The 142847-nt window shown below is 50.9% G+C and overlaps 4 protein-coding genes and 1 pseudogene across 4 annotated transcripts; 2 read left to right on the forward strand and 3 right to left on the reverse strand.

Moving 5' to 3' along the window:
- Positions 1 to 15904: 15904 nt before the first annotated feature.
- LOC134433920 (zinc finger protein 586-like) lies at positions 15905 to 16972 on the forward strand. Its single transcript, XM_063182611.1, has 2 exons — positions 15905 to 15968; positions 16154 to 16972. The coding sequence occupies exons 1-2, from the start codon at positions 15914 to 15916 to the stop codon at positions 16822 to 16824; spliced, it is 726 nt and encodes a 241-aa protein (XP_063038681.1). The 5' UTR covers positions 15905 to 15913; the 3' UTR covers positions 16825 to 16972.
- A 7645-nt stretch (positions 16973 to 24617) lies between these two features.
- LOC134433882 (zinc finger protein 418-like) lies at positions 24618 to 25635 on the reverse strand (annotated as a pseudogene).
- Positions 25636 to 26234: 599 nt separating this feature from the next.
- On the forward strand, positions 26235 to 91785 carry LOC134433883 (zinc finger protein 239-like). The gene is made up of 4 exons (XM_063182583.1): positions 26235 to 26264; positions 31309 to 31600; positions 44364 to 44368; positions 91115 to 91785. The coding sequence occupies exons 1-4, from the start codon at positions 26235 to 26237 to the stop codon at positions 91718 to 91720; spliced, it is 933 nt and encodes a 310-aa protein (XP_063038653.1). The 3' UTR covers positions 91721 to 91785.
- Positions 67077 to 69426, reverse strand: LOC134433919 (zinc finger protein 501-like). The gene is made up of 2 exons (XM_063182610.1): positions 68693 to 69426; positions 67077 to 68539 (listed from the first exon to the last, which is right to left on the reverse strand). Exons 1-2 carry the CDS (start codon positions 69090 to 69092, stop codon positions 67533 to 67535), a joined length of 1407 nt encoding a protein of 468 aa, XP_063038680.1. The 5' UTR covers positions 69093 to 69426; the 3' UTR covers positions 67077 to 67532.
- A 12959-nt stretch (positions 91786 to 104744) lies between the features above and the next one.
- On the reverse strand, positions 104745 to 115183 carry LOC134433884 (fructose-bisphosphate aldolase A-like; the record flags this gene model as incomplete). The annotated part of the gene is made up of 7 exons (XM_063182584.1): positions 104745 to 104840; positions 106045 to 106226; positions 106592 to 106609; positions 108251 to 108425; positions 109346 to 109429; positions 111254 to 111414; positions 115105 to 115183. Coding segments are annotated over 7 exons (795 nt in total), but the record flags the coding sequence as incomplete, so codon positions are not given.
- Positions 115184 to 142847: the final 27664 nt, after the last annotated feature.

Here is a 142847-nt window from a genome sequence, read left to right on the forward strand (position 1 = left end):
TGGGCGAAGTTTTCCCTCCAACTGCACACCGATAATTGAGGCTTACAGGTATTTCTAGTGGGTACTCATCAGCTTTCTCAGCAGTTTCTATTCCCAGTTTTTACATCACAATTCCATACCTATTGTGATTTAGTTTTTCTCAGGATGTATCCCAGAAAGGAGTATCCCCAGATGGTGGTGGTTCGGTTTCCGAAAGAAGGAAGAAATCTCCCAGGTGGTGAGGTCAAGATTCCAGATGCGGGTCCACCTTTTGATTGCAAGGACTATAAATCTCATAACAGTGATGTCCAGCTTCCCTTGGTCAAAACTATTAATCCTTGAGTTGATGTTCATCTTCCTTTCTCAAGCTGCTTTTCACTGTTTTGTTAAGGTGTGAGATAAGCATGTTTCCTTTTATATATTCTAAAGCTATAGTTTCAAAGATCCTTACTACAAGCAATATTCTAAATTATACTTCAAAAGGTTATTATTGCAAAACTCTTTAAGGCTTAGCTACAAGCAGAAAGTTCCTGTCAAAAAGCAACATCCTTAACGCTTTAATTCAAATGCTCCTAAATCAACTTAACACTTATAAAGGTTAATTAAAAACAAAGGATAGGTTCAAAGGCCTTCTTCCATGCTTTACTTTCCTCAGTAATGATTAGAATTTGTCTTTATACCTGTTCCATGGTCGGTTTCCACCCATATTACAATCACAAATACCACGTTGCCTGTATGTACCTGACACAAAACACAGCTTTGTATTTCACAGGGGGGCACAGGGACGGCTCCTGTGAGAAACTGCTGGAAGCTTCCACCATGTCTGGCACAGCCAATTCCTGGTGGCTTAAAAGATGGACCTGCTGCTGGCAAAGGCTGGGCCAGTTACAAATGGTGGCAATGCCTCTGTGATAACAGATTTTAAAAGAAATCAAAAAAGAGATTGTGGCACAGTTTAAACTCCAGTCAGAGGAGAGCAGAGGGAGAACATGTGAGAAGAACAACTCTGCAGACCTCAAGGTGAGTGCAGAAGGAGGGGCAGGAGGTCCTGCAGGCACTGGAGACCCAGGCACCCTGCAGGAGAGCCATGGAGAGAGGGGCCCTGCTCCCAGGCTGCAGCAGCCTGTCCCTGGAGTAATGCACCCCCTGGAAGAGTGACCCATGCTGCAGCAGTTTGGGAAGGACTGTTGTCCCTGGCATGGACTCACACTGCAGCAGTTTGCAGAGGGCTGTTGCCCCTGAAATGGACTCACATGGGAGAAGCTCCTGCAGAACTGTCTCCCTTGGGAGGGACCCACGGTGCAGCAGGGGAACCACTCCTCTCCTTGAGCAGGGCCAGAAGCCATGGGTGATGAATTGGCCATAACCCACATTCCCTGTCTCCCTGCACTGCTGGGGTGGGAGGCAGAGCACTAAGGAGGGAGCTGAGGGGCTCATTTTATTTCCCCTTTTCCTGCTCTGACTTTGTTAGCAATAAATGAACTTCCTATCTCTCAGCTAAGCCTGTTTTTCCCAGGACATTATTTGATGAGTGATCTCGCCCAGTCCTTATCTCAACCCATGAACTCCTTATCTCAACCCATGAACCCTTTATTAAATTCCCTTTGTCCAGCTGCAGAGGGGAGTGAGTGAGCAGCCCACATGGATGCCTGGCATTGGGCCTGGGTCAACCCACGACACCTTGGTACCACAGGGTCACAATGGACCCTTGGTTCTATGGGGTCTCATTGGTTCCATCAGGCCCTTCAGGGACACTTAATTCAACAAGACCCCAAAGTTTCCCAGTGGTCTCCAGGATTCCATGGGGCCCTGCAATGTCAAAATGGACCTTTAGATCCATGGGGGCCCACAGTGTCACAATGGGCTCTTTTGGTCCTACAGCTTCAGAGTGGCCCCTCAGTTCCATGTGTCCTGCACTGTTCCATGAATCCTTACTTCCATGGGGTCCTCTAGGATTACAATGGTCTCCTTGGTTTCATGGTGCCACAGTTGCCATGGCATCACAACTGCCCTTGGATCCCAAGAGGCCCCAGAGTGTGACAATGGCCCCTTGCTTCCACGACGCCCTGTAGTGTCACAATGGTGTCCATGATTCCATCAGACCCTGCAGTGTCACCGTGGACAGTTGGTTCAATGACACTCCACAATGTCACCACGGCCCCTTCATTCCACAGAGCCCCACTGTGTCACTGTCGTCTCTTTGCTTTCAAGGCTCAGAAGTGCCAGAATGACTCTTTGGTTCCATCAGGCCTTGAAGTTTCAAAATGGTCTCCATGGTTTCATGAGTACCCCCTGTGTCACAAGAGAGTCTTCGTTCCCTGAAGTTCTCCAGTGTCACAATGGGCCCTTGGTTCCAAGAGGTTTGGTAGAGTCCCAATTGACTCCTTGGTTCCATGAAGCCCTGCTGTGTCACAATGCCCATGGTTCCATGAGTTTCCATGGGGTCACCACGGCCTCCTTGGATCCCCAGTATCATCATGGTCTCCTTGGTCCCATCCAGGCCTTGTAACAAGAGATAGGGAGCCATTTTGGGCCTTAGATGAAAGGCTGCAGAACTCATGGTTGTGAGCCTGTGTCACTGATTAGAAACAAAAACCACCTGAATCTGAATGCCAAATATCATCTCAAGTACCTTCAATCCCAGCCTCGACAGAGGCAGAAAATACAAACACAGATTCCACAGTAAATCAAAAACAGGGACCATATTTTGAATGCAGGCAAAATGCATTCAAGTGCATTCAAATGCACTCAATATGATGGGGAGGTGATAATCCCCTATTCCAAGAGTGAACTTAAGTAGGGCTGACTATTGAAGGAACTACAGAGAACCCCAATATAAGAAAGGCAGGTGGCACAGGTAATTCTGGGATAGGGAGACCAGAAAGCAAGAGCAGATGAACCAGCACAGTCGCCACCAAGACGATCACGTTCACACGCTGTGGGCAGCAACCCCATCAGGCCGTGCCACCATCCCCGGGTACAAGGGCGGTCACGATGGTTTGTTTCACTGATCTCAGGGTGCCAAGACACACAGCAGGGGACTTTCAGTATTAACCAAAACAAATGCACTTTTTTTTGAGTGCCCACAGCAGATGCAGCACAAGGATTAGAAAGGAGATAAAGGATAGAGAGACAGAGAAAAGGAGGGGGGAATAGCTGCCAACAGAGAGATGAAATCCTCGTGGTCCAGCCAATAGATCCATCTGGTCACATCGGGGAGAGTCTCAAAGTCTTTGGTTAACTCAGGGCTCTTTTATAATCTACTGCTGGGAGGGGAGCAGGACGGTACATGGAGGGCACAGTGGAGAATAAATCAATTGGGAACAGGTACAGACAGTCCAGTTCTGAACGGCACAAACCGGCGCCAGCAGTGAGCGGGGCCCGTTGTTTCAGGACTGGTTCCTATGGGAAACATCCCGCTTCCCATGGCAGACATCCCGCTCCAGTCAGGCCAGCACCCCTGGGTTAGAATTTGAAGGGTCTCAGTCTCAGTCCTTGGGGAGGGCTTCAATCTCTGTCCTTGACGGCGGCTGTGAGGCAGATAAGGGATCTTTGGACCGTCTCTTACAGACTGACATCCCAAAACATAAAAATAATTATGTATTTCCCTTTAAAAAAAATACTGAATTAATAAAATATATTTTTTTCCTATTTATAATAGTATTATTCTATATTTCCATTACCAAATTATAATATTTATATTATAAAGTCCATACCTTTTTTATCAAGCAAAACATTTATTGGTCATTGGTAACACAATTCCCAACATTACTTCATTTAGCAGTGTGGCTATTGATTTCTCCTTCTTCATGTTAATTAGTCGTATTTTAAATCCTTTTGTCATCTTTTTTATCGTTTTCACAGACAGGGTAAAGGGGCCACTTTGGGGTCCATGGAGACATTTCTGTGGCACATTTGGGGCAGTTCTGGGTCTGGGGACGGAATTCAGAGAGAACTTGAGGGTCTGGAAGCTACTTGGGGGAACCGGGTTGGCACTTGGAGGGGCACTCAGGGATTCCGAGGGACAGTTCGGGGTCTGGGGCAGCACTTGGGGGTCCAGAGGAGCCCTTGGAGATCGGGGTGGGGGGAAATTCGGGCCCTTCGGGGTCCGGGCGGGCCGAAGGGAGGCCCGGACGGGGCGCCCTGGGGCGCGGGGGGTGATGGGAGAAGTAGGCGCGGGTCTAAAAAGGTTAACGAGGCCGCGGAGAATCATGGGAGTTGGAGGCGCAGCTGCAATAGCTCTCGGTGGAAGCGCGGGGCATGACGGGAGATGAAGTCCTGGCTCCAACACGGCTAGACGTTCACCGCGGAGCATGATGGGAGCCGTAGTCCCGGAAGTGGCTCCAACGCTTTGTTTAGAGGTCCGGGAAAGCTCTTGGCGGACAGTTCTGCGTCCGAGCCGTGACTTGAGGTCCTCGGGGAATAGTAAATGGTTCGGGAGCACTTGCAGGGAACTCGGGAAGCTGAAATCGGGCTCTTTAGGGAGGGGGCACGGCAGGAGTTTAAGCCATGGGACTGTTGTGAGGGGCTCTGGGGCCGTGGGGGAGGAGAGGAGATGAATTCCCAGAAGTGGCTGTTCCAGGCATCTGTGGGGTTGGGAGCACTCACAGGGTCGGGGGACGCTTTTGGGGGTCCCAAATGGGCACTGAGGGATCCTGGAGGGTCTGGGAGACACTAATGGGACAGATGGGGGGGGATCCCGGGGTTCTATGGAGTGCCGGGCATGACGGGAGTTGTAATTCCGGCTCTAATTGGGCTAAGTCGGGCCGTGGGGCATGATGGGAGTTGTAGGCAAAAAATAAAAGCTGCCCATCTAGGCAGCACCCCCTCAACCAGGTCCCTGGTGCTCATTGGCTGCAGTAGGTGATGGGCGGGAGCGTCAGCAAATGGGATGCAGTGGAGGCGGGAACAGCCCATTCACCCTCCTCCAGTCCCTCCCAGTACAGACCAGTTCATCCTCGGTACAGACCAGTACTACCCCAGTGCCCCTCCAATCCCTCCCAGTACAGCCCAATCCCTCCCAATACACCTGAGTTTATTCCCACTCCCTTCAAGTGCACCTCAGCTTCATCCAGAGGATGCCCCAGTGTCCCCAGTCTTCCCCGCAATGTCCCCAGTGTCCCCAGTTTGCCCCAGTATCACTCCCAGTATGTCCCAGTGTACCCCCGCAGTCCATCCCAGTCCACCCACATTCCCCCTCAGCATTCCCCGTGTTCCCAGGTTGTCTCAGTCCTCCCCAATGTCACTTCCAGTATGTCTCAGTGTCTCCCACAGCGTTCCCAGTGTCCCCAGTATGTCCCAGTCCTCCCCAGTGTTTCCAAGGACAGTTTCATTTCTCACGGTGGCCGTGGCAGCCAAACCCAGCAGTGGGGTCAGTGCAGTGCCCATGGCCACAGCCCCTTGCAGGGCCCAGTGCAGCTTGGGCTGATGATCCACCCTCACAGCTGGCCCAGGGCAGCTCTGCAGTGCCTTTGGTGGCACCTGGGGCCAGCACACACCTGAGCAGTGTGTCTGTTTGCACTGGGGAAACTCAGCAGTTTCAGATTGCTTCAAAAAAACCCCAAAAATGTGAAAACCCCTCTTAGGCTGGGTGCAGCCAGCTCTGCAAGCACAGCAGGGCCCAGGGCAGTGAGGACAGACAGGATGGGGCTGGGCAATGAGGAGCAAGGTTATCCATACTGGGTCAGAGCTCCAGGCACAGCTTCTGTGAGCAGGCCAGAGCTGCTGAGGAGGGACCCTGGGTCAATGTCAATCACAGAATGCTGCAACCACCTCTGCTCTAAAGAGAAATTTAATAAAAGACAGCCTTTAAAGTAGGAATGTATATTTTATTACTGCTCTTTGAAATCTTTCTCCATAACTGGACTAGGAAAACTTTAATGACCCTCTTGGGGCTTTGCTGTTGTTTATATCAGACTCAGTCCTGGAGAGTGTCTTGAAAAAACTTCTCAAGAACTCAAAGTTAAATTTAGTCTCCAAATTTTCTTGGAGTTTTAATGGCTGCCACTGAGGGCCCTGACTGCCTGCCTCTGCCTGCCCACACAAAGGCTCCTGCTGGGGGACATGCTGCACTACAGCCCTGCCCTGGCATGGAAATTCCTTTCTCTTTGGGTCTTGTCTGGCTCTCCCTATCTGCCTTTTGCATTAATTCTTCTTTCTCTGGCTGTTCTCTATTAAGCCAAAAGGATCCAGCATCTCTGAAACCTCCCTTCAATCCCTCCCAGGTCTCCTGTGCTGTCTGCAGTCTCCACTCCACTGAGCACAGAGCTGCTTTGTGCCTGTACATGAATTTGCTGTTTCAGAGGGTGTCATTTATTCAAGCCAGAGCTCTGGTGAGGGAGAACTCCCAACCTCACATGAACATGGAATTCTACCAGTGTGTTGCTTATATACAGCCACTAAATGTGAATTACCATTTACCCATTTCCATAAAACCAACCCCAAATTCCCGGTTTCAGTCCTTGTTTTCTCTATCCCTGCACCTTTGAGCCAGATGTTTTCTTCTTCTCTTCCACCCATTCCTGCTGAGAAAGCAGCCCCTGCATGCCTTGTTCCTGTGCTGAAAGTTCACAGGCAGGGTGAACATGGAATGAACCCTTTTGGTATCACCCCCAGGCTTTGTGTGGGCTGGCAGAGGCAGGCAGGAGGCAGAGCTGTCAGCAAAGGAAGGGGCCAGCCAGGTGGGGCAGCCGGGGGATGCCGACAGCCTGCAGGGACAGAGGCGCAGGGCAGGGACACCGTGGGACAGCCTGGGCTGCACAGGGCACAGGCATGGGCAGCAGCTGCAAGACAGCCCTGCCAGAGCCAACTTGGGCAGCACTTTGGCCATGGCTGCTGGGCCTGGGCCTGAGGCAGGAGCAGGAGACAAGTGACCCTTGCAGGGCTGGGGCCTCATTGCCTCCTTGTCCCTGCTCAGCAGCCTGGCAGGGGCCGCCCCATGCTCCTGCCCATCCCCACATGCCAGTGCCCATCCCGGGAAGAGCCCTGAGCAAGGAGGGAGGGACAGGATCTGCCTGGCCAGGGGCTGGGGCTCAGGCCTTGGCCCTTTGCATTCCTCAAACACATCCAGCTTTGCTCAGCACCAGAGACACCTTTGCCTTCTTTGTCCCCAGCTGCCATCACTGCCTTCAGTGTCCTGCTCTACCTGGAACCTGGGGACACTTTCTCAGTTGTGTCCCTCAGTGGGACCCATTAAAACTTTAAGAAAATTTGGAGTTTAAATTTAACTTTGTGTTATTGACTCTCAAGGACTGAGTCTGATGTAAACAACAGCAAAGCCCTGAGAGGGTCATTAAAGTTTTCCTAGTCCAATCATGGAGAAAGATTTCAAAGAGCAGTAAGAAAATATACATTCCCATTTTAAACGGTGTCTTTGATTAAATTTCTCGTTAGAGCAGAGGTGATTGCAGCATTCTGTGATTGATATTGACCCAGGGTCTCTCCTCAGCAGCTCTGGCCTGCTCACAGAAGCTGTGCCTGGAGCTCTGACCCAGTGTGGACAACCTTGCTCCACATTGCCCAGCCCCATCCTGTCTGTCCTCACTGCCCTGGGCCCTGCTGTGCTTGCAGAGCTGGCTGCACTCAGCCTAAGAGGGGTTTTCCCTTTTTGTACTTTTTGCAGCAATCTCAAACTCCTGAGTTTCCCCAGTGCAAACAGACACACTGCTCAGGTGTGTGCTGGCCCCAGGTGCCACCAAAGGCACTGCAGAGCTGCCCTGGGCCAGCTGTGAGGGTGGATCATCAGCCCAAGCTGCACTGGGCACTGCAAGGGGCTGTGGCCATGGGCACTGCACTGACCCCACTGCTGGGTTTGGCTGCCACGGACACCGAGAGAAATGAAACTGTCCTTGGAAACACTGGGGAGGATTGGGACATACTGGGGACACTGGGAACGCTGTGGGAGACACTGGGACATACTGGGAGTGACCTTCGGGGATACTGGGACATACTGGGGACAGTGGGGCCATTGCGGAGAAGACTGGGGACACTGGGGCATCCTGTGGATGACATTGGGATGAACTGTGAGGGACTGGGAATAAACTCAGGTGTATTGGGAGGGACTGGGCTGCACTGGGAGGGATTGGAAGGGCACTGGGCTCGTACTGGGTTCTACTTGGGATGAACTGGGCTGTACTGGGGTTGTACTTGTCTGTACGGGGGATGAACTGGGCTGTACTGGGAGGGACTGGATAAGTTGAATGGGCTGTTCCCGCCTCCACCGCATCTCATTTGCCGAGACTCCCGCCCATCACCGCGAGCAGCCAAACAGCGCCAGAGATCGGAGACTCGGGGACGGTGCCTACGGTAGCCACAACTCCCGTCATGCGCCGCGGCCCGACTGAGCCCCATTGGAGCCGGGACTACAACGCCCGTCATGCTCCGCGCTCCACAGAACCCCGGGATCCGCCAACCCTTTGTCCCTTAAGTGTCCCCGAGACCCTCCGGGATCCCTCAGTACCCCCTCAGCGCCCATTTGGGACCCACCAAAAGCGTCCCTGGACTCCCTGAGTGTTCCCAACCCCACACATGCCCGGTACAGCCGCTTCTGGGAATTCATCTCCTCTCCTCCACCGTGGCCCCAGAGCCCCTCAGAACACAGTCCCGCGCCTAAAACTCCTGCCGTGCCCCCGCCCTAAAGAGCCCGGTTAGAGCTCTCCGAACTCCCCCCAAGCGCTCCCGAACCGTTTACGTTCCCCGAGGATCTCAAGTCTCGGCTCGGATGCAGAAGTGTCCGCCAAGTGCCTTCCCGGACCCCCAAACAAAGCGTTAAAGCACCTTCCGGGACTACGGCTCCCATCATGCTCCGCGGCGCATGTCCAGTGCTGTTCTACCTGGGACTTCATCTCCCGTCACACCCCGCGCCCCACTGAGAGCCATTGCAGCTGCGCCTCGAACTCCCGTGATGCTCCACGGCCCCCTTAAACTGCATTAGACCGGCGCCTACAACTCCCATCAGCCCCCGCGCCCCAGAGAGCCCCGTCAGAGCCCCCCCAAGGGCCCGCCCGGACCCCGAAGAGCCCCAAATTCTCCTCCCTGACGTCCAAGAGGCCCCCTGCAGCCCCAAGTGCTGCCCCGGACCCCGAACTGTCCCTCAGAATCCCTGAGTTCCCTTCCAAGTGCCAACCCGGCTCGCCCAAGTGTCCTCCAGACCCTCAAGTTCTCTCTGAATTCCCTCTCCAGACCCAAAACTGCCCCAAATGTGCCCCAGAAATGTCTCCACGAACCCCAATGTGGCCCCTTTTATCCTGTCTGTGAAAATTATAAAAAAGATAACAAAAGGATTTAAAATACGACTGATTAGCATAAAGAAGGAAAAATCAATAGCCACACTTCTCAATGAATTAATGTTGGGGATTGAGTTACTTAGAACTAATGACCAATAAATTTTTTGCTTGCTAAAATGCTGTGGATTTTTAAATATAAATAATAAAATTTCATATTCCAAATATAGAATAATACTATTATAAATAAGAAAAATAGTTATAATTTTCCTAATTCCATAAATTTTATTTTTAAGGGGAAATGCATAATTACTACTATGTTTTGGGATGTCAGTCTGTAAGAGATGGTCCAAGATCCCTCATCTGCCGCACAGCCGCCATCAAGGACGGAGATTGAAGGCCCCCCTAGGACTGAGACTGAGTCCCTTCAAATTCTAACCCAGGGCTGCTGGCCTGACTGGAGCGGGATGTCTGCCATAGGAAGCGAGAGGTTTCCTATAGGAACCAGTCATGAAACAACGGGCCCCGCTCACTGCTGGCACCGGTTTGTGCTGTTCAGACCTGGACTGTCTGTACCTGTTCCCAATGGATTTATTCTCCACTGTTCCCTCCATATGCCGTCCTGCTCCCCTCCCGGCGGTAGATTATAAAAGAGCCCTGAGTTAACCAAAGACTTTGAGACTCTCCCTGATGTGACCAGACGGATCTATTGGCCAGACCACGAGGATTTCATCTCGCTGTTGGCAGCCATTCCCCTCCTCCTTTTCTCTGTCTCTCTGTCCTTTATCTCCTTTCTAATCCTTGTGTTGCATCTGCTGTGGGCGCTTCATAAAAGGTGCATTTGTTTTGGTTAATACTGAAAGTCCCCTGCTGTGTGTCTTTGCACCCTGAGATCAGTGAAATGAACCATCGTGACTCCCCTTGTACCCGGGGATGGTGGCACGGCCTGATGCGGTTGCTGCCCACAGCATGTGAACGTGATCTTCTTGGTGGCGACTGTGCTGGTTCATCTGCTCTTGCTTTCTGGTCTCCCTATCCCAGAATTACCTGTGCCACCTGCCTTTCTTATATTGTGGTTCTCTGTAATTCCTTCAATAGTCTGCCCTTCCTAAGTTCACTCTTGGAATAGGGGATTATCACCTCCCCATCATATTGAGTGCATTTGAATGCACTTGAATGCATTTTGCCCGCATTCAAAATATGGTCCCTGTTTTTGATTTACTGTGGAATCCCTGTTTGTATTTTCTACCTCTGTCGAGGCTGGCATTGAAGGTACTTGAGATGATATTTGGCGTTCAGATTCAGGTTGTTTTTGTTTCTTATCAGTGACGCAGCCTCACACCCATGAGTTCTGCAGCCTTTCATCTAAGGCCCAAAATGGCTCCCTATCTCTTGTTACAAGGCCTGGATGGTGCCAAGGAGACCATGGTGATACTGGAGATCCAAGGAGGTCGTGGTGACACCATGGACACTCATGGAACCATGGGCATTGTGACACAGCAGGGCTTCATGGAACCCAGGAGTCAATTGTGATTCTACCAAACCTCATGGAACCACGGGCCCATTGTGACACTGAAGAACTTCAGGGAAACAAGAGTCTCTTGTGACACAGGGGGTACTCATGAAACCATGGAGACCATTTTGAAACTTCAAGGCCTGATGGAACCAAAGGGTCCTTCTGGCACTTCTGAGCCTTGGAACCAAAGGGACCACAGTGACACAGTAGGGCTCTGTGGAACCAGGGGGCCATGGTGACATTGTGGAGTGTCATTGAACCAACTGTCCATGGGGGCACTGCAGGGCCTGATGGAATCATGGACACCATTGTGACACTACCGAATGTCCTGGAAGCAAGGGGCCATTGTCACACTCTGGGGCTCTTGGGATCCAAGGGCAGATATGATATCATGGAAATTGTGGCAACTGTGGCACCATGAAACCAAGGAGACCATTGTGACACTACAGGACCCCATGGAACTAAGGATCCATGGAACAGTGCAGGACACATGGAACCGAGGGGCCATTGTGAAGCTGTGGAACCAAAAGAGCCCATTGTGACACTGTGGGCCCCCGTGGATCTAAAGGTCCATTTTGACATTGCAGGGCCTCATGGAATCCTGGAGACCACTGTGAAACTCTGGGGCCTTGTTGAATTAAGTGTCCCTGCAGGGCCTGATGGAACCATGAGACCCCATAGAACCAAGGGTCCGTTGTGACCCTGTGGTACCAAGGTGTCGTGGGTTGACCCAGGCCAAATGCCAGGCATCCATGTGGGCTGCTCACTCACTCCCCTCTGCAGCTGGACAAAGAAAATTTAATAAAGGGTTCATGGGTTGAGATAAGGACTGGGTGAGATCACTCATCAAATACTGTCCTGGGAAAAACAGGCTTAGCTTAGAGATGTGAAATTCATTTATTACTGTCAGGGTCATAGTAGGAAAAGGGGAAATAAAATAAGCCCCTCAGCTCCCTCCTTCCAGCTCTACCTCCCACACCGGCAGTGCAGGGAGACAGGGAATGTGGGTTATGGTCAGTTCATCACCCATGGCTTCTGCCCCTGCTCAGGGAGAGGAGTGGTTCCCCTGCTGCACCGTGGGTCCCTCCCAAGGGAGACAGTTCTGCAGGAGCTTCTCCCATGTGAGTCCATTTCAGGGGCAACAGCCCTCTGCAAACTGCTGCAGTGTGAGTCCATGCCAGGGACAACAGTCCTTCCCAAACTGCTGCAGCATGGGTCACTCTTCCAGGGGGTGCATTCCTCCAGGGACAGGCTGCTGCAGCCTGGGAGCAGGGCCCCTCTCTCCATGGCTCTCCTGCAGGGTGCCTGGGTCTCCAGGGCCTGGAGCACCTCCTGCCCCTCCTTCTGCACCGACCTTGATGTCTGCAGAGTTGTTCTTCTCACATGTTCTCCCTCTGCTCTCCTCTGACTGGAGTTAAAACTGCGCCACAATCTCCATTTTGATTTCTTTTTAAATCTGATATCACAGAGGCATTGCCACCATTTGTAACTGGCCCAGCCTTTGCCAGCAGCAGGTCCGTCTTTGAAGCCACCAGGAATTGGCTGTGCCAGACACAGTGGAAGCTTCCAGCAGCTTCTCACAGGAGCCATCCCTGTGCCCCCCTGTGAAATACAAAGCTGTGTTTTGTGTCAGGTACATACAGGCAACGTGGTATTTGTGATTGTAATATGGGTGGAAACTGACCATGGAACAGGTATAAAGATGAATTCTAATAATTACTGAGGAAAGCAAAGCATGGAAGAAGGCCTTTGAACCTATTCTTTGTTTGTAATTAACCTTGATAAGTCTTAAAGTGATATAGGAGCTTTTGAATTAACGCTTTTAGGATATTGCTTTTGGACAGGAACTTTCTGCTGGTAGCTAAGCCTTAAAGAGTTTTGCAATAAGAATAACCTTTTGAAGTATAATTTGAGAATACTGCTTGTAGTAAGGATCTTTGAAACTATAGCTTTAGAATATATAAAAGGAATCGTGCTTATCTCACACCTTAACAAAAGAGTGAAAAGCAGCTTGAGAAAGGAAGATGAACATCAGCTCAAGGATTCATGATTTCGACCAAGGGTAGCTGGACATCACTGTTATGAGATTTATAGTCCTTGCAAATAAAAGGTGGACCCACATCTGTAATCTGGACCTCACCATCTGGGAGATTTCCTCCTTCTTTCGGAAACCGAACCACCACCATCTGGGGATACTCCTTTCTGGGATACATCCTGAGAAAAATTAATTCACAATAGGTATAGAATTGGGATGTAAAAATTGGGAATAGAAACTGCTGAGAAAGCTGATGAGTACCCCTATAAATACCTGTAAGCCTCAACTATCAGTGTGCAGTTGGAGGGAAAACTTCCCCTACTGTACCCAGCGCTGTATTGCTCATGCTTTACCATATTAATTAATAAATTGATTGCTGCTTGAATATTGGCCTAGTCAAGCTTCTCATTTATAACACAGTGCTCAGTGGCTGCTCGAGGGGTCTCTGTACCTCATGCCCTGGGAATGCTTGGGAGGGGCTGGAGGGATTTTCCCTGTCCCTGTCACCCCAGGCCATTCCCAGGGGGTCTCCATCGTTCTCACCCCAGGGAATGCCTGGGGGTTCCCCTCCCCCTCATACCCTGTGCCAGGGACTGCTCGAGGCAGTCTCTGTCCCTCTCAGCCCAGGGGATGCTCGGGGAGTCTCCATCCCTCTGGCCTCAGGGAATGCCTGTGCAGGGCTTGGGACCAGGGGCTCTGTGTCCCTCTCACCGCTGAGGGTGCTCGGGGCTGGGGGGGCCCTCTGACCTTCTCACAGCTGAGTGAAGGTGCAAATGAGATCATGGGAACGCAACCTGTGGATCTGCTCGAACTTTGATTGTACTGAACAAGAAATGGAAAGGAGGGAGGGAGAGAAATAAATCATGAATGTTCTCAGAGAGAAAGAAATATGAAAAGCCTCCGGCCCCAACTCCGCGGCTCCCGGGGACACCCTTCACAGTTCTAGCCAATCAGAGGAAGCGCTGAACAATTCCCAGCCAACCAGAGCTTTTCTCGCCGATGACTCACCGGTTGCCAGGCGGGCCCGCAGAGCCCGGCGGCCCCCGAGCGGAATTTGGGGCTCGGGCCGGGGGACGGATCCGCCCCGGGGGGGTCCCCGAGCCCCTGCCCAGCCCTGGGGCCGATCGGGGGCTCCCCCAGCCAGCAGCCGGTGCTGCGGGGCCGCGGGGCAGAGCGGTGGGAAAGGGGGTTCCGTGCTGGCAGCGGAGGAAAAGCGGGAGCAAGAGGAGGGAGAGGAGGAGCAGGAGCGGGAGAATGGCGGCGCTCGCAGCGCCCGCACGCCGAGCCTGCAGCACCCCCTGCCCCGGGAGCATCGCCCCCAGCCCCGAGCCGCAGGGGAGGGCGGAGGCCGAGCTCGCCCCGGCTCCAGCCAGGGGTCTCCAGGAGGATTTTTTGGAGAGTGTTCAGAGCCGGCAGATCCCGGACTCGAGCCCCGGATATCTCTGGGCTCCCCAAGAGGAGCTTTTTCGGGGGGAGAGGAGCCGCGATCGCCCCTCGGGAGGGTCCCGGGGGTCCACATGGGGATGGCCCGGTACCGACGGGGCGGGACATTGGTTTTGGGGATCCCCGTGAGAGCCGGGGCTGTGGAACGGGAGACCCCCGGGGCGGGGAGAGGGGAAGGGGCGATATCGGAGCTGGGGGACCCCCGGCAGCCCGGAAATGAGGCGGGGACGGGACCCCCTGACCCTGACAGGGGCGTGTCCTGGGGTGACTTCATGATGCTCGTACCCCGTCGGTCTGTTTAGCCCAGAAATGAGTTCTGCACCTTTCAGGCCGGTTCTGAGAGCGAAGGGGAGGAGGAAAAAGCTGCAGTTTGTTTTCATACACTTCACTCACTCCTCCACATTCCGGCTCCTGGACTGTTGTGATGCCTTAAGGAGCTGGAACAGAGGCCACATGGAGTTAAGAGGAATAAAGTTGATTTTTATTGAAGTGCCTTCAAAGGCCACACCCTGGCAGCAGAGGAGCCACAGCTGTGGCTCTGCCTGGATGGCTCCAAGATGGGAGCAAAAGAGGGCTTGGTCATGAGATCTCACATTTAAACAAGTTTTAGTCCATTTGTATATAGAAGTTAACTGCTCAATTAATAGTTTCAAATTATGAAGTTGCATCTTCCTTGCTTGCATGCCTGCTGTCCTCTTTTCACATTGTTTATGCTTTGGGCCTGAAGTTTTAAGAGATTGTCCTTGAATCTCCAGCTAGAAAAGGATTGTTTTGTCTTCACCACCCTGTGAAAAGATCCCAGTAACATTTAACATAAAGCTAAGAGCTGCACATCAAAACAGAATGGAAAAATTTAAAACCTAAGGTATCAGTTGTCTGCAGTTGGACAGACAGCAGGACAGAGCTCTCCTTTGCTTTTAGTTAGTTTTAGCTCGCTGAGGCAGAGAAGTTCCCCCAACTGTGGTTTTTCTTTTTCTTTGGAGCTGTTTAAAGCTGCTCTGCACTGAACACCCAGAACACCACTGGCAGCACACACCTGTGGCCCACCAGCCTGAGCCTGGGCCGCGGCAGTTCCAGTGCTGGAGGGGCCGTTAACAGACTGATAAGAGACTGATAAGAGACTGAGTGAGCGGAGCTACAGCCCACGGAGGGACTTTCTGAGTTTGTAATCTCTTTTGGAGCGGCAAGAGGTTTTATTTTTTAATATTGTTCATTTTTTGTGCTGGTGAATGCTTTGCCTGTTAAATAAACCGGTTTTCCCCCTTTTCTCCATGGAAATATTTTCTCGATCTGGTTGGAGGAGGCGCCGCTTGAATCTGCTTTCTAGAGGAAACGCTTTTGGAGATTTTCTCCCAAATTTGCCCTAAACCAGGAGAGGGTGGTGGGAAGAGGGGAGAGCCCCTAGTGACAGGACTGGGGTGAGGCTGGAGAAGGGGACCCCAAAACCCCCCAGCATCCCTAAGCAGGACCCTAGAGAGGGGGAATCCCCAGTGCCCATGGGATCTCCAACAGCCCTGAGACAGAGGACCACCAGAACCCCAGAGACTGGAAATTGGAAAATCCTGGTGGCTTTTTTTGATTCACTCTTGATTTTTGAAGGATTTTATGGGCACCAGATGACTTCTAGTGATGGACTTGGGTGGGAGGAATCTCCAACCCAAGGCATTCACACCTTGTTTTTCCCCAAACCAGGATTTGCCATTCCCAAACCTTGGCAAGATGGAGGAGGAGAAGGCTTGGAGGAAGAGGAAGATGGCCCAGGACACCCAGGCAGGTGAGGAGGAAGTCAGTGCCCCTTTCCCCTCTCTCCTGCTCCATCCCCCAGCCCAGCACAGCCCCCGGCTGCAGGACAACCCTGCTGCCAAGCCCGTCCTGCTGGGCATGCACTGGGGGGATCTCCTTCCCCTTTCGGGTAGCACGGAGGCAAATCCCATCCTCTCTTTGTCCTTCTTTCCCCAGGGAAGGAGCTGAGGATGGAGACCAGGGAGGACAAATCCCCACAGCAGAACCTCATGGAAGAGGCTGTTTTGAGTGACTCCACAGTGCAGGAACCCAATGTGGAGGAAAAGCCCCGGCAATTCCGCACAAGGAGGGGCTGCAAACCCAGCCCAGGGTGCTCTGAGGAGGAAAGACCCACCCTGAACCAGGAAGGTGGACAGAGCTTCAGCCAGAGCTCAGAGCTGGTGGCCCATGAGCAGCTTCATGCCTGCGAGAGGCCGTATGAGTGCTTGGAGTGTGGGAAGAGCTTCAGGAAGAGATTCAACCTGATCTGCCACCAGAGGATCCACACTGGGGAACGGCCCTACGAGTGCTCGGAATGTGGGATGAGCTTCAGCCACAGGTCTGACCTGGTTGTCCACCAGAGGTTCCACACCGGGGAGAGGCCCTACGAGTGTCCCCAGTGTCAGAAGAGGTTTCACACCAGCACCCACCTCCTCGTACATGAGCGGATTCACACAGGGGAGAGGCCCTTCTGCTGCCCTGAATGCGGGATGGGCTTCAGGCACAAATCCACCCTCGTCACCCACCGGCGCATCCACACTGGGGAGAGGCCCTACGAGTGTCCCCAGTGTGGGAAGAGCTTCTCAGACCGCTCGTTCTTTACCCGACACCAACGGAGGCACCGGTAAGGGCAGCCCTGTGAGTGCCCCAGCTGCAGGGGGAGCTTCATGCACTGCTCCAGCTTCTTCCCCCATGGGAGGACCCACGTTGGTCAGAGCCCTGGCCATCCACATTCCTGGTGATCAGCATTGGGAAGGCGGCTGGACTTTCTTTTTTTTTGACCCTAATTTTCTTTGGATTCACCTTCATCTCTTTAAAACAGAGAAAATTGGGGTAAAACTCAATAAATTCATCAAGGGCATCTAAAGCCTCACTTTTTACTTGTGTTTCAGGGCAATCTGGGATTCAGGGAGATAATTGGGAGAATTTGGGGGTATTTGATGTACTTGTTTCCCTTTCTTGGCACTAAAAGAGACAAGAGGATTTAATCTGTCACCTCAATGCCACTGAAAACTACTCAATCCCACCCCAAAATTCCTTGATTCCACAGCTCTTTGGTGTGGAATGGGGTTGGAAGGGGATTGAGCAAAGTGGCCTTCAAATCAGGAGGCTTGACATGCGCATTAGGTGGGGCAGGATGGGTGGGATGGGGTTTGGGAGGTGGGAAATGGGGGAACATATGGCTTGGGAAGGGGGCGTTGATGTCCAGGAGGGGTGGGATGGGTTGGGGATTGACTGGGGAGGTGGGCTGGGGTCTGGAATGAGACAGCCAAAGTTTGGGGATGATGAAGGGAGGGGAGCCCATTACTGAATGAGTTCTTGAATAATCCACATTCCTGAAGAGATTTTGGAGTATCTCATGTTTCTTAGGCAGTTTTGGGCACTCCCCAGCTCTTGGGGGTCTTTCCTGAGAGCAGCTCCTTGGACCCCCATTGCCAGGGGTGGTTGCCTTGGGCACGAGCTCAGAGCTGTAGCCAGAGTCTGTTGCCTTGGTGCTGGAGAGCAGAGAAATGATGAACAGCCCCACACATCTCCAGTGTGTTTGGGGGCAGGGAGAGTTCTGCATAGGTGGGGTGGTCACTGCCCCACCCCAGCCACTGCAGCCTCTGGCCCAGCCCCAAAGTGGCTGCCAAGCCCCTGGCACCCCAAAAACCCCACCTGAGAGAGGGACCAGAGCAGGTCTGGCTGTGACACGGGTGTGACACTGACACATCCCACAGCCCCAGAGCTCACAGCAGCTGAGATCCATGACTGACTGTGGATCTCTGTCTCCCTCTCTCTCTTCTCCTGACTTCATCTTCTCGAAATCTGGATAAGTTGAAGTTGGACAGGTTAGAGTTTGCTAAGTCAGTGCTTTATGAAGTGATTTACTGCAATTCAATGCTATTTAAAATTTTCCAAGTACCTCATTCTCTGAAGTTTGCAACTAAATTTTGTTCTCCACCCTCCTGAGAAGATGTTTTCTCTCCTTGGCCATCTGTCCTGCAGGCTGTGCCCCCAGGGCGTGCTGCTCCTGGCCGGCTGCACTCACCCATCTCGCTGTGCCCCAGCATTTCTCACCCAGCGTTTCTGTGCCCTCCCTGGGCTCCCTGCACCCAGCGCTGCCGGCTCCTGGCACACAGAGCCGGGGCAGGCGCCCACCCTGCCAAGGGGCTCTGGAGCAGGGCGGGGGCTGCAATGGCTTCTGAGCTCAGCAGCTGCTCCTGGCATGGTTCCATGGAGACCGAGCGCAGCAACGCTGCTGAGCATTGTCCCTGCTGAGGGTCACACTCTGCCGGGGCACATTCCCTGCCTGCAGGATTGCTGAGCATTGTCCCTGCTGAGGGTCACACACTGCCGGGGCACATTCCCTGCCTGCAGGATTGCTGAGCATTGTCCCTGCTGAGGGTCACACACTGCCGGGGCACATTCCCTGCCTGCAGGATTCGTGCCTGACCCAAGCGCTGCACTTGTGTCTCCAGCATTGCTTTCCAACAAAAACAGGGGAAGGCAAACTGTGCTGGTCATGGTATTTTAGTGTGTCTAAAACTCGCTAAGTTATTGATCTTAGAGGTGAGATGCATTTAGAACTCATGGCATGGAGAAGTATTGCAAGATGGAAAAGAGGAGCATAGAAATAAACTGAGGAAAACATTTCAGATTATTTCTTTCCATTTTCATTTCACTTCTGGAATGCTGGTTCAGTTTTCCAGGAATCTTCTCTGTGATCCTGTCTGCTCTTCTCAGAAACCTTTCCTGGAGAATGAGGTTGAGCTCTTGTCACAAGATGTGCCACCAACTGCAGCTTCTCTTGGCTTTCCACACTGTGTGCAGCAGGACTCTTGCAGCAAAACAGGACAAAAGTTTTGAGGACTTGACAACTTGTCCTTTCTTTTCCTGGTGGACTGGGGAGTTGTGCTATGGGTAAGGTTTTCATTGTTGCTTTTCTAGGCTAAGAAAATAGGGGGTGGTACAAAGAATTGTTAGGGAATACAAACCTGGCTGAATGCAGAGAAAGAATCTCCAGAGCCTGCAGCCTCAAGTGGAGGCTTGTGTGATGATCGTTCCAACCTGTCACTGGACATCTTGAAAATTATCTGGAATGTGAAAATGCTCTGACAGAGGGAGTTTGTTTCTGAATTCCACATCTGGTGCCTTGGTGCATAAATCAAGAGCACAATCAGTTCATGATAAGTACCAGAACAAGATGGGCCTCTCAGAGTAGCTGACTGAAACAATCTGAAAAGGAGAAATGCAGGGAATGACCGAGTGAACCTTGCCTGGAAGAAGGGTAAATTTTTCTAATAATTACTAATCCATTCCCTCATCTTTTGGCTTTCTTAGCAAGGCCATTTGCATCCCAGATTCCCTATGAAGTGAGAAGCGTAAGCTTGTGGAAGTGGCTGAAAGATGCCCTGTTTCTCTGCAGAGACACTCAGGCTGGAACAGGAGCTGGAGCCCTCTCTGGGGCAGCCTCCTCCAAGCTGGAATTTGTGCCGTGCTGGGAGAGAAGGAGGAGGGGGAGAAGGCTGGCACTGTGTGGCAGGAGCAGGAGGTTTGGCCGCAGGACATTCCCTCTGCGCTGCTGCCCCGCAGTGGGCGGCCGTGCCCGGGGCTCTGGGCCTGGCCCCACGTGCGCTGAGCTCCTTGGGCTGGGCTCAGGTTCCCGCTGGGACTGGGCAGAGCCTGGGCTCAAACTGGGGGCAGCAGCAGTGCAAAACACCTCTGGGCATCTGTGTTTCCTGCTGCTGAGAAGGAGCAATGAAGCGAGTCGAGAAGTTGTGGTTTCTGTTTCTCCTGGTGGATTTTTTTATTTAATTCCACATTGCGGAGGCAAATTCTGTGACAGCCTCTGTCAGCTTATTCTATTTCAACAACGCCAGCAACACGGCTGTATTTGAGCGCTGCAAATGTGGCCTGTGTGGCTTTAATTCCCCTCATCTTAGTGTTCAGGGGCTGGTGAGCATTTCAGTATCTGCTGATCTTTATGCCTGTGACAAAAATACTGACTTCACTGTCATGAAAGCACCGTGGGTAGCACCAACTGAAAGAGGCACTTGCATTTTTATGGATAAAATTCAGGTGGCAAGCAGAAGAGGGCCAAGAGCAGCCATGATCTGCAGTTCCCAAGGCAAAGGCACCAGTGTCGCAGACATTTTTTCACAGAAATACTTTCTTTCAGATTTCTGCATTTTCTGGGAAGCTGAGGGCCCCAGAGGAAGAGAATGTAAACAATTGTTATCAGCTGCTGTGGAATGCAATAGGATGCACCTGTGATTGGTTCATGTTCTGATGTTTATAATTAAGAGCCAATCACAGGAGCAAGCTGGGGACAGAGTCCCTGGACACAACTTTGTTATAGATTCTTTCTTTCTATTCTTAGCTTAGCTTAGCAGCTCTGCAACTTCTCTCTTTATTCCTATTAGTATAGTCATAATGTATTATATATCATATATCAATAAATCCAGCCTTCTGATCAAGAAATAAGATTCTCGTCTTTCTCTCACCACCCCAGCGACCCACTCAGGTTGCTGTAATACACCAGCAGCCTCTTCCTGTCACCTCAGGGTGAGTCAAACAGAGCTGGAAACAGTGCTGGAACCCAATCCTTTCTTCCTCTGAGGGCTGGCTCGGGGCAGCGCAGGCAGGCCCTGAGCAGTCAGGGCTGTGTGTGGGTGCTGGCTGCTCTGCTCCAGAACTGAGCTGGAAAAAGCCCTTGGGAGTCGAGGCAGGAGCAGGCGGGAAGGGGCCGGCGCTGCTGCTGCTCCTGGCCGGGAGCCCCGGCTGGGCCGGGCCGGCGCCCCCTGCGCTGCGGCTGCTGCTGCTGCCAGAGCCGGGCGGGACTCGGGGACAGGGAACGGACACGGGGGAACAGCAAAGGCCTGGCGGCTGCAGGGATGGTGGCGCTGGGGCCAGGGCCAGCACAGAGCTTCAGCCCGCAGTTAACCCTGAGGGAAACTCTGGGGAAAGCCTCCATTTCAGCCTTTCTGCACTCATGGCTGTGAAGGGACTGAAATGAAAGCAGAACAAGTAGGGCCCAACCTGTTCTCCTGCCTTGGGTGGAGCCCCAGGCCTGAGGCTGAGAGGGGCTGTGAGGGGCTGTGAGGGGCCATCTGTCATGAGTGAAATAAACAGGGCCAGGAGACTTCTTCTCCTTTTTAATGCCTTTATTAACAGTGATCAGCTCAGGACTGGGCAGCTCGGCAGGGCTGCAGTCCCTGTCGTGGCTCCCAGGGCGACTCAGAGGAGGAGGATATGCACAGCTCTGTCCACAAGGGGCAGAGCTGGGGGATCCGGTCCTCGTGGGAGCCTTTAGGGCGTGGTGTCCCCACCAGATGTTGGTTTGGTCTGGGTCTCGCTTCCTCCCAGACCTGGCCCGGGGGCTCTCAAAGACAGGGTGAGGAACGATGAAGGCTTCCAGCACCTCTGCAGGCCCAGCACTCCGCTCCTCGCATCCAGACATCACTCCAGTCTCTCAACTCTTATTTGGCTCATTGTTTTTGGGGTTTTCTCAGTACATTCGGAGCGGGGGACCCACACAGAATGCTGGTCTTGGAGTCACTTTGCATAACCCCCCCACCTTCTCAAGTGTCTTCACTATTCTGGGAAAGGTATAACTTAGCCTCGGGCAAGGCTCTGCTAATACAAAAGGAGCGATTAGCCACAACGACCCGTGATTACAATAACAAAACATGCAGAACTTCGGCAGCTACAGTGCTCTGGCTGCCTTTTTGTAACTTTTTCTCACAAAAAAATATTAACCGAATTTTTGTTCATAACAATGAGGGGCCATGAAGGGCCTTGAGAGGCCATGAGGGGCCATGGGGAACTCAGAGAGAACTTAAGGCCCTGTGAGGGGCTGTGGGAGCCAGGCCCCTCATGGAACCAAGGGTCCATCATGTCCCAGCACGGCCTTGTGGAACCAAAGGGACCATGGTGCCACTATGGAGCCTCATGGTATCACAGGTCCGTTGTTACACAGCAGCCACAGCAGGGCTGCAGAGCCAAGGAGATCATTGTGACACTGCACAACTGTGCAAACCTGTGAGCCTACCAGGGAAAAGCCAGCAGAAATGGCCTGGAGAGACACACTGTAGGCTCTGGGCATTCCTCACAGCTCAGGGTGAGGAAAGAGGCTTCCCCATGGTGCTCTGCAGCACTATGTTAATTTTTCCCAGTTCTGTACTGTCCCTTGGCCTTCTCTACCCGTTTAACTCTTATATGTTCATGTTCTGGTGAGTTCTCCCTTCCCTGTTTTCCCACTAGTGTGTAACCCTGCCCATCCACACTGGCATTTACTATTGGTCCCTTCCATGTGTACCGCCCCTGAACCCTCAGAGCATTGGATCCCCGGTGCTCTACTCTGCCCCCTCTTTCCCTGTATTTGTACCCTGGACAATCCTTTGTCTTTATTTTTGGCCCCTGGACACTTTCAGCATTTCTGTGTGTGTGTGTGTGTGTGTGTCTGTGTGTCTGTGTGTGTGTTTGTCTGTGTGTCTATGTGCTGGTGCTCTCGTGGTTCCTACCCATTGGCACAAGAAAATCTTGGGGACGGTTGTGTGCAGACCACCTCAGACTGCAACAATAACTCCTTTTTTCATTTACTTTGTGGTGGGAATGAACCATTCTGTCTAATCATGATCAGAATAAATCAGAGCTGTATTTATATAAATTTATCTGGTATTCAATCTTTAATGCTGGGGGGAAAATTGCATTAAAGTTCAATTCCACCTGTCTAATCTTTAACACCTTTGACAAAGTCTGGGGCTGGGATTGGACCCAACCGCTTCAAGTCTCCTCTCTTTGAAGGAATTTTAGAAGTCTAGGGGCCCTGCAGGGGTTTGAGGATCCACGGTGGCTGTTAGGTGTCATTTCTCCACCTCATGTCTCAGCAGAAGTTTCTCCAATAAAGGAATAAAGGTTTTGCCTGAAGCTCCCTTTGTGCCCATGACAGGAACCCCTGTGAGTGTCTGGGACATCCCAGCTATTTGGCTACCTGGGGACTCCTGGGATGTCACTGGGGAGCCCCCATGAGTGCCTGTGACAGATTGGTGCCTTTGCGGCCCAAGGTGCCCTGGGATGTCACCATGGCTGTGACTACCTCTGACCACACGGCTCTTTACCATCCCAGTAATCCCCTGGGAGGTCTCCATGGAGCCCCTGTCTGTGCCTGTGACATTCCAGCTTTGGAACAGCCTGGGGACTCTTGGAAAGTCCCCATGGAACACCTCGGAAGGCCTGTGACAAAACTGATCCTTAGCAGGCAATGATCACCAGCCTCCTGTTCCTATGGTCAGTTTCCATGGTAACCATCACCAGCCCCCTGTTGCTATGGTCAGTCCCTCGGCAGCTCCATGGAGACCCCATGCCGGGGTGGTTGCCATGGACACCAGCTCAGGCCTGCAGCCAGAGCCCATTGCCATGGCAACCATTGGCAGTCCCATCCCCAGGCTCATGGGATCCCAGAACCACAGAATTGGCTGAGCTGGGAGGGACCCATCAGGATCCTCCAGTCCAACTGCTGGCCCTGCATAGGACACCCCAACAATGCCAGCCTGGGCCTGGCAGCGCCGTCCAAACACTGCTGCAGCTCAGGGAGCCCTGGAGCTGGGACCCTTCCCTGGGGAGCCTGGGCAGGGCCCCAGCAGCCTCTGGGCAAAAACCTTTTCCTGACATCCAACCGGAGCCTGCCCCGACTCAGCTGCAGCCGTTCCCTCCACTGCTGTCCCTGAGCACCAGAGGGAAGAGGTTCCCACAGCTCCAGCCAGGGACCCGCTCCCAAGGCTGTTGCCATGGCCACCAGGGCTGGGACCAGCTGGGATGCTCGGTTTCCAGGGGCCGGGGTTCAGGAATGGGATTCCGCAATTTCCTGCTCTTGCTAAAACCGCGCTGCCCTCGCTGCCCTCCTGCCTTCCATGGAAAGCACAAAAGGCAAAGATCCTAAGCTGGGATAAGAACCATTTATTGGGAACAGCAATGAGATAAGGAACAAACAGGAACAAAAACAATATTGATAACAGAAGGGATAAATAAAACTGTTTACAGGGAAAATTAAACACAACTCACTGGGTCTTCCTGGCCACAATTTCCCATGCCTGGAAATTTCACCCTTCTCCTCAGGGAGAGAGAGAGTCCCTTTCCTGCCCCTGGCAATGACCTGAGGTGGGAGTAAATGTAATGACAGGGTCATGGCCAGACCCTCATGTTCTTCCATCCCACATCATGTCATTGGCAGGGGCAGGAAAAGGTACAGGTGTCTTCCCAGCATGGATCACAGGGAACATGGATCAGCAGGGCTCTTCCCAACATGGGTTCTCCCATGGGGGATAAAGCTGGAGCTGGGCATGAAGGTCTTCCTGCAGTTGGGGCATGGGCAGGGTTTCTTTTACTGGTGACTCCGTTCGTGTCTGGTCAAGTGAGAGTTGCTGGTGAAGCTCTTCCCACACTGGGGACACTCGTAGGGCCTCTCCCCAGTGTGGATGCGCCGGTGGGTGATGAGGGTGGAGTTGTGCTTGAAGCCCTTCCCGCAGTCAGGGCAGCGGAAGGGTCTCTCATCTGTGTGAATCCATTGGTGCTGGAGGAGATGAGAACTGGTGTGAAACTTCTTCTGACACTCAGGGCACTTGTAGGGCTTCTCCCCATGTGGTCATTTCGTGGATGATCAGCTGGGGCCTCCTACTAAAGGTCATCCCCCATTCCCCACACTTGTATGGCCTTTCCCCAGTGTGGATCCTCTGGTGGCAGCTCCAGAGAGACTTCTGCCTGAAGCTCTTCCCACATTCCCCACATTCATAGGGCCATTGCCTGGTGTGGGTCTTCTGGTGGGAGATCAGGTCAGAGTTCTGCCCGAAGCTTTTCCCACATTCCCCACATTCATAGGGTCATTCCCTGGTGTGGATCTTCTGGTGGGAGATCAGGTTAGAGTTCTGGCTAAAGCTCATCCCACATTCCTTACACTCGTTGGGCCTCTCCCCAGTGTGAATCTGCTGGTGCTAGAGGAGACTGGACTTGGTCTGAAACCTCTTCTGACACTGGGGACACTCATAGGGCCTCTCCCCAGTGTGGATGCGTTGGTGGGTGATGAGGGCGGAGCTTCAGCTGAAGCTCTTCGGACATTCCCCACACTCGTAGGCCCATTCCCTTGTGTGGATCATCTGGTGGCTGATCAGGGTGCTGCAGTGCCTGAAGCTCTTCCCACACTCTGAGCACTTGTGGGGATTCTCCCCATCATGAAGCTGCTCACGAACCACCAGCTCTGTGCTCTGGCTGAAGCTCTGTCCACCTTCCTGGCTCAGGGTGGGTCTTCTCTCCTCAAAGCACCCTGGGCTGGGTTTGCAGCCCCTACTCCTGTGGGATCTCTGAGGCATTTCCTCCCAGCTGTAATTCTGCACCATGGCACTGCTCAAAATGGCCTCTTCCACAAGATTCTGCTCGGGAGATTTGTCCTCCCTGGTCTCCATCCTCAGCTCCTTCTCTGGGGGAGGAAGGACAAGGAGAGGATGGGATTTGCCTCCATGCCAGAGGGAAATGGAAGGAGATCCCCTCAGTGCATCCCTGGAAGGATGGCGTTGGCAGCAGGGTTGTCCTGCAGCCAGGGGCCGTGCTGGGCTGGGAGATGGAGCAGGAGAGAGGGGGAAAGGGGCACTGACTTCCTCCTCACCTGCCTGGGTGTGCTGGGGCATCTTCCTCTTCCTTGCAGTCTCTCCCTCCATCTGGCTAAGTTTTAGGAATGGGAAATTCTGTTTTGGGAGGAAAACAAGAAATGAGCACACTAAATTTTGTACCGGATTGAAGGTGAACCAGGGGGAGAGTCTAAGTCAGAATTCCAATTCAAAAACAAAATTAGGATCAAGGCAATGATACAGAAACACTGCCTTAAACTGACAGAGTCAGGATATAACCTGACACCATGTTGGTCAGGGTGGCTGCAGTCCTGTTGGAGTGATGAACATGATTTTGTCCAAGAAGTGATGCTGTAGAAGAATCTGGTCTTCCTCTGAAGGTCCACTGGTGGTTATGGAGCTCTTGTCCTCTGGGAATCCAGTAGGCAAGGTTGCAGATGGTGTTACCAGCCTCAGCTTATATCCAGGTAGGAATTCTTGGATCCTTCCTCTGGGCGGAGCATCCCACAATGGGATGATCAAATTTTATCAGTCCTCCAGTGACACACAATGGCCCATTCACAGAAGATATCTCCCCTGGAGGGCGTTATCAGAGGTGAGTCATGGAAGAGATAAAGAACTCTGCTCCACCTGCTTATAGCAGTTGATGAACATGGGGATTGAAAACATGCATTTGGTTACATCTTGCATTGCAACCTGAAACACTGGGGTAATCCCTGCTCAGGGGGTGAGCACCACCCCCCTTACCCAAACTGGCTCAGGTGTAAAACCCCCACCCTGGGAAGGCCACACACACAGGGGACAATGTCACACTTGCCCTGCCCCAGGTGAGGTCCCTGTCCCTGTCACTCTCTTTCAAAGGCTGGAGGCTTTGTCAAATGTTAGAATAATTTTTCTCTTTGTCCCTGTCACCTTTGTGACAGCTACACAGAGCTTCCCCTTCCTTTTCATAATCTGTATTGGGCCTAATTTCAACGTTTCTTTCATCAGAATATGCCAGCAGCTGAGCTGGAACTGTGCAGGACCAATGGAATTTGGATTTGCCACAAAATAGCTTCTATTGTAAGTTTATAAAATTTTGGGATTGTTTGCATTTCCATCACAAGTGACTTGTGGGAAACGCAAATTCAAGGCATTTTATCTAGGATTAATTTTGATTTCTGACAAGAAACAACATTACTTTGTCTGGTGCCCAGGGTTGATCGAGGAGCCTCTGTGCCTCTCACTCTGGGGTGTGCTTCGGGAGGTTTTACCCTGTCCCAGACCATTCCCTAGGGGTTTTGTCCCAGTCCCTATCACCCCAGGCCATTCCTCAGGGGGTCTCCATCATTCTCACCCCAGGAAATGCCTGGGGGGTCTCCCTCCCTCTCACCCCTGTGCCAGGGGGTGCTCGGGGCAGTCTCTGTCCCTCTCAGCCCAGGGGATGCTCAGGGGTCTCTGTCCCCTCACCCTGGGGGATGCTCAGAGGGGTCTCCATCCCTCTGGCCTCAGGCAATGCCTGTGCAGGGCTGGGGACCAGAGGCTCTGTGTCCCTCTCACCGCTGAGGGTGCTCGGGGCTGGGGGGGCTCTCCGACCTTCTCACACCTGGGGAGGCCGGGGGGGTCTCTGTCCCTCTCAGCCCTGCTGTGACCCCATCCAAACATCATTGGGGTCAGAGGGACAGAGACACCCCCAAAGCCCCAGAAGGGCTGAACTTGTGGCGGGAAAAAGCTCAGCTGCCCTTTTCTTCTGGTGCCTCCTCCTCTCCTCAGCTGAGGATGTCAAACTCCCCAGGAGCAGGAAAATTCCCATTCCCTGTTTCCTTGTAGCTGCAGCCTGGAACATCCACTCAGAGTGAAGAATTTTCTGATAGCTCTGCTGAATGACAATGGCAAGAGGTTTGTGAGAATGGGAAGAAATTGTGTTTTGATAGTAAATAAATTGTGCAAAATTATTTCGTTCTGACATATTCCTTTTCAGTCAGTTCTGGTTTGTTTTCAGAGTGCCACCTTCTCAGCTGATTGTGTTTGTGCCTTCCTTTCTCTCCTACCTTTCTTTGCCTGCTCTGTTTCTCTCTCAGCATCTCCCTTGACCCAGGGCAGCTCCCACCAAAGACCCTGCCCTGATTTAATTCCTAATCCAGGACCGACAACAACCATGGGTGAAGATATGAAGGCTGGCAGTGAAACATCACTGTAGGATCTTGCTCCACTTGGCTTTTGGCTCCTTCTTGAGTGCTTTTCCTTCCAGGGCAGGAACATCTTTTCCTGGCAGGGAACTGGAATTCCAGCCCCTGGGAGTGTGTGCCATGGATCCCAGAGGGGCATTCCCGAGCCTTCCAGGACACAGGGAATGGGGATTTTCCTGCTTCTGGTGAGTTTGACATCCTTGCCAAAAGGAGAGGAGAAGGCACCAGAAGAAAAGGGCAGCTGGGCTTCATCTTTCCACTTGAATTAGGTGGGGGGGAAATCTCTCCTCCTGTCTGTAGCTGCTCCCACAGGGATGTGACAGCTGATATCAGAGCCCCAAGGGTCAAAGTCAGGACTGCCCTCAGGGAATGCTCACCTCATATTGAGGTGGGAGAGTGGGAGCACCTGGATCTTGGAGCACCCAGCTGCCCCACCTGTGTGGAGGTGCCTGAGGAGGGCTGGGACAATGCCAGGGACATCCCGCAGTGACATTCCCCCCTGTCCCGCTCTGGGTGAGCTCAGTCCCAAACCTGACCCTGATCCTGGTCTCAATCTCACTCCATGTTTAGACACACTCACAGTTCTGTATTTATTCTCATCCCAGTGCCAAACTTGTTTAGCCCCAGACTCAATCACAACCCCAGCCCTAAAGCCAATCCCATGTCTAGCCTTAACCCCAATCCCAGCTCTAATCCAAATCTCAGCCTCAACTCCAAGCCCAGCCCGAATTCCAGCCCCTTCCTAAATCCTCAGCCCTAAACCAAATCCCAGGTTCTGCCGTTCTGGGGGTTTGGGGGTGTCTCCGTCCCTCCGACCCCGATGATGTTTGGATGGGGTCACAGCAGGGCTGAGAGGGACAGAGATCCCCCCGGCCTCCCCAGGTGTGAGAAGGTCAGAGAGCCCCCCCAGCCCCAAGCACCCTCAGCGGAGAGAGGGACACAGAGCCCCTGGTCCCCAGCCCTGCACAGGCATTGCCTGAGGCCAGAGGGATGGAGACCCCCCGAGCATCCTCCAGGGTGAGGGGACAGAGACCTCTGAGCATCCCCTGGGCTGAGAGGGACAGAGACTGCCCCGAGCACCCCCTGGCACAGGGGTGAGAGGGAGGGAGACCCCCCAGGCATTTCCTGGGGTGAGAATGATGGAGACACCCTGGGGAATGGCCTGGGGTGACAGGGACAAGGACACTCCCAGGGCATGGGCTAGGGTGACAGGGACAGGGACAATCGTAACAAATTCCTCCTGAGCGTCCCCCAGGGCAAGAGGCACAGAGACCCCTTGAGCATCCCCAGGGCACTGGACAAAATAAACTAGGCATAAATCAAACTTAATCCTACATAAAATACTTTGATGAATATTTGATTTTCTCGAGAGTCACATGTGATGGAAATGCAAACAAATCCCAAACAGGAATAAACTGACAATAGAAGAAATTCTCTGGCAATTCCAAATTTCATTGGTTCCTGCACAGCTCCAGCTCAGCTGCTGGCAGGTTCCAATAAAAGAAAAGTGGAAATTAGGCCCAATACAGATTAATAAAAGGAAGGGGAAACTCTGTGTAGTTGTCACAAAGGTGACAGGGATGAAGAGAATAATGATTCTCACATTTGGCAAAGAACCCAAGCCTGTGAATTCCAGAGTTATTTGGGAATTAGCTACTAGTTACTTGGGAATTGCGCTTTTTGTTGGACTTTTAGGAGCCTTGTCTTCCTCACCATGGGGTGAATGAACCTTGTCAGTCTCGCTGGTAACATTTGCTCCCTTTTCTCCAGTGATTTTAACAAACTTTTCAAGGAAAGACAACAAAATATTTTCTTTTTCACTGGCCACCTCTAACAGCCATTTTCCTCATCAGTTCTCCCATAAGGTGCTCAGAGGAAGCTGTGTCCAAGTTTCCAAGAGTTCCTCCAGAGAGAACCAAAACCTCCTCAGAGGAGGGAACCATGCTCTTGTCAAAGGCACTTGGGGTCAGACAACAGTGCTCTGAACCCACTATGGCAAACTAATGTCGCAATCTGCTTAAGAAAATTGTTGGAGAGATTCCTCTGCCCCAATTAAGATACTAACAAGACCAAATCCAAGGTGGATTTTATTGAACAGTAAATGTGAGGTAGAGAGAGAGTTAGAAAGAAAGAGAAAAGGGGGGAGAGTAAGGGAGTTACAGGGACAGAGGCCTCACCTGGAGCAGGGCCAACTGTGACATTGTCCCCTGTGTGTGTGGCCTTCCCGGGGTGAGGGTTTTACACCTGAGCCAGTTTGGGTAAGGGGGGTGGTGCTCACCCCCTGAGCAGGGATTACCCCAGTGTTTCAGGTTGCAATGCAAGATGTAACCAAATGCATGTTTTCAATCCCCATGTTCATCAACTGCTATAAGCAGGTGGGGCAGTGTTCTTTATCTCTTCCATGACTCACTCCTGATAACGCCCTCCATGGGAGATATCTTCTATGAATGGGCCATTGAGTGTCACTGGAGGACTGATAAAATTCAATCATCCCATTGTGGGATGCTCCGCCCAGTGGGAGGATCCAAGAATTCCTACCTGGATATAAGCTGAGGCTGGCAACACCAGCAGCACCTTGCCTACTGGATTCCCAGAGGACAAGAGCTCCATAACCACCAGTGGACCTTCAGAGGAAGACCAGATTCTTCTACAGCATCACTTCTTGGACAGAATCATGTTCATCACTCCAACAGGACTGCAGCCACCACCCTGACCAACATGGTGTCAGGTTATATCCCGACTCTGTCAGTTTAAGGCAGTGTTTCTGTATCATTGCCTTGATCCTAATTTTATTTTTGAACTGGAATTCTGACTTAGACTCTCCCCCTGGTTTGCCTTCAATTCGGTACAAAATTTAGTGTGCTCATTTCTTGTTTTCCTCCCAAAACAGAATTTCCCTTTCCTAAAATTTAGCCAGATGGAGGGAGAGACTGCAAGGAAGAGGAAGATGCCCCAGCACACCCAGGCAGCTGAGGAGGAAGTCATTGCCCCTTTCCCCCTCTCTCCTGCTCCATCTCCCAGCCCAGCATGGCCCCTGGCTGCAGGACAACCCTGCTGCCAATGCCGTCCTTCCAGGGATGTGCTGTGGGGATCTCCTTCCATTTCCCTCTGGCATGGGGGCAAATCCCATCCTCTCCTTGTCCTTCCTCCCCCAGAGAAGGAGCTGAGGATGGAGACCAGGGAGGACAAATCCCCATGGCAGAACCTGGAGGAGGAGGTCGTTTTGAGCAGCTCCATGGCCCAGGAATTTAATTAGGAAGATAATCCCCAGAGATTCCACAGGAAGAGGGGCTCAAAACCCAGCCCAGGGTGCGCTGAGGAGGAAAGACCCACCCTGAGCCAGGAAGGTGGACAAAGCTTCAGCCAGATCACAGAGCTGGTGGTTCGTGAGCAGCTTCATGATGGGGAGAATCCCCACAAGTGCTCAGAGTGTGGGAAGAGCTTCAGGCAGAGCAGCACCCTGATCAGCCACCAGATGATCCACACCAGGGAATGGGCCTCCGAGTGTGGGGAATGTGGGAAGGGCTTCAGTTACAGGTCCACCCTTGTGACCCACCAACGCATCCACACCGGGGAGAGGCCCTACAAGTGTCCCCAGTGTGGGAAGAGTTTCACCCAGAGCTCTGACTTGACCAGTCACCAATGGAAGCACCGGTAAGGGACGTTCTGTCAGTGCCCCAACAGCAGAAGAGCTTCATGCCCAGCTCCAGCTTCATCCCTCATTGGAGGACCCATATTGGAAAGAGCCCTGGTAATCCATGTTCCCTGTGATCCATGCTAGGAAGACACCTGTCCCTTTTCCTGCCCCTGCCAATGACATTATGTGGGATGAAAGAACATGAGGGTCTGGCTATGGCCCTGTCATTACATTCACTCCTACCTCAGGTCATTGCCAGGGGCAGAAAAGAGACTCTTTCTCACCCCAGGGAGAAGGGTGTCCTTTGCAGACAGGAGGAAATACATTGCCGTGAAGAGTCAATTGTTGATGTTTTAGTTTTCTCTGCAAATAGTTTTACTTATCCCTTCTGTTATCAATATTGTTTTTGTTCCTGTTTGTTCCTTATCTCATTGCTGTTCCCAATAAATGGTTCTTATCCCAGCTTAGGATCTTTGCCTTTTGTGCTTTCCATGGGAGGTGGAAGGGCAGCGAGGGCAGCGTGGTTTTAGGAAGAGCAAGAAATTGCAGAATCCCATTCCTGAACCCCGGCCCATGGAAACCGAGCATCCCAGCTGGTCCCAGCCCTGGTGGCCATGGCAACAGCCTTGGGAGCGGGTCCCTGGCTGGGGTTGTGGGAATCTCTTGCCTCTGGTGCCCAGGGACAGGAGTGGAGGGAACGGCTGCAGCTGAGTCGGGGCAGGCTCCGGTTGGATGTCAGGAAAAGGTTTTTGCCCAGAGGCTGCTGGGGCCCTGCCCAGGCTCCCCAGGGAAGGGTCCCAGCTCCAGGGCTCTCTGAGCTCCAGCAGCGTTTGGACAGCACTGCCAGGCCCAGGCTGGCATTGTTGGGGTGTCCTGTGCAGGGCTAGCAGTTGGACTGGAGGATCCTGATGGGTCCCTCCCAGCTCAGCCAATTCTGTGGTTCTGGGATCCCGTGAGCCTGGGGATGGGGCTGCCAATGGTTGCCATGGCAACGGGCTCTGGCTGCAGGCCTGAGCTGGTGTCCATGGCAACCACCCCTGGCATGGGGTCTCCATGGAGCTGCCAAGGATCTGAGCATAGCAACAGGGGTCTGGTGATGGTTGCCCTAGAAACTGACCATAGGAACAGGAGGCTGGTGATGGTTACCATGGAAACTGACCATAGCAGCAGGGTGTTCCATGGGGACTTTCCAAGAGTCTCCAGGCTGTTCCAGAGCTGGAATGTCACAGGCACAGACAGGGGCTCCATGGAGACCTCCCAGGACTTTCTGGGGATGGTAAAGAGCCCTGTGGTCAGAGGCAGTCACAGGCATTCCATGGTGACATCCCAGGGGACCTTGGGCTGCAAAGGCACCGATCTGTCACAGGCACTCACGGCAGCTCCCCAGTGACATCCCAGGAGTCCCCAGGCTGCCAAAGAGCCAGGGTATCCCAGACACTCACAGGGGTTCCTGTCATGGGCACAGTGGGAACTTCAGGCAAAGTTTAATATTAGAGAAGCTCCTGTTGGATCATGAAGTGCAGAAAGGATCCCCCGTAGCCCCCACAGATCCCCACATATCACCACTTAGTCAGAGATGAGACAGACTCACATCAGAAGGCTAAGGGCTAAAACCTACCCATTTATTCAAACATCGACTTTTACATCTTCAGGTGGACCTCATTGGTCATTTTATCAACACATTTCACATGAATGGCTAATTAAGACAACACCCTTCAGTAAACAACTTTATGGAAAAAAGCCTACTTATTTCAAACATTGTCAGGGCACCAGGTATTGATGGTTGTTTTATGTTGGGCCTTTCTGGGGGCTCTCTCGATGTGGGAAATCCTGCTGTAGCAGTTCTCTGCCAGGTAAAAGGAAGTGCATGGGACTTTTTCAGTCTTCAGCTTCTTGTTTATTGTTATCTTATCTAAAGTTTTGCATTGCTGTCCACGGGAGGCTCAGAATGCTGGAACAAACACCTCAAAATGGCTCTAAAATGTACGGTTTCAAGGCCTTTTAAAGTTGTCTCATCCAATCAACTCTTAAAACGTGTATTATTTCTACTTATCTACACATAACTCATCCCTTGACTGTCCACATAATGTCTGCACTGTGCTTTCCTTGACCAATCACCCTGTGCCACCAACACTGCAGAAAATGGAGTAGAATGAAGATGACAGGGACTACACCCCAATTCCTCCATCTTGCTGCCTTTCTACACCATACTAAAAACCCCAAAACCTAAATTTCTCACCCAAGGAACATAGCATAATACCCTCTAAACTATGTCACACTTCGGAAAATTCTAATAGTTCTCAAATTCCTGGAAGTCCTCTCCATGGGTGAAGGTGAAAGGCAGTGTTTCTCTGGGGGTCAGGACCCCTCAGAGCAGACAGAAATATTCCATATGCCTTGGATTCCCACACATTTAATCTAAAATCTATTAATCCTTAACATGTGAAGTTACCCAAAAATTTTCCAGGTAAGTAGGATTTGACGGAGAAGAACTAGAGAAGAACAGAAAGACAGAAGATCCATAAAAAAACACACACATAGGTACCAACAGCTCAGGTTCCAGCATCACTAACAGAGGAACCCAAGGAGAAAGCAGGATCCAGATGCTGGGCCTCGTGCTCTGGCTTTAAATCCCCTGGGCCTTCATGGGCCCGCCCCTGGGGTGGGACTGGCAGTTGCTTGTCCAATCAGAGCCAGGGTAGCCCCTGCTGCTAGTGTGTGATTGATTGACAGCTGGGCCAATCAGAGCTCGGTTAACATCACCCCCTGCTGTGTGATTGACAGCTCTGCCAGGCCAGGTCTGGGGGCGGGGCTCTGTCCCACCACAAACCAAGGCCTGACCCAGCCCTGGCCCCACACGGGCATTCTGAGCATCCCAAGGTGTCTCAGGACATTGATCTCATCCACCCTCTGACAGCGACCATGGTGACTCTACAGAACCTCATGGAACCATGGGTTAGTTGTGACAATGGAGATCCAAGGAAACGATGGTGAGACTGTGGAATCCAGGCATCAGGGAATCAAGGAGACTATTGTGCAGCTCAGGGGGCCTATGGAAGCAAGGATCAATGATCGAACTGTGGTTTGATTGTGATTGATTTAAAATAGAAACAAGGAGCCATTGTTTCACAGCGGGGCTGCATGGGGCCAATGGACCCTTGTGACTCTGTTGGGGCTCATGAAACCAAGAAGCCATTGTGACGTTGCCAGACCTCATGGAATCAAGGACACCATTGTGACAGTGTTAGGATCCATGAAGTCAAGGGAACATGGAACACATCTGCCTGGTTTGGACTCATGGGTGCTGTCTGACAGGTCCCACTGAATTTGACATGTCAAGGGCCACTTCCCATCTGACCATGAAGCACTGGGGCTCTGTGGTTTTATTCCTATGGGAAAGAACTGTCTTTCTTGTCTAGGCACCCATGGCCAAAATTGAGATTCTGCATCTAAAATTCTCTATATGCAAGGGTTACTCCCAGACAAAATCTGCCTGTACAGTCAAGTCTGGCTAGACTTGGCCTCTGGTGACTGCCTCTCATCTGCCCCTGCACCACTGCTCACTTGTTTCCTTCCTATGGAGACCATTGTGACACTGGGGAGCATTGTGGAACCAATGGGCCATGGTGACACTGCAGGCCCTTGTGGAATCTGTTACACTGTAGGAACTTGTGGAACCAAGGGGAACATGTTGACTCTGCAGGGTACCATGGATCCAAGGGGCCACTGTGACACTGTGCGGCCTTGTGGAACCAAGGATATCTTTGTGGCTCTGTTGAGCCGCATGGTCCCAAGGGGCCAGTGTGAAGCAGCAGAGCTTTGTGGAACCAAGAGGCCATTGCTGCATTTCAGGGCATTGTGGAGCCAAAGCGCCATTGTGATCCTGCAGGGCTCTGTGGATCCATGGAGATTATTGTGGCGTTGAAAGACTCCATGGAATCATGGAGAGCATTGTGACCCTGCAGGGCCTCATGGAAGGAAAGGGCCATTGTGACACTTTGGGAACTTGTGGAGCCAAGGGAATCATTGTTGCACTACTGGGCCCCAATGGAACCAAGGGGCCATTGGACACAGTGAGGCTTCATGGAACCCAAAGACCATTAGGACAATGTGGGGCCTTGTGGAGCCATAAAGAGAATTAAGATCCTTAAGGACTTGTGTAATCAAGGGGCCATTATGACACCTGAGGGCATCATGGAAGCAAGAGATCAATTTTGGCACTGCAAGGCCTCATGGAAGCAAGGAGCCATTGTGACACTGCAGGGCCCTGTGGAACCAAGGGAACATGAAATAGGTGTGTCTGCCTTGGCATCCCAGGGGTCACCTGACAGGTCTGGCTGACCTGGGAATGTGGAAGGCTGCTCCCATCTGCCCCTGAAACACTGGGGCTCTGGACTTTTCTTTTTATGTAAAAGAACTGTCCATTTTTTCCAGGCATCCATGGCCAAAATTAGGATTCCACCTCCAAATTTTTGTGCATTAAAGGATTGCTCCCAGACAAAATTTACCAGGACAGACAAGTCGGGCTGGTCTTTGACTCCTGAGGGATAGCATTCACTTATATTCCAAACACTGGAAAGGACTGCGCTTTTCTTTTTATGGGAAAAACTCCCATCCCTCTTCTCCAGGCACAAATGTCTGAAACTGTGACTCCGCATTCATAATTTCAAATATCCATGAGCTGCTCCAAGCAAACCTGCCAGGACAGACAGGTCAGGCTTGCCTTGGCCTCTGGTGGTTGCCATTCATCAGCTTCTGAAACATGGGGCTAAGTGGTTTCCTTCCTATGGAGACCAATGTGACATTTGGGAGCCTTGTGAAACCTTCATTTGGCCATTGTGACACTACAGAGCACCATGGATCCAAGGGACTATTGTGACACTGTGGAGCCTTGTGGAACCATTGCACATCATTGTGGCTCTGTTGGGCCCAAAGGACCAGAGCAAAGCAGCAGTGTGGAAGTTAGCCCAGCTGTAACTCAGAGTCAGATGGATTTTATCCCAAAGAACTGGGCATGGGTTTCAAGCCTTGGGAATCATTCATTTAACTTAGGGTAAGTTTGAGAGTTCCCCCATAAGCCTTTAGTGTTGTTATGCTAAGTAGTCCAAGTTCTTCTCCTCCAGTGGTAACTTGTTTCCCCTACAGGGTTATTCTTCTAGAGTGTTCTACCCTCAAGTGTATATATTGTTGCTTTGCCTTTTTCTCAGGTCTTTGAATCCCATCCCTCATCCTGTGCTTGACTTCTCCATGTTTGTTGTTTTTCACCCTGTTACTAAAGTTCTTTTTGGGCAACTCAATTGATCCTGCTTGTTGTAGCATTGGTGGGTAGGACGGTTGGGATGGATGGAGGTGAGAGATCTCTGAGGCCAGGTCTTTCATCTTGTGGTTTATTGCAAAGGGTGTGGGTACAGGGGCCTTGTTTGGAGCTGCCAGCCACAGCTCGGAGCAGGCCCGAAAGAGGAGCTTGAAAGAGGCGCCCAAAATGGATGCCCAAAAGAGGAGGGGAGTTCCCATTACAATACAATAAATCTTCTGTGCTGCATATTCTAATTTTCATTAACTAATCTAGTACAAGATACAAATCTTATAGCATCTACATACAGCCTATAAGAATCATTACATTACCATACTGTGTTACATTTTAAACCCTAAAATCTACTCTTTGGACCCCTTCTGCCAAGCTAGTAGGGTCTGCTCTAACCCTTGGACCTGTCTGCAAGCAGAGGGAGTTGTTTCATCAAAAGGGGATTACCTTCAGCCATCCATACCATTGTTTTCCAGTTGTTCAGTAACTAAGGCTTGGTATCTCAAAGCTTGCTTTCATTTCAATCTGACAGTTTCCATATTTTCAAAATCTTTTGCCAGGCAATCATATTTATAAGGCTTTTCTGTTTCATCTTCCCCAGCATCTGCTCCTTTTCATTTTCACCACGCTTGCCCTGAAGTTGGGGAACCAGAAAGTTTTGTCACAGCCACCCTCATTGCGACATTTGGAACCCCAACAGGGACCCTGACATTCAGTCATGTCAACTGGGGTTAGCTGATGGACAGGCCAGTGCTCCCCAGGATTTTGGATTGTGCCAGGCTGGCAGATTCATCATTTCTTTGAGGGACCTTGGCCAGGATCCACAAGGGAAAATGACAGTTTCACCTGCATAGGATTGCAGGTGGATTTGGGGACACACAGGAAAATTATTGCCCATTTTGTCACTGTCTTTTTACAATACACACCGACGTCCCATAAATGATTTAGGGTGTTCCAGTGGCTGTTCTACGTAAGGCAGAGAAAGGGAAAAATGGGCAGTCAGATATCCAAAGTAGAAAGGTGTGTATATCGATGCTTTAAGTTAATTTTCAGAGATCATGACCAAATATCTTCAAAGAACAAGTTAAAATCAATCCTAAGGCAGATCATTAAAAATTCTCCAGATGCCCCTGAGCCTGACCATCCTCCCTCCATCTTGGCTCCTCCACTTCCTGCTTTCTCTTCTGCCCTGAATGAACCTCCAGACTCCATCCCCACAACTGTGGGTCATGCCTCACTGTCAGTCATTCCACCTTCACCCTGGGCCATGCCTCCAGAACTCCACCCCAGAAGTCCGCCATCCTAAATCAAGGCCCTTCCTCCCAACACCTGACAAAATGGCAGTGCCCTTTGCCTCCCCCTCTGGCGACAATATAACCCCATGATCAAAGATACTAAACTGAACAGTCACAGTGTTTCTAATCCAAATGTTTCTGCTCCAAGTTGCTCTTCATCCCCAGAAGACAGTTTGGATTCCCCAGAGCCACCTCACCCCTCAGCCCCAGAAGATCCTCAGGAAAGGATCCGGAAAGAAGCAGTTAAGGAAGGAGACTGGCAAACAGTCTCAACAACTCCTCGTTGCCCTCGTATGTTATGAAAGAAGGGGGCAGAATCCCAGGTATCAGCCATTGGCTTGCAAGTAAATCAAGGATCTGTGTAGGGCAGCTAAAGACCATAGGAGGGACTTACCTTGTTTTAATGGCCTAATGAGGGCCATGTTTACAGCACATATGTTAACCCCCTATGATTTAAAATATATTATGACCATGTTGTTGTCACCTACAGAACACACCCTCTGGGAAGGGGGATGGAAGTGTTTACTAAATCACTTGATAGCAGACTATGCTAATAATGAGGCAAGGGCAGAACTGACAATCAACCATCTAGCTGGAGAAGGACAATACAGCCTACCAGATGATCAAACAGCAGGTATCCTCAGAGAAGTATTGGATGATATCAAAGAGATGTCTTTGAAAGCTTTAATCCAGGTATCGGATGATAGCACCCCCAGTTTGGATTACCTTGGGTGGATGCAGCTAAAGCTTTAGGACATTTGGACCATCCTGGGTGCCTGTTAAGTCAGCAAACCAGTGCTATGTCCCTCACATTGAGTGGCCTGCTCTCAGATATAGAGACCATTAGACATGCCACCTTGCAGAACAACGATAGAGTTTTTACTCTGGGCACATGAGCATGGCTGTGTAGACTCTGAGGGATGTATTGTATGAACCCCTCCAGCCACAGTGAGTCAATCCACAAGAGCATTCAGGTACTGAAGGAAGGGTTCAAGAATCTTCAAGTGGAAAATAAAGACTGGGTCAATAAACTCTTCCAATCCAAGGGACTAAAGAGTTGGATGATATCTAGCTAAAACATGGCTATTAATTATCTTAGTTGTTGTTGTATTGTTAATTGTCCCATGTTTGTTTGGATCCTTCTAGAAAATCTTACAAAATTCTTTCAGTTCCATCTTTATTGTAAAACAGAAAGGAGGAAGATACTCAACACAGGATCATCATGGACTCCCGGGAGGAGAGAATTGGAGGCCAGGATAGCACAAAAACCTCTCAGAGACTCAGTATGGGAAGGAAACACCTTAAAAGTACCTAAAAGTATTCTTAAATCCATAAAGTACCTTTAAAAACTTGAGTATCTCAAGGCATTAATGGGCCCAACTGAGTGTCAGTACAAAACTCTCAAGGGACACATTAAAGCAGATAATTGGGGCAGTGATTGCACAAACCTCTTACAGAGTCCATCAAAAGGGAAACACCAAGTAGCTTAAAATAACTGAAGTACCTTGAAGTAGTAATGAGCCCCACTGAGCGTTGTTATTGACAAAGCCTCTCCAGGGACTAATTTCAGCAGATAATTGGAGGCCATGATTACAAAAAACTCTCAGAAATTCAAGGCAAAAGCCAAAGTCCTTTGAAAAACCTGCAGTCCCTGCAGGGAGCATGAAGGAGCACCCAGGGCCATTTCTGCCCAAGGCTCCCCAGGGACTCCTTCCAGCAGATCCTTCAGGCCACTGGGATGTGGGCTGGAGGGGGGGTGCTCAGGGCAGGAGAAGGGGGTGACAGTACCCAGCCTGGCTGGGGCTGTGCCAGGAGACCCCAGGGCCTCAGGACAAGGTGTCTCCTCACAGCTCTTGGTGGCACAGACCCTGCTGTGCCCCAGGGCACCAAGACTTGGCTTCTCTTTGTCCCCACCTGTCATCCCTGCCTGCAGTTCTCTGCTCTGCCTGGGGCCTGGGAACACTTTCTCAGTCGTGTCCCTCAGCGGGACCCATTAAAAGTCCCAGAAACTTTGGAGTTGGATTCTGACTTGGAGTTCTGGAGCGGTTTCTTCAGCTCCTTCTCAGGGACTGATGTTCAGGGCCTGAGCACAAAGCTCCAGAGGCTCATTAAGGTCCTTGTGCTGTGTCTGTGCTGCTGAGTTGGGCTGGGCTCCTGGCACAGAGGCAGCTCCTGGTAACCAAGCAGAGCTTCAAAAGCACATTTCTCTTGATGAGCAGCTCTTCTGCCAGCCCAGCAGGGCTGGGGCACTGCCTGCAGCCAGCCCAGGCACAGCACAGAGGCATAGAGAGCTTCAATCAGTCAGGGCTGGGAAGGTGCTGAGAAGTGCCTGGGGCAGAATCACTACCAGCCCTTGGCACAGGAACCTCTGGCTGCAGGACAATGCAGTTGCAGCTCCTGGAGTGATCTCCTAAAGCTGGAACATCCCAATGCCTACAGACCCTGTGAGTACATTCTCTGATTGTCTCTTGTGCAGAGCAGCCAGGGTTGCCCAGGGCTGTCCTGCAGAGCTGGGTCCTGCAGCCCAGGGCGCTGTGCTGGGGCAGGGACTCTGCTGCCTGCCAGGAACAGCTCTCAGCCAGCCCTGGCAGCTGCTCCCAGCACTGAGGGACAAGATCTGGATGGGAGGAGACAGCTGCTAATGCTTGGAAGTGTTCTCCTTGTGTGGTGGGGATGCTGCATTGTTCAGGGCTGCTTCTAGGGTAACATTTAACAGTAGAACATTTCCAAGTAGGTTATACATGGAGCATAGTGAGATGGGGGCTGCATAAAAAGAGAAAATCCCGCTTTTTTGCTCTACTGCTCTGGTTTGCCAAAATTGGATTTTGTCCACAGATATTAATCTCTCAGTTAATGTTGAGGGAAAAAAAATCTCTCAGATCTCAATAAACCAGGCAGTGAGAGAAATCAGCACAGGGCCTATCACAGGCAGCAACAGTGTCACTTTTCCAGACTCCTCAGGGTTGCTCTGATGGTGCCATCAGAGCCTGCAGAGCCAGAGTGGCCCCTGGGAAGTGCCAAAGCTGGGAGGGGTCTGCAGGGCAGAGCTGAGCCCCCAGGGCTGGGCTTGGCTTTGGCAGCATTGGCAGGGCCCAGCCCTTGGCATAGGGAAGCAGCTGCTGGCAGGGACAGTTCCAGGCAGCAGAGCCCTGGGAAGGAAATGGGGGAAAAGTGCCCCTCAGTCTGTGCTGAGATATTAAAAGTAATTTCAAAACACAACTATTGCATGATTACTTTTTTTACAGATCTCAATGCCAAGATATTCCAAATGTCCAACAGCAGCTCCAAGTGCCACTTCCTCCTGCTGGCATTGGCAGACACGCGGCAGCTGCAGCTCCTGCACTTCTGCCTCTTGCTGGGCATCTCCCTGGCTGCCCTCCTGGGAAATGGTCTCATCATCAGTGCCATAGCCTGCAGCCACCACCTGCACATGCCCATGTTCTTCTTCCTGCTCAACCTGGCCCTCAGCGACCTGGGCTCCATCTGCACCACTGTCCCCAAAGCCATGCACAATTCCCTCTGGGACACCAGGGACATCTCCTACATAGGATGTGCTGCTCAGCTCTTTTTCTTTATGTTCTCCATCACAACAGATCTTTCCCTACTGACCATCATGAGCTATGACCGCTACATGTCCATCTGCAAACCCCTGCACTACGGGACCCTCCTGGGCAGCAGAGCTTGTGCCCACATGGCAGCAGCTGCCTGGGCCAGTGGCTTTCTCAATGCACTGCTGCAAACGGCCAATATATTTTCCCTGCCCCTGCGCCATGGCAATGCCTTGGATCAGTTCTTCTGTGAAATCCCACAGATCCTCAAGCTCTCCTGCTCCAAATCCCAGCTCAGAGAACTTGGGCTCATCGTTGTTATTTTCTGTTTAGGTTTTGGCTGTTTTGTATTCATTGTTTTCTCCTATGTGCAGATCTTCAGGGCTGTGCTGAGGATCCCCTCTGAGCAGGGATGGCACAAAGCCTTTTCCACCTGCCTCCCTCACCTGGCCGTGGTCTCTCTCTTTGTCAGCACTGCCATATTTGCCTACCTGAAGCCTCCCTCCATGTCCTCCCCATCCCTGGATTTGGCCCTGTCAGTTCTGCATTCAGTCGTGCCTCCAGCCCTGAACCCCCTCATCTACAGCCTGAGGAACCAGGAGCTCAAGACATCTCTCAGGGCTCTGATGTCTGGATCCTTTTCAGCTACCACACACTTCCAGCTTCCTTCTGTCATTGGGCCCTGGTGCACATCATGACAGGCCAAGTTTCTCCTTATTTATATTTCTTCAAATTCTGATGCTGTTGTCTTCAAAGCACAGATGGTATTCATTACCTCCAATTTCAAATTATCCCTCTTTTTGTGACTCAGAAACTTCATGTAAATCAGGATTCTCACATTGTATTTATTTGAAATAAATGAACTTGCAACAATATTTGTGTTCTTCTACTATCACCATTAGAGCAGCAATGAACAGAAATTGGCACAGCTTTGTTGCTGCCCCAGCTTTGGCATGGGCCTGGGGCCTGGAGCAGGAGCAGCTCTTGAGGGCCCCAAGGCCGGGGCTCTTGTATTGCCCTGGGCAGATGGGATGGCAGCAGGGGCTGCAGAGCTCTCAGCACCTCAGCCCGAGGGGAGCAGGGCAGCCAGGGAGCCTCCTTTGGCCTTGGCCAAGCACCTTCCCCCATGGCTGGGGCTGAGTCCTGTGGCAGCTGCAGCTGCTGCTGTGCCCTTGCCAGGGGCTGAGGCCGTGGGGCAGTGCCCAGAGCAGCCTGGCCTGAGCAGAGCTGTGGGGCCAGAGCTGGCTGGGCTGGGCTGGGGAGAGGCCCTTGGTGCTACCCAGAGCTCAGGGCAGCTGGCAGAGCTTGCAGGCAGCTGGGCTGGGCTCAGAGAGCCTGGCCCAGAAACCATCAGTGTCCATCTCAGCCTGGCTGAGCGTGCAGGGGCAGGACTCAGGCCAGGCCTTGTGAGGCAGGGCCAGCGCCTGTGCAAGGCATTGCAAACAGGCAAGTGGCCCAGAGAGGAGGCTGCTCTGCACCCTTGGTGGCATGGACAGAGCAGGGAGGGGGCCCAGGACATTTGTCAGCGCCAGCCTCTGTGCCCAGCCCTTGGCAGCCCTGGCTGCTGAGCCCAGCTGTGGCCTGGGCTGAGTTTGGCTGTGGCCCAGCTCCATCCTCCTGCGGGGCTCAGGGCCTGTTCCCAGCCATGGCCAGCCCTGGCTGCCTCTCTGCTGGCCCAAAGGCCGGCAGAGCCCAGGGCAGGGCTGTCTGTGCGGCCCCACAGGTGCCATGGGCTCTGAAGGAGCTGGCAGAGGCTGCCCAGCAGGGAGGCCATGGGGCACAGAGCCCCAAGGCTGCCGTGGGCACCACGGCACATGGGCCGTTCCCAGCCTCAATGCTCCTGGCCTGGACTGAGCCTGCACAGGGGCTGGGCCACCATGGCTGGGCCAGCACAGGCCCAGCCGCTGCCGGGGCTGACAGCAAGGCCAGGCACACACAAGCAATTGATGAGCATGGCCTGCACTGGCCAGGCCTGTCTGTGCCAAAGGCAGAGCTCAGCTGCCCTTGGGGGCTGCAGGAACAGTCCAGAGCCCAAAGAGCCTCCATGGCTGTGCTGGAGACCAAGGCTGCAAGAGGGAAATGCAGGGCTGCTGCAGGATGGGGAGGGCATTGAATTCCAGCACACACCTCAGCTCTCTGATAATCCCAGCACCATGCTGGGCCCTGTTTCAGACTGGAGCAGAGCAGATGTTGAGGGGACAGGAGCCCTGCAGGGCTGTCAGGGACCTGCAGCTTGCAAGGTGCTCTGCTCTCCCTCAGGTGCTTTCGGAGAGATGCAATCCTAGCTGGGCACCTCAGGGCACAAGTGGCACTGCCTGTTCATGGGCACACAACTGATGTCTGCCTGGAAAGGGGCACAGGTGTTAATACGTGTTTGTTTTTTTGTCTATAAGCAAATCTTAATTATCTGGGTCTTTTGAGTACTTCTTAGAATTGGCAAAGTATTCCTGCCAAGAGAAGGAATTTCCTGGATTTTCTGGATTCTTCTACTGATGGCAGGAGAAGGAATACTGATCTTCCCCTCTACTCTTGTCACCAACATTCAGTCTAATATGTCATGACCCTCTTCCTTTACGTGTTTCCAGCTCTCCTGTTTAAATGGCCATGTTTAAGGACATGTCTTCATTTAGAGCAGCTGATCTATGTCCTTCCCTTCTGTCCCAGTTTTCTTCCTGCAGCTGTTTTCTGACCATTCCAATGAGTCTCCCTTGACTGGCTTAATGCTTTGACCTTAAGGGAGTTGCCTACTCTTTCAGAAGTTTAATAACTCCTTAGTCAGTTTAAATGACTCCTTAGTCAGCATCTTAGTTGTAGTTTTATCTATTCTATCACCTCTTATTATGTCTTTGTCTAAAGTCATTCCTTTATGGCTATCCCTTTTGGATGATGGACATGTCAGATATTACTGAGATGTCACAAGTAACTGAGGGAAGTGTTTTGATGTTTATTCAATTTTATCACGGTCACAATTTTTATGTTGGCCATGAAGATAAACCTCTCTGTGTCTCTGAGTCTCACCAGTTCCTGGTCCCTCAAAGGACAGAAACCTGATGAGTTGTGGTTTCCACTCTGGGGGCTGCACTTGGACCTCCCTCCATCCCTAGAGCAGAGCTCCCTTGTCCCACAAAGTCCCTGGCAATGCAGGGATGAAGGAAACCAGACAGGCTGTGAGGATCAGGAGGACGGCGGACTCAGGGAGAAGAATGACTTTTGCATTTGATGGAGCTGTGCCTCCCCTTGGGTTTGTTGGATGACAATGAATGAACATCCCTCTGCATCTCAGGCAGCTCCTTCTCCAAGGAAAGCAGGTGGGAGCTGGAGCCAAGGAGCTGAAAGCTGCAGGTGCAGCCTAGGCTGGAGGGAGCTCAGATTTGCACAAGGCTGCTCTGAGTGCCAGGGCTTGGATGGGGGGAATGGTGGGGTGGGAGTAGGGACAGAGTCTGATTGATTGTCAGCCATGAAGGGTCTTGATTTTCATATCTACTCAAATTCATGAGGAGATACTTGGATTCAGTGTCAATTGGAGATTGCACATAGCAATAAAAAACCCAGGAAAACAAAACTAAATAGGACCTAAAAAAATCTTCTCGCTGACATTTTAAATATCATGCATTTACTTTGAATACGCTACTGAGATCTACCTAACCACGAAAGATTTGAAAATTAAAATCCAATTATTCCCAGAGGCTTGGCTAGTTAAAGTGTTCTGAATGTTAATGAGCCCTGGAACACTGAATTGCTGCACTGAAGAGCTAAAGGCTGAACAAGCCTCTGGAGCAGTGAAATTCAGCAGCAGCCTCCAAGTTGCTGAGGATGTCAGCAGCCCCCACTGAGGCCATCCCTGCCCAGAGACCGTGGGCGAACGGGCAGACAAGGAGAGCGTCCCTGGGGCTGGGGCAGCACAACACAGAGGCACCAGCGGCTCCAGCTGGGAAATGTGAAATGTGGCTGGGAAAGCTGTTGCCTTCTATATCAAGGCAGGCGACCTGGTTCTGAGGTACAGCTCGACAGCCCACTCTCCAGGGCCGTTCGGGCCAATGACATACGCAGGCACCAATGTGGTGGACGGTCAAATGGCGTTTATTACTTCTTCTCGTGGGGTCTTATAGTCTTAGAGGTCTCTACGTCAAAAAGGGGTTTGCCTTTCTTATCTGTGGTTAGTAGGGAATGGAAAAGTACTGGGTAAGGAATGGAAAGTTGCTGACTTTAGTGGGGCAACATTCCTATTGTTAGTGGGGCCACATTCCTATGTTAGTTTCTTATCTATGGGTAACAGAGGGTCTTATCTATGGGAAACAGAGGGTCCTGCCTTTCCGTGACATCGCGGCAATCTTCCGCAGCGCCTCTTCCCTAGCTACCACATCAAGCCCCCCCTTTTCACAAATGAATGAGGTAGTCATGTACATAGGTATTAAAATGAGGTATAAGGTTGTAACTTGACAAGGGAAAGGGGTTTTGGGAAACCTGAGTAAGCTTTTGCCAGACAAGTTTGGAAAATCTTGTGACTGGAAGTGATCTTTGGTTGAATTCCCTGGTTGAATTCACAGCAATTGTCGTCGCCCTATGAACAGGATGTTGGTCTGTTCCAGGCGGCTCTGAACGAACGAGACCAGCTTGTTCAGCAGGCATGGTCCGAAGGTGACTGTTAGAAACAGCATCGCCAATGGACCTATCAGGGCAGAAATCAGAGTGGTTAGCCATGGTGATTGATTGAACCAGGACTCGTACCAGCTCTGTTGGGCCTCCCTGTCTTTCTGCCTCTGGGCCAGTCGGTTCCGGAGTTCTGCCATGGAGTTTCTCACGACTCCCGTGTGGTCTGCATAGAAACAACACTCCTCTTTCAAGGCGGCACACAGGCCCCCTTGCTGCATGAACAGGAGGTGCAGGCCTCGCCTGTTCTGCAAGACCACATCTGAGAGTGAAGAGACCGACTTCTCTAGAAAGGAGATGGATTTCTCGATCCTTTGCAGGTCCTCGTCAATCGTTGCCTGCAGCTGTGACAGTCCTTGGTGCTGGGTCGCTAGGGCTGAGACACTCGTGGCCGTTCCAGCTGCTCCCAGGCCGAGCAGCATTGCGATAGTTATACCTGTCATCATTTCTCTTTTGTGGATCCGGCTGGGTCCCTCAAGAAGATGGTACATTTCTTCGTCTGAGTGGTACAGGACCCTAGGAAATATCAGAACTTGGACACAGAAGTCGTTAGAGTCATTGAATTTGGGAAGGAACACACAAGGACTCACTCCGGATCGCTGGCAAACCCACATCCCCGATGCAGATGGGACTGCCCACTTATTGTTTTTCCTGTTAGGCCTGACAATTTTGGTGCAGATGTTGCCTCCCCGCTTGGCTAGGGTTGCACTGCCAAAGCATCTGCCTCGGCCTGTGACTTGACTCAGAGTGATTCCTTTGCGAGGGGTATCCCATCTCCACTGGTGAGGGGCGTCGGCTGAGGAATAACTGAAGGGAGTGTTTAGAGCGACTCCTTCGTAAAAGGGGGGTTTGACATCGTAACAAAGCCAGCAGGATTCGGTTAGGTTAGGGTTGGATTCGTTCAGGGATACAAAGGTAGCTTCTAACATACGAAAGATTGGGTCTGAGTCTGACTGGGTTAAGCGGCTCATCTGAAAGGTTTCCGCATGACCGGTCGGGACATTGCTGATCCCTGTGGGTAAGGTTTTGGGCTAGGTTACGTTTCTCCCTTTCGGCACGCTTTTAATTGCTTTGTTGGGTCCGACTGCTCGGGGTGCCGATGGTTGGAGCCTGATAATTCGCACATTCACCCTCTCTTTTGACCCTTGAAGGACTACTGTCCACGTCTTGCCTGTGGCCCAGCTAGGGTGATCTGGCTGCAAGACCGTCATGTTGTAATCAGTGCATGCCCGAAATCTAGGGATTTTATATTGGTTTCAATGGAAGTTTCCGTGAGAGAAGAAGGGTGTTTTGCAGCCGCTGGGTGCCCAGGTGAACTGTAAGAATTTGTCTGGCTCTTGTGGATCCCACCCAGGCCCCGACGGTCTGGCATCTGTAACTATGGTTTCGCAACCCCAGTATCCAAAATATCCCCACCCTGGGTGATTGCAGTAGCTTTTCCCAGGGTTTGAAGCTGGGCACCAGTAGGGTAGGTACGAGTGTGCGACGTGTGGGGAATAGGGGTTTACCCTTGGCTGTCCTGGAAACAGGTCGGTGATGCGGAGCACGAAGGATGGAGTGTTTGGTGTGGTGATTTCTCTGAGTGCTCTGCCACTACTAAGGTGTCGCATGACCCACCTGAAGGGCCGATGGGGGTAGTGATCTGGGCTGGCTTGCCCTCTGGCGACAAGCCTCAACAGCAAAATCACACAGAAACACCCTTGGTGCTTGGGTCTCACCCGTGCGGGTCTCTCGGGTGCTGCCTGACGGCTTGGTGGTCTGTCACTTTCGTCTGGAACCGGGATGTACGCGTCACGAGGACGTCCCATGAGCAGGTCCTGTAAACAAAGACCGCAATTCTCGTCAGTCTCATTCTGCTCGCTATGAAGGTCCGGTTTAATCGACTTAAGTGGACACCACCTGATTTTGCCGTCCTTTTTGACAGCCGCGTACCCTCGCCCCGTGAGCATCAGCCTCCAACCCCGTTCCCACTCGCCTAGCTCGTTTCTAATTACCACCTATGGGCCCTTATCTAGCGTTCGAGTGGCCCAGTGTTTTTGGACAGGACTGTTTGTTTCATCTCCCCTAGGGAATTGATTCAGTGCCAGCAAAGCGGTTGCCAGCATACGTGCCTGATCTCCTGGGGGAATGGCATTGGCAAAGCCCCCTGCTTTTGCCAACACTTCTATCTTGGTCTTCAGGGTCTGGTTTGCTCTCAACTATGGCCTGCCCGGTACTGTTGTATGGGATGCCTTGCATTAACATGATGCCCCATTTCGAGGTGAATTCCTGTACTTGTTTGGAGGTGAAATTGGAGCCGTTGTCCGTTTTGATCTGCTTGGGGATACCAAGCCAAGCCATGGCTGTCAGCCAGTGCTGAATTGTGGTTTTGGAGTTAGTTATGGTGTGCTGTGTGGCTATGATCGTTCCGCTAGAAGTGTCTACTGTCACTGCAAGCCATGCTCGGGGCTTCAGCAGTTCGCACCAGGTGAAGTCCGATTGCCAGATTTCTGAGGGCTTGAGACCTCTCGGGTTGACCCCACAGGTCCAAAGGGGTGACTTCTGGCAGTAAGGGCAGGTGGCTACCACATGTTTTGCATCTGCCGTCGAGATTCCGCATCTCTTCGCCAGTGCTTTGACTCCGATGTGGAGTGACTCGTGCAGTTGGCGAGCTCTTTGCAAGGTCCAAACGCCTTTTGCTGCGGCGTCCGCTTTGTCGTTGCCGATCTGGAAGTAACCTTTGACTGGGTCATGGCTGTTGATGTGGATGACTGACACGATTCCCTGTCGCGAGGAGAGTGCTTCTTCCAGCATTAGGGCTGCTGCTGATGTTGACACACCTGGTCCTGCCATGGCTAGGCAGAGCCTTGCCATGAATATAGAGTCCGTTACGATGTTGAGGTGTTCGTCTTGGAAGAGTCCGCACGCCAAAACCACTGCTGCTGCCTCCAGCTGTTGCACTGACAGTGTGGGGTCACATGCTTTGACACAGTGCCATTGCTTTCCTGCCTGCCACACTGCTGCTGCGGTTTAAGTCGTGGAGGAAGCGTCTGTGAAGACCGTTGGTCCTGGCTGCGGTCTGTCCTTGACCTTCAGTGGCATGTCCATGTCGACTGCGGTCAGCAGCTTCGTCCAGGGTGGCTTGGAGGAGTAGGAGATTTCTCCTCCAAAGCCGGAGAGAGCAAGGGCCAGGTACTCTGATATTGTGGTTGACTCCGAGGTCGGCTGCTTGCGAAACCGAAGGTGGATGCTTGTCGGCTCTGTCCCTAGGTGTTTCAAGGCAAGTCTCCTGCCTTTCATGATGAGGTTGGCGATGCATTCGATTCCTGGGGAGAATGCACGAGTGGGTCTTCAGAGGACCACCCATTGGATCGGTCGGGCCTTTTCAGCGAGTCCTTGAGCCAGTGCTCCCACTCCCTCCTTCGGTGTAAAGTGGACGTACAGGTCCAGTGGCATGGCTGGGTTCCACCTGGCAAGTGTGCCAGTGGACATCTGGTTTTCGATGAAGTCGAGGGAGCTTGTTGTTTGCGGCATCAGCTCCTTGGGATCCCAGGGGTTCTTCCCTTTCAGGAGGTCGTACAGAGGGCCCATGACCTCGGGAGGAATCAGGACGATGTTGCGAAGCCACTGCAGTGATCCCACCAGGCGTTGCACATCGTGGAGCGTCTTGACGTCTCGGTTGACCTTCATCTCGGGGGGTGTCACGTAGGAGCTTGTAATTCCTACTCCCAGGAAGGTCACGCAGGGTCCTCTCTTTATCTTTGCGCTCGCGATCTCGAAGCCGTTGGCCTGAAGGGTCTCTGTGATTGTGGTCACCAGGTGATCTACTTGGCTTGTCGATGGTGCAGCGACCAGGATGTCGTCCATGTACTGGATGATGGTTGCGGTGGGATTGGAGTGTCGGACTGGCATCAGTGCTTTGTCCACGGTGATTTGGCATATGGTTGGGCTGTCGACCAGGCCTTGTGGAAGCACTCTCCATTGGAAGCGAAGGTTGGGCCGCTCGCCGTTCCGAAACGCCACGGAAAGGGCGAGTCGTTCTCTGTCCTCAGGGTGCAGGGGTATTGAAAAGAAACAGTCCTTGATATCCAGTACTGCGCACGGCTGCCCTGTGGGGATGGCTGAGTTTGCGGGTAGCAGTGTCTGGACTGGACCCAGGGGTTGGATCATCTTGTTCACTTCTCTCACGTCGTGGACAAGACGATAGCCTTGTCCGGACCTCTTGGGGATCACGAATACAGGGGTGTTCCATGGGCTGGTGGAGGGTTCTATGTGACCCTTTTGCAGTTCGCGGTCGACCAGTTCCAGCAAGGCTGCCATTCGAGGCTCTGTCAGGGGCCACTGCTGAACCCATACAGGGTCTGATGACTTCCAAGGCAATTTGATTGGCAGCGGAGGGTGTACGGCAGTGGCCCTCAGGATAAATTTGTAATCCGAAATTCGAGCATGGAAAGGACGTCCCTTCCTAACAGGGGTGGAGAATTTTGCAAAATGTAGGGGTAGATTGCTACTGTCTGTTCTGGTCCCTTTTTCGTGTGAAGTGTTATAGCCACCAGCTGGGTGCTTTTCCATGCCCGGGACTGTCCCCCCACTCCGTTCACTGGGGGGACTTCTATGAATTGCCAATGTCCGGGCCAATGTGCTTGGGGAAAAATTGTGCAGTCTGATCCCGTGTCCGCCCAGAACTGAAACCCTATGACGTGGGGATCCTGGCTGCCGTAAAGGTGGCATGTCCCCCACACCATCAGAGGTTCCTTCCCTATTTTCATGACCAAGGCCACCCAGGGATCCCGCTCTGGGGCGTCCCCTGCTGGCCCTGTGACTCCGGCGTGGCTTGTGGCAGTGGGGGGTGCGAAGGTATTGAGGGTGCTGCACAACTCTACCATTGTATTGTTGGAGGGGATGCAAAGCTGACTGCTCCCTGTGGGGGCATAGGGTATGAGGGTCCCCTGCCCCACTGGGGGTTGCTGTGGCTGGGCCGCCGCATATTCCAGGTGGGAGGGGGCTGGCTGCAGGCCAGGTGCCCCCTCCCTCTCCCGTTTCCCTGGGGCCTGGATCTGCATTCCTTAGCTAAATGCTCCTTCCTTCCACACACCCAGCACGGCCCCCTATCTCCCCCTTGGCGTGGTGGAGCAGCTGCTGATAGGCGCCTTGGCTGTGGGCAGTTTACTGCCAAGTGGCCTGCCTGGCCACACTTAAGGCATGCCATCACACTGGTTATTGCAGTGTGAACTGCTGCTTGGATGGGAGCTAGATGTTCCTCCTTTGCAATGTGTCTGATCATGGCAGCTATATTAGACCCCTGTGGCAGTGACCTTAAAATGTCTTTGGTGGCTGAGTTGCATTGCTGGCATAGGCATTCTGCCACCACGGGACCCTTTGCCTCTGAGGGTAATGCAGAGGAATCTAATGCGGCCTGAAGTTTGTCCACAAACTGAGTGAAGCTCTCACTCTCACCCTGTTTTATGGAAGACCACGGAGATGGTTTAGCTACCACTTTAGAAGGGTCACGGATGGCTTCTCGGGCAGCACGGGTTGTTGTCATAACCTCATGGGCACGCAAGCCCTCAGCCTGTTGCTGGGGGGTGATCATAGTGGGGTCTGTGCCCATTAGCCTCTGTATGCTGGAGCCGTGCAGTGGGTGGTCTGCCCCTGTTACCAAGGCTAGCTGTTTGATGCAATTGTCCTCCCATTCTTGTTTAAAAACGATCATCCCCGCACCGTCAAATACATTCTACACATCTGCTTAATATCAAATGGAATATCGTCCCCACCAAAAAGGCCGTCAATGAGTGTGTAAACCATGGCAGAATTAATTCCCTTATCCGCAATCGCTTTAACAATTGCCTGCACATCTTTCGGATTGACTGGTGAATAAATCCTTTGGTTTCCGCCTGCCCCCCCCACACGAACTGGGAACACCAGAGTGGCAGACAGAGCCCATTCCGCGCAAGCCATTTTTATTTTCCGCCAGTTTGTAAGTGGGGTTTGGTTTTTCTCTGGTAACCCCTTCACCCATGCAGGAGCGCTGTGGCTAGTGACCTTACATGCCGCTGCTCTCTCTCTGTTAAAGCTAGAATCTGAGTCGAAATCCTCCGACCCTATCTCGGGCTCCAAGCTCGAGTCCGAGTCCGAGCCGGAAGTCGAGTAAAGAAACGCTTCCGGGCTGCTCTGCCTTTTCCTCGGGCTCCGACCCCGCCCCTTCCTGCGGGGGTCGGGCCGTTCCCTCCCCCTGGGGTCCCCCCGCCTCCTGCTGGGGGAGGTCCTTGCCCTACAAGGACTTAATTTGAATAAAGCGCTCTGATTGGTCTTACGCGCCTCCGCAGGGGCCGCTCCGTCTCCCCGCTTGCCCGCGCATGCAGTGTTAAGCGGGCTGACTGCGTTTCCGCCCCCCTCCTCCTCCTTTCCGCCCTGACCATGCAGTCCGGCGTCATTTTCAAACGTATATGGTGGGGGGCCATTTTTATCGGTCCCTATGGGGTCCAACATTCCGGCCGCGTTCCGCGCCTCCTCCGCAAGCCCCTGCCAGAATGCCCGCATGTGCTCCCCCCCCTCCGATGGTGAGTCCGCTCTCTGAGGGGGATCTGGTGTTCGCGCCTCCGCACGTCCGCCCGGGTCAAGCACCTCCACGGTTTGTGTCGCCGCGCCCACCCACAACTGCGGCACGGCTAATAAACAAGTTCGAGCGGCTTTCCAGGTTTCTTGCTCTTGTCGAGCTTTTTGCAGAGCCTGGACAATTCTGCCCCACGATTTTAGGGCTTTCCCTGAACCCAAGGACATAGTGTCCTCCGCCAGGGCTTTTGTACAATTATCCCACACGTCCGAATGTAGGACATCCACGGGGCTTTCAACAGCCCCAAGCTTAATCAATCTCGACAATGCGAGAGTTAAATCCCTAAGTTTACATTCTATACCCCATTGTGCATGCATCTCTGTTACGACCTTCGCTATGGCTTCCATGGTCCAAGCGGGTCCGAGGGCGTTCCCTCCCACTGCGGTCAGACCTGCTGCCGCAGTCGCTGTCCTCTTTCCAGGAGAATCCCCGTTCGCTGGGCGCAAGCCGCTTTCCCAGATGCTGGCACCAAAATGTTGCCTTCTATATCAAGGCAGGCGACCTGGTTCTGAGGTACAGCTCGACGGCCCACTCTCCAGGGCCGTTCGGGCCAATGACATACGCAGGCACCAATGTGGTGGACGGTCAAATGGCGTTTATTACTTCTTCTCGTGGGGTCTTATAGTCTTAGAGGTCTCTACGTCAAAAAGGGGTTTGTCTTTCTTATCTATGGTTAGTAGGGAATGGAAAAGTACTGGGTAAGGAATGGAAAGTTGCTGACTTTAGTGGGGCAACATTCCTATTGTTAGTGGGGCCACATTCCTATGTTAGTTTCTTATCTATGAGTAACAGAGGGTCTTATCTACGGGAAACAGAGGGTCCTGCCTTTCCGTGACATCGCGGCAATCTTCCGCAGCGCCTCTTCCCTAGCTACCACATCAAGCCCTGCCTGGGCTGGGCCAAGCAGGTCAGACAAGCCCTGACTGCCATTCCCCAAACAACTCTCTCAAGGAGACATTTTAAAGGAATTACAATTGTTCTATACTTTGGTTTTATGTACTAGAGAAATACCAACAAGAGATTCTCAGGAGCTCAAAACAACCTAACAGCCTTGACTGGCAAATTTAGAAAATCAGAGAAACTTTGGCAAAAGGATTAATATGACATTCAGTCAATAAAAAACACTTCTCAAAGCATTGACTTGGCCCATTCAAATTCACAAACTCTAAACCCGTTCAATTTTAAGTTAATCAAAATTTGCAAGAGGACATATATAGAACAACTAGACACAGAAAGAGAGAAAAATAAGATTTAGAGAAGTGCACACACAGCTACCAGCTCCTGGATTCCAGTGGTGTTCAGATGGAAATTTCAAGAGGAGGTAGTGCCAAGATGTATGCTTGCCTTTTGGTCAGCTCTCAATACCCCTGGATCTCCCTGGGCCCTTCCCCCAGGTGGGACTTGGGGTCATTTGGTCTCAGGAGCTGGGCTGGGGGCTGCAGAGGTGGCTGTGGAGCATTGCCTGTGCTCTGCCAGGGACTGGCAGACACTGCTGGGCTGGGATGGAGGCTCTGGGGGGATTGGGGTTCCAGGGCAGTGCTGGGTTTACAGGGCAGGGCAAGGATGGACCTGCTTCTTCCTCCCCCCCACACAAAATATTTCCAGCCAACAATCTCCTCCAGTCTCTCACAACAGGGAATGCTGGAGGTGGAAATAGCAATTCAGGTCATGTGCACTTGGCTGAGAAGGGCAACTCTTTTCTATAGGAAAGAAAGCACACAGCCCCAGTATTTGGAAGGCAGGTGAGAGCCTCACTAGGGCAAGGCCAGCCAGACTTGTCAGGAATGGCAGATTCTCTCTGGGAGCAGTCTTTGGATTTAAGGAAATTTGGAGGTGGAATTCCAATCTCAGCCATGGGCACCTGGAGAAGCTGGACAGTTCTTTTCCATGGGAAGGAAAGCACAAAGGCTTTCCACAATTCACATGACTCCTCTATTCCATGAGCCCTGCAATGTCACAATGAACCTTTGGGCCCTGGAGTTTGCAGCGTCACAATGGTCTCATTAGGCTCCACAGTGTCACAATGGACCATTGATGACAGGAGGTCCGTCTGTGTCACCTTGGAGCTTTGGTTCCACACAGCCCTGCAGTGTCACAATGAACCCTTGGTTCAATGGGGTTCCACAATATCACCATGGCCCTAAAGTTCCATGCATCCCTGCAGCATCACAATGGTCTCCTTTGGTTGCCCAGTGTCACAATGGACCACTGATGACACGAGGCCCAGCAATGTCACAGTGCTCTCCATGATTCCATGAGGCTCCACAGTGTCACAGTGGTCCCTTGGTCTCACAGAGCCCCACAGTGTCACAATGGTCCCTTGGTTCCATGGCCCTGTGCTGCTGCATTCCCCCCTCCTCTTCTCAGGCCGCCTTGCCAGCTGAGAAATGCTCCTTGGGGCTTGGCCTTGGCCAACATCCCCTGGGTTTAGCTCCTCTGCAGCTCATCACAAACACTGTCTGCTCCAGGCACTGCTGCTGCCCAACCAGCTCCTGCTTTCTGTAGGAGTAGCCCTGGGAACTGTTTTTGTTCCATCAGTGGCACAACATCCCTGTTCTCACATTGCCAAAGAAAGCTGCTAATGCTGAGTGTGGCCAGGATGAACCATTGCTGGGACTGAAGCCCCTCTCTTGGGGCCCTGCAAACAGAGCTCCAAAAGGAGCCCTTGGAGCTCTCCTGGGCCAGCAACTCCCTCTGAGTGGGGCCTCTTCCAGCCGGGAACTCTCCCGTTTGCTGCACTCGGGGATCCCCAACAACGACAGAGCCTGGGCCGATCCCCCCACTCCTCCAGGCTCAGGCCTTCACCCACTGGGGAGATGCCAAAGGATCCAGAGTGAGCATTTCCTGCCCTCAGGGGAATTTCTCACAGGTGCCTTGCACTGACTCTTCGTGTCTGTGTGCACACAGGAATGCCTCTGCTGGGGAAATGTGGCAGAAATGCTGCTTTCTGAGGGGTTTGAGTGCCTTGGATAGCTGAGCCAGTCAGGCCTGTAAGTTAGGTTAAGTCACAAGGTTTAAGCTAAGTTAAATGCTGCTAAGAATTCTTCTTTTGCTAAGTTGTTATGTTTAATATAAGTTAAGTTAAATATTGTTAAGTGTTATTCCTGTGTTAAATTGCTAAGTCATAGGTTATAAGTTAGGTTACATACTGTTAAGCTCTGTTCTTTTCTAAGTTGTGAAGTTGAAGGTATCTGTTAAGGTTAAGGTATCAGTTAAGTCCTGTTAAGTTTGAGTTCTATTAACCTTTTTGGCCGTATTCCTTTTATCCTTGCCCTCACTGTCCTTGTGTCACACACACACACACAGAGGGACAGTCCTGGATTCATTTCTGGTTTGGTTGCCTGGATTCTGTTTGGTTTTGTTGTTGCTTTGTTTCCTTGCTGTGCCTGAAGTGTCCACTCAGGAGCAAAGTGACTCTTGCCAATGAACTTTGTGGTGCTATCCCTTAATATTAAATCTGGTTTTTGCTGCTCCCTTGCTGGGGATTTTTCAGCGCTCTCAAGGCCTCGTTGGTAGCAGGGTGAAAGAGCCCTGGCCCAGGCTCTGGCCCTGTGGGACACGGGGACGCTGCCGGGGGGTCCCTGTTCCCCTGTGCCATCCCCACGGCCCCGTCCCCCCGTCCCAGTGTCAGGCTCTGGGGTCGATCTCGTGGAACATCCTCTGGGGGAGGCTGCGGGGCCGGGGGCAGGGGGACCGGGGGGGACAGGGGACCCTGCTGTGCACAAGCAAGGTTGGACTACTCTGAGGGGAGCTGTGAGGGGGGCTGGGGCAGAGTGACCTCCCCAGCGACCTCACACTGCCCCTGTGATATCACACAGCCCCTGTGATGTCACACAGCCCCTCTGATATAACACAGGCGTCTGTGATGTCACACAGCCCCTGTGACGTCACAGCACATGCTGGGATGTCATGAATCCCCCTTGGGATGTCACAGAGCCAATGCTGGCATATCACTCTGTGATGTCATACAGCTGCCTCCTGGGATGTCTCAGAAGACACTGGGATGTCACAAACTCACCCAGTGATGTCACTGCATGTTCTCTGATGTCACAGACTGTTCTGTGGTGTTACTCAGACACCCAGTGATACCACAACCCACTCTCTGATGCCACAACGCCAACCTCCATGATGGCAGAGTCTGCTCTATGTCGTCACATCCTACCCTATCATGTCCACGCCACCTCTGTGATGTCACAATCCCCTCAGTGATGTCACACAATCCTCTCTGTGATGTCATTCTGCCACTCTGTAATGTCACCGCACACGTTTTGACCTCACAGCCTGCTATATGATGCCATACAGCCATGCCATGATCTCACAGCCTGCTCTGTGATGTCACACAGTCCCCTCTATGATGGTGTAGCTGTTCAATGACCTCACACAACAAGCTCTGTGATGTCATAGCCCAATCTGTGACCTCACACAGCCCACTCTGTGCTGTCACACAGCCCCTTGCTGACATCCCAGCTGCTCTGTGCCTCTATGACACAGCCTCAGAGGTGCTGCTGTGACACAGCCCCCTCTGGGCCATCCCACAGCCCCTGCCAGTGCTGAGCCCCTGTGAGCTCTGTCTGTGCCCTGCTGGTGTCTCTGCTGGGCTGTGCACAGGAGCTGCTCCTGGCCAGAGCTGTCTCTCTGCAGCGCTGCCCTTGCCAGGAGCTGCCTCTGGGCACGGAGTCTGGCCCAGCTCAGCAGCACAGACACAGCACAGGGACTTTAATGAGCCTCTGGGGCTTTGGTGCTCTTTGCATCAGACCCAGTCCCTCAGAGTGTACTCAAAGAACTTCTCAAGAGCTCAAAGTGAGATTGAAACACTGAAGTTTCTTGTACTTTAAAGAGATCCCTGTGAGGGACAGGACTGAGAAAGTGTCCCTGGGTTCCAGGGAGAGCAGAACACTGGAGGTAGTGATGGCAGCTGGGGACAAACAAGGCAAAGGTGTTTCTAGTGCTTAGCACACCTGGATGTGTTTGAGGAATGCAAAGGGCCAAGGCCTGAGCCCCAGCCCCTGGCCAGGCAGATCCTGTCCCTCCCTCCTTGCTCAGGGCTCTTCCCGGGATGGGCACTGCCATGTGGGGATGTGCAATGGCAAGGGCAGGAGCATGGGGCGGCCCCTGCCAGGCTGCTGAGCAGGGACAAGGAGGCAATGAGGCCCCAGGCCTGCAAGGGTCACTTGTCCCCTCGTGGCCTCAGGCCCAGGCCCAGCAGCCATGGCCAAAGTGCTGCCCAAGGTGGCTCTGTCAGGGCTGTCTTGCAGCTGCTGCCCATCCCTGTGCCCTGTGCAGCCCAGGCTGTGCTACGTTGTCCCTGCCCTGTGCCTCTGTCCCTGCAGGCTGTTGGCATCCCCCAGCTGCCCCACCTGGCTGGGCCCTTCCTTTGCTGACTGCTCTGCCTCCTGCCTGCCTCTGCCTGCCCACACAAAGCCTTAGGCTGCTCCAGGCTCCTGCTGGGGACTTGCTGCACCACAGCCCTGCCCTGCCAGGGAAATTCCTTTCTCCTGGTGCCAGTCTGAGCCTCCCAAGCTGCACTTGGCATTAATTCTTTCTCTCTCTGGCTGTTTTCCACTATGTCAAAAGAATCCACCATCACTGAAATCGCTCTTTAAACACTCTCCTGGCTCTGCTCCACTGTCCTCAGCCTCCAACCCACTGAGCACAGAGCTCCTTTGTCCATATACAGAGCTCATGTGCCCGAGGTCTCCAAACCCCTCCTTGGGACACCTCTGGGCCCTCTCCAAGGTGTTTCCAAATGAAAACATTCAGCTCATAGTCTAAGAAAAGCACCAGAGGACAGGGCCAGCCCGACCTGTCTGTCCTGGCTCCTTTTGTCTGGGACCAATCCTTGGATATACACAATTTGGGAGGCCAAATTCTAATTTTGACCATGGTCCATGGACAAGAAGGCTGGTTCTTTTCCACAGGATAGAAGGAGCAGAGCCCCAGTGTTTCCAGGACAGATGAGAGGTGACCATCAGAGGCCAAGGCCAGCCAGAGCTGGCAGGTTTTATTTTGTGAGATACCCTTGCAAATAGGAATTTTTTAGGGAGAGTACCAATTTTGGCAATAGGCATCTGAAAAGGGGGACAGTTCTTTTCCATAGCAAGGAAAGCATGGAGCCCTAGTGCTCCAGGAGCTGATGAGAGGCAGCCCTTGACATCCCAAGATCAGCCACAGCTGTCAGGTGGCCCCTGGGAGGCCAAGCAAGCCAGAGCTGTTCCATGTTCCCTGGGTTCAATGGGGACCCACAGTGTCCCAATGGTCCCTTGCTTACAGGTGGCCTTGAGGTGCCATACTGCCCCCTTGGTGACACGAGACCCTGAAGGGTCACAATGGTCTCCAAGGTTCCATCAGGCCCCACAGAGCCATAATGGCCTCTGGGTCCATGAAGCCCCACTGTGTCACCAAGGCCCCTTGGTTCCAAGGGCTCCAGTGGTGCCACAATGATCCCCTTGGTTCCATGGGCTCCAGTGGTGCCACAATGATCCCCTTGGTTCCATGGGCTCCAGTGGTGCCACAATGATCCCCTTGGTTCCATGAGGTCCCCACAGTGTCCCAGGGATCTCCATGGGAAGGAAAGAACCCAGCCCCAGTGTTGCAGGGGCAGCCACCAGAGGCCAAGGCCAGCCAGACTTGACGGTACAGGCAGATTTTGCCTGGGAGCAACCCTTGGATATTAAGAACTTTAGAGGTAGAATCTCAATTTCAGCCATTTCTGCATGGATAAGAAGGACGGTTCTTTTCCATAGGAAGGAAAGCACTGAGCCCCAGTGTTTGGACAGCAGGGGAGAGGCACCCTCAGGAGCCCAAGGGCAGCCAGACCTCTCTGTCCTGGCAGCTTTCACTTGGGAGCAATCCTTGGATGTACTGACCTTTGGAGGTGGAATCCCAATTTTGGCCACGGTCAAGATGGGCGTTTTTTTTCCCCATAGGAAAGTAAAGCATAAAGTCCAAGTGTTTTGGAAGCAGATGAGAGGTGGCCACCCTCAGGCCAAGCCAGCCATACCTGTCTTTCCTGGCACCTTTAGTTTAGGGGCTTTCCTTGGACATTGGGCGTTTTGGAGGTGGAATCTCAGTTTTGGCTGTGGATGCCTGGACAGGAAGAAGAGTTCTTTTTATTAGGAAGGAAAGCACAGAGCCCCAGTGTTTCAGAGGCAGATGAGGGCCAGCCCTCAGGAAGTCAAGGCCAGCCAGACTTGTCAGTCCTGGCAGCTTTTGTCTGGGAGTTATCCTTGGATATAAGGAATTCCAGAGGCAGTTGCCCAATTTTGGCCATGAGTGCCTGGTCGAGATGGATGGTTTTTTCCTATAGGAAAGAAAAGCATATGGTCCCAGGGTTTCAAAGGCAGATGAGAGGTGGCCCCAGGTAGCCAAGGCAGCCAGATCTGTCTCTCCTGGCAGATTTCATCTGGGAACAATCTGTGCATGTAAGGGAATTTGGAGAAGGAATCCCAGTTTTGGCCATAGGGCCCTGGAGAAGGACCAGGAAAGTTCTCTCCCATAGGAAGGAGAGCCCAGAGCCCCAGTGCTTCAGGGGCAGGTGAGGAGCAGCCCTCGACATGCCAAGGTCAGCCAGACCTGTCCAGCAGCCCCCGGGAGGCCAAACCAGCCACACCTGCTCCCTGTCTCGTTGGTTCCATGGGGCCCCCACAGTGTCCCAAGGGTCTCCTTGATTCCAGGAGTCCCTGCAGTGTCACAGTGTTCTCCTTTCTTCTGCAGTGTCACAATGGCCTCTTGGCTTCCCTGAGCCCTTCAATGTCCCCATGGCCCCTCGGCTCCCTGTGGCCCCGCTGTGTCACAACGGCTCCTTGGTTCCATGGGCCCCACAGCTTCATCCTTGGCCCTTGGTTCCATAGGGGGCCTGAGTTTCACAATGGTCCCCCTGATTCCATGAGGCACCAGAGTGTCACAATTGTTTCTTTGCTCCCATGAGGTTCCATAGTGCCACCATGGTGTCCTTGGATCTGCATGGTCACAATGGCCCCTTGGTTCCATGAGTTTCTGTTCTGTCAGCAATGGTTCCTTTGCTCCAGAGGGGCCTTGATGTGTCACAAGGGTTCCATGGTTGCGGTTTGTGTCTCATCCACACTGGAACCCCAGCAGTTGGTAGCCATGTGCATTTCTTTCTATAGAGCTTCTGTCCTCCTGTCTTTCTCCTTATAATGCTCTTGATATGGAACATTTTTTGGTACCTCAACAACTGAAGTGGTTAAACGTTTCCAGGTGCAACGGGCTGAGTTAAGGAAGTTACTGCTATGGTGTTTTATGTTGAATTAGATGTTTTATTAAATCTTTTTCGAAAGTTTCTTGATTTTCTGTACTTTGCCAGTAAAATTTTGTGTCATTTTGACCTCTTGAGAATATATGGTTGGTGTTTCTCCTGTGCACCAAACTCCAGTAAAGGAACCTTTGGTTATTGTGAGAAACGACTGCTGACTTTGAAAATTTTAAAAGGTTTATTCAACCTTAACATAAATGACAAGAAAAGGACTCAATAAGGAAGAACAGGCCTGGGACCTTCCATCGTGCCTGCCTACCACGTGCCTGGCTCATCCTCAAGATGGACACTCCGCCTTTTATACCCCAAGTATTGAATCAGCCAACCCTGGCCCCTCCCACAGTCTGTCAGTCAACTCTTCTTTGCTGTTTATTGGTGGAGTCTGCTTTCCTGCAGCTTGATTGGAGGGTCAGGTCGTGTCATGCCACGCCCCCTCCCCGAGGAACAAGCTTTTGTACTCACCTTCTTTCCACCTGTCCTGGATGGCTCAGGCTGTCTGATGGTAACAATAGGGGGAAAGGGGACTGTGGGGAGAACAGAGGACATCTAAACAACAGCCTGCAATAATGTAATCACACATCAATAAAGCTTCTCTTAATATTGACACAGTATTCATCCCTTAATTGCAAGAGCCAATCATCTCATTAGCCATCTGTAAGACAAAGGGACTAAAATCACCCAAAGGTGTGATCCACACTAAAAGGCTTGGTTCAACCTAAAATTACCCAAAGAGGCCTAAAATCCAACCATACAGGCCTAAAATCATCCAAAGTCATCTAAAATCCACCTTAAAACTGCCCAGTTTATCCTAAAACCACTCAAACAGACCCAAACCCCACCCAAATGGGTTTATATCATCCAAAGGGATCTAAAATCCACCCTCAACCCTCCAGATTTGGCATAAAATCAGCCAAAGGGGCATAAGATCCAAGACTGGCACCAGCAGCAGCATTGGGTCCAGAACTGCTCTGAGACCGGGACCGGCACCACTGTGCGATTGAGATTGACACGAGAACCAGAATCAGCACTGGGAGTGTTTCAGGACTGAGACAGAGACCAAGGCTGGCACCAGGACCAGGATCAGCGCCAGGATGACTCTGAGATTGGCAAAAGGATTGGAAATGGGATTAGAAATGGGATTGGAATTGGGATCCCTCCTGAAACTCTGCATTTGTTCCAGGGAGCTTTGGCTGCACCCCCAGGCAGGGCGGGACCCCCTTGGTTTACATCGATCTGGTGCAGCATCCCGGTCTGTATGGTCCAGTTTGTATGATCCCAGTCTCTGCTCCTAATCCCTATGGTCCCAGCCTGTGAAATCCTGGTCCACGTGATCCCAGTCTGTATGGTCCTGCACAGCACACACTCCAAGGACCTGGAATTCCATTTCCCAGCCAGGAAAAGATATTCCTGCCCTTGAAGGCAAAGCTCTTATGAAGGGGCCAAAAGCCAAGTGGAGCAAGATCCTACAGTGACATTTCACTGCCAGCCTTCAGAACTTCACCCATGGCTGTTGTAGCTCCTGCACTGGGAACTGAATCAGGGCAGGGTCTTTGGTGGCAGCTGCCCTGGCTCAAGGGAGGCACTGAGAGAGAAAAAGAGCAGGCAAAGGGAGGCAGGAGAGAAAGGAGGACACAAACACAATCAGCTTAGAAGGTGGCACTCTGCCAATAGAACTGCAACTGACTAAAAATGAAAGGGACAGAAATCAGTAACTCTGAAAGTTTTATTTGCTATCAAATACATCCCAACCAGCCAGCCCCACACAATCCCCATCCCATCGCTCCAAATTGGGATCCCACTTCTCCCAATCTCCTTCCCACCCCATCTCACCATGCCATCGGTGGAATCAAGTGAGTTTGGCATCGGATTGAGTTTATTTTAAGGTGGGAACAAGCTATTTTGATGTGGGATTGAGCCCATATGAATTAAAATTCAGTTGTTTAACACTACTATAAAAGTGTGTAAGCTGAATCAATAAATCGGAGTTCGATTTATTGATCCAGCTTACACTTACACACTTTTATAGTAGTGTTAATTAAGTTCATACATATTGCAAAACCCGAGCTTATTATTGGCTACAGATTACACACCAACCCCTCCTTTTGTTGTCAAGATCTGTGGTTTCTTGTTGAGACTAACATTTGTTTTTCTCATCCTGTTGTTGACTTGTTATTGACTGTTCTCAAGGCCTCCGTGTTTTCCATCATGTTTTTTCTCATCACTTTACTCAAGAACATGGTGTTTATTGTTTAAGGAAAAAGCCTGGGAACTTGCTGCTTACAGCTGCCTTTTACTTTTTAACCGGCTGTATATTTTCATGGCCCCTCTATAAGCCATGTCTGAACAAAATTCTGCAACAGTTGTTTTCAGAGGGATTCAGTTGTTTTGAGGTGACCCTCTTGGCTTTTAGAGCACAAAGAGATGGAAAACACTGCCCAAAATCCCCCCAGAGAACCCACAAATCCTCCAGAATATTGTCCCTAAACCATGAATTCTCCCTTAAAAACCTCTGAAATTGTGGAACTTTAGACATCTTTGATCAATTTCTTTCATTTAATAGCAGCCTGTTTTGGCTGTTTTTAAGGGATGAAGATGAAGCAAAAGAAAATTGAGGCCAAACGAAAAGGAGAGAAGCAGCCAGGTGTGTTCCCAGCATGGATCACAAGGAACGTAAGTGACCAGGGCGGTGGCCAAAGTGCCTCCTCCAGTGTGGGATGGAGCAAAAGCAGCGCACGAAGCTCTCGCACTCGGGGCACTCGCAGGGCTTCCCTTAGTGGTGACTCCGTTGGTGTTGGGGCAAGTGAGAGCTCTGTGAGAAGCTCTTCCCACACTGGGGACACCCGTAGGGCCTCTCCCCTGTGTGACTCTGATAGTATCGGAGGAGATGGGAGCTGGTCTGAAACCCCTTCCCACACTTGGAACACTCGTAGGGCCTCTCCCCAGTGTGTATCCTCTGGTGCTGGATCAGCTCAGAGCTCCACCTGAAGCTCTTCCCGCACTCCACGCACGTATGGGGCTTCTCCCCATCTTGGAGCACCAGCTCCGAGCTCTGGTTCCATCTCCGGCCGCCTTCCCGGCCCAGGCTGGCTCTTTCCCCTCAGATCCCCGCCAGCTGCATTTGCAGCCCCTCCTTGTGCGGCATCTCCGGGGCTTGTCCTCCCCGTTGGCTTCCTGAGACGTGGAGCCGCTCAAAACGGCCTCTTCCACCAGATTCTGCTGCAGGCGTTTGTCCTCCCTGCTCTCCATGCTCAGCTCCTGCTCTGGGCAGGGAAGGATAAGGACAGGATGGGATTTGCCTCCGTGCCACAGGCAAGGGCAAGGAGATTCCCCCAGGGCTGTGCTGCAGCCGGGGGCCATGCTGGGCTGGGAGATGGAGCAGCACAGAGAGGGAAAGGCGCACTGACTTCCTCCTCACCTGCCTCAGTGTCCGTGGGCATCTTCCTCTTCCTCACACCCTGCCAAGGGTTGGCAATGGGAAATCCTGGTTTGGGGAAAACAAGGGATGAGCACAGTGAGTTTGAAGGTCCCTCTGCACCAGTCCATCTCTACAAGTCACTGGCCATCTGGGCTCCAGAAAACCTCCCAAATACCAAGATTCAGCCCTGAAAAAGCCTCCCAGGTCCCTCGCCTCCGGTGTTGCAGTGTTCCCCCCTGTCCTAGCTGCTGGGGTCACACTTGGATTGGGGGTCCCCCTTCTCCACGGTGCCCACCCTGCCCAGGCTGCTGGGAGACCCAGCGATCCCAAAAGTTCCCTCTTTTCCATCTCCCCACTTTGGGATGCCGGGGCTTTTTGGTCTTCCGGGCTCCCTTCTCCCCTAATTCTCTGCTCGGGGCTGCAGCAGCTCCAAGGAGTCCCCCCTGCCCCTCTCCAGGCTCTTGAGGCTCCCGCCAATGGCAGCGCTCCCCCCTCTCTGGGCTCCCCGCTTTGGGCTCCTGGGGCACACAGGGCTCTGCTCCTCCAGGCTGCCTCTGCCGGCACCGCCACCGCCACCCCCCGATGTCCCCCTGAGGGGCCTTTTCCGCTCAGCCTTGGACTGCTTCATTCTCCAAACATCCCCCCAAAAACCCAACCCAGGGACCCCCCGGGACGTCTTGGCCTGGCTGCCCCTCCTTGCTCACCGGCGCAACAGGGGATGGCGATGATCCCACGTGTGGGGGCTGCGAATTCAGGCAGGGCTGCAACGCGGTTCCATCTGCTCAGCCTTGATCCGCCTTTGTCCCTCCTCTTCCTCCCGCTCCTCCTGTTCCATCCCCTCTCCTCCTCCTTCTCCTCTTCCATCCCTCCTCCCCCTCCTCTTTCCCCACCTCCTTCTCCTCCTTTGTCCCTCCCTTTCCCTCCCTCCTCCTCCTCCTCCCTGACCCTCCCTCCTTCTCCTCCTTCTTCCCTCCCATTTTACCCCTCCTCCTCCTCCTGCTCCTCCCTAACCCCACCTACTCCTCTTTTTTCCATCCTTTCTCGATCTCCGTTATCCCTCCTCTTCCATGCCATCCCTGTATTTCCAGTCCCGGTCCATGGGATCCCAGTTTGGTGGGATCCCAGTCCATAGAATCTCAGACCAGTTTATCCCAGTGTGTATGGCCCGGATCCATAGGGTCCCAGTCTGTGCAGTCCCAGTCTATAGGATCCCATTTCACAGGGTTCCAGTTTATACAGTCCCAATCCCTATTTGGTGCCATTCCAGTTTATCACAGTCCAGTTTATCCTTTTCCGTAGGATCCCAGTGCAGGCTATCCCAGTCCAGTTTATCCCAGTCCATAGGATCCCAGTTCCATATAATCCCAGTCCATAGGATCCGTCTGGGCTATCCCATTCCAGTTTGTCCCAGTGCATAGGATTCCAGTCTCTCAGGCATCCGCTGAGTAGGGAACTGGGATAACTGGGGGGCACAGGATAGCGGGGTGGGGGGGAACTGGGAAAACAGGGGAAACTGGCATAAAAAGAAAAATGGGATAAGGGGGAACTGGGATAATGTGGGGGACTGGGATAATGGGGGGAACTGGGAGAGTGGGATAATGGGGAACTGGGATAATGGGAATTCCGGGATAACAGAAATTCCAGGATAATGGGAATTCTGGGATCAAGGGGAAATTTGGGATAACAGGAATTTTGGGATAATGGGGAAATTTGGGATAATGGGAAATTTGGGATAATGAGAATTTTGGGATAACAGAAATTCCAGAATTATGGGAATTTTTGGATAATGAGGAAATTCGGGATAGTACATATGATCCCAGTCCCTATTTGATCCCAGTCCATATCTGATGCCAGTCTGTATTGCTCAGGATACATTCCAAAAGTCTGGAATTCCAGCTCCCAGACAGGAAAAGATGTTCCCGCCCTTGAAGGCAAATGGAACAAAATCCTACAGAGACATTTCCCTGCCAGCCTTCAGGACTTCAGCTCCTGGGACTGGGAATTAAAATAATATTTGGGAAATAAAATAATAAATAATATGGGGAGGGTCTTTGGTGACAGAGGGGTCAATTAAAACAGGGCAGAGGTCAATTAAATCAGAGATGGAGTCAATTGAATCAGGGCAGAATCCTTGGTGGTCACTGGGGCAATAAATCAAAGGAGGGTATTTGGTGGTCCCTGAGGCAATTAAATATAGGGAGGGTCTCTGGGGGTGCCTGGGTCAATTAAATCAGGGGAGGATCTGTGGTGGTCCCTGGGTCAAGGGACACACTGAGAGAGAAACAGAGCAGGCAAAGAGAGGCAGGAGAGAACAGGGGACACAAACACAATGAGCTGAGAAGGCGGCACTCTGCAAACAGAACTGCAACGGTCTGAACATGAACAGGAGAGAAATCAGTAAGTCTGAGAATTTTATTTGCTATCAAATGCATCCCACACACCCAGCTCCACACAATCCTCATCCCACCACTCTAACTGAGATCCCACTTCTCCCAATCTCCTCCCAGCCCCATCTTACTTAGGTGGCTGAGGAATCAAGTGAGTTTGGTACGGCACTGAGTTTTTTTGAGGTGGGACTGAGCCCTTTTGGGTAAGATTGAGTTGTTTTCACTGGGATTTCAGTGGTTTTCAGGTGACAGATCCATCTCTCTTGACTTTTGGAGTGCAAAGAGATAGAGAAGCTAGAAACATTAGGGGCAAAACAAAAGTAAAAGCTTCCAGGTGTGTTGCCAACATGGATCACAGGGAATGTGAGTGACCAGGGCTGTGCCCAAAGTGCCTTCTCCAGTGGGGGATGGAGCTGGAGCAGCGCATGAAGCTCTTACCGCACTCAGGGCACTCGCAGGGCTTCCCTTACCGGTGCCTCCGTTGGTGTCGGGTCAAGTCAGAGCTGCTGGAGAAGCTCTTCCCACACTGGGGACACTCGTAGGGCCTCTCCCCAGTGTGGATGCGCCGGTGCTTGACGAGGGTGGAGTTGTGCTTGAATCCCTTCCCACAGTCGGGGCTTTGGAAGGGCCTCTCCTCTGTGTGACTCTGATAGTGCCGGACAAGATGGGAGCTGGTCTGAAACCCCTTCCCACACTTGGAACACTCGTAGGGCCTCTCCCCAGTGTGGGTCCTCTGGTGCGAGATGAGGTGGGAGCGCTGGCTGAAGCTCTGTCCACACTCCCCCCACTTGAAGGGCCTCTCCCCAGTGTGGATCCTCTGGTGCTTGATCAGGCTGGAGCTCCCACAGAAGCTCTTCCCACACTCCCCACACTCATAGGGCTTCTCCCCAGTGTGGGTCCTCTGGTGCGAGATGAGGTGGGAGCGCTGGCTGAAGCTCTGTCCACACTCCCCCCACTTGAAGGGCCTCTCCCCAGTGTGGATCCTCTGGTGCTTGATCAGGCTGGAGCTCCCACAGAAGCTCTTCCCACACTCCCCACACTCATAGGGCTTCTCCCCAGTGTGGATTCTCTGGTGCTTGATCAGGCTGGAGCTCAGGCTGAAGCGCTTCCCACACTCGCCACACTCATAGGGCTTCTCCCCAGTGTGGGTCCTCTGGTGCAGGATCAGGTCGCAGTTCCACCTGAAGTTCTTTCCACACTCCACGCACGTATGGGTCTTCTTCCCATCATGGAGCTGCTCATGGAGAACCAGCTCCAAGCTTTGGCTCCATCTCCGGCCGCCTTCCCGGCCCAGGCTGGCTCTTTCCCCCTCAGATCCCCGCCAGCTGCGTTTGCAGCCCCTCCTCGTGCGGCATCTCCGGGGCTTTTCCTCCCCGTTGGCTTCCTGCGCTGTGGAGCCGCTCAAAACGGCCTCTGCCACCAGGTTCTGCCACGGGCATTTGTCCTCCCTGCTCTCCATGCTCAGCTCCTGCTCTGGGGGAGGAAGGACAAGGACAGGATGGGATTTGCCTCCGTGCCACAGGCAAGGGCAAGGAGATTCCCCCAGGGCTGTGCTGCAGCCGGGGCCGTGCTGGGCTGGGAGATGGAGATGCACAGAGGAGAAAGGGGCACTGACTTCCTTCTCACCTGCCTCAGTGTCCCGGGGCATCTTCCTCCTCCTCACAGCATCCCAGGGGTTGGCAATGGGAAATCCTGGTTTGGGGAAAACAAGGGATGAGCACGTTTGTAGGAGTGTTGAGGGGTAGGACGGTCGGGACGGACGGAGACGAGAGATCTCTGAAGCCAGGTCGTGGAAGTTGCGGTTTATTGCAAAGGGCCTGGGTGCAAGGCCCTGCTTGGAGCTGCCAGCCACAGGTCGGAGCAGGCCCGAGAGAAGAGAGGGGTAGAGAGGATGAGAGGGTGAGAGAGTAAGAGGGGAAGAGCGTAAGAGAGTAAGCTTCCCATTACAATACAATAAATCTTCTTCTCTGTTGAATATTCTATTTCTCACTAACCAATCTAGTACAAGATACAAATCCTGGAGCATTTACATACAGCCTGTAAGAATCATTACATCATGACACTGTGTTACATTTTAAACCCTGAAAACACCACTTTGGACCCCTTCTGCTGAGCTGGTAGGGTCTGCCCAGACCCTTGGGTCTGTCTGCACGCAGAGGGAATTGTTTCAGCAAAAGGGGATTACCTTTAGTCAGGCCACACAATTGTTTTCCAGTTGTTCACTAAGGTATCTCAAAGCTTGCTTCCATCTCAATCTTGCTTAGAGTTTCAATATTCTCAAATTCTTTTGCCAGACAATCATATTTATGAGGCTTCCCTGTTTCATCTTCCTCAACACATGTTCAGTTTGAATGTCCCTCTGCCTGAGTCCGTCTCTTCAAGTCACTGGCCACGTGGGCTCCATAAAAACCTCCCAAACACCAAGATTCAGCCTAGGAAAAGCCTCCCAGGAGTTCCCTGTCCCTGGTCCCTCCCCTCTGGTGTTCGGGGGTTCTCCCCTGTCCCAGCTGCTGGGGTCACGCTTGGATTGGGGGTCCCCCTTCTCCTCGGTGCCTGCCCTGCCCAGGCTGCTGGCAGTCCCAGCAATGCCAAAAGCTCCCCCCTCTTGGCTCTCCCCATTTCAGGATGCTGGGGCTGTTTGGGCTCCCGGGCTCGCTTCTCCCCTCATTCTCTGCTCGGGGCTGCAGCGGCTCCAAGGAGTCCCCCCTGCCCCTCTCCAGGCTCTTGAGGCTCCCACCAATGGCAGCGCTCCCCCCCCCCTCTCTGGGCTCCCCACTTTGGGCTCCTGGGGCACACAGGGCTCTGCTCCTCCAGGCTGCCCCTGCCGGCACCGCCACCGCCACCCCCGATGTCCCCCCCGAGGGGCCTTTTCCGCTCAGCCTTGGACTGCTTCATTCTCCAAACATTCCCACAAAAACCCAACCCAGGGACCCCCCGGAATGTCTGGGCCGGGCTCCCCCGCTAACCGGCGCGACGGGGGGCGGGGGGCGATGATCCCACGTGTGGGGGCTGCGAATTCAGGCAGGGCTGCAGCGCGGTTCCTTCTGTTCAGCCTTGATCAGCCTTGATCAGCCTTTGTCCCGCCTCTTCCTCCCGCTCCTCCTCCGTCTTATCCCCACCTCCTTCTCCTCCTCCATCCCTCCTCCCTCTCCTCCTCCCCTGTAACCCCGCCTCCTTCCCTCCTCTTTCTCCTCCCGCTCCTCCTCTTCCATCCCTCCTCGAGCTCCTCGGTGTTATACCCACCTCCTTCACCTCTTCCATCCTGCCCCTTCCATTCCTTCTCCTCCTCCCTTACCCCTCCTCCTCCTCCCCCTTCATCCCTGCCCTTCCCTCCCTCCTTCTCCTCCCCCAGCAGCAGCCACACCCTCGGTGCCCATTCCCGCAGCCCTGGCAGCCCGCGGCAGGAGCGGGGATGGAGCTGGGACAGGTCGGGATGGGCAGCGCGGGGCTCTCGGCTGCTCCCAGCCGCTGCGGACGGGGGGAGCCCGGCCCGGGCCAATGGAGAGGCAAACTGGGCAAACTGGGGGCTGCACATCCAAACTGGGCCTTGCTGGGGACCCTGCCTGGCCACTGCCAGCCCTTGGGGCTCCTCTCGGCACATCCGCCAGGGGGGAACGCACACAGGGCTGGGGGATCCCAGCAGTGGCAGCACTGCCAGAGACTGGGCTGGACTGGGATCGTACTGGGAGTGACTGGGACTGTACTGGCTTTGTACTGGGATCATACTGGGATTGTACTGGGAGTGACTGGGACTGTACTGGGTTTGTATTGACATCATACTGGGATCGTACCGGGAGTGACTGGGACTGTATTTACTATGTACTGACATCATGCTGGGATCATAGTGCCATGTCAGGCCAGAATGTGATCGCACTGATGGAGACTGGGATCATACTGGGAGCATACTGGGAGTGAGTAGGAGCCTGCAGGGAGCAATTGTGACCCTGTTAGGGAGAAATGGGATAAACTGGGAGTGACAGGGATGGTGCTGAGTGTGACTGGGAATACCTGTGAGTAACTGGGAACATGCTAGGAGTAACTGGGAGGATCTGGGAGTGACTGGGTGCATGCTGGTGGTGATTGGAAACTGCTGGACTTCAACTGGGATGAACTGGGATAATGCTGGAGGTGACTGGGATAATACTGGCAGTGAGTGCCACTACACTGAGGATGACTGGGAGTGCTTGTGAGCAAATGGGATCATACTGGAAGGAACTGGAAAGATGCTGGAGGAAACTGGGGTACACTGGGAGATACTGGGAGTGACTGGAAAAAAAGTGAGGGTGAAAGAGAACAACTGGAATCATGTGGAGCACAACTGGTTCATACTAGCAGTGACTGGGAGCACACTGGGCTCATCTTTGGATCATACTGGGAGGGACTGGACTAATACTGGGAGTGTCTGAGAGCGACTGGGAACACACCCTGCACATCATCCCCCATGCTGGGCCTGACTGGGAGCAACTGGGAGCACGCTGGGAGCAAATGGCATCATACTGGGAATGACTGGGGTGATCTAGGAAGCAACTGGAACCATGCTGGAGGCAGCTGGGGCCATACTGGGAGAGACTGGAAGCATCTGGGATTATACTGGGGCCACACTAGGAGGGCTGGCATGTGACTGGGATCAAACTGGAGCTTACTGGGATCATATTGGGGTTGAATGGGAGTGACTGGGATCACACTTTGGGCTACTGGGAGCAAGTGAGGGAAACTGGGATGATGCTGCAAGCAAACTGGAGGAACTGGGAAGGACTGGATGCATGCTGGAGGCAACTGGGATATACTGGGCATGACTGGGGGATCATACTGGGAGAACCGAGATCTTACTGGGGCCACTAGCAGTGCCTGGAAATGACTACAGACATGCTGGGGGCAACTGGGATATACTGGGAGTGACTGTCACCATACTGGGGGGACTGGAACCACACTGGGAACAACTGGGACCATGCTGGGGAGAACGGGGCCCACACTGGGGGCAACTGGGAGTGAGTGGGTATAGTAGGAGTCCTAGTAAAATCTATGTATTGTATAAGTGGCCGTGCCCTGATCCTAATTGTAAATGGGCTGCAGCTGTGATGTCCTTAATTGGGTGGCTGCAGTGGCTAATGAAGATAACTGGGATAAAAGGGAGTGGGTTGGCTGTGCAGGGAGAGTCTTGGAGGAGCCCTGACCGAGAAGCAGGAGCAACACTGCTGTGAAGAGCTGTGTGTGAGAAGAGCACCCTGAAGGTACAGGACTCTAGAAATATAACAACAGCAATACAAGATAGGACAGCCGAGAGCTGTGGCAGCCTGAGAGCTGGGACTCCAGAAATATAATAACAACAACTGGGACCATGCTGGGAGGGACTGGGATCATCTGGGGAGTAACTGGGACCAGAGCAGGGACAACTGGGTTCAACTGGGACCATACTGGGAGTGTCTGTAACCACAGTGGAGTGACGGAAGCACACTGGGAACAGCTGGGCCTATGCTGGGAGCAACTGGGATCACAGTGGGGGCACTGGCATCAGCGTGGGAGTGACTGGGAGCAACTGGGATTAGACTGCAAGTGACTGGGATCATACTGGGAGTAGATTGCAATCATACTGGGATTACACTGGGAGTGAATGGAACCTGACTGGGGGTTACTGGGAGCTACTGGGCCCATGTTGGGAGGAAAATGTGACACACTGGGAGCAACTGGGATCAGCTGGAAGGTTCTGGAACCATGATGAGAGCACTGAGACTATAACTGGGGCAACTCGGATCATACTGGGAGCAACTGGGACCACCCTTTGAACAACAGATGGAAACTGGGATTGTGCTAGAGGAAACTGGGAGCAACTGGGAAAGACTGGGATCATTCTGAGGAAACTAAAACCCACTGGGAGTGTCTCTAACCATACTGGGGGGACTGGAACCACACTGGGAACAACTGGGATCATGCTGGGAGCAACTGGGACGATGCTGGGGGAAACTGAATCTACCCTGGAGGCAACTGGGCACCACTGGGACCCTGCTGGGAGGGACTGGGACTGTTATTGGGGCAACTGGGATCATAATGGGAGGAACTGGGAACATCTGGAATTATGCTGGGAGCAACTGGGATCACACTGGGATCACAGTGAGAGCAGCTGAGTCCATACTGGGTTACACTGGGACCGCATTGAGAGTGACTGGAATCATACTGGCATTGACTGGGAGTGGCTGGTTTTGTGGATTTTGGGGGGGTTTTGGATTTTGGGGGATTTTATTGGCATGTTGAGGGGGAGTTTTTCTGGGGGTGTTTGGGGGTTTATTGAATTTTTTGTGGCTTCTTTTGAATTTTGTTTGTTTTACTGAGATTTTGTTGGGATTTTTTGGGATTCTCAATGATTCTGGGGGTTTTATTGGGATTTTTAGGAGATTTTGGGGCATTTTATTGGCATTGTGGAGCCATTTAGTGGGGTTCATTGGGGTTTTGGGTTTTTTTGGGATTTTTGGTGGGATTTCAGGGGTTTTGTGGGGGTTTTTTGTGTGTTGCCAGAATTTCTTTGGATCTTGGGGGAGATTTTGTGGGACTTTTTATGGTTTTGTGGACATTTTTGGGGGACTTGAGGAGTTTAGTCAGGATTATTGGGATTTCAAAGGATTTTGTGGGCTTTTATTGGGATTCTAGGGTGTTCTAATGAGATTCTGAGAGATTTAATTGGGATTTAGTGGGTTTTATTTGGACTTTGGGAGTTTTAAGGAGATTTTGGTGCCTCTCAGCTCTTCCCCACACCAAGGAATGCCCCAAAAGCCCCCCAAAATTCCATGAAAATCCCACAAAATCCCCCCTAATTACAAGAAAAGCCTCGAAAACCCCAGAGAATCTCTGAAAATCCCAGTGGAACTCACCAAGATTAAAAAATACTCCAAATAATTTCAATAAGTCCTTTCTCAAGAAACCCCTCACAACCCCAATAAAATCCCCCAAAATACAAAAGCCTGAAAATCACGCAATTCTCGCCCAGTAATTACATCCCAAAACCTCAAATAATTCCTTAGAAACTGACAATAAAATCCCCCAAAGCCCAAAAAAGTCACCCCATAATCCCCCAAACCCTCGCAAAATCCCCACAAACCCCCCCAGAATCCCCCAGACTCAGTGGGCCCGTCCTGGATCAGGGGTGTGAGAGGCAAAGCTGTGTTTCGTGTCAGGTACAAACAGCTGACGTGTGTACTTGTGAATGCGAAATGTGTGGACATCGACAACGGGATAGTTGTGAATTCTAATAATAACTGAGGAAAATAAAGCATGGAAAAAGGCCTTTGAACCTATCTTTTGTTTGCAATTAACCCTAGTTGATTTAGGAGCATTGGAATTAAGGTGTTAAGGATGTTCCTTTTTGCTTGCATTTCATCCATAAAAAGCTCTGCAATAATAACCTTCTGAAGTATAATTTTAGAATATTACTTGTATCCTTGAAACTATAGCTTTGGAATATATATAAAGGAAATATGCTTATCTCACGCCTAATTGAAGCAGAGAAAAACAGCTTGAGAAAGGAAGATGAACATCACCTCAAGGGTTTATGGTTTCAACCAAAGAGAAGCTGGACATCACTGTAATGAGATTTATGGTCTCTGCAATTAAAAGGTGGACACACATCTGGGGAGCTGGACCCCACCAGATGGGATTCGTCTTTCTTCTTTTGGAAACTAGACCATCAACATCTGGGGATACTCCTTTGAGATACATCCTGAGAAATTAAAATCACAATAGTGTATAGAATTGTGATGTAATAATTTGGAATAAAAATTGATGATGAGTAAAAGATTAGAAATAGAAACTACTGAAAAAAGCTGATGACTACCCCTATAAATACCTGTAACCATCAATTATCGGTGTGCAGTTGGAGGGAAACCTTCCCCCACTGTACCCGGCCCTGTATTGCTCATACTTTACCATAATAAATAATAAATTGATTGCTGCTTGAATATTGGCCTAGTCAAGCTTCTTATTCATAACAGGGGGCACCGGCCGGTGGAACAGGAGCCACTTCAGAGGGCCCTCGGAGCTTTTTGGGGAGGGGGCACCATGGGAGACCCCCAAAAACCGGGTGGGAGGGGGAGAACCCCTGCTGTGCCCCCTCCCCCCGAAACCCCCAGACCCCGGTTCAGGGTGGGCCTGGACCCCCCGGGACCCCCAAATCTCCCCCGAGACCCCTCCAGGAACCCCAAACCGCCCAGAGCCCCCCCCAGGATTTGCCCAGAACCACCCTGGGCACCAAAACCTCCCCAGGACTCTCAGACCCCCCCCCCCATTTCCCCCCGAAATTCACCCCAGACCCACCTGAGACCCCCCCGCAAATCCATCAGACTGCCCCAAATCCCCCTCAGACTCCTCAATTCCCCCCAAAACCCTATGAAATCCGCTCAGACTCCCCCAAATTTCTCCCCGGACCAACCTCGCAACCCCCCAGTTCCTCACACAATCCCCCAAAATCCCCTCAGACCCTCCCACTTCCCCTCAGATCCCCCTAAACCCACCTCAGAACGATCCAGACTCGCTCAAGCCGCGTCCGCCGACACCCCTAGCCAAGAGCGGCGCGTCCCGCCGAGCCGACCAATCACCGCGCTGCGTGGCCCCGAACTAACGAATCACGGCGCAGCTCCCCCCAGCAAGGCCCGCCTCCCCGGCGCCGCCCCAGCCAATCAGAGGCGAGCCAGAAGCGGCGCCCCGCCCCGTTCCCCGCCGCCGCCGGGACCCGCCGGGCTCGGGACAGGAGCGGGAGGGGCCGGAGAGGGGATGGGGGGGGGCGGGGGAGGGTCCGGAGGGGCTTTGGGGAGGGGCCCTGGGGCATTGTGGGGGGACCTGGGGGGCGCGGATGGGTCCTAAGAGGGATCACGAAGCGGGGTGGTCGTGGGAGGGTCTGGGAGGGTTTTGGGGTGGGGTCGTAGGAAGGTCTTGGGAGGGTCTGGGGGTGTTGGGATGGTCCTGCGGGAGTTTGGGGCGGGCTCTGGGGGGGTCCTGAGGGTGTCCTGGGAGGGTTTTGGAGGTTTTGGGGAGGGGCTCTGGCAGTGTGATAAACAGGGCCAGGAGAGCAGCTCCTTTCAAAAGGCCTTTATTAAAGACAGCTCTGGGTGCGGAACCCGAGGGGTCGCGCGCGGCGCCGCTGCTCCCACAGGACCGCGCTGAGCAGGAGGAGGAGGAGCAGCAGCAGCAGCAGCAGCAGCGCAGCTTTGTCTCTCGGCACAGCCGGGGCTTCCGTCCTCACCAGAGTCCTTAGGAAGGCAACGTTGGCTCGGAGCATAGGGGGATCCTCCAAGCTGAGCACTATTAAAATTATGGGGGCAGGACAGAATCCGGCTCTGCTCAAGGGTGGGTGATTTAGTGCGATTCTGCTGGGGTAAAGTCATCGTTTATGTGCTGGTTTGTTGTTCGGAGAGGGTTCATGGAGTTCCCACAGCGTCTCATTTAAATTCAGTCTGGGACGGGAAGGGATACAAATCTGGGCTGAGACGGAAAGGGGCACAAATACAGAGTATGCCGGGGAGAGATACAAATACAGGGTAAAATGGTAACACTGGATAGCGGCAACTAAAGGCAAGTCCTAGAATTGTAACGTTCAATGTTTAACAACAGACCAACACTTCAAATTCAGACCCTATCAACTTCATTAACATCAAATAGCAATTACTGCTCTGAAAAAGAGCTCTCATCCCCAGGGTTTCATTTCTCAAATCTGTTGGAGCAAAAATGAGCAATGTGCCCTGCTGGTGTTGAGATGTTCTGAGTCCCTCAGCTGTGAGTTGGGTTCCTGTGCTGTCCTGCCTGGTGCTTGCTGGATGTGCTGGAACAAAGAGCTTGGGCCCTTGATGAAAACGACGACAAATGAGTTCATTGGGATTTACGGGGCTCAGAGTAAAAGGGACGAAGCTCAGGTTTGATCTAGAAAATACTTCCTCCCTGTCAGGATGGTGAAGTCCTGGCTTCACAGATTGCTCAGAGAAGCCAAGTAAATAAAGTTTCAGAATTCTTCATTTCTGTCCCATTCCTATTCCATAAGCCCAGGTTTGGTTTTCAGAGTGCCACCTTGTCAGCTGGTTGCCATTTGTGTCCGGCTTTCTCTCTTGATTTCCTGGGTCTGCTCCTTTTCCCTTCCAGGGTGTCTCTTTACCTGTGGCAGCTCCCAGCCAAAGACCCTCCCCTGATTATTTTTTTTTTTCCCTTCCCCATCCAGGTGCTCAAACAGCCCTGGATGAAGTTATAGAGGCTGGCAGTGAAATGTCTGTGTAAGATCTTGCTGCACTTGTGTCTTGGCCCCTTCAGAATTTGGCCTTGAAGGGCAGGAGCATCTTTTCCTTGCTGGCAGCTGGAATTGCAGCCCATGGCAGTGTGTGCCAGAGATGTCAGAGGGCAATTGCTGAGGCTGCCGGGGCGCTGCTCCTGCCGTGCCTGCCAGGGGAGCTGTGCAGGGCAGGGTCAGGCTGCAGCAGCTGGCTGGGCTCCCTGAGCAGACAGCAAAGGCGGCTTTGCTGCACATTCTGCAGCTGGAAGCAGAGGGAAGAAGGGCAGGGAGTCCCTGACAGAACGCTGGAATGGGGAGAATGAGGGTCTTGAAATAAACAGGGGCCAGGACACTTCTTCTCCTTTTTCATGCCTTTATTAAAAGTGATCAGCTCAGGATTGGGCGGCTCGACGGTCTGCAGCGTCCGTCGTCTCTCCCAAGGCGACTCAGAGGAGGAGGATATGCACAGTTCTGTCCACCAGGGGCACAGCTGGGGATCAGATCCTCTTGGGAGCCTTTGGGGCCTTCTGATCCCATCAGATTGTGGTCCCTCCCAATCTGTCAGCTTGGTCTCACCACCGGGGTCAACTCCAATGGTTAGGGTGAGAGGCTCCGAAGGTGTTCCGCATCTCTGAAGGCTCAGCACTCGGTTCCTCACGTCCAGACATCACTCCAGTCTCTCAACTCTTAGGTGGCTCGTTGTTTTTGGGGTTTCTCCCTGAGTTTGGAGATGGGGGTCCCACAAAGCATTCTGGTCTTGCGAGTCACTTTGCATAACCCCCCCCACCTTCTCAGGTGTCTTCCCTATTCTGAGAAAGGTAAAACTTAGCCTCGGGCAAGGTCCCCCCCCAGGAGAAGGGCCATTACCTCGCCCCAGCCAGGGCTTTTACTAATACAAAAACAACCATTAACGACAACGACCCGTGATTACAATAACAAAGGCAGCAGCCCAGCAGTAGTGGTAACTTTTTCTCACAGAAAAAAATATTAACCAAATTTTTGTTCATAACAGGTCTGAGGAGGCTTTGGGGAGCTTGGGGGGAAACTTGAGAGGGTCTGGAGCGTTCTCAGGTGGGTTAAGAGGGATCTGAGGGGAATTTGAAGGGCCTGAGGGGATTTTGGGGGATTTCGAGAGAAACTGGGGCGTTGTGAGTGGATCTGGGGGGTTTGAGGTGGCTCTGGAGAAATGTGGGGGATTCTGAGGGGATTTCATAGGGTTTGGTGGGGATTGAGGGGTCTGAGGGGGATTTGGGGCAGTCTGATGGATTTGAGGGGGGGGTCTCAGGTAGGTCTGGGGTAAATTTTCGGAGGAAATGGGGGGGGGGGTCTGAGTCCTGGGGAGGTTTTGGGGGCCCGGGGTGGTTCTGGGCCAACCCTGGGGGAGCTCTGGGCGGTTTGGGGTTCCTGGAAGGGTCCCGGGGGAGATTTGGGGGTCCCGGGTGTTGCCCGATTGATAAATGACACAAAACTCGGATAAGTTTTGTGGGTGCTTTATTAAGGGCCCGGGGAACTGGGGGACTCACGTCCCAAAGTCCGAGCCCCCGAATTCACGTATGGGTGCTTCCCTCTTATACATGCGATTCACAACAAAGTCTCCAAGGAACAGTTTCCCCGTTCCCCTTGCCTAGCCTCCAAGGAACAGTTCCCCGTTCCCCTTGCCTGGTCACAGACCCCTTGTGATACATTCCTTGGTTCACAAACAAGATCATTAATCCTCTGCTTATCTTATTCTAAGAGCATTGTATGCTGCCTCTAGACAGGTTAGCATTCTTACTTTCTTGCACTAGTTTAATTATTATTAAATCTCTAAGACTACCTGCTAGGTAACACACAAAACCCAACACACACTTTCAACGGCTACAAAACTACTTTTTAACAAACCAGTTCACACACAACTCACTATAATTAAATATTTTGCTAAATTTCATTTCTTTTCCAACATTTCCCCCCTTTTGAGCATCCTTCAGTCCTGCTGCAAGGATGCTCAATCAACAGTATTGACAGTAACATCTTCATAACGAGGTGGAGAGTGTTCCTCATTCTGCCGCCCGCGGGTCATCGCCTTCAGCAACCGGAGAGATCGCCTCTTTTCCTTTTCGATCACACCTAAGAGGCATCTATATACAATCCATATAGTCACTAAAAATACTAAAAACATTAGTACATACTGTATAGCAGACGTAATCCAGCCAGACAGGTGAAGCCCCAAAGAATCAAATACTGCTCCTATCCAATTATGCTGTGCTTCCCTTTCAATTTCCTTGGTTTTTGTTTCCACTTCTGCCAGTTGAGAAATATCTTTCTCAATTTCAAGTGTAACATTTGGAATGTGTACACAGCAATGATCTATTCTCCTACTCAGGTAACCACAAACTCCATGTTCCTTTAACAGTAGCAAATCCAATGCCATTCTGTTTTGTAGGGTCATTCTTGATGTAGCTTGCAATTGCAAATTTAGATCCTTAAATCCCTTCTTAGTAGCTGCTGCCAACCTTTCTGTCTGTCCTAACAAATTGTTGAGCATTTCCCTGTTTCGATATGTCGCTACCGGAGGGAATAATGACTCCAATATCCATCCAAATTGCACTCCTGAGCCAGGTTCATGCCACTGCTCCTCTAGGGATTCTTCCCTCTTTCTGAGTCCTTTCCTGTGGATCAATCTGTTCTGTTTCCAGTATGGACACAATGTGGGAACCCCTAGGGTGATTTGTGTTACTGATCCATCTAGAGGTAAATGTGTGGTCCACTGTCCGTGTCCCAACACCCAGACTAGATTTCCAGGGCTATGCACAGTAGTATATCTGCAATCTATAGGTCCATCCATGGACTCTCTGCTAACCGTGTGATCATACCCCCTACACTCGCATCCCCACTTTAATGCCATTTTCACCGGTACCAATCCGATTCGGTCTTCCGGTGTATCACATGTAAAAACCTCAGTACAATTCCAATCCTCTTTCTGCGGTCTGAACTCTCGGGAAGATGTAGACGTGATAAGGGCCCTATAATGTGACTGATTCTTTACTCCTGACCATTGGATGCACCATTGTACTTCCCCAAGGTAATTATAGTGTTCCAAAACACTAGGTCCCCATAATGTCTTCCAACTATTCCAGGTGTCAAAATTCTGTGTGACATTCTGACAACTCATCTCATTTTGTTGGGATTTCGTTCTTATTCGTACTGTATTGCATGGCTCATCTATTGGGGTTGCAATTAAACACCTCCTGGTATTTTGAATCCAACCATAATGATTGGATTTCTTTTCACATTCCTCTCTAGTCATAGCCTGAGTGGTCATACACAAATCCCTCCATACATCTACTGGTTTGGGAACTGACTGGCAGGACCATGAAACATTCTTGAATGTTTCAGGCATTTTGGTTACTGGTATTATTCCCCAGGGAATTGGTTCACCTGCAGCCTGTGGCAATGGCAGGCAAGCTGTTATTTTAGTCACATTCTGCATGATCCCAAAATCTCTGATTAATCCTACCACTAAATTTTCCTGCTCAGTATTTCGTTCTATTGTATCATTAACCTCCCGCCTACTCCTACCATGTCTCTGTAAGGATAACATCATTCTGTCATGCCTCCACCATGCATTTCCTATTCTAGGATTAGTGACACTCGACCACCCACAACCTTTGCCTTCCTTTCCCCACCAATTGGTCCCGTCCTCTATTCTGTCCCAGGTCAGTTCCCTATTTTGCTTCCACCATTTGACCCAAAGGTTCCTTTGATATCTTGATCTTACTAGGAAGGAACAATTTATTCTGAGAGGTGGCCCATCCCACATGTCCACTGCCATTGATACTGGATTAACCTTTATGTTTTCAGCACGATCCCCTGTCCATGGCAAAACCCTCATACTCACTCTTTTGTAATCAAAACTATCCCGTATTTTGACCAAACATGTATATTCTCCCGTATCGTTTGTGGTTACCTTGGTAAGATTCAGTACCGTGTTTCCTTGTTGTTTATCCTGATCCCAACCGACTCCTATCTTGCCTCGGCTTCTTTCAGCCCCCCATTGCCATATTGCAATAACTTCACCGGCCTCAACTTTCTGGCTGTCAAAGATAACACAAGTTAATTGAACATCCATCCCTTCCATGACTGTAACCTTTGTTTCTTCAACCTGTACAAGAGTAGACCCTTGAACGGGTACTAGTCTCATGATTACTAGCAGTAATATAATTAAGAAGGCGGCTTTGCGCGGAAGACCATCCGGGTTGGAGACACTATCTGGGTTTCCCACTGGAACGGTGCCTTCTTTACCCTGGTGTAATGGATCCAAGCATCCATCCCCTGGACCTTCACCGCCGTGTAGGTCGTCATCATCACCTGGTGGGGTCCGCTCCATGATTCCCGTAGCGGATCCGTGATCCACTTCTTGACGTACACCTGGTCCCCAGGCTGGATGTCGTGGACAGAATTCTCCAGCCTGAGCGGTCTATTCCACTGTAACGTATTTCTTAAAGAATTCAAGATCTTATTAAGTGACATAACATACTCTGCAATCGCCTGGTCCCCACTCACATGTACCTCCCCTTTTAATACAGTTGCATGATATGGTTTGCCATATAATATCTCATATGGACTTACGCCTACCTTTTCCCTTGGTTTAATTTGAATCCTGAGTAGGGCCAAAGGCAAAGCTTGAGGCCAGTGCAGTTTAGCTTCCTGGCAAATCTTTTTGATTTGTCCTTTCAGGGTTTGATTCATCCTTTCCACCTGCCCACTAGACTGAGGTCTCCAGGGGGTATGCAAATTCCAGGTTATATCTAATATTCGTGCTAATTCCTGCACTACCCCGGCTATAAAATGTGGACCCCTATCTGATGACAATCCTAAAGGTACTCCAAATCTTGGTATTATTTCTTTTAACAAGGTTTTTACCACCTCCTTAGCCTGATTAGTTCTACATGGAAAAGCTTCCGGCCACCCTGAGAACGTACATACGTACACTAACAAGTATCTGTATCCCTGTGCCCTAGGCAATTCAGAAAAATCAACTTGCCAGTAATCTCCTGGTTGTGGCCCGACTTGCAACTTTCCCATTTGTATTTGTCTCCTAACTACTGGATTATTTTTCAAACATACTGGGCACATTGCATTAACTCTTTTTGCCATTGTTAACATCTGATTAGAGATTATCTCATTCTTCAAAAATTTTACCAATACTTCTGCCCCCCAATGACATTTATTATGTTCTGATTCCAAAATAAATTTCATTATGCGGGTAGGTACCACTATTTGTCCCATTGGTGTAACGTACCACCCAAGTTGATTCTTCTGTGCCCCTAGCAAGTTTATTAGTTTTCCATCTTCTATTGAATATTTGGGCTCCTGATTCAGGTATGGGGTAGCCGGATTTGTTCTTACCGGTACCAATGCCATTTGAGTCCATACTTCCCGTGCCACTTGCCGTGCTGTAACATCAGCAAATCGATTTCCTCTGTAAACGCCTCCTTCCGCAGTCTGATGTCCTCTAACATGCATTACTGCAACTGCTTTGGGACTGTGTACCGCATCCAGTAGCTGTAGCACTTCTTCCCGGTGCTTGATGTTGGTTCCCTGTGAATTCAAAAGCCCCCTTTCCTTCCATAACGCCCCATGTACATGAACCACACCAAAGGCATATTTAGAATCTGTCCAGATATTAACCCTTTTGTCCTTGCTCAAATACAGGGCTCTGGTGAGTCCAATCACCTCTGCCTTCTGGGCCGAAGTTCCAGGTAACAAAGCCTTTGCCTCTATTACCCGATCCAATGTTACCACTGCATACCCGGCATAGCGAGTCCCATTCTCGACAAAACTGGATCCATCAGTGTATAGTTCCCATTCAGGTTCTTCCAATGGTTCATCCTTTAGGTCGGGGCGTCTGGCATATACTTGTTCAATTACCTCTACGCAATCATGCACCAGTCCCCCAGCTTCCTGGTCACTGCGTAAAAACTCTGCTGGATTAACATGATTAGTAGTCCTTATTTCAATATCATCCTGTTCTCTCAGGATGGCCTGGTATTGCAACATTCGACTGGATGATAGCCAGTGACCCCCCTTTTGCTCCAAAACGGCCATGACCATATGGGGAACAAACACTTTCATTTTTGCCCCCAAAGTCAATTTCCGGGCCTCTTGAATAAGAATTATTGTTGCCGCCACGGCTCGTAAACACGAGGGCCACCCGGAACTTACCGAATCCAGTTGTTTAGAGAAGTATCCCACTGGCCTCTTCCAGGATCCCACCTTCTGGGTGAGGACCCTCAATGCCAGTTTTTGCCTCTCATTCATGTACAACTGGAATTCCTTGATCACGTCAGGAAGTCCTAGGGCTGGGGCCTCCTTTAGTGCCTGCTTCAATTCCTGGAAGGCCTTCTTTTGCTGTGTCGTCCACTCCAACCGATGCTGCTTCAAGGCCTCATATAGTGGCTTGGCTAGGAGACCGAAATTCATGATCCACAGTCGACACCATCCCACCATTCCTGGAAAAGATCTCAATTCCTGATGGTTACAAGGCAAAGGAATAGCACATATTGCCTCTATTCGGTTTACTCCCAAACGTCTCTGCCCTTGTGTGATCTCACAACCGAGGTAAATAACGCTATTTTTGACCAACTGAGCTTTTTCCTTAGAAACCCGATACCCTGCTTGGCCAAGCATGTTGAGTAATTTAATTGTTAATTCCACGCACATTTCCCTTTCCTTAGTAGCCAGAAAGATGTCGTCCACGTACTGCAGGACTACATACAAGGATGGGGATATTGTTACCTGGGTTATCTTCCATTCCTCCAGCTCCTTGGCCAGTTGGTTTCCAAAAATAGTAGGGGAGCATTTAAATCCCTGTGGGAGTCTCGTCCACATAAGCTGCTTCTTTCTCCCAAAATCAGGACTCTCCCACTCGAAGGCAAAATATTTCCTACTCTCTACTGCCAGTGGGATGCAGAAGAAGGCATCTTTAAGGTCAATCACTGAGAACCATTTAAACTCCTCTGATACAGATGTTAATAAAGTATAAGGATTAGCAACAACTGGATGTATGTCTTTCACTATTTCATTAATAGCCCTTAAGTCCTGTACCAAACGGTACTTACCATTAGGTTTCTTTACTGGAAAAATTGGAGTATTATACTCCGATTCACATTCCTGTAATATTCCTTGAGCCAAAAATTGTTTAATTAACGGGGCTACTCCCCTCCTTGCCTCAAGCTTCAAGGGGTATTGCTTTATCCTCACTGGTCGGGCCCCTTCCTTTAGTTCCACTTTTACTGGCTGCGCAGCTTTAGATTTTCCGGGGACCCCTGACTCCCATACCCAGGGTACTACAGCCTGCTCAATTTCTTCTGGAATAGGAGAGGCATCCACTTCCTTGATTACAAAAATGCCTGCTATTTGTTCCTCAGGTATTTCCAATTTCACCCTTCCCCCTTCAAATATTATTTTCACATTAAGTCGGGACAACAGATCTCTGCCAAGAAGGGGTGTGGGGCAGTTTGGCATATACAAAAATTGGTGATCTAATTCCTTCCCCCCAAACCTAAGATTTAAAGGTTGTAAAAATGGTTGTTCCTCTAGTTTCCCTGTTGCCCCCACCACCTGTACCGTTGTGTCACTCAAAGGTCCCAATCGTCTATTGAGTACAGAATAAGTAGCTCCAGTGTCTACCATAAATTCTTGATCCTTTCCATCTATTTCTAAAACTACCCTTAAATCCTTTTCTAGTCAGCTTTGATTCTGATAGTTTCCCAAAAGTACTGCTTGAGCGACTTCTGCTGGTCCTCCCGTGAATCCTCCCACAGGGGCATTTCCCACTGGGGCTGTCCTTAATCCCATGTTTCCCATGCCCATACCTCCTCTAACCGGGCATTCATTTTTCCAGTGTCCCAATTGTCGGCAAAACGCACACTGGTTTGGATCCAACCTCCCCATGTTAGGTGCAAACCCAAATCCTCCCCGACCTCTTGGCAACCCCCTCTGTCCGTGATTAGCTCCTCCCCGACCTCGACCCCTAATGGGTCTTCCTCCTGCCCCTGCCTGTTGCATCACAGCCAGAATACTAGCTTGTTGTCTTTTTGCAGTTTCTTTTTCCCTGTTGTTGTATACCTTCCACGCTACCTCCAGCATTTTATCCAAACTTCTAGTATCCTCTCCTTCCAGCTTTTGTAACTTTTTCCTAATATCCTCTTGTGATTGCCCCATAAACAACAATGCCAATTGAAGTTTTCCTGATTGATCTTCTACATCTAAATTAGTAAACTTCCGAGCCATGTCTTTTAATTGCTCTAAAAAGGCAGACGGAGACTCATTCTTGTCCTGCTTGACCGAATACAACTTAGACCAGTTCATAGTCTTAGGTATTCCTGTCCTAATTCCTTCCACCAACAATTCCTGATATCGTTTTACAGCCCTTATTCCTCCCGTAGAGTTTGGGTCCCACTTATGTTCCTCACTTGGTACCAATTCATCAACTGTCTCATTTAGTTGTCTCGACCGAATTTCCTCACGAGCCTTTTCTCTAGTGGCTCTAATAACCATTTCCTTTTCCGTGGAATCCATTATAGTATCTAATAATACCTGTAAATCATTCCAGTCCGGATTCTGAGTCTTTATCACCATTTTAACCACCCTTGCCACCCTTTCAGGATCCTCCCGATAACTCCCCGCTGATTGCTTCCATATTACGAAATCCCCGGGGGAGAAAGGCACCTTTATAAGTATTCTTTCTCCCTGTGGTCCCACAGCTTCCCTCAACGGTGCAATTAAATGTGGCCCCTTCTGTCCCTTCCTTCCCTTGCGAGTCTGCCCTGCTAACGGAGTTCTTTTAACACTCTCATTCTTTTCACCATCACCACCATCACTATCACTCTCACTAGATCCCGTTTTTATAGCTATATCCGCAGAGGGAGCAGGGGGCACATTAGGAGCAACCGGAACCCTTGGAGGTGCTATACAATAAGACAAATCTTCCTCGACTGAAGGATACAAATTACGCTCCTTTCTTTCTTTACATCCCACACACTCCCTCTCATCATTCACTTCTAAAACCAAAATACCACATTCCTTTTGCCATTCCTCTTTCCGATATAAAACGAAAAACAAATCCAAATATGGTATTTCATCCCATTTCTCATTCCTCCTTAAAAATTGCATCAAAGTTTCCATTATCCGCAATTCCAGTGTACCATTCACCGGCCATCCCGCTTCCCCAATCTCATATTCAGGCCACCAATGATTACAATAATCAATCATTTTACTTTTATCCAATTCTTGATAATACCCTTCACTTTTCCACCATTTCAATATACAACCTAATGGTGTATTTCCAGGTATTTTACCATTGGCTTGCACTAAGGTTTTAAAAGTTTTAAAAGACATCATATTACAACCTTTAATTCCACTATTAATCCCAATAAACCAATATACCTTAAACCAATATACCTTCTCGACGTCCTTCCCTAAAACAAACAGGAGGCGAGTTCCGGTCCTGCGTCCTTAGACGTCTTATGGCCGGAGCCTAGGCTTTTTTTACCAACCACCAAATCCAAATCCAATTATCACCTTTTTTCCAATATAAAGCACCTTCGGGCTTACCTTAATGCAGTTTGTCCGACAGGCGCGGGGGGTCGGGCACGACCGATGACTCCCCGAGAAGTGCTCGGTGCCGGCTTGGAGTGGATCGGGACGCGAACCGCCCCAGCAGCCCTCGGAGTCCTGCCGCGGTCGCCAGAAAACTGTTGCCCGATTGATAAATGACACAAAACTCGGATAAGTTTTGTGGGTGCTTTATTAAGGGCCCGGGGAACTGGGGGACTCACGTCCCTAAAGTCCGAGCCCCCGAATTCACGTATGGGTGCTTCCCTCTTATACATGCGATTCACAACAAAGTCTCCAAGGAACAGTTTCCCCGTTCCCCTTGCCTAGCCTCCAAGGAACAGTTCCCCGTTCCCCTTGCCTGGTCACAGACCCCTTGTGATACATTCCTTGGTTCACAAACAAGATCATTAATCCTCTGCTTATCTTATTCTAAGAGCATTGTATGCTGCCTCTAGACAGGTTAGCATTCTTACTTTCTTGCACTAGTTTAATTATTATTAAATCTCTAAGACTACCTGCTAGGTAACACACAAAACCCAACACACACTTTCAACGGCTACAAAACTACTTTTTAACAAACCAGTTCACACACAACTCACTATAATTAAATATTTTGCTAAATTTCATTTCTTTTCCAACACGGGGGTCCCAGGCCCACCCTGAACCGGGGTCTGGGGGTTTCGGGGGGAGGGGGCACAGCAGGGGTTCCCCCCCCCCCCCGGTTTTTAGGGTCTCCCATGGTGCCCCCTCCCCAAAAAGCTCTGAGGGCCCCCTGAAGTGGCTCCTGTTCCACCGGCCGCTGCCCCCTGATCCAGGACGGCCCCACTGAGTCTGGGGGGTTTGGGGGAATTTGTGGGGATTTTGGAGTTTTGGAGGGTTTTTGGGAATTTCGAGATGGCTTTTTTGGGCTTTGTGGGATTTTGTTGGGGGTTTGGGGGGAATTTTTGGGGAGAATTATTGGGTTTTCAGATGGTTACGTGATTTTGGGGTGTTTTGTTGATTTGAGGGTTTTGGATTTTAAGTGTTTTGTTTGGGTTGCAGGGGAGTTTTTTGGGGGGGGGGATTTATTGAAATTTTTAGCAGTTGTTTTAAATTTTGGTGAGTTCCACAGGGATTTCTGGAGATTCTCTTGGGGTTTTGAGGACTTTCATGTAATTTTGGGGGATTTTTTTGGTTTTTGTGGAATTTTAGGGGGGCTTTGGAGCATTCCTTGGGTGTGGGGAACAGCTGACCGGCACCAAAATCTCCATAAAACCCACAAAATCCCAATTAAATCTCTCAAAATCCCATTAGAACACCCTAGAATCCCAATAACAGCCCACAAAATCCTTTGAAATCCCAATAACACCAAAAATCCTGATCAAAATCTGCAAATCCCCGAAAAATGTCCCCAAAACCATAAAAAGTCCCACAAAATCTCCCCCAAGATCCAAAGAAATCCTGGCAACACACAAAAAACTCCACAAAACCCCCCAAATCCCAAAAAACCCCAAATCCCTTATGAATCCTACTTAATGTTACCACAATTCCAATAAAATGCCCCAAAATCTCCTAAAAATCCCAATAAAACCCCCAGAATTTCTGAGAGTCCCAAAAAATCACAACAAAATCCCAGTAAAACAAACAAAATTAAAAAAAAAGACACAAAAAAATTTCAATAAACACCCAACTTCCCCAGAAAAGCTCCCCCTCAAAATGCCAATAAAATCCCCCAAAATCCAAACCACCCAAAATCCACAAAACCAGCCACTCCCAGTCAATGCCAGTATGATTCCAGTCGCTCTCAATGCGGTCCCAGTGTAACCCAGTATGGACTCAGCTGCTCTCACTGTGATCCCAGTTGCTCCCAGCATAATTCCAGTTGTTCCCAGTTCCTCCCATTATGATCCCAGTTGCCCCAATAACAGTCCCAGTCCCTCCCAGCAGGGTCCCAGTGGTGCCCAGTTGCCTCCAGGGTAGATTCAGTTTCCCCCAGCATCGTCCCAGTTGCTCCCAGCATGATCCCAGTTGTTCCCAGTGTGGTTCCAGTCCCCCCAGTATGGTTAGAGACACTCCCAGTAGGATTTAGATACCTCAGAATGATCCCAGTCTTTCCCAGTTGCTCCCAGTTTCCTCTAGCATATTCTCAGTTTCTATCTGTACTCAAAGGGTGGTCCCAGTTGCTCCCAGTATGATCCCAGTTGCCCCAGTTATAGTCTCAGTGCTCTCATCATGGTTCCAGAACCTTCCAGCTGATCCCAGTTGCTCCCAGTAACCCCCAGTCAGGTTCCGTTCACACCCAGTATAATCCCGGTATGAGTGTAGCAACTCCCAGTATGATCCCAGTCACCTGCAGTCTAACCCCAGTTGCTCCCACTCACTCCCAGTTTGATGCCAGTGCCCCCAGTGTGGGCCCCGTTCTCCCCAGCATGGTCCCAGTTGTTCCCAGTGTGGTTCCAGTCCCCCCAGTATGGTGACAGACACTCCCAGTATATCCCAGTTGCCCCCAGCATGTCTGTAGTCATTTCCAGACACTGCCAGTGGCCCCAGTAAGGTGTCAGTTCTCCCAGTATGATCCCCCAGTCATGCCCAGTATATCCCAGTTGCCTCCAGCATGCATCCAGTCCTTCCCAGTTCCTCCAGTTTGCTTGCAGCATCGTCCCAGTTTCCCTCCGTTGCTCCCAGTAGCCCAAAATGTGATCCCAGTTGCTCCCTTTCAACCCCAATATGATCCCAGTAAGCTCCAGTTTGATCCCAGTCACATGCCAGCCCTCCCAGTGTGGTCCCAGTATAATCCCAGATGCTTCCAGTCTCTCCCAGTATGGTCCCAGCCGCCTCCAGCATGGTTCCCAGTTCCTTCCTGGATCAGCCCAGTCATTCCCAGTATGATGCCATTTGCTCCCAGCATGCTCCCAGTTGCTCCCAGTCAGGCCCAGTACGGGGGATGATGTGCAGGGTGTGTTCCCAGTCACTCTCAGACACTCCCAGTATTAGTCCAGTCCCTCCCAGTATGATCCAAAGATGAGCCCAGTGTGCTCCCAGTCACTGCCAGTATGAACCAGTTGTGCTCCACATGGTTCCAGTTGCTCTTTCACCCTCACTTTTTTTCCAGTTACTCCCAGTATCCCTCAGCGTGGCCCAGTTCCCTGCAGCATGTTCCCAGTCACTCCCAGTTGGGTTTTTGGGGGGATGTTTGGAGAATGAAGCAGTCCAAGGCTGAGCGGAAAAGGCCCCTCGGGGGGACATCGGGGGGTGCTGGTGGTGGCTGCCGGCAGAGGCAGCCTGGAGGAGCAGAGCCCTGTGTGCCCCAGGAGCCCAAAGTGGGGAGCCCAGAGAGGGGGGAGCGCCGCCATGGGCGGGAGCCTCAAGAGCCTGGAGAGGGGCAGGGGGGACTCCTTGGAGCCGGTGCAGCCCCGAGCAGAGAATGAGGGGAGAAGGGAGCCCGGGAGCCCAAACAGCCCCGGCATCCCGAAATGGTGAGAGCCAAGAAGGGCGGAGCTTTTGGCATTGCTGGGTCTCCCAGCAGCCTGGACAGGGCGGGCACCGAGGAGAAGGGGGACCCCCAATCCAAGCGTGACCCCAGCAGCTGGGCCAGGGGGGAACACTGTAACACCAGAGGGGAGGGACCAGGGACAGAGAACTCCCGGGAGGCTTTTCCAGGGCTGAATCTTTTGGTATTTGGGAGGTTTTTATGGAGCCCACCTGGCCAGTGACTTGTAGAGACAGACTCGGGCAGAGGGACCTTCAAACTCACCGTGCTCATCCCTTGTTTTCCCCAAACCAGGATTTCCCATTGCCAACCCCTGGGATGCTGTGAGGAAGAGGAAGATGCCCTGGGACACTGAGGCAGGTGAGGAGGAAATCAGTGCCCCTTTCCCCTCTGTGCTGCTCCATCTCCCAGCCCAACACAGCCCCGGCTGCAGCTCAGCCCTGGGGGATCTCCTTGCCCTTGCCTGTGGCATGGAGGCAAATCCCATCCCGTCCTTCCTCCCCCAGAGCAGGAGCTGAGCATGGAGAGCAGGGAGGACAAATACCCGCAGCAGAACCTGTTGGCAGAGGCCGTTTTGAGCGCCTCCACGGCGCAGGAAGCCAACGGGGAGGAAAAGCCCTGGAGATGCTGCACGAGGAGGAGCTGCAAATGCAGCTGGTGGGGATCTGAGGGGGAAAGAGCCAGCCTGGGCCGGGAAGGTGGTGGGAGATGGAGCCCGAGCTCGGAGCTGGTACTCCAGGAGCAGCTCCATGATGGGGAGAAGCCTCACACGTGCATGGAGTGTGGGAAGAGCTTCAGGCGGAACTGCAACCTGATTGTGCACCAGAGGATCCACACTGGGGAGAAGCCCTACGAGTGTGGGGAGTGTGGAAAGAGCTTCAGCCAGAGGTCTAGCCTGATCAAGCACCAGAGGATCCACACTGGAGAACGGCCCTTCGAGTGTGGGGAGTGTGGGAAGAGCTTCAGCCTGAGCTCCAACCTGATCAAGCACCAGAGAACCCACACTGGGGAGAGGCCCTACGAGTGTGGGGAGTGTGGGAAGAGCTTCTCACAGAGCTCCCACCTGTCCTCGCACAAGAGGACCCACACTGGGGAGAAGCCCTATGAGTGTTCCAAGTGTGGGAAGGGGTTTCAGATCAGCTCCCGTCTCATCAGGCACTATCAGAGTCACACAGAGGAGAGGCCCTTCCAATGCCCTGAGTGCGGGAAGAGATTCAGGCAGAACGCCCACCTGATCAGGCACCGGCGCATCCACACTGGGGAGAGGCCCTACGAGTGTCCCCAGTGTGGGAAGAGCTTCTCCAGGAGTTCTCACTTGACCCGACACCAACAGAGGCACTGGTAAGGGAAGCCCTGCGAGTGCCCCGAGTGCGGGCAGAGCTTCGTGCGCTGCTCCAGCTCCATCCCCCACTGGAGGAGGCACTTTGGGCACAGCCCTGGTCACTCACATTCCCTGTGATCCATGTTGGCAACACACCTGGCTGCTTCTCCTTTTGGTTTTGCATTAAGTTTTTTATCTTCTCCGCCTCTCTGCTGTCTAAAAGCCAAGAGGGATGGATCTGTCACCTCAAATCCCAGTGAAAACAGCTCAGTCTTAGACTCAGAGAACTCAGGCCCACATCAAAAGGGCTTTTTCACACCTCAAAAAAGCTCTACCTCTTCACAAACCTACTCAATTCCACAGCCACCAGGGTGAGATGGGGTTTGGAGGTGATTTGGAGTAGTAGGATCTCAATTAGATTGGTGGGATGGAGATTCTGTGGGTCAGGGTTTGTGGGATGTATTTGATAGCAAATAAAACTCTCAGACTTATTGATTTCTTTCCCGTTCATTTTCAGTCCATTGCAGTTCTGTTTGCAGAGTGCCTCCTTCTCAGGTCATTGTGTTTGTGTCCTCCTTTCTCTCCTGCCTCTCTTTGCCTGCTCTGTTTCTCTCTCAGTGTCTCCCTTAACCCAGAAACCACCAGAGACCCTCCTTTGATTTAATTGCCCCAGTGACCACCAAAGACCGTCCCTTGATTTAATTGACCCCTGCCCTGTTTTAATTGACCCCTCTGTCACCCTGGTTTTTTAAGTTTTTCTAAGCCTTCTGATGTTGACATTCTTGTAGCGAACTTTCTCACACACTTTCTGTAAATAACTCATTCTTTTGCATTCCTTAATAGAGGAGGAGAGAGTTGACGGACTGTTGGATTGACCAGAGTCATTGGAGAGGTGTCACTGTCACCTTCCAGTCCGCTGTCACTCTTGGAAAACTATAAATGTTGGAGTCAGAAAATAAACTTCCCTTTTCCTTCACCCTGAGAACAGCGGTGTGCGCTTCTGTTCTTCTGTGTCCTCTAGTGACATCTGGTGACTGCCGGAGTGTAGGCTGAGACACAGAGTCCAGATTGCCGGTGAGGTTGTGTTGTCCCCCCTCTTTGGTGCTTTGCCTGCTGTTCTGGTGGTGATGGCAACCTCTGCGAGTTTCAAGGAGGATTCCCTCGTTTTGGATCTCTGGAGGGGGGTCCTGGAGTGGAAACAGGTTTCTGTTTCCTGGGATGATTTTGAGAGATTGTTTCTGTGGGCCTGAGAGCAAGGGCTCTTTTCGGACTCTGCAGAGCCATTCTCCAAGGAGGAGTGGTCTCTTGTGGGGGTCCGCCTCATGCAGGCCCTCTTTGATGATTGCACCGCAGACGTGGGATCGCTGCTGGTGCAGTGGAAAAAGTGTGAGGAGCTTTGGCAGGGGTCTGGCTCTTGTATCCCTCGGAGTTCCCAGTGGAGCCCTTCTGTCTCGGACATGGGCAAGGGGGTGTTTGAGTTTCTGTGCGATGTGGAGCTCTCTCCCCACCCTGGGACAGTGTGCTGGGGGACAAATCCAACTGGGGGATGGCGATGGCTCCCCTGGGGTGGATTTGGCTGTGCCAGGCTCCCTTGTGCCGCTCTGCAGTGATGCGGCTCCACGGGCTGCACCTCTCTGGGCATCCCCGCTCCTCCTCTGTGTTGGGGACAGGGGCTCCTTGCTGGTCTCATCCTGTCACAGACATCTTTTCATTAAAATCCTTTCGTTAGGATTTTTCCTGCTGAAGCTGAGAAGTTTCAGCACCAAAGTGTAAACGATGGTTATCTGCTGCTGTGGAATGCAACAGGTGGATCCTTGATTGGTCTCCTGTGGGTGTTTGGATGTACTGACCACTCACGGCAGAGCTGCTCTCGCTCTCTGCCGGGACACAGATCTTTGTTATTCATTCTTTTCAATTGTATTCTTAGCCTAGCCTTCTGAGAAACCTTTTCCTTTCTATTTCTTTTTAGTATAGTTATAATGTAGTATATATATATAGATAATAAAATAATAAATCAAGCCTTCTGATCATGGAGTCAACATTCTCGTCTCTCTCTCATCCTGAAAGCCCCTGTGACCACGGTCACATCGTCCCAGCCCACACCGGGTTTGCGAGCCGTGCCGGCACCTGTGCCCACCAAGGCTCCCCTGCCGGGGCTGCGGCACAACAGGGCGCTGAGGTATGTCGCAGACATTTTTTAATAGAAATCCTTTCTTTGGGACTTGTGCATCTTCTGGGAAGCTGAGGCCCCAGAAAGAGAATGTAAACAATGATTATCAGCTGCTGTGGAATGCAATAGGATGCACCTGTGATTGGTTCATGTTCCGTGTGTACAATTAAGGGCCAATCACAGGGCAAGCTCTCTGGAACACAGTGACAGAGAACTCTCTTGTTTTTAGATTCTTTTCTATTCTATTCTTAGCTTAGCAGCCTCTGCAACTTCTCTCCTTATTCTTTTTAGTATAGTTATAATGTATTATATATCATATATCAATAAATCCAGCCTTCTGATCATCAAACAAGATTCTCATCCTTCTCTCACCCTGGAGACCTCATCAGGGCACTGTAATAGAGGTATTTACCTTAAGCGCGAATGCCGACATGGCCGGCGGGAGGCCGGTGGGCTCCCAGGGCTGTGGCGCTTCCTCGTCGAATTTGTGGACACTTGCCTCGTGCCAGGTGACTGTGTGTCTGAGGAACCCCGTGCGTTTCTGGCGAGAAGCAAAAACCAAGACCAACGAGATGAATGAGCCTGCCTGTTCATGGTATCTGCCGGGTTGCAGAGTGGGCTCCTCTGGCTCTGCCGTGTGGAGAGTTTTGTCAAAGAGTGGCTTGAGGAGAGAGGACACAGCCGAATTGATTTGGTAAAGATGTCCTAACTAGGGCAGAGGCCTTTTTGCAGGCAGGGTGTCTGTTGAGAAAGCAGCAGGCTAAAGAATGGAAAAGTACAAGACAGTGGTTAATTCCAAATCTTGCACCTGCAAAGATAACGTGTCCTTGGGCCTAGCGGAGTATGATAAAGAAATGGACAGCGAGGTGTGAGAAGTAGAGAACGTAGGCCCAAAGGAATGTGGATGAGTTAATGGTATAGTTTAACCAATAGATTGCTTGGCTTACAGAATATTCATGAGCTTATTATTTGCTGTATAAATATTTGATGCTTTCTTCAATAAACTGGACCTGTGATGAGCCATCTGGTGTCCTGGTCTCCTTCCTTCAACACTGCCGGTGCTGCAGGGGGTGCAGGGGTGAGTGGTGTTGACCTGGCTCCCATCAATCATCTCCTCTTGTCCCTGTGGGGCCCAAGGACCGGGACACAGCAGGTGCGGTGGCTTTGCCAGGGGGTTCCCAGGCTTTCCCTGTGCTCAGGGGTGTCACTCACAACACCCATGAACCCCTTTTGTATAAGCTGGAGAGAGAAGTCTGTGATGTGGTTGCTCAGCATTGCTATGAATAAGAAGCTTGACTAGGCCAATATTCAAGCAGCAATAAATTTATTATTTATTATGGTAAAGTATGAGCAATACAGTGCCGGGTACAGTGGGGGAAGTTTTCCCTCCAACTGCACACTGATAATTGAGGGTTACAGGTATTTATAGGGGTACTTATCAGCTTTCTCAGTAGTTTCTATTTCCAATCTTTTACTCATCAGCAATTTTTATTCCAAATTATTACATCACAATTCTATACACTATTGTGATTTTAATTTCTCAGGATGTATCTCAAATGAGTATTCTCAGATGGTGACGGTCCAGCTTCCGAAAGAAGAAAGACAAATCCCATCTGGTGGGGTCCAGCTCCCCAGATGTGTGTCCACCTTTTAATTGCAGAGACTATAAATCTCATAACAGTGATGTCCAGCTTCTCTTTGGTTGAAACCATAAACCCTTGAGGTGATGTTCATCTTCTTTTCTCAAGGTGTTTTTCTCTGCTTCACAAAGGCATGAGATAAGCATATTTCCTTTATATATATATTCCAAAGCTATAGGCTCAAGGATACAAATAAAATTCTAAAATTATACTTCAGAAGGTTATTATTGCAGAGCTTTATGTGGATGAAATGCAAACAAAAAGGAGCATCCTTAACACCTTAATTCCAATGCTCCTAAATCCACTAGGATTAATTGCAAACAAAAGATAGGTTCAAAGGCCTTTTTCCATGCTTTATTTTCCTCAGTTATTATTAGAATTCGCAACTATCCCATTGTCGGTGTCCACACATTTCGCTGTGCAGCCGGTCTGGGCGGCACTGCAGGGCAGGTGGCCACAGCAGGGGACTGCGCCGGCTGGCAAGAAGCAGGGGAAGAAGGCACAGAAGTTCAGATTCCCCATGTTCTTGTGTGGTCGGTGTGGTAGGCCGAATCACATGTCCAACGTTTGTAAGGCGACTGTCCATGTTAATGGCCAGGCATTACCGGGCTCGGGAAACGTGAAGCGGAGCGCACAGCAGGGACGTGCCCAGACACAAGCTTCCCTCCAGACCCCGGAGCCGATGGAGGTCTCCTTTGCCGGCTTGCAGCCAGCACCCGCGGATCAGCAGGTGTGGATGTCTGTGCCGCAGCAACAGTTGTCTCATAATCTTGTAAAATACACAAGGTTCCCCTGGATGCCTTTGGTCCCTTGGGTGGGGGCATGAGTGCTGTCCTTGTGGGGAGGTCTAGTGCCACCCTTCAGGGCATCGTTGTGCCCCTGGGGCTCATGGATGCAGATTTCACAGGGCAGATTTGTGCCATGGTCTCCACACCCACCCCCTCCCGTCACAATCCCCAAAGGGACACGACTTGCTCAACTTGTGCCTTTTAAGTCCTCTGTTCACAGGACAGTTGACCGGTCACGTGCAGCTGGTGGCTTTGGATCCACTGGGCTCACCTCAAGTTCGCTGGACTGCTGTCCTGACCAAGGACTGTCCCGAGATGCTGTGTACCCTGTCCGTTCCTGGTGTGACACTGTCGGAAATCCACCCCCACGGGCTTCTCGACAGCGATGCTGACATCATGGTTCTCTCCCTCTCCGCCTGGCTCCCAGAGTAGTCCCTGGATCCAGTGGGGACGTCTGTTGCGGGCCTGGGAGGGAAGGCGCAATGCTACGTGAGCCAGTGGCCCATGCTGGTCACGAACCCGGCGGGACAGACAGCCTGGGTCAGGCCTGATATCACTTCTACTCCTGCCAACCTCTGGGGGAGGGATGTTCTGTCTGTCTGGAGGGAGCGCATCGGGACGGATTTTTGATGGGGGTCACTGCGATGAAGGGCGCAGAGTGTCCTACGCCTTTTATTCGGTGGCTGGTGGACAAACCTGTCTGGAGAAGCAGTGGCCCCTCCCTCAAGATAAACTGGACGCCCTTCGGAACCTGGTGCAGGAGTAGTTGGACCAGGGTGGAGCCGGCAGGGGGGCTTTGTACAAACCATGAACCAGACAGAGCTGCTGTAGAACGTGCCCCGAGCTGCTTTAATTTTCAGCATCAGTCTCGTTACATGATTATGACAATGGGAAGATGCCAGCAGCTCACATTCCAGGCAGCAGACCAGGAACTTAATGTTACAACTTACTTTATAAATTTCTTGACCAATCACACAAAGCAAGAGCACATTGACAGTAGTTCTATCCAATCCCCATAAGCACAGGTACCTTTGGTTAAAACAACACTTTCTTATTTTGAATACAATACCTGCTTGTAAGCCTTAAAACACAATGCACAGAGCCCCATTATTAAGCTTTAACCTTCCCAATATCTTGCTAGATAAACTTTCTGTAGCTTAGAGAGCTATTCAGACAAGTGTTAATACACAGACCATTGTTCTATTTGCCCTTGCTTTTCTACAGTTTAAATAATTCTTTTGCTGACCTATCTCATGGCTGCTGCATAGCTCTGCTCAGAGTTCTGCTCTCTCTGAGGCCTGCATCTTGCAGCTTTCCCAAAATCCTTTAATTTTGTGGATTCCCACACAAGGTCATCTGGAGCCTTCTACCAGTCTCCGGAACACTCCTGTCTTCTGCATCAAAAAGAAATCTGGGAAGTGGAGGTTGTTGCGAGACCTCCGAACAGTTAATGCCGGAATGGAAAGCATGGGAACATTGCAGGCGGGCATGCCATTGCCTACCATGCTTCCCGCAGACTGGCCAGTCCTCATTGTGGATCTGAAGGATTGTTTCTTTATGATTCCTTTGCATCCTGATGACAGACTGAAGTTTGCCTTCTCAGTGCCAGCGATTAACGAGGCTGAGCCTGCGCAGAGATATCAACGGAGGGCGTTGCCCCAGGGCATGCAGAATTCTCCTGCCTTGTCTGGAGTTCACAAGCAGTTTCCTGATGCGCGTCTGTATCATTATATGGATGAAATTTTGGTGGCTGTATCCTCTGAGGATGAGCTGCTGAGGATTCAGCCTCGGTTGCCCGATGCTTTGCATGCTCATGGACTGCAGGTGGCTCCAGAAAAGGTTCAACAACAACCGCCTTGGAAGAACTTGGGGGTCAAAACTCTGGAATGGATGATCCGTCACCAGGAGGTGCAATTTGTGCATTCTGTGAAGACACTGAATGATGCTCAGAAATTGGTAGGTGTCATCACTTGGTTACGTCCGTACTTGGGACTAAGCGACGCACAGCTGTCTCCTCTGTATGATTTGTTGAAAGGAGACTCTGATCTTGATAGCGGGGCCCTGGGAAAAGTTAAAGATAGAATCTAAAATGTTGGGCTTTGACTTTTCCCAGATCAACTGCACCTGCGTAAGTAGAATGATAAATTATATAATTGTTAGATGTGATGATTGTTTAGTGATTAAATATAATTATTATATAACCATAAGAAGAATAATGAGAAACTATGTTGGAAATTCAGAGGGGGGCCAAGCTTACTGAAATCTATGTATACAATAGAACAATATAAGTTTCATTATTAACATGAAAGTTATATAACGATAGAGTATAAAAACATGATCATCTCGGATGTATGGTCGGGATCAGATTTGGGTAATACCCCGATTCCCAGAGCTCTTTAGTAAAAAGCACTGCATATAATCGCTCTGTGATTATGTGTTTTTGAATGCTAACAATCTAAAGTCGCCTCGCACACTGACCCCTGAGGCGAGTAAGGCATTGGAGGTGGTTCAACAAGCTGTTTTGGCTTGTCAGGTTTATCGCATTGATCCCTCCGTTGATGTCACTGTGTTCATCACCACTCCAGATTCACATCCCACAGACATCATTGGCCAATGGAGTGACAAATGGTCTGATTCCTTGCACGTTTTGGAATGGGTTTTCCTGCCCCATCAGCCACAGAAGACGGCAATTGCATTGTTTGAGCTGATTGCTCGCTTGATAATCAAATGCCAGAAACGGTGTTTGGAATTGATGGGTGCGGATCCTGCAAAGATCATACTCCCGGTGCAACGGGGGATTTTGACTGGAGCTTTGCAAACAGTGTGTCCCTGCAGAGTGCTCTGGAAAGCTTTTCAGGGCAGATCACTTATCATCTGCCCTGCCACAGGCTACTGCAATGGCAAAATTCACACAAATCTCTTTGCAGCCCAAAAATAGCCAGGAACCCGTGCAAGGACCCACCGTGTTCACTGACGGTTCAGGGAGAACAGGAAAGGCCATTGTTACCTGGAGGGATGGATCTGGGTGGCAGGTTCTGGAAGGCCATGAGGATGGGTCAGCCCAATCAGTTAAACTGAGGGCTGCTGTCATGGCATTTGGGAAATTTTCCCAGGAACCTTTCAACTTGGTCACGGATTCCGCCTATGTTGCTGATATCGCACAGCAGTTGGGTCATTCGGTTTTGAAGGAGGTCAGCAATCACAGAATCACACACAGAATCACAGAATTTCTAGGTTGAAAGAGACCTTTAAGGTCATCAAGTCCAACCCATGTTCTAATACCTCAACTAGATCATGGCACCAAGTGCCACATCCTGTCTTCCCTTAAACACATTGAGGGATGGTGACTCCACCACCTCCCTGGGTGGATGATTCCAGTATTTGACCACTCTTTCTGTGAAAACCTTCCTCCTTAATTCTAGCCTCTATCTCCCTTGGTGCAACTTGAGACTGTGTCCTCTTGTTGTTGCCTGGAGTAAGAGACCGACCCCCAGCTCACCACAGCCGCCCTTCAGGAAGTTGAAGATCCTGCCTTGTTTCATTTACTGAAGACCTTGTGGTGTGCCATCCAGGCCCGGGTTCATCCATTCTGTGTTCTGCATGTGAGGAGTCGCACCGATTTGCCAGGTTTTATAGTGGAAGGTAACGTGAGGGCTGACAAGTTGGCTAACCCAGCGTGGGTAGCGCCTCAGCCTGATACACTCACACAGGCCGAGGCATCGCGTGGGTTTTTCCACCAGAACACACATACCCGGCAGAAGCAGTTTCAGCTGACGCCAGCTGAGGCTCGTGACATTGTTGAGTCGTGTGATGACTGCCACGCACTTGCTCCGCCTCTACCAGCAGGGGTAAACCCCAGAGGCCTTAGGGCCTTGAAGCTTTGGCAGACCGATATCACCCAGGTTGCCAAGTTTGGCTGGTTTGAGTATGTGCATGTCACTGTGGACACGTTCTCCTCTGCGATGTGGGCTTCTGCTCACACGGGGGAGAAGGCCCATGATGTCCTCGCCCACTGGAGGCAGGCCTTTGCCGTTCTGGGCACACCTTCTACAGTAGGAGTCCTAGTAAAATCTATGTATTGTACAAGTGGCCTTGCCCCGATCCTGGTTGTTCTAAATGGGCCGCAGCTGTGATGTCCTTAATTGGGCGGCAGCTGTGGCCAATGAAGATAACTGGGATAAAAGGGGGTGGGTCGGCCCGTCAGGGAGAGCCTTGGAGGAGCACTGACCAAGAAGCAGGAACAACACTGCTGTGAAGAGCTGCTTGTGAGAAAACCACTGAGAAGGTATGGGACTCTAGAAATATGAAAACAACAATACGAATACAACGATTGGTGACCCCGACGTGATAGAAGATAGGACAGCTGAGAGCTGTGGCAGCCTGAGAGCTGGGACTCTAGAAATGTGATAATGACAAGTGGTTACCCCGACGTGATGTAAGATGGGACAGCTGAGAGCTGTGGCAGCCTGAGAGCTGGGACTCTAGAAATAAGATAACAACCATATGAATAGAACAATTGGTGACCCCGACGTGATAGAAGATATGACAGCCGAGGGGTGTGGCAGCCTGAGAGCTGGGACTCTAGAAATTTGATAGTGACAAGTGGTGACCCCGACGTGATGTAAGATGGGACAGCCGAGAGCTGTGGCAGCCTGAGAGCTGGGACTCTCAGGGATTTGTGAGCAAACCACCCCAAACCACCCCAAAATCCCCAAATTTTGTTGTCAAATCACCCCCAAGCCACTCTAGAAATGTGATAACAACACCTTCTGCTGCGAAAACCAACAATGGTCCTGCCTGCGCATCGCAGAAGGTGCGGCAGTTGCTGCAGCTGTGGGGTGTCTCGCACAAGTTTGGTGTCCCTCGTTCTCCGACTGTTAGCGTTCAGAAACACATAATCACGGAGCGATTATATGCGGTGCTTTTTATTAAGAGCTCTGGGAATCAGAGTATATTCAACCCAAATGTGACTCCGACCATACATCCGAAATGATCATGGTTTATACTCTATCGTTACATAACTTTCATGTTAATTACTAAACTTATATTGTTCTATTGTATACATAAATTTAGCCCCTCTCTGAATTTCCGACATAGTTTCTCACTATTCTACTTATGGTTATATAATAATTACATTTAATTACTAAACAATCATCACATCTAACAATTATATAATTTATCATTCCGCTTGCGCAGGTGCAGTTGATCTGGGAAAAAGATCACACACACAAAGCCTAACATTTTAGATTCTATCTTTAACTTTTTCCAGGGCTCCACTATCACAACTGGTCGAGCACTTGTAGAACGCGCTTGTGGTGCTGGGGAGCGGCTTCTTCAAAAACCAAAATGGGGAATGCACGGTGAAACCCCGCACGGCCGGTGGGCAAAGTCTTTGTGCACAGTCAGCCATCTCACTGTGCCGCAGAATAATAAAATAAAAATCATAATATATTCTTTTTGATAAAAATCATCAAAAAATCAATTTTTTTTTTAGTTTTTGAATTTGTATTTATTACTATTATATTTATATTTGTATTTGTATTTGTATTTGTATTTGTAGTTATATTTATATTTATATTTATATTTATATTTATATTTATATTTATATTTATATTTATATTTATATTTATGTTTATGTTTATGTTTATGTTTATGTTTATGTTTATGTTTATGTTTATGTTTATGTTTATATTCTTGTATTTGTATTAATTATATTGTTATTATAATTATAATTATTATTTTTAATATATATTTGTATTATTATGTTTTGAAATTTTTGTATTATTTTTTCATAATAATAACTCTCAAATCATCCTGTGATGGTGAATCACCATCTCTCGTTGCAGGTTGCGGACAAGGCACAAGGTTTCTTTTTCATATTGTTAATTTTCTCTTTTTCTTCTTTTTTAAACGGAAAAGGATGCGATGTCTCCCTGGTTTTTAAGATTTTCTGAGCCTTCTGACGTTGACATTCTTGTGGTGAACTTTCTCACACAATTTCTGTAAATAACTCATTGTTTTGCCTTCCTTTATGGAGGAGGAGAAATTGATGGACTGTTGGTTTGTCCAGGGTCATTGGAGAGGTGACACTGCCACCTTCCGGTCCGCTGTCACTCTTGGAAAACTATAAATTATAAATGTGGGAGTCAGAAAATAAACTTCACGTTTTGTCACTTTTGGAAAATTATAAATGTTGGAGTCAGAAAATAAACTTCACATTTTTTCACTTTTGGAAAATTATAAATTATAAATGTTGGGAGTCAGAAAATAAACTTCACATTTTTTCACTTTTGGAAATCTATAAATTATAAATGTTGGAGTCAGAAAATAAACTTCACATTTTTTCACTTTTGCAAAATTATAAATTATAAATGTTGGAGTCAGAAAATAAACTTCACATTTTGTCACTTTTGGAAATCTGTAAATGTGGGAGTCAGAAAATAAACTTCACATTTTTTCACTTTTGGAAAATTATAAATTATAAATGTTGGACTCAGAAAATAAACTTCACATTTTTACACTTTTGGAAAGTTATGAACTATAAATGTTGGGGTCAGAAAATAAACTTTGTCCATGTGAGACCGGGTGGGCCAGGGTCCCGAGCCGGCCGGGTGGGATTCATGCAAGAGCCTGAGACACACAGAATTCTTACCCCAAACCAGCCCAAAATTCCCACATTTGGGGTCAGGCCACCCCAAAACCACAAAATTTTGGATCAAACCACCCCAAAATCCCCAAATTTGGGGTCAAATCACCCCAAAATCCCCAAAATTGGGGTCACATCACCCCAGACCCCCCAGATTTGGGACCAAACCACCCCAAAATCCCCAAATTTTGTTGTCAAACCACCCCCAAACCTCTCCAGAACCCACAAATTTGGGGTCAAACTACCTCCAAACCCCCCAAATTTGGGATTAAACCACCTTAAAACCTCCAAATTTTGTTGTCAAACAACCCCAAAATCACCCCAAAATCTCCAAATTTGGGATCAAATCACCCCAAGCCACCCCAAAATGCCAAATTTGGGGTAAAAATTTCCCCCAAATCCCTCAAATTTAGGATCAAACCACCCCAAAACCACCCCAAAATCCCCAAATTTGGGGTCAAACCAGCCCAAAATCCCCAAACTTGGGCTGAACCCCAATAAAAACTCCTGGAGCGTTTTGGGTTCATCCGAGACCTTTTATTGCTCTGGGGGGGACAGCGAGGGACAGAGAGTGACCAATGAGTGACCACTGAGTGACCAATGAGTGACCACAGAGTGACCACAGAGTGACCAGAGTGACCACTGAGTGACCACATGGTGACCACAGAGTGACCACAGGGTGACCAATGAGTGACCACTAAGTGACCAATGAGTGACCACAGAGTGACCACAGAGTGACCACTGAGTGACCACATGGTGACCATAGAGTGACCACAGGGTGACCACAGGGTGACCAATGAGTGACCACAGAGTGACCACATAGTGACCAGAGTGACCAATGAATGACCACAGGGTGACCACAGAGTGACCACAGTGGCCACAGGGTGGTCAGTGGTCAGCAGGTGGTCAGCAGATGGTCAGGGGTCAGCAGATGGTCAGCAGAAGGTCAGCAGATGGGCAGCAGGAGGTCCATGGATGGTCAGCAGGAGGTCCATGGATGATCAGCAGGTGGTCAGCTTGTGGTCAGTGGTCAGTGGATGGTCACCAGGAGGTCAGCTTGTGGTCAGCAGTCCATGGATCGTCAGCAGAAGGTCAGTGGCCAGAGGGTGGTCAGCAGATGGTCAGCAGGGGGTCCATGGGTGGTCAGCAGGAGGTCAGTGTGCGGTCAGCAGATGGTCAGCAGATGGCCAGAGGGTGGTCAGCAGATGGTCAGTGGTCAGCAGATGGTCAGCAGGAGGTCCATGGGTGGTCAGCAGAAGGTCAGTGTGCGGTCAGCAGATGGTCAGCAGGAGGTCCATGGGCGGTCAGCAGATGGTCAGCAGGAGGTCCATGGACGGTCAGCAGGTGGTCAGCAGATGGCCAGAGGGTGGTCAGCAGTGTCCAGCAGATGTCCAGCAGGTGTCCATGGATGGTCAGTGATGTCCATGGATGTCCATGGGTGGTCAGGAGGAGTGGTTGGATGGGGTGTCCAGCAGATGTCCATGGATGTCCAGCAGGTGGTCAGTGGGTGTCCAGCAGGTGTCCATGGATGGTCAGTGATGTCCACGGGTGGTCAGCAGGTGTGGTTGTTTGGGGTGTCCAGGGGGTGTCCAGGGGATGGTCAGTGGGTGTCCAGCAGATGTCCATGGATGGTCAGTGATGGTCAGTGATGTCCATGGTGGTCAGTAGGCATGGTTGGACACCAACAGGGACTCGCTGCTTGGTAGGTGTGGATGGATGGGGTGTCCAGGGGGTGTCCATGGATGGTCAGCGATGTCCAGCAGGTGTCCATGGATGGTCAGTGATGGTCAGTGATGTCCATCTCTCAGTAGGCGTGGTTGGACACGAACAGGGACTCGCTGGCCGCCGCCCCCACAGTGCCACTGGGGGTGTACTTACCCTGGCACACCAGGGAGTTGGCCTGGGGAACCAGGGGACAGCAGGGACATCAGGGACAGCTGGGACAGCAGGGACACAGGGGACAGCAGGGACATCAGGGGGGTTGGGGACATTGGGGACATTGGGGACACCAAGGGTGTTTAGGACACTGGGACTGTTGGGGACATTGGGGACATTCAAGATGTTGGGGACACTGGGGGTGTTTATGACATCGGGGACATTGGGGACACCAGGGACAGTAGGGGAAAGAGAGGGACACTGGGGACATCAGGGACACTGGGGACATTCAGGATGTTGGGGACATTGGGGGTGTTTATGACATTGGGGACAATGAGGGACATCGGGGACATCAGAGGGTGTTGGGGACATTGAGGCCATCAGGGGCATTGGGGACATTGGGAACCTTGGGGACACCAGGAGTGTTGGGGACACTGGAGACATCTGGGGACACTGGGGACACTGAGGACATTGGGGACACTCAGGGTATTTGGGACATTGGGGGTGTTGGGGACATTGGGGACATTGGGGACACTGGGGCGCTGCTGTCCCCAAGGTCCCCAGTGACCTCCTGGGCCACCCTGTCCCTGTCCCTGTCCCTGTGTCCCCACAAGGTGTCGCCCCCAAATCTCCTCCTGCCAACCCCACCACTCCCACACCCTGAACCCCTCAATGTCCCCAAGGTGTCCCCAATGTCCCCAAGACCCCAAGTGTCCCCACCTGACCCTCTGAACCCACCTCAGATGTGGCTCCTCTGCTCTCACCTCTCCATGGTTGACCCAGCCCAAGTCCCCTCAATGTCCCCAATGTCCCCAAGTCCCTGAGGTGTCCCCAAGGTGTCCTCAAGGTGTCCCCAATGTCCTAAAGACCCCAAATGTCCCCACCTCACCCTCTGAACCCATGTTAGATATGGTCACCACCTCTCCCTGAACCCATGTTAGATATGGTCACCACCTCTCCATGGTCAACCCAACTCAAGGAACACCCAACGTCCCCAAGACCCCTCAATGTCCCCAATATCTCCAAGGTGTCCTCAAGGTCCCCAGTGCCTTAAAGACCCCAAAAATCCCCACCTCACCCTCTGAACCCACCTCAGATGTGGCTCCTCAGCTCCCACCTCTCCATGATCAACCCAACCCAACAAACACCCAACAGCCCCAAATCCCCAAGACCCCAATGGTGGCCCCAACGTCCCCAAGGTGTCCCCAACGTCCCCAGGTGCCACCTACCAGGGCTCTCTTGATGTACACCTCCTGGGCTGCCTTGGTGTTGTCCTTCTTGCCGCCCCAGGCCTTGAGGGCCGAGGCCTGCAGGGCATGGCCGTACGAGAAGGTCAGTGCCCAGCGACACGGCAGCGGGCAGCGGTTGATGGCGTTGAGGTTGATGGAGGCCTCTTCTTCACTCTGGCCACCTGACAGGAATGTGATCCCTGTGGGGACATCGAGGGGACACTGTGACATCAGCCTGGGGACACTGGGACAGCCTGGGTACAGCCAGAGAGCTCAGGGACACTGGGGACATTGGGGACAGCAGTTGATGGCGTTGAGGTTGATGGAGGGTCCTCCTCACTCTGGCTGCCTGACAGGAACGTGATCCCTGCGGGGACATCGAGGGGACACTGTGACATCACTGTGACATCACTGTGACTTCACTGTGACACTGTTAGAACAGTCTGGGGACACTGGGATGGCTCAGGGAGACTGGGGAAACTGGGGACATTGGGGACAGCGGCTGATGGCGTTGAGGTTGATGGAGGCTACTCCTCACTCTGGCCACCCGACAGGAACGTGATCCCTGCTGGGACACCAAAGGGACATGGGAACATCAGCCTGGGGACATTGGGACAGCCAGAGAGCTCAGGGACATTGGGGACATTGGGGACAGCGGCTGATGGCGTTGAGGTTGATGGAGGCTCCTCCTCACTCTGGCTGCCCGACAGGAACGTGATCCCTGGGGGGACATCGAGGGGACACTGTGACATCAGCCTGGGGACAGTGACACAGCTCAGACAAAGCTCAGGGACATTGGGGACATTGGGGACAGCGGTTGGTGGCGTTGAGGTTGATGGAGGCCTCTTCTTCACTCTGGCCGCCCGACAGGAATGTGATCCCTGTGGGGACATCGAGGGGATACTGTGACATCACTGTGACATCACTGAAACATTGGGATAAAGCAGGAATGGCACAGAAACACCTCAGGGACACTGGGGACACTGGGGACACTGGGGACAGCGGTTGATGGCATTGAGGTTGATGGAGGCTCCTCCTCACTCTGACCCCCCGACAGGAACGTGATCCCTGTGGGGACACTGAGGTGACATTGAGGTGACACTGACCTGGCACGGCAGGTGGCACCGTCCTCCTCAGGGCGGTGACCGTGGCCATTGCACAGTGACAGTGACAATGTCACACTGGTGACACGGAGAGGACACTGAGGTGACAATGACAATGACAATGACAATGACAATGATACACAGGTGACACACAGGTGACACTGAGGTGACACTGACCTGGCACAGCGGGTGGCACCGTCATGCGCAGGGCGGTGACTGTGGCCATGGCACACAGTGACAGTGGCAGTGACACAGTGACAATGACAGTGACAATGACACAGAGGTGACAATGACAATGACAATGACAATGACACTGATCTGGCATGGCGGGTGGCACCATCCGTCTCAGCACAGTGACCGTGGCCATGGCACACAGTGACAGTGACAATAACAATGACAATAACAATGGCACACAATAACAATGTCACAGTGACAGTGACAATGACAATGACACAATGGCAATGACAATCACAATAACAATGACAATGAGGTGACAATGACACACAGGTGACACAGAGGTGACACTGACCTGGCACGGCAGGTGGCACGGTCCGTCTCAGTGCGGTGACCGTGGCCATGGCACACAGTGACAGTGACAATAACAATAACACAATAGCAATGACACAATGGCAATGACACAATAACAATGACACAATGGCAATGACAATCACAATAACAATGACACACAGGTGACAATGACACACAGGTGACAGTGACACTGATCTGGCACGGCGGGTGGCACCGTCTGTCGCAGCGTGGTGACCGTTGCCATGGCACACAGTGACAGTGACAATGACAATAACAGTAACAATAACACAATAACAATGACACAATGACAGTGACAATAACAATAACAATAACAATAACAATAACAATAACAATAACAATAACAATAACAATAACAATGACACAGGTGACACAGAGGTGACACTGACCTGGCACAGCGGGTGGCATGGTCCGTCTCAGCACGGTAACCGTGGCCGTGGCACACAGTGACAGTGACAGTGACAATGACACAATGACAATGACACAATGACATAGAGGTGACAATGACAATGACGCAGGTGACACACAGGTGACACACAGGTGACAATGACACTGACCCGGTACGGCGGGTGGCACGGTGCGTCGCAGCACGGTGACCGTTGCCATGGCGATCTCCTCGGGGCTGTACTTGGTGGCACAGGCGTGTCCCGCTGTCACCATGTTGGGCTTCAGCAATGTCCCCTCAAGGTACACGTGGTGGTCACTGAGCGCCTTGTACACGGCTGCCAGCACCTGGGGACATTGGGGACATTGGGGACATTGGTCACTGAGCGCCTTGTACACGGCTGCCAGCACCTGGAGACATCATTGGGGACATTGGGGACATTGGGGACATTGGTCACTGAGCGCCTTGTACATGGCTGCAAGGACCTGGGGACATCACTGGGGACATTGGGGACACTGGGGACATCACTGGGGACATTGGGGACATTGGTCACTGAGGGCATTGTACACCGCTACCAGCACCTGGGGACATCATTGGGGACACATGGTGACATCATTGGTGTCCCCTCGAGGTACATGTGGTGGTCACTGAGTGCCTTGTATGCGGCTGCCAGCACCTGGGGACATTGGGGACACATGGTGACATCATTGGTGTCCCCTCGAGGTACACGTCGTGGTCACTGAGTGCCTTGTACACAGCTGCAAGGACCTGGGGACATCACTGGGGACATTGGGGACATTGGTCACTGAGGGCCTTGTACACGGCTGCCGGCACCTGGGGACATTGGGGACAATGGTCACTGAGGGCCTTGTACACAGCTGCCAGGACCTGGGGGTGACACTGGGGACATCATTCATTGGGGACAATCCAGGGACATCGGGGACAGCACTGGGGACACAGCAGGTGCCACCAACTCCTGTCCAGGTGTCATCAAACCCCCCAGGTGCCACCATCCCCTGTCCAGGTGCCACCTCCTGGTGTCACCAACCACCACAGGACACCAGGAGGTGACACCGGGACAGCTTGGGGACACCTGGAGGGGACTCAAAGCCACCCAGGTGCCACCAAACCCCCTCAGATGCCACCTCCAGATGCCACCAAACCCTCTGGAGACGCCACCAAACTCCCTCAGATGCCACCTCCCGGTGTCACCCCGCCCCTGGGGACACTTGGGGACACTTGGGGACACTCTGGGGGTGGCACTGACCTTCTCGGTGACGTACTGGCACGTCTTGAGGTCGTGGTCACCGTCAGGGAGGATCTTGGGCTCCATGATGGGGACAATGCCGTTCTGGGGACACCGAGGAGACATTGGGGACATGTGAGACAGGGGGGACACTGGGGACATTGGGGACACTGGGGACATTGGGGACACGATGGGGACAATGCCGTCCTGAGGACAGCGGGGACAGGGAGACATGTCAGACAGGGGGGACACTGGGGACACTGGGGACATTGGGGACACAATGGGGACACTGGGGACACGATGGGGACAATGCCATTCTGAGGACGCCGAGGGGACAGGGGGACATGTCAGCAACCAGGGGACATTGAGGATATTGGGGATACAATGGGTGGGGTGGGGACAGCAGGAGGGGAGCCCAGAGCACTGAGGTGCCACCAAAACTGGTCTAGATGCCACCAAACCCTCTCCAGATGCCACCAAACCCCCTCTAGATCCATTAAAACCTCTCTAGATGCCACCAAAACCCATTCCAGGTGCCACCAAACCTGGTCCAGATGCCACCAAACCCCTCTAAATGGACCAAACCCAACCTAGATGCCACCAAACCCTCTCCAATGCCACCAAACCCTCTCCAAGTGCCACCAAACCCTCTCTAGATGCCACCAAACCAAGCTTAGATGCCACTAAATGCTGTCCAGGTGTGGCCAAACCTGGTCTAGATGCCACGAAACCATTTCTAGATGCCACAACACCATCTCTAAGTGTCACCAAACCCTCTCTAGATGCCACCAAACCTTGTCTAGATGCCACCAATCCCCTCTAAATGGACCAAACCCTTCCTAGATGCCACCAAACCCTCTCCAATGCCACCAAATCCTCTCCAGGTGCCATCAAACTCCCTCTAAGTGCCACCAAATCCTGTCTAGATGCCACCAAACCCCCTCTAGATCCATTAAAACTTCTCTAGATGCCACCAAACCCTCTCTAGATGCCACCAAACCCCTTTTAGATGCCACCAAACCCCCTCTAGATCCCTTAAAACCTCTCTAGATGCCACCAAACCCTCTCTAGATGCCACCAAACCCCCTTTAGATGCCACCAAACCCCCTCTAGATCCATTAAAACCTCTCCAGATGTCACCAAACCCCCTCCAGGTGCCACCAAATCTTCTCTAAATGAACCAAACTCTGACTAGATGTCACCAAACCCATTCCAGGTGCCACCAAACCCTCTCTAGATGCCACCAAACCCCCTCTAGATCAATTAAAACTCCTCTAGATGTCACCAAACCCCCTCCAGATGCCACCTCTTGGTGTCACCTGCCCTGCAGCTCCCTCCCTGCACCCTGGGGACCCTTGGGGACCCTTAGGGACCCTTGGGGACAGTGTGTGACCTGCTGGCAGATGCTGGCGTAGCACGCCAGCACGTTGGTGTTCTCCATGGACCTGAGTCACCTCCTTGTGTCCCCAAACCCAGCCTAGATGGCACTAAACTCTCTCCAGAAGCCACCAAACCTGATCTAGATGCTACCAAACCATCCTTAAGTGCCACCAAACCCCCTCCAAGTGCCACAAAACCCTTCCTAGATGCCACCAAACTCCCTCCAGATGGACCAAACTCTCCAGATGCCACCAAACCCCCTCTAGATCCATTAAAACCTCTCTAGATGCCACCAAACCCCCTCTAGATGTCACCAAACCTTCTCCAAGTGCCACCAAACCATGCTTAAATCCCACCAAACCCTCTCTAGATGTCACCAAACCTTCTCCAGATGCCACCAAACCCTCTACAAGTGACACCAAACCCAGCCTAGATGTTACCAAACCCCCTCTAGATGCCACCAAACCCCCTCCAGATTCCACCTCTTGGTGTCACCTGCCCTGCAGCTCCCTCCCCGCACCCTGGGGACAGTTGGGGACAGGGTGTGACCTGCTGGCAGATGCTGGCGTAGCGCGCCAGCACGTTGGCGTTCTCCATGACGGCGAGGCGCGTGGGCGTGTGCGCTGTGATCTTGAGCACGCAGCGCCACTTGGCAAAGTCAGCGCCGTCCTTCTTGTACTGGGCACAGTGCTCCATGAGGCCATCGAGACCTGGGGACAGACAGGGGACATCATCGGGGACATTGGGGACATTGAGAAAAAATTTGGAAAAAAATCGGAGAAAAAACAGTGAAAAAGCGAGAAAAAACGGTGAAAAAATGAGGAAAATCGGTGGAAAATTGGGAAAAAATGGGATTGGGGACATTGGGGACATTGGGGACATTGGGGACACTGGGGACACTGGGGACGTTGGGGACGTTGGGGACGTTGGGGACATTGGGGATGTTGGGGACATTGAGAAAAAATTTGGAAAAAAATTGGAGAAAATTTGAGAAAAATTCCTGCAAAAATGAGAAAAAATGGTGAAAAAATGAGGAAAATCGGTGGAAATTTGAGGAAAAAAATGGTGGAAAATTGGGAAATAAATGGGATTGGGGACATTGGGGACATTGAGGACACTGGGGACATTGGGGACATTGAGAAAAAATTTGGAAAAAATTGGAGAAAATTTGAGAAAAAATGGTGAAAAAACGAGAAAAATCGGCAGAAATTTGGGAAAAATGGTGGAAATTGGGAAAAAATGGGATTGGGGACATTGGGGACATTGGGGTGAATGCGGACACGGGGGACATTGGGGACATTGGGGTCAATGGGGTCAATGAGGACATTGAGATCATGGAGGACCTGGAGAGCATTGGGGACACTGGGGACACTGGGGACATTGGAGGTGTTGGGGGCACTGGGGACATTGGGGACATTGGGGACGTCGGGGATATTGAGAAAAAATTTGGAAAAAAATGGAGATAAATCTGAGAAAAAATGGTGAAAAAAAGAGGAAAATTGGTGGAAAATTGGGAAAAAATGGGATTGGGGACATTGGGGACATTGGGGGCATTGGGGACGTTGGGGGCATTGAGAAGAAATGGGAGAAAATTGGAGAAAAAAAGTGAAAAAGTTGGAAAAAATAGGAAAAAATTGGACGAAAAATGGGGAAAAAACGGTGGAAAACTGGGAATAAATGGATTGGGGACATCGGTATAAAATGGGTGGGGAAAGGGAAAAGTTGGAACTGGGGACATTGGGGACATTGGGGACATTGAGAAAAAATATGAGAAAATTTGGGAAAGAATTGGAGAAAATTTTGGGGAAAAATTGGGGAAAAATTGGATGGAAAATGGGGCAAATAGGGCAGAAAATGGGGGAAGAAATGAATTGGGGACATTGGGAAAAATGGGTGGGAAAAGGTGAAAATGGGATTGGGGGAAAATGGTGGAAAATTGAGAGAAATGGGATTGGGGACATTGGGGACGTTGGGGACATTGAGAAAAATTTGGAAAAAATTTGAGAAAATCTGAGAAAAATCGGTGAAAAAATGAGAAAAAAAAAGGTGAAAAAAGGAGGAAAATCGGTGGCAATTTGAGAAAAAATGGTGGAAAATTGGGAAAAAATGGGATTGGGGACATTGGGGACATTGGGGTCAATGGGGACGTTGGGGACATTGAGAAGAAATGGGACAAAATTGGAGAAAAAAAGTGAAAAAGTTGGAAAAAATAGGAAAAAATTGGATGAAAAATGGGGAAAAAAGGTGGAAAATTGGGAAAAAATGGATTGGGGACATTGGTATAAATGGGTGGGGAAAGGGAAAAATTGGAACTGGGGACTTTGGGGACATTGGAGACACTGGGGACATTCTGGGACATTTTGGGACATTGGGGACATTTGGGGACATTGGGGACATCGTTGGGGACATCATTGGGGACATTGGGGGACATTGGGGACACTGCGGGCATTGGGGACACTGGGGACACTGGGGACATTGGGACATTGGGGACACTGGGGACATTGGGGACACTGGGGCATTGGGGACGTTGGGGGACATTGGGGACATTGGGGACGTTGGGGGACATTGGGGACATTGGGGACATTGGGGACATTGGGGATGTTGGGGGACATTGGGGGTGTTGGGGACATTGGGGACATTGGGGACATTGGGGACACTGGGGACACTGTGGACATTGGGGACATCAGGGACACGGGACCCTGGGGTGGCACGGGCTGGGCTGGGAGGGTGACACAGCAATGGGGACACCGGGGTGGCATTGGGGACACAGCTGTGACACAGCAATGGGGACACCGGGGTGCCATTGGGGACACAGCTGTGACAGGGACGGGGACACAGCGGTGGCATTGGGGACGGGGCTGTGACAGGGATGGGGACACAGTGGTGGCATTGGAGACACAGCTTTGACAGGGACAGGGACACGGTGGTGACATGGGGATGGGGACACCATGGTGGCACTGGGGACACAGCTGTGACAGGGATGGGGACACAGCGGTGACACAGGGATGGGGACACCATGGTGGCACTGGGGACACATCTGTGACAGGGACAGGGACACGGTGGTGACACGGGGACGGGGACACGGTGGTGACATGGGGATGGGGACACCATGGTGGCACTGGGGACACCATGGTGGCATTGGGGACACGGCTGTGGCAGGGATAGGGACACTGTGGTGGCATCAGGGGCACGACAGTGACACGGGGATGGGGACACAGTGGTGGCATCAGGGATACATTGGGGACACCGGGGTGACAAAGGAACAGGGACACAGTGGTGGCACTGGGGACACAGGTATGACACAGGAATAGGGACACTGTGGTGGCCTTGGGGACACATTGGGGACATTGCTGTGACAGGGACAGGGATGCTGTGGTGGCATCAGGGACAGGGCTGTGACAGGGACACAGTGGTGGCACTGAGGACACGGTGGTGACACGGGGATGGGGACACCATGGTGACACAGGGATGGGGACACTGGGGTGACACAGTGGTGGCACTCAGGACACAGCAGTGACAGGGACACAGCGGTGACAGGGACATGGTGGTGGCATTGGGGACACCATGGTGGCCTTGGGGACACAGCAGTGACAGGGATAGGGACAGGGCTGGGACAGGGACAGAACGGTGGCATTGGGGACACAGCTGTGACAGGGATGGGGACACGGTGGTGACAGAGACAGGGACACGATGGTGGCACTGGAGAGACCATGGTGGCCTTGGGGACAGGGCTGTGACAGGGAGAGAACCGTGGCAATGGGGACACAGTGGTGGCACTCAGGACAGAGTGGTGACAGGGACACAGCGGTGATGGGGACACAGCGGTGGCATTGGGGACACCATGGTGGCCTTGGGGACAGGGCTGTGACAGGGATGAGGACAAGGATGGGACAGGGACACAGCGGTGGCCTTGGGGACACCATGGTGGCCTTGGGGACAGGGCTGGGCCAGGGACAAGGACACCGCGATGGCCTTGGGGACAGGACTGTGACAGGGATGGGGACATGATGGTGACAGGGACACAGTGGTGGCACTGGGGACACCATGGTGTCCTTGGGGACAGGGACAGGGACACCATGATGGCCTTGGGGACAGGACTGTGACAAGGATGGGGACAAAGCGGTGGCACTGGGGACAGGGCTGTGACACAGACAAGGACACCATGGTGGCCCTGGGGACATGGTGGTGGCCTTGGGGACAGGACTGTCACAGGGACAGTGACACAATGGTGGCCTTGGGGACATGGTGGTGGCCTTGGGGACAGGGTGGTGACAGGGACAGTGACACCATGGTGGCCTTGGGGACAGGGCAGTGGCCTTGGGGACACCATGGTGGCCTTGGGGACACGGCGGTGGCCTTGGTGACACCATGGTGGCCTTGGGGACAGGGCTGTCACTCACCCTGGGTCATGGTCTCGCCGTTGGTGCCAGCCAGGGGCACCACGCCCTTGTCCACCTGGGGGACAGTGACAGCATCACAGGGACACCAGGGACACCGGCACGGCGCCGATGGCCCCGAGTGTCCCTGGTGTCCCCAAACTGTCCCTGATGTCCCCAAGTGTCCCTGGTGTCCCCAGAGCATCCTTGATGTCCCCAAATGTCCCTGATGTCCCCAAACTGTCCCTGATGTCCCCAAGTGTCCCTGATGTCCCCTCAATGTCCCTGATGTCCCCAAATGTCCCCTGATGTCCCCAAACTGTCCCGGATGTCCCCTCAATGTCCCTGGTGTCCCCAAGTGTCCCTGATGTCCCCAAAGTGTCCCTGATGTCCCCAAATGTCCCCACGTCACTCCCTAAACCCACTTCAGATGTGCTGGTCTTATGTGTGATGATGTGTTGGATAAAAATGCTGGACTTTGTTTCAGGAATGTATGGCTTGTTGTTACGGCTGTGTACTCAGTTTGTTTGGGGAGAAGAAGGGGAAGGGGCTTTTCAGCCTTTGTCTTCCTTCTTCTCCTCCAAATTGTTGACATCTCTATTAGAAAATACTGAATTTCCCCCGAGTTTAAAAGAAACCATCTTTCTGGCATTTAATTTATTAAGCCTTTTCTATACTGTCTGGAGTGTATATAAAATGAAAGCTGAGATTTCTAGAGGGGTTAGAGAGACTCCTGATTCAGGAGTAAAACAAAGCAGGAAAAATCTTGACTGGAGTGGGAAATGGGAGGATATGGGCCAGACTCTAAAGGAATTTTCTGATCCTATAGACTGGGACTTTCCATCTGATCAAATTCAGAACCCAGTCGAGGTGGCAAAGTATTTGAGGGAGAAGTGCCGTGGTAATACTAAGGAAGAAAGGATTACTGCAGTGAGCTGGGCCTTGGCGTTTGTTTACCGTACTCTGCTAGATACTGTGGAGCAGCAGATAGCAGAAAGGGAACAGGGAGATAAGTTAGTTACTATCCCAGTGACCCAGGCTGCAGCTAACATCCCAGGCTCCAGGCTAGCAGCTGAATCAGACAATAGGCCCCAAACCATGGCTGTTGCAGCTAATACAAGAGGTGGAAAGTGTAAAGGCAAGACTGATCGAAAGGTGGAGGATGATGAGGATGATGCGACCGATCGAAAGGTGGAGGATGATGATGATGATGCAGGAGAAGGACCCTCACCAAAATCAGAGGCCACATCAAGGGGCACAGAATCTGGAGCTAATATTGACTCCTTTTCTCTGAAGGACCTCAGAGGCCTAAGAAAGGATTACAGACGACAACCTGACGAATCTATAATTAGTTGGTTAGTCCGCCTTTGGGATGCTGCAGGGGAGGTTACGATTTTGGATGGTACTGAAGCGAGGCATTTGGGATCCCTGTCACATGATCCTGTCATCGATCAAGGTATGATGAGGGGGGCTAACCCTCACAGCCTCTGGGAACGGGTCCTAAGAAGCGTAGCAGAGTGATACCTGTGTACGGATGATCTCTATATGCAGCAGACACGGTGGAAGACCATAGAACAGGGGATCCAACGCCTGAGAGAGATGGCGGTGGCAGAGCTCATTTTCTCAGATGATCCAACAACTAGGAATCCAGACCTGGTACCATGCACACCTGTAATGTGGAGGAAACTTGTGCGACTTGGGTCACCTGAATACACTTCTGCCCTAGCAATAATGAAGTGGGATGATACATATGAGACTGTGCTCGATATGGCAAAGAAGCTTCGAGCGTATGCAGATGCTGTGCATGGCCCAACTCATGCCAGAATTGCAGCAGTGGAAACCCGACTGCAGAAACTAGAGGACAAAATAGAGAAGAATCATAAGAAACTCCGGGAAGAGATTAAGGAGGACCTTATTCAAATCTCAGCTGTACAAATTAGAGGCCCTGGTGTCCAACGCTGGCGCTCCTTTGATGGGGAGAGAAGGTACATCCCACGGGCTGAGTTGTGGGTTTTTCTGCGTGAGTCTGGAGAAGACATGAGGAGATGGAATGGAAAACCCACCGCTGCTTTGGCACAACGGGTGCGTGATTTGAAGAAAAGAGGAAGTATCACCAAAAGGATAGCAGCTCCGGTCGCTCGTCGCCGAGATGTTAAGTATGCTGATGACGATGACATGTCCGATCCCCTTGAAGGAACTTCTAAGGCATATGCCCAAGGAAAGAAGGACAATCGGGCTTAGAGGGGCCCTGCCTCCAGCCAGGAAGAGGCACGGGAGAACCGGGTTTTTTGGAAGGTGTGGATCAGATGGCCTGGCACATCAGAGCCACAAGACTATGAAGCATTGGTTGACACTGGATCACAGTGTACCTTAATGCCATCGGAACACGTGGGGACAGAACCTGTTTCCATTGCTGGAGTGATGGGGGGATCACAACAGTTCACTTTGTTGGAAGCTGAGGTGAGCTTGACTGGGAAGGAGTGGCAGGAACATCTGATTGTGACTGGTCCAGAGGCTCCGTGTATTTTGGGCATAGACTTCCTCCGGAATGGCTATTACAAAGATCCTAAGGGATTCAGGTGGGCTTTTGGAATAGCTGCAGTGGAGATAGAGGGTATTAAACAATTGAATACCTTGTCTGGACTATCAGAGAACCCATCTGCAGTAGGACTCTTGAAGGTAGAGGAGCAACAAGTGCCAATTGCCACCTCAACAGTGCACCGCAGGCAGTACCGGACGAATCGAGATGCCGTGATCCCCATCCACAAAATGATCCGAGAGCTGGAGAGCCAAGGGGTGGTCAGTAAAACCCACTCACCCTTCAACAGCCCTATCTGGCCTATGCGAAAATCTGACGGAGAATGGAGACTGACTGTGGACTATCGTGCCTTGAATGAAGTGACTCCACCACTGAGTGCGGCTGTACCGGACATACTGGAACTGCAGTACAAGCTGGAGTCCAAGGCAGCAAAGTGGTACGCGACCATCGATATTGCTAACGCGTTTTTCTCCATCCCTCTGGCAGCAGAATGCAGGCCCCAGTTTGCTTTTACATGGAGGGGAGTGCAGTATACCTGGAACCGACTGCCCCAGAGGTGGAAACACAGTCCTACCATCTGTCATGGACTGATCCAGGCTGCATTAGAAGAGGGTGAGGCTCCAGAACATTTACAATATATTGATGATATCATTTTTTGGGGGAGCACGGCAATAGAAGTGTTCGAGAAAGGAGAGAAGATAATTCATATTCTCTTGGAAGCCGGATTTGCCATTAAGAAGAGCAAAGTCAAGGGACCTGCCCGAGAAATTCAGTTTTTGGGGGTGAAGTGGCAAGATGGACGGCGTCAGATTCCTGCTGATGTTATTAACAAAATCACTGCTATGTCCCCACCAACTGATAAGAAGGAAACACAAGCTTTCTTAGGTGCTATAGGTTTCTGGAGGATGCACATCCCTGAGTATAGTCAGATTGTGTGACCCCTTTATCTGGTTACCCACAAGAAGAACAACTTCCATTGGGGCCCTGAGCAGCAGCAAGCTTTCATCCGGATCAAGCAGGAGATCGCTCATGTTGTAGCCCTTGGTCCAGTCAGGACAGGACCAGATCTGAAGAACGTGCTCTACCTTGCAGCCGGGAGCCGTGGTCTGTCCTGGAGCCTTTGGCAGAAGGTGCCTGGCGAGACCCGAGGCCGACCATTGGGATTTTGGAGTTGGAGCTACAGGGGGTCTGAAGATAACTATACCCCAACAGAAAAGGAAATCTTGGCCGCCTATGAAGGAGTCCAAGCCGCCTCGGAGGTGATTGGTACAGAGGCACAACTCCTTCTGGCACCCCGACTACTGGTGCTGGGATGGATGTTCAGAGGAAAGGTTCCCTCTACCCACCATGCCACCAGTGCTACTTGGAGTAAGTGGATTGCCCTCATTACGCAGCGCACTCGAATTGGGAAGTTAAATCACCCTGGGATCCTGGAAATAATTACAAATTGGCCCGAAGGTGAAAGCTTTAGTGTCGCGGATGAGGAACAAGAGCCAGTGACCCGGGTTGAGGAAGCTCCGCCATACAATCAGTTACCAGCAGAAGAAACGCGTTACGCTCTATTCACCGATGGTTCTTGTCGCGTCATAGGGATGAAACGGAGGTGGAAAGCAGCTGTATGGAGTCCCACTCAACGAGTTGCAGAGGCTACTGAAGGAGAAGGTGAATCCAGTCAATTTGCTGAAATCAAAGCTATTCAACTGGCCCTAGGTATTGCAGAGAGAGAGAAGTGGCCAAGGCTCTATTTGTATACCGATTCTTGGATGGTAGCCAACGCTCTATGGGGATGGCTGAAGAGATGGAAAGAGGCAAACTGGCAGCGAAGAGGAAAACCAATTTGGGCTGCGGAAGAGTGGAAAGATATCGCTACTCGGTTAGAGAAGTTACCTGTGAAGGTTCGCCATGTAGATGCCCATGTCCCCAGAAGTAGAGCTAATGAAGAGCAGCAAAACAATCATAAAGTACATCAGGCTGCAAAGATAGGGGAGTTGAAGATAGATCTTGACTGGGAGCATAAGGGAGAGTTATTCTTAGCACGATGGGCCCATGATGCCTCAGGCCACCAGGGTAGAGATGCCACCTATAAGTGGGCACGAGACCGAGGGGTGGATCTAACCATGGACAGTATCTCTCAGGTTATTCGTGACTGTGAGACATGCGCTGCCATTAAGCAGGCCAAGCGGGTGAAGCCCCTCTGGTATGGGGGGCAGTGGTCTAAGTACAAATACGGGGAGGCCTGGCAGATTGATTACATCACACGGCCTCAAACCCGCCAGGGCAAGCGCTATGTACTAACCATGGTAGAAGCCACCACGGGATGGTTGGAAACCTACCCTGTGTCTCATGCTACAGCCCATAACACTATCTTGGGCCTTGAAAAGCAGGTCCTTTGGAGGCACGGTACTCCCGAGAGAATTGAGTCGGATAATGGGGCTCATTTTAAAAACAATCTTATTAATACTTGGGCTAGGGAACATGGCATCGAGTGGATATACCATATCCCCTATCATGCACCAGCTGTAGGGAAAGTGGAAAGGTATAATGGATTGTTAAAAACCACCTTAAAAGCATTGGGTGGGGGGTCTTTAAAAAACTGGGAGCAGCATTTGGCAAAGGCTACCTGGTTAGTTAACACTCGAGGTTCCACCAACCGAGCAGGTCCTGCTCAGTCTGAGCTCCTTAATATAGTAGATGGGGATAAAGCCCCAGTGGTCCATGTCAGAGGTTTGTTGGGAAAGACAGTATGGATCAACCCTGCCTCGAGTACAGACAAACCCATCCGTGGGATTGTCTTTGCTCAAGGACCAGGTTATACATGGTGGATAATGCAGAAAGATGGAACAACACGGTGTGTACCTCAGGGAGACCTGATTGTGGGATGAGACTCATATATGAATGTCATTGTTTGTTGAATGTGAGACAGAAGGAAACTGTAAGTGTCAAAGGTCTGAGCAAGTAAGATGAGAGGAATGCGTAAGTGTCAAAGGTGTGAGTAAGTGAAATGAAAGTTTTTATTGTATATTCACGATACGGGATAAGGGGTGGAGTGTCGTGGGTTGACAGCCTTTATCCCAATATCGTGTGTTGTGTCTGGCAGCTGTGCCTTTTCTCTCTTCCCCCCACCCCCGGCCGTCTTGCTGCGGCGGGGCGGGGAAGAGAGGGGGGGGAGTGTTTGACCAGGGCCTTTTTGCTTTGGGCTTTTTGCTGCTTGGCTTGGCTAGCCACTTTGCTTGCTTGCTTTCTTCTTTTTGCGCTGGTTTTTTTTTTCTTTTCTTTTGTTCCCTCTTTCTTACCCTCCCCTGAAGATACTGGACTGGCTCCGGACCTGACCTGAGACGTCCAGGACACCTGGAGCTTGCAAGAGAAGCCTGGCGCCCTCACAACACAGTCTGTTTCTTTCCTTTTCTTGTGTTGGGGAGTGTTCTTTTGTTACTTGTAAATAAATAGGTTTTGTTTTCCACTTTGCTCCTCCGAGAAATTCCTTCCCGAACCCGGTGTTGGGAGAGGGGGGGTTGGAGGTTTGTTTTGTTTGGGGGGCTCCCTTTTGGAGATTTCCCCTAATTTGTCCTAAACCAGGACAACCCAGACACCCCAGAAGGTCAAATGCTGCTAAAAGTCCAATTTGTTACCAAATCTTGGCCTGATATATGGAGAAAACTGGAAAAGATGGAAGATTGGCAAGAGAAGGACATTAATATTAATGAGTTATTAAGAGAGGCATTGAAGGTGTATTTAAGGAGGGAGGAAGAAAAAGCAAAGGCCAAGGCTAGGATCATGGTTGCTGTAGCTAGAGAAAGTGCAGGGTGGGCGGGTCCACCACCAGGAGGAGGCAAGGATAGGTCAGTACTGTCAGGTACAAGAGGGATGGAGAGACCTCAAGGCCCTTTGAGAGAGCGACATTGCTATTAGTGTGGAGAGCGAGGACACGTCAGGAGGTTTTGTAGAAAACTCAGACTCGATGCGGCAATAGCCAGGGAACAAGATAATTTAGGGAAGATCCTTAAAGGTGACAATTAGAGGGTCAGGGGCTTTACACTATAGGGGACCCGATGTAACATCTAGAAGAGCCCTTGGTAAACTTTGAAGTGGGACCCCTAAATGAAGAATTTGAATAGATACAGGAGCAGATAAGTCCTGTCTCAACAAAGTACTAAAAAGTATAGTATAGTATAGTATAGTATAGTATAGTATAGTATAGTATAGTATAGTGAAAAACATCTGAAGTTAGAAAAAACAGCTAGATAGAAAGGATATCCAATAGCACCAAAACTGGCCAGTAATACTTAACTTGTAATAAGTGATGTGGAAGTAAAAGGTACCTTATTGTTGTCTTGTTGTGTGCGTGAGAGTGAGTCACAAGCAAAGTCAGCCTCAACTTCCCGGGCAGGTGGGAAGGGGGCAGTGGAAGTGTGTGTGTGTGTGACCTGCAAACCAAGATACTGTTCCCTGGGCAGGTGGGGGCTGTGGCTGAAATGTGTTTTTGTGACCTGCAAACCAGACTAGTGCTCCCCAGATGTGTGAGGGAGCCGTAGCTGTAAGAGCGTGAGTGACACGCAGAGAGCCTCACAGGTGAATGTGCACCAGAGGCAACCAGAGCCAGGGCCCTTCCAGGAGGCCCAGAGATGCTGAGACCTGTGGGCCAACCCCAAGGTGAGGGGAGCCACAGTGATTTTCTAGCAATAATGATCCAGTTTGTGTCTTGAGGGTGTGAAGGAATGTGTGAGGGTGAATATAGACAAAGAATAGAGCTAATGTAGATTGTGCAGTACAAGTTTTACCACATCTCCTTAGAGGGAAGTGTACTGTGTAGAAGAATGGTGTAAAAAAAATATTTAAGTGTAAGGGGTTGAAAGAAATATTTAAGCTGTAAGTGAAAGTAAGAAACAGAAGCAAGAGATAAATAGATAACATCTTGAAAAATAGAACAGAAAAACCAGTGAATTAAATACACAGAAAAAATAGGTGAATAAAAATACTTTGAGAGTTAAGTTAGCTGAGAAATACAACTCCTTGCAAAATACAGAGTATGTAGAAGTTGATGAGAGAAACATGCAAGCTATGGAAAAAAGATAAATTAACCAATAATATTTAACAGAGAAACTGAGTTTTGATAAAATCATTAAATTGCAGACCATTAATGCCTGTGTTTGAAAGCCCATTTCACGTACTCTTCATTACTAACTCGACGGTGCAGACCAAAAGGTAAATGTTGGACTCACATCACTCTCACCCCCTGGCATTGGACCAGGATTCAACACCAGTTTTTTTTCCCTCTGGCATTCTGGCATTGGACCGGACTGCACCCCATTCTCCCTCTGGCATTGGGCCAGACTCTCAGTTTTTCCCTCTGGCATTGGACCAGAGTCCATATCACTCTCACCCCCCGGCACTGGACAAGATTCATCTGCTTCACAAGTTAATTCACCTGAGTAGACTGTGATTTAAAGTTGACTCTCAGAAGGAAGAGTCGAAAAGACTGAACTGTGTGGGAAAAAAAATTGGTATCAGAGTTGTAATATTGCTTAAAATGTTTTAGACTGTTCTGTGTAAACTATGTTGGTAAAACGTTTAAGACTGTAAATAAGTAATTCTGGTTAAGTTCCCCAATTTATTTCTAAAGACTCCAGGTTAATCCTCTACAGAACACTCCCCTGGGGGAAGACAAAATTGGTAGGGAACAGACCAAGAGAGGTTTAACCAGAGAAACGGGTAGAAGGGACTCTAAAGAGCTTGGAAGCTTTTCCTCAGTAAAATTCCCCAAGAGGCAAGGCCGGGTGGGCAGGCTGTGCACGATGACCCATACCGGACTCTTGGGAAGGGTAGAGCTGATGGCTCTGATTGCTGGTGGTGCTCAGGGGAGCCCAGCTGAGCCGTGCAATGAATGCTACCAACCCCTCTGTGAGGAGGAAGTGAGCTCCTTGTCGAGAGTCCACATCAGTTCTAACCCTGATTGTGTTAACCTCTCCCAATTGGTCCTTTATCAGAAAAATAAGAGAGTGTATTGGATAGCATACAATACTGCCACTATTAGGCAGCCACTTCTAGGAGAGTGCCCTATAGGGAAAGCCTGGTTGTGCTTTGAATGGGATGCTGCTGAAACAAGCTCAGCAGATCTAGTAAAAAGCAAAGAAATGGTGTAAATGGTATGAAAAATTGTTTGTTACAAGTATTTATATGAGTATACTGGAAAAGAGATAAACTCCTTTTGGAACACATTTCAGGGGAGCCTTAAACCCCTAGATTTGATCTTGTCTGGCAGCTGCGCCGCTAGAGTGATAAAACCAATTTTCTTATTACCCAAAGAAACTGGATCAAGTTTGGGAGTTCCTATATATAATGATTTGGGAGAAATTAAACAGAACAGGCAAAGTGGAATAGAAATAGAGAAAATCCAAAATTGTAAAAGCCAAATTCAGATTCCAATATCTATGTTAAACAAAATTATCCGGCTCCAGGCAGTATTAAAAATAAAGAATTCGATTATTAGGAACATTTCAAACGAAATAAAAAGATTAGCATGTGTAAATAATCAAGATCAAACTCCTACACTTGATCCCAGTGAGTGGGAGAACCTGAAGATTTTCAAAAAGGATGTATGGGAAAAGGTAGTTTTTCTCAGTGTGTGTGTATTTGGAAGATTGCTCTTTTTACTATGCTTATTTATCTGTTTTAGTAGAATAGTACTTGCCGTGCAGACCAACCTGAAGAAACCAAGGAAAGTAACAAGGTTAAGTAACCATGATTACCAAAGTGCACAAGAGATTTATAGTAGATTCAAAACAAAAAAATTGTGAGTTGATGCGAGCTAAGAATTTAAGCTCGATCAAAGAAAAAAAGGGGGGACTGTTATGAACAAAAATTCGGTTAATGTTTTTTTTATGAGAAAAAGTTTCAAAAAGGCAGCCAGATCACTGGCCCTGCCCAAGTTCTGTGTGTTTTGTTATTGTAATCACGGGTTGTTGAGGCTAATCGCTCCTTTTGTATCAGCAGAGCCTTGCCCGAGGCTAAGTTGTACCTTTCTCATAGTGAAGACACCTGAGAAGGTGGGGGGTTTATGCAAAGTGACTCCAAGACCACAATGCAGCATGGGTCCCCCACTGTACTGAGAAGATCCCAAAAACAACAAGCCAAATAAGAGTTGAGAGACTGGAGTGATGTCTGGATGTGAGGAGCAGAGTGCTGAGCCTGCAAGAGATGCTGGAAACCTTCATCGTTCCTCACCCTGTCTTCGAGATCCCCCGGGCCAGGTCTGGGAGGGGAGCGAGTCTCACACCTAACGAACATCTGAAGGGCTCAGCAGGCCCTAAAGGCTCCCATGAGGTTCTGATCCCCAGCTCTGCCCCTGGTAGACAGAGCTGTGCATTTCCTCCTCTGAGTCGCTCTGGGAGAGACGACAGGACGCTGCAGACCTGCTGAGCTACCCAATCCTGAGCTGATCACTTTTAATAAAGGCAATAAAAAGGAGAAGAAGTCTCCTGGCCCTGTTTATTTCAATAGATGAGTCATGTGATGATTGACTCTCACAATTAATAGAAAAATATCATGTATATAAGTTAAGAAAAGTTTTATAGATTTATAGTTATGCTGCACCCCATCCCGTGGTTATCAAGGGACAGCTGGGAGGGGTGGCTTGTCACTATGACTCCCAGATGTCCCCAAGGGGTTGGGACATCTGGGAGGGCTGGCTTGTCACTATGGCCACACTTGACCCTCAATCAGGATTTGAGGAAGAGATCTCCACCACTGGACAGCAAAGATGGGGTTGATGGACAAAACTTTGGGAGGGGTTAAAGGGTTAAAAAGGGAAAGTCTCCAGTGTGGGGGCTGAGCACATGGCGAGGAAAATCTTTTGCTCCTGCTGCTGTAACTTTTTTTCTTTATTCAGTCTTCTGTTCTATTTTTGATGAGGTTTAATAAACCTTCCTAAACTATGAAGAGTAGCTATATCTCACACTGTGGTCTGCAACCCTCACTCTTTATTACAATAAAATGCCTCTTTTTATTAGGTTTAAATCAGTTCCATATGAGCTTTTATGAGCTTTTATGCTTTTTTATCTATATATGTTTAATACCACTTTCTGCTTATTGCAACATTCCAGGAATCCCTTTTGACTCTTCTCTCCATATTCCTGCAGAAGGTCAGGTCACTATGGATTTTACACCAATAAAAATCCAGGTTGTTCAGATCCTAGGTGTGATGGGCAGGCACAATTTCCCTGGTGACACAGGGATTGAAGACAAACCCCTCTGTTGTCACTGAAAACAAAACAAAGGAGGAAGTTTCTGCCCATTGTAAAGTCCCCGTTTGCCCTGAGGGACTCTGCCTCTTCTTTCTCAGCAGCTGGACGCCAAGGACAAGAGAGGGAGGGGTGGTTGATTTGTGTGACAATTTAACAGCCCTTGCAAACAAGAGCTGAGTCTGTCAGCAACATCTCTGCAGAGGCAAGTCCTTGCTGAGGATGCAGAGCTGAGTCACTTGTGTTTAGTTTGCACTGAGTTAGTGGCACGGTGGGTTTTCATGCTGCAGGTGTGGCCCCTGTGACAGCAGCCTGTTCATCCTTCAGGGGGTTTGCACCCACAGGGACAGTGCTGCTCCTGCCAGCACACCACAGCTTGTCCTCATGCCAAAAAGTCTGGGCAGAACTTCTTAAAGGAACATTTTCCTTTTGCTCTCAAACCAAAGATTTAGATGCAATGGTATAATAGAAACAAATCTTTTCCCCTGTTGTCTGTTGGGACAGGAGGAAAATCCTATCACATCCAGATAGCAAGGCACTGATTTCACGTCTGCTCTGGAAATGACTTGCAGGAGCAAGTAAATAAAATTCTCTGCTAGAACAGTGAAGTCCTGCCACTCTAAAACAGTGTGGTGCCTGAAGGGTGTTGTAGCAGGGTTGCACCTAAGTTGATGCTCAAGAAGTTTATAAGGTCCAACACAGATGTAAGGTTTGCACAGCAGAGTTTAGGCTAACAGCTAAGGGAGCATAAATTAAATGGTTTTTCCAACCCAGAAGGCTGATGAGAATTGTTGGTATTTGTGCTCTCCTTCCTTGTTTAAAGGATAGCAACATATTTGATGAGACTTTGGAATTGCAGCTAAAAGTCATGGCCAGATTAAGTCACCTAAGTGGTTGTTGTGCATTTCTAATTGTGGAGGTCAATATCAATGTAGCTGCTTCTGGTAATACAAAAAGCTCTTTCAAGACACTTCTTAAGAGAAATGTCTTTTTTCTTTTCACTCTTAACTGCAAAGCACCTCCAGGATGAACAGCAAACAGGTTATCTAAATTGTCCTTTCACAATAACAGAAAACTTCCCCTTTAATCAGCCTGAATTGCACAATTCTCATCTGTATGAAGGAATTTCATTTAGTCTCTGCTGTAAAGAAGTGATTTCTATGCAACAGGGTTGAAAAAGGGAGGACCCAAATTAACAAGAGTGGTATTTGTTAACGCTGCCATTACTCATCACACACTTTAAACAAACCACACCACCTAGCCCAAAGCTAATATGGCTCTGTGTTAAACATTTCTGAAGGATTACACATCCTTGTGTGAAGATGGAATTAGGATTTAAAGCCAGTATTTCTGCATAAACAAGCATTGTGCAAGAACATTTCATCTTCAAAATGGAAACCAAATATCACCTGTACAGGGTAAATGCTGCAATAACATGAATACACTTCTTCCATCAGGTTCACAGGCAGCTTAACCAATTCTGTGCTTGCAGATAATCTGTTCTGGCATCTTTTGGGGCCCTGAACCAGGAAGGTCACACTGAAATACTTTGGGACCATGAAAATTTCTTCACATCCAAACCAGTCTCCAGGTGACACAAGTGACTGCAGACATCTCCAACAACCCAGCGGAGGCGAGGTTTGCTGTGTTCTCTTTGTCATTGTGGGTTTGTAATTCAGACTCACAGAAAGGCTTGAGTTGGAAGGGGCCTTAAAGACCCTCTAGATCCAATCCCCCTGCCATGGGCAGGGACACCTTCCACTAGACCAGGTGGCTCAGAGCCCCTGCGAGGTTTGGCAAATACCCAAAGACACCTTTTCCTCTGTTTTGCAAGGTCAGATTTCCATGCTCACTTTCACAGATGGCTCCAGTCTCACACAGAGCATTGCTGATTGGTCACTCTTATCTCCACAGCCCAGCAGAGATCCTGTTTTGGATGGCTCTCACTGCTCCTAAGGCCCCAGGGATCAGCCACTGCCTTTCCTCCTTCTGCTTTCCCTTCCAGGATCAGAGATTTCCTGCTGCTTCCTCCACGTCTGAGACAACTGGAGGAGATGAGGGGCTGAGGATGTGGCTTCTGACAGAGAGTTGATAACACTCAGCTGAGTATTTTATTCTCCTGCCACTAAGCTGTCAGGCTGCTGCTGAAATTCCTCCTGCTTGGAAAGGGTTGGTGTGAGCAGCAGGAATTGTTGCTGGCTGGAATTTTCCAAGAGCTGGACAAAAGAAGCATTTTGTGGAAGGGCACCAGCTGCCCTTGGTCAGCAGCCCAAGGTGTGAGGTCCCCTTTGAAGGCCATCCCTGCTCAAGGACAGCTTGGCCTTCTCCAGTGCCCAGAGCACCTTCCAGGCTTTTGGGCTGGCCTCGTCCCTCACCCTGGAGAAGCAGGTTGCTGTTGGAACTCTCATATCCACAGTTTCTGGTTGGATTGCCGTGTAGTACCACAGACAGCCCTGGAGACACCAGTACAGACCCCATCTGCAATAAAAGGGGACTTTGTTCCAGCTTTTCCCTTGGACCAGCGTGCAGCAAGCCCACCTGGGCCTCATTCAGGTCTGTGTGGGCTGGTAGTCAGCTTCTGCTGGGAATTTAAAGCTTTTGCCCTACTTTCCACAGCAAATAGTGGAGCGAACCCAGCTGTACCACCCCCCGAATTTCACTCTAAAAACCACAATTTTTATTTTCCTCTATTCAAACCTTGAAGAAAACAAACTTTTCTTGTGTGAGCTGGAGGCACAGTGTCCTCCAAGATCATTCTTGAATAGGAAAATATTGCAGGGGAAAATTGGCAAACCCAGAGTTTACTGGGGCTTAGGAAGCTTTGCTAAACCTTCCCACATGCGGTGCTCTTGCACCTCCTGAGCTCCTGGAGCCCTCACTCAGCTCAGGCACAGTTTGGACAGAAGGGGATGGTTCCGTCTGTCACATGTGGGGACAGGAGGTGGGAAGACTTTGCAAACACGGCCACGAGGGCAGGGCTGTTTTCATTGATGGTGCCAGGGTAGTACATAATCTTTGATTAAATGTGAGGTGCTGAAGGGCAAAAATTCTCAGTGATGAGGAGAGAGTGTCTCCACTCACACAGCAAGGTAAGTGGAAAGAGCAATCTGTATTTCATGGGAGGTGTTCAGTTTTTCACAAAACCTTTTTGCAGAAGACGTGCCTAGGTAGGGGTGATTCAGAGCATTTTATCAGCCTCACAGAGTATCCCCACATCTGCTTTGCCACATTTTCTCTCTTTTTTTCATTGTGAATGATTTCTCCTGCCAGGGTTGCTCCTGCTTGGAGTTCTACTCTCAGTGGAGCCCCGGAGTTTTCTCAGCTGCCTCTGCAGCGAGTTGAGCCAACGTGGGGCTCTGCTGCCAGCCCAAATCTGCGCTTCCCCTGCCCAGCCTGAGTGCAGGTGGGGCATGTGCTGGGCATGGCCGGAGATTTGCATGGCCAAAATCCTCCAGCATTTACACCTGCTCATGGCTTTGGGTAGCACAGATCACAGAACACCCATCGCAGCTGACAAATGGCATTTCTTGCAGATTGCTACAGCCACGCTGCTGATCCACAAATACACAAGAATCAATTTCAGCTGAAAAATGTCATTTATTACAAATTGCTACACTCACGCTGACAATATAGAACTATACAAATCTCAATTTAAGTTAAAACCAGGAATTTATTAGATTATTACAACCAGTCTGTGTAAAAATATACAAATACTAATTCAGTTAACAAAACTAAATTTATTGCCAACCTCTACAACAACTCACTATACACAAAGATCAATTAGGCATTTAACAACTTACTTTATTACATATAACTACAAATGAATAAATAGCAACACAACTGTATATAGGAAACAGAACTAAACAGATACAATAACATCCATGTATACTTCGATAGAAATATACACATAGATGTAATTACAAACAAATATGTATATATACACGTACATATATACAGAGGGTACATCCCTAAACACCACACATACAAAAATAGTCCTATACAAATAGCAACCGACAAATGTGCATATCCAAATGATATCTTTAGACATTTCTACATAACAGATATGTCTAGAGATGGATAGACATGTCTATCCAAATGGACAATGCAATTCTAGACATGTCTACACAGAACTCAAAGCAGAGGGATCCCAGCTGCCCCATCTTCAAAGCCTCTCGCTCGGTCTCCTCCTCCCGTGCAGAGCAGCTCTCCTGGACAGAGACAGCAGATGGAACATCTGGGAAGCAAAGGGAACACTGAGTGAGTATGGGGACGTTTCCCTTGGCAGCAGCTGCACTTCCATTAGGGCAGAGGAAATGTCAGAGCCTCCCCAGGGGGTCAGAAGGAGAAAGCAGCCGGGCGGGCCGGGCTGTGGTGAGCGCAGCCGCGGCGGGACTGTCCCGCAGCCCAGCAGAGCCAGCACAGCTCCTGGGCCCTGCCGGCACAGCTGCCTTGCCCAAGGACAGCCCCTGTGCCAGCCGGGGCAGCTGCGCTGAGCAGCCCCAGCACGGGCAGGGCCCGCTCCTGCCCTGCCGGGCAGTGCCCACGGCCACAGCCCACGGCAGCCTCAGCCCCACCTGCCTCCCCGGGCCTGTGGCCTCAGCCGGGCTCTCTCCAGGCTGGCAGCAGCAGGTCCCCGTTCACTTCTCTCGCTGCTGGCCTTCAGCTCCTCCCTGCTGGCTCCCATCAGTCTCCAGCTGTCCTCAAGGTCTTCATGGCAGCTGTGGCAAAAGCGGAGGCTCTGGAATTGCTTCCAAGGCCTGGCAGAGCTGCAGTCCCGGAGCCCTCTGTGCTCCCTGCTGGCCCCCTCCATCCCCTCAGCCCCGCCATGCTCTCGGTGAAGCCCCAGCCGCCTTCAGTTTCTTCAGCCCCTCACATTCCTCTCACCCCCCTCAGTCCCTTCTGAGCCATCCCGTCCCCTGAGACCCACCACCCTGACAGCCTGTGCCACTTCCCTGTCACCTCAGTGCCACCATGGCCCTCGGCTGCCCCACAGCCCTCAGCCCCAGCAGCAGCTCAGGGTCACCGTCCCTTCAGCGCCACGGCCCCCTCAGCCCCCTCAGTCTCACCATCCTTCAGCAGCTCCTCAGGGACAGTGCCTGGGGCCAGCGGCAGCTCCCACTGCTCCAGGGACAGCCGGGGCTGGAAGTGCTGCTCCACCCGGCCCGGGCGCCAGCTCGGACCCAGCACAGGGACAGGGGACACAGGGGGCACCGGGGGAAAAGCAAGAGGTGAAAAAGGCAGCTGAGGGGGGAAAGAGGTACAAATGCAGCCTAGGCCTACACAAACAGCAATCCTTCCATCAACCTCTCCATCTAAACATTCCTGTTCCTCCTACTATATAACTATACATGTTTATAAATGAAACTTCATACATATAGATATATTTATATAAGTATTTTACTCCACACATATAAGAATCTAACTCTGAAAATATATAAATGTAAATATATAATAAAATATATCACATCTATAACTATATACATATCCACATTTAACTACACAGATCTATCAATATATGTCCATAGAAATAGGACATTATCCTCTATAAATGGAACTATATCCACTAATAATTAAAACCATAGAAATCTATAAACATATCTACAAGCAGAGGAGTTCTACCTGCCTGATGGTCACAGGCTCTCCCCTGTCTCTTCCTGCCATGCAGGGCAGCCCTCCTGGAGATGTTGGTCAGATGGCATCTGGGAAGCAAAGGGAACGCTCAGTCAATATTGGCCCTTGTGCACCTTTCCTTTGGGCAGCAATTGTCCTTCTACCAGGGGCTGTCAAAGATGACCTGAAATGCAGACTCTCACTTGGCACTTTGAAGCAATGTGCCCTTAAAAGAACAGGGACCATTCCAAGTGTTCAAAAGTGTGCTTCAAAACATTGAAGTATCTCAATGAAGTCTCAGCCCCTGCAGTGCAAACGGCACCCAGGAGAGCTTGAAACACAGACAGTCCCAGCTGCCACAAGAAAGCCCAGCCTTGTTCTTTCTCTGAGCTGACAGAGAGACCTCAGTCCTCACTGAAATGGCTGAAGCTGAAGGTGCTGGGAGCTGAGTCATGAACCAGCTCCATTACCTGCCATCTACAAACTGCCCTCTGCAGTGAGCAGCAGCTGCTCCAACTCAACCATCAGCTCTGGCAGCAAGCGCTGGGAGGGACAGAGCTCCCTACGAGGTCTGCAGGCTGCACCAGCTGGGCTAAGGAATGGATCCAAAGTGCTCCTTCTCTCCTCTTAGGCCTCCCTAATCAGGGGTCATTCAAGCTTTTCCTTCTGATACTGGAGTTACCGTGATTTTTCAATTGGTTGGCCTCTGATGTTGTGCTCCTTGTTTTTCTTGTGGGTCAGGACCACTGGAATTACATTTAGTCAGTGATTTGGACTTCTACCCTGACTTTTTGCTCTTTTTTTCCCCTGTTCCTTCAAGAGTCACTCAGCCTGGCCTCCCCTGGCACCCTGCAGTAAATTTATCCACCAACTTCGGCACAAAATTGGGACACACGGCTTGGTGACACAACTCCCACAAGGTCAGGTTTATTCCCTGCTCTCTGCCCCAGCAGAGGACTCCGTGTCAGAGCCTCTGGAGAAGCCTGGAGGGCAGGGCTCAGGGAGGTTGTGCCAGCGCAGGATTTGAACTCAAGGCACCAGGAAGCACCAACCCTGCTCAGGGCAGCCATCTCACAGCTCTCTAAACCAGTGTGGGCTCTGTCCTTACCAGGCTCCTCGGGCTCCTGGGAACTGTTCCTGCAGCTCTCGGTGCCAGATGAAGCTTCCTCTGCTGCAGCTCTGTTCACAGGCTCCCCTTCTGAAGAATCAGGGGCAACACCAACATTGTCCTGAGCAGAAAAACAGAAAGAAAGGAACCCAAAGATCACTCACTATTTTGCTGGAATCATATCAGGGATACAGTAACTGTCCTTCTCCAATCCCAAAGGACATGGAGACCAGAGGAGGGAACACTGCCCACACAGTTCACATGACAAGCCTTTTAAACTCAGGATTCAGGGGGCCAAGGCGAAACTGAAGCTCTCACAAAATGACCTTTGAGACAAAACATGAACACAGAAAACCAGAAGACACCAAGTGAGGGAACGTGCCCCCACGCTCTGACCCTGCCTTATCCCAGAGCTGTGAGAAATCAGCCAGCACAAAGCCAGGGGCTCTCCTTGCTGCCAGCATGGCTCCCAGCCCTGCCCAGGGCTGTGTGCTGCAAACCCACAGGCAAAGCACACATTTCTGCCTGGCAGTCTCAGCACCCCCAGCCAAGCGCTCGCACAACCCATCACAAGGTGCTGCTTCTCCGAGCCCTCTGCTGCTGCCCCGCTTGTGTCATCCAGGCAAACACTGATGCACCCAGGCTATTTCCAGGATCACATTTGTGATCAGTGGCAAAAATCTGTAAATCGTTAGGGTGGGGAAAAAAACCAACCCAAAAGACAGGAAAATTCAGACAACCAAGTAGTGTTTCTATTCCTATACTCTATACTGAGGAAGCAAACGTCCACAATGAAGCAAATTACCTTTGGACACAAAGATATTCTCCCTATGACCAGTTTCAGAACATTCATCTCTTCTGCCATAGTCCATCCATCAGAACCCTAAAGATTCTGAAGATGGTTCCAAGCCTGCAATGTTTCCTTTTATTATGGAATAAAATGCTTCTCTAAGCTGCTATGTTTGACTTTACAGAAGACAAAAGTCATGCCACTTGAGAATAAGGCATTGGCAAATCCAAAAAATCCCACTCTCCCCCTTGAGTCATAATCACAAATGTACTGCAGGCAATGGGTCAGCACATCAACAGAAAGACAGACATTCTTTGGCCAACAGTGTAATAATCTGCAAAGGACAGAGAGCTGCAGCTGCAGCCCAGCCCCAGCCACGGCTCTGGGAGCGCCCACACGCAGGGCAGGGCTCACACAGCAGCAGCAGCTGCAGCCCAGCCCTTGCTTTGCCTTGGCCTTCCCACCCAAAAGAGGCACAGCCCACATCTGCTGCAGCTGCAACAGAGGCACCTCTGGCATGCCCCTCCCTGCACGGGACACTTGGCCTTCAGTGCCACTTCTCCAAACACTCTTCACCTCTTTCCCAGCAAGTAAAACCTCTTCTTCATTTCTTCTTCATCCCCTCTTTTAGAAATCTTTCTTTACCAAGAATAATTCAATAACTAAATAATAATGAAATAAGTTCAATTAAAGAAGCCTTTGCTTCTTAACCATGTAACAAGGTTCAAAAGTTCTCAGTCCAGCCCCTTTTATCCCAATCCAATGGAATTACCTGAGCAGAGGGAGATCTTTCAGACAGGGACCTCCTGATCTCCCGAATCATTTTCTCTACGGCAAGGCCCAGATCTGCTGGTGGCCATTCCTTCTCCCCAAGTGCGTTCTGTGCTGAGCTGGAGGCCGTCCATGCTGCACAGGCTGCACTGCCGGGTGGGGTGCTGGGCCCTGAAGTGCCCGGGGTGGCTGCAAGAATCCAAACACATTGGTCAGGCTCCACAACGTGGCTGTGGGACACAGAGCTCTAGTGCTGCTGTGGACCAAATATCACGGGAAGCACACAGCAAAACCAGGCAGAGAATCTTTTGGCCTCCTAGGTGCCCCTTCCTAGTAGGCTTGACAACTTCTGGCCGAGAATGACAGAGCCTTGTGGGAAAATACTTCAAACGGTCACTATTCAGGACCTTTTGGAAAAACAAGGCTACAACTCTTTTCTTACCTCGTGCGTCGTAGGCTGGGGGCTGCTGCTCCCTGTGGAGCTGCTGGAAGCTGCAGGGCTGGATGGCGAGCACCTCCCGCTCGGCCGGAGGCAGCTGCTCCCCGTAGAGCTCCTGCGAGCGGCTGCGGGGCCCCTCCCGCCCGAGCGGCTGCGGCTCCCCATGGAGCCCGAGCAAGTGGCAGGGCGGGATGCCGAGCACCGCCCGCTCGGCGGGCGGCGGCCGCTCCCCGTAGAGCTCCTGGAAGCGGCTCGGCCCCCTCCCGCCGGGCCGGCAGCGGCCGCTCCCTGTGCAGCAGGTGGAAGCTGCAGGGCGGGCGCCGGGTGAGCAGCGGCCGCTCCCCGGGGTGCTGCTGGAGGCGGCCGGGCCGGGGGCTGCGCAGCTCCCGCCCGTCCGGCAGCGTCCGCTCCCTGTGCAGGAGGAGGAAGCCGCTGGGCGGGCGCCCGGCCGGCAGCGGCGGCCGCTCCCTGGGCAGCGGCGTGAAGCGACCGCGCCCATGCCGCCCGACCGGCAGCGGCCGCGCTCCGGGGAGCTGCTGGGAGCAGCGGGGCGGGCGCCTGCGGCCATCCCGGCCCGCCGCCGGCCGCTGCCTGTTGGCCGAGCTCCGGCGCTTGATGCGGAGCAGGAGGTCGGGGCGGTCGCGGCGAAAGCAGGGGTTGCTGTAGTGGAGCCAGGCCCCGGCATCGCCCGGCGCGGCCGAGCCGAGCCAGCCCGGCACCTTGCGGAAGCCGTAGCGGTAGAGCTGCCGCACGAAGCTGCGGAACTGCGTGGCCCTGAAGGTGAGCGGCACCGGGGCCGGCCCATGGCCACGGCCCCTGTGGGCGCGGCCCGAGCTGAGCAGCTCTCGCTCCAAGAGGGAGCGGTCGATGAGCAGCCCCTGGGCGCGGCTGTCCCAGCGCACGGAGCGGACGCGGGGGCTGTTCACCAGGCGCCAGAGCTTGGCGGGGAAGGTGCGGGCGCTGAGCCCGGCGGGCAGCGGCAGCTCCGCCATGGCATCGATCGCCGACTGTGGCCACAACGCCCGCAGCGCAACGGCCGCGGCTGCGCCGGCGGCGCGCGGCCTGAGGGGAGCACTGCGCTCGGGCCCGCGGGGCCGCGCGCGGCAGAGCCGGGGCTGCGGGCACAGCGCGGGCGGGGCGGCTCCGGGGCTGGCCGGGCTCGGCTCGGCTCGGCTCGGCTCGGCTCGGCTAGGCTCGGCACAGCACGGCACAGCACAGCAGGTTATCCCTACACTGCATGCCGTGTCTGGGTCACCATCGGAGACAGAGAGGAAGGACATTGCTCTGTTTTGACTGGGAAAAGGATGAAAAGGGGTGATTAGAAAACATTCATTTGGTCTCCTTTTCCACAGACTAGCTGGTTTTATTTCACTATGTCTGCCTGTCTTTGGCAGAGTTGGCACATTTCTCGTGATTCGGAGTCAGCTACAGCAGCCTGAATGGGAAGCAATTTTGTTAGCATTGATATCAAAGCCAAAGTGCTGCCCCATGGATGGATGTTGCTTTCTTCAAGGGATTTTTGGCCTAGAGCTGTAGCAAACTCATATTGGTGTCTTCCCAAGCAGCGTTGCCTTTGTATTTCCACAGGAATCACCTCTTCTTTTTTTTCCCCCCATTTGGGGAGAGCTCCAATGCAAATGCCTCCTGCAGCCAACACTTGTCACTGTGGACTGACAAAGGAGATCTGGCAGTGGGGAGAGACTCCCTAGAGCTGCTGTGGAGAGCTGAAGGGGAAAGCTTTGTCCCTTAGTCTTGAAGTCTTGTTGGGGAGCTGCTCGTGCTCTGGGGGACGGACACCAGTGGTGTTTATCCAAGTCTTGCAGATAAAGAAAGAAGGTATATGGATGCCAGGTAGAGAAACAAGGTGTATGGGAGAGAGACAGGGAAAAGGAGAGGGGTAATAGAGAAAGGAGCCCTCTGCAGGCAGAGATCAATCTTCATGGAGGTAATGATCGATGCTCAGTTTATTGCAAATCTCAGGGTACATTTATATGCTAATGCAGGGTTCAGAAACGGGAGAATACATATAAGTGGTTACAAAGTGTTACGTGTAGGACAAAGAGCTAACATATCTTTGGTCAGGTATATAGATTGGCAAAAGTGTCAGCAGAACATTCTGCCCCATATCTTCTCTTCACATCCCTAGAACATCTTGCTTCACATTTCTTTTCCGTGGGTACATCTTGGCAAACTTTTTTATATTGTTTGCCCAAGGGCAGCATGCTTCTGTTCTAAGGCACGTATGCAGGGTTGTGCAGCTTGCTTCTCTCCAGTGTCTGCTCAAAATGCTCTCTACATTCCTGAGCTTCCTGACACACCTCAGAGACTTTGGGGTTGTCGTATTGGCAAACAAATTTCAGTCTGGGAACTTTTTGAAGTTCCCAATTCTTTTTTTATTTTTTGCTTTCTTCCAGAAATACTGTCATTATCTAATGCTTCCAGAGAATTTTTCCTACTTTTTGGGGAATTCCTTTTGCTGCCCTCCCAGATCAGGCCAATTCTAAGGGCTCCTTCCCAAAGTGAGGTGCAGCCCATGGCCTCCACTCTCCAGCTGGAACAGAAGGAAGCACAGAGTTTGCTCTTGTGGGAGAGGAGCTTCTCTTTCCTGCCTGCTTTTCCCTCTGGGACAGGTTGGTGTGTGCTCATTTGATAATGGCAGGTTTAAACTCTAAAGCAGCTGTGTTTCAAACTGCTCCCTTCTCCAGCTCTTCTGTGGGTATCCTTGGACAAAAGGCCTCTTGGTGGGAGCTCTCTGTGGCAGGTTAAGGAAGGAGGTTGATACTTCAGGGTTGTGACTGCTGAAAGCAGCTGGTTTCTGGAGGTGTCCAGAACTGGGAGTGGCTCCTTTTCTCACCTGCCTGAAGAAAAGGAAGTTGCAAAGTGGGAATTTCATTTGTGGAGATGGCCATCAGGGGTGTTTGCCAAGAGATGGGCTGGCAGAGAGGCAGGTCTCATGCTAAACTGGCTGTGTGTTTGTTTTGATGGTGGAGAGGGTCAGAGATGCAGAGACAGACACCAGCTGAAGGAACAGTGTAATTTACTGTAATGCAAAAGTGCAAAAAAGAGTCAGGAAAGGATAAGCTAAGCAATGGACCTCAGCATTATTACAAAAGGGTGCCTCTGGTGATTAAGGAAGATCCATCACCAGGTAGCCCAATGTTTTCCCCTTCATCCAGAGCTGCACATCAGCTGGGGGAAGCTGTCCCAGCCCAGCCCTGCAGAGCCACGGCCGGGAACCGGGAAATCCTGCGGTGCCTCCACCTTTGGCGGCCACGAGGCTCCCGAGTGCGCTGTGAGAGTAGCCCGGCCCTGATTGTGCTAGACGAGCAATGTGCCAGAGCTTCTGCTGGGGCACAGCTGGTGTCATTCTCCTCTTGGTTTTCTCCCCGAGCCTGGCCAGGGCTCAAGGAGGAACCAAGGCCAAGTGTGGCCTTGTCCATTTTCCTCATGCAGAAAGGTGAAGACGTGTTTCACCAGTGAATGGATGCAACAATCCTTTTGATAATAACACTTGGTTAAGGAGCAGATACATAGAACATTGGGTTGGGAAGGTGATCTAGACGGCAGCTTTGGCTCAGGTCCTGTTGTTGAGGCTTCAGTCAGGGTCTGTTGTTCAGGCCTTAGTCCTTCAGTATTTTGTGGTGCAAATCACACCTGTGCAGAGCTGGAAACAAACAAGTCTGTCTTTAGCACATTTGAGACAGGGAACAGAATCAGCCCTGCAAGGCCAGGCTGGGGCCCAGAGCAGAAGGCCAGCACCCTGCTTTGCCCCCAGGCAGCCCTGCAGAGCCAGCAGCCCCTCCTGCCCAGGGGCTGAGGTGCCCGAAGCTGCCTCCCCGCTGTGCAGCTCTGCAGAGCCCGCGGGGCGCAGGGTCCTGGGCAGCCAGGGCAGCCCGGCTGCCTTGGGGCACAAGGAGTGGCCCACAGAGAAGCTGCTGCCCTTTGCTTTGGAACTGTTCCTCAGAGTGATGTCAATAATCCACAGTGTCTGATGTGCTTTCCTTTCCTCTCCCAAATTTAACACAGCTTTTTGAGAAAATTGACTGATGTAGCTGCTGCTGGTGGTGGTGCTTTTGTCTGCAGGCGAGGGCAGGTGATTTGGACCAAGGACAGAGTCCATTGGTAACACCCCAGATTTTCCAAGTCAAGAAAACCATTCACAATTGGGCTACCAGTGCTGAGCAGTTTTCCTAGGTTTTGGAAAGCTACCACCTTAAGAAACCCAACAGATTTTCCTCCAGGAGGACACCAGCAGTAGCATGATGCCAATGTTTTCCACCCCTTTTCTGTGTCTTTTAAGAGTTCCACAGTGCCCAGCAGGAATGAAATGACCTGTGATAATATGATTTGACAGCTCTCTGTTGTTTGTTGCCACATGAGTGTTCATGACAAGCTGGACACACCACTCGTAGCTCTGTCGAGTTAAATTGATCCCAATTGTGTGCAAACAGCAGCCCCGAGATGCTGAGAAGAGCAGGCACAGTGGGTGGGTATTACAGCGACCTGTGTGGGTTGCTGCTGGTGATAGAGAGACGGTGAATCTTGTTTCTTGATCAGAAGGCTTGATTTATTAAGATATGATATATAATACATTATGACTATACTAAATAGAATATAGAGAGAGGTTTGCAGAGCTGCTAGCTAAGCTAAGAATAGATAGAAAGAATCCCAAACAAAGTTGTGTCCAGGGACTCAGTCCCCTGGCTTGCACTGGTGATTGGCCCTTAATTATAAACATAGAAAATGAACCAATCAAGGTGCATCCCATTGCATTCCACAGCAGCTGATAACAATTGTTTACCTTCCCTTCTGAGGCCTCTGCCTTCCAGAAGACACAGAAATCTGAAAGAAAGGATTTCTGTGGAAAAATGTCTGCGACCGGTGGGTGTGCATGCACACACCCAGGGGCTGACTGCTGTGTGGGCAGATGGCTTTGCACTGTTTTAAAACTACACTCTCCCAAGCTGAAAGACTATTTCAAATATATATCTTAAATGAAAATATATATCAAAAAATAAAATAGTCCAAAAATACATGTGCATTAAATTTCATGCATATTATATATTATATATTTTGATTAATATAATAATAACATAATATAATGTAATGTAATATAATATAATATATACATGAGATCATTATTGAAGCCATTGCTTGTGGGGAATATTAGATGTTCTCTTAGTGTTTGTACATTTTAGTTTCTGCTACTGCTGATCCTAGCAGCAACTCCCTGTCAGTTCTTCCAGGTCACTTCACACAAAGGGATTCCATCATTTCAGTGCCTGTGAGAGCTTGGCACTGAAATGCCAAGTTGATTCCCAGCTCTCCAGCCTCCTTCTGGATTTTGGGGCATCTCAGCACTTGGGTCCATGGCCCTTCCTTCATCCCCAGCCTGCAGCAGTCACAGTCGCTGCTGCCTCCCCCTTGCTGCAGCTCATTTGCCAAAGTGCTGCCAAAGGCAGCAGAGCTGGCTCAGGATCCCTGCTGGCTTCTGGTCTCTGGGATGAGCTTCAGGGGGACACTTGGAGCACTTTCCTAAAGAGCTGCCCGTGGGATGAGGGATTTGTCCTCCCTGGGTGGCTCCTGCTTGGATTCTGTGCTCATGGAGCCCTGGAGTTTTCTCAGCAGCCTCTGCAGCGAGTTCTGAGCCAACGTGGGGCTCTGCTGCCAGCCCAAATCTGCGCTTCCCCTGCCCAGCCTGAGTGCAGGTGGGGCATGTGCTGGGCATGGCCGGAGATTTGCATGGCCAAAATCCTCCAGCATTTACATCTGCCCATGGCTTTGGGTAGCACAAATCTACACTTACTTCACTTGAAACACTGCATTTATTGCAGATAGTTACACCCGCACTACTAATGTACAAATACACAAACATTAACTTATGTTTAAAAATGAAATTTATTTTAAATTGCAACACCTGTGCTACCAATATAGAAACACAGAAATATCAATTTATGATTAAAATCTAATTTATTCTGAGAATTCTGCTATGTAAATATATACAAATATCAACTTCAGTGAAAAAAAAATTACTTTATTGCAACCCTCTGCAACAACTCCCTGTACACAAATATTGAAGTTACTGAATTGAAGTTTAACAATTAAATTTATTACATATTACTACAACCATACAGCCCATATACAAATACAGAAACATCAATATCCCTCTCTAAAGAATCTCAGATCCAGAATTAAATAAATAGAATTTTAGAACTATACAACTCCATACATAATAAATAGAAGTAAATACATATATAGACATAACAATATAGAGATGTAAACATGCATTACATATTTCATGACATATAACATGACAATATAACACAAATATAACAAACCTGTCTATAAATACACAAATATCAATGGACCAAAAAAAAATCCATACAACCCCAGCAACAGAAATGCACAGCTACAGAACTGTACAAGTATGTAAACAGATGAATATACACGCATCAATATAACAATATACACATACATAATATATATATATATACATAACATATATATATATATACATATATATAATATAGATACATATATACATAATATATATACATAATATATATATACATAATATATATACATAATATATATATACACACATATATATATGTATATATATACATAATATATATATTATGTATATATAACAATATACATAATATCCCTATACAAATATCAGTCAGTGTATGTAAATATCCCTATACTTGTAACTATCCAAATCCAACTACACATCCATAAACAGCGCTAGATCAGGAGGGATTGCAGCCGCCGATGTTCCCAGGCTCTCGCTCGGTCTCCTCCTCCCGTGCAGAGCAGCTCTCCTGGGCAGGGACAGCAGATGGGACATCTGGCAAGCACAGGGAACACTGAGTGAGGGTGGGGACGTTTCTCTTGGCAGCAGCTGCACTTCCATCAGGGAAGAGGAAATGCCAGAGCCTCCCCGGGAGGGTCAGAAGGAAAAGCAGCCGAGCGGGCCAGGCTGTGGGGAGCTGTTCACTTCTTTCTGGAATCCCAGTTGCTCTGAGGGAACTCCCTCATGTCAGGTTATTGAACCACCTCTGCACTTATCAAGACTGTGGCCCCCAAATCAATCAGCATTTATGTCTCCAGCTGCTTGCACCAATGACAGGGAATGTCCTCTAACAGTGCTGGGGCACAAAGTTACCTTGCACAGGTCATCTGACAGGGCCTTGCTCTTTCTGTGCTTCCTGTGTTTCTCCTTCCCTTCCACTTGGAATTTTTACAGCATTTCTTTTTCTTTCCCCTTGATCAGTGCTAAAATGGGTGTTTCTCTTCCAAGTTTCAGTTTGTTCAGTGATTCTGTCAAGCCTTTTCTTAGAAGCTTTTATCAGGGAATTGAGTGTTAATTTCAGCAATTTTGTTGATTTTCTGTGAGATTTATGCAAGTGTTCTGTTCATGGGGCACCATTTAGGAAGGTGCAAAAGAGAAAAAGGATGCTCTGTATGTCAGTTCACTAGTGGAATATTCATGGATAGAGAGAGTGATTAGCTGAATTTTACATCTACTCCTAACCTGAAAGTGCAACAGGTAATTTGGGGAGAAATTTAAGCCCGATTTCTGCTTCTACCAGCCTTTATTCAAATGTAAAGTAAATAGAGCAGGGTGAGAATGTCAGTGTTCAGTTCCTGAAGTGCCTTATTAAGGTGTTCTTAAAGTAAGGGAGATAAAATCTGGGTGGGCATTCCTAATTTCCAGACACTCATTGTCAATTTCACTGACTCTGAAAACAGCAGAGATGTGCACATCATACCTGATCAATCCATTTGGGGATGTTTTAGGTTCAGATTCTCTGAGGCTTTAGATTTTTAGGTCTCTAGACAATGCTTCCAGGAATCTAAACAGCTTTCAGAAATTAAACTTTTCTCCTTTTTTCCTCAGTCTTTGCACTCATGTTCACCAGAGACCTTCAGTAAATGGATTCCACTCTAATCCATCTCCAAGCTGAATCTCCCAGCTGTGTTCACACTGGTGGTTTGTGTGTCTCTTCTGCACAGTGCAATTTTAAAATCTTCGTTCCTTATTATCTCTACCCTTCCTTTTCTGTTTTAGCTTGCAAATGCATGCAAATGTATCAGAAATGATACACCTAATTTCTGACGCATCCGTTCCTGTCTAGCAATTTCATTTTATCCTGTTCTGATGTCATGCTAGCCTTATATGTTTTATTCTAAGTGGACTCCTGTTTTCTTGCATGTGGAAGTTTTACAACGCAATGCTCTCATTCACCTGCTTTCATGAAACCCTTCAT

The sequence above is a fragment of the Melospiza melodia genome, unplaced genomic scaffold (genome assembly GCF_035770615.1).
Source record: "Melospiza melodia melodia isolate bMelMel2 unplaced genomic scaffold, bMelMel2.pri scaffold_28, whole genome shotgun sequence".
Classification (NCBI taxonomy): Eukaryota; Metazoa; Chordata; class Aves; order Passeriformes; family Passerellidae; genus Melospiza; species Melospiza melodia.

Excerpts from the sequence above, each read along its gene's own strand:
- LOC134433883 (XM_063182583.1), top strand. The coding sequence starts at position 26,235 with ATGGTGTTACCAGCCTCAGCTTATATCCAG. Across the intron at positions 26,265-31,308 it reads CAGCCTCAGCTTATATCCAG|GAAGGTGGACAAAGCTTCAG; the intron begins GTAGGAATTCTT and ends ACCCTGAGCCAG.
- LOC134433920 (XM_063182611.1), top strand. The coding sequence starts at position 15,914 with ATGGAGGAGGAGAAGGCTTGGAGGAAGAGGAAGATGGCCCAGGACACC. Across the intron at positions 15,969-16,153 it reads GGCCCAGGACACCCAGGCAG|GGAAGGAGCTGAGGATGGAG; the intron begins GTGAGGAGGAAG and ends TTCTTTCCCCAG.
- LOC134433919 (XM_063182610.1), bottom strand. The coding sequence starts at position 69,092 with ATGCTCCAGGATTTGTATCTTGTACTAGATTGGTTAGTGAGAAATAGA. Across the intron at positions 68,540-68,692 it reads GCCCCGGGACACTGAGGCAG|AGCAGGAGCTGAGCATGGAG; the intron begins GTGAGAAGGAAG and ends TTCCTCCCCCAG.